The 144,179-nt window shown below is 41.2% G+C and overlaps 2 protein-coding genes across 2 annotated transcripts; one reads left to right on the top strand and one right to left on the bottom strand.

The window, feature by feature from the left end:
* The first annotated feature begins 27,418 nt into the window (after positions 1-27,418).
* On the top strand, positions 27,419-48,965 carry TECTB (tectorin beta). Its single transcript, XM_007537761.2, has 10 exons — positions 27,419-28,230; positions 29,499-29,689; positions 31,156-31,298; positions 31,405-31,477; positions 37,081-37,184; positions 37,304-37,387; positions 41,525-41,687; positions 44,205-44,277; positions 45,272-45,304; positions 48,758-48,965. Exons 1-10 carry the CDS (start codon positions 28,155-28,157, stop codon positions 48,805-48,807), a joined length of 990 nt encoding a protein of 329 aa, XP_007537823.1. The 5' UTR covers positions 27,419-28,154; the 3' UTR covers positions 48,808-48,965.
* A 6,711-nt stretch (positions 48,966-55,676) lies between these two features.
* LOC103126847 (guanylate cyclase 2G-like) lies at positions 55,677-137,259 on the bottom strand. The gene is made up of 21 exons (XM_060172259.1): positions 136,876-137,259; positions 134,556-134,904; positions 131,922-132,031; positions 128,148-128,333; positions 126,550-126,694; positions 123,541-123,676; positions 122,438-122,547; positions 91,701-91,849; positions 88,904-89,041; positions 85,944-86,027; positions 84,700-84,804; positions 83,255-83,326; positions 75,115-75,283; positions 71,641-71,796; positions 67,502-67,679; positions 66,115-66,255; positions 63,259-63,451; positions 62,320-62,494; positions 61,307-61,405; positions 59,876-59,967; positions 55,677-55,848 (listed from the first exon to the last, which is right to left on the bottom strand). Exons 1-21 carry the CDS (start codon positions 137,257-137,259, stop codon positions 55,744-55,746), a joined length of 3,276 nt encoding a protein of 1,091 aa, XP_060028242.1. The 3' UTR covers positions 55,677-55,743.
* Between the last annotated feature and the right edge of the window lie 6,920 nt (positions 137,260-144,179).

The raw sequence follows: 144,179 nt of genomic DNA, 5'->3' as shown, positions 1-144,179 counted from the left end.
TTTCACTTCACAAGTGGTGGAGCAAGTCTGCAAGAACCTGTGTTTTCCTCTATCTATCTCCCCCTTTCAATTTCTCTCTGGCCTACAAATACAATAGAAAAAAAAACAAAAAACCAGGAAAAACAGTCAGGCCGGGAGCAGTAGATTTGTAGTACAGAACACTGAGCCCCAGCAATGACTCTACAGGCCATATATAATTAAATTTTTTTGAAAATCAACAAGCCCTACCCCTTTGTCATTAATCCTTTCCTGCTTCTCCTTCCATGCCACTCTCCATGCTCTCTGAAGGTTTCTTGTGGGATACACAACATATACCCTAGAAAGCTCATGCAGGGAAGAAGTTGAAAAGATAAGTCTCCTTGTGGTTTTCAGACCTGTTATCTGGTTTCATTTCACCAACCAAGTCATAGCCAAATGTACCTCCAACCTGTTAAGTTCTCTCAGCCAGAACTGATGTCTCAGAGACATCAAAGACTAGAGCTTTTGGGGTGGGGTTAGATAACATAACGGTTATGCAAAGAGGCTTTCACACCTGAGGCTCCAAAGTCCCAGGTTCAATCCTCTACACCACTATAAGCCAGAGTTTTGCAGTGCTCTGTTAGAAAGAAGAAAGAAAAAAAAGACTAGAACTTTGGGATTTGAATTTAGAGAGAGATACAGAGAGGGAACAGAAAGTAGTGAGAGCATAGGACAAGCGACTGGTTGATACTACTTGGATCAGAGATATAAGAAGGAAATACTCTCCTTTGAATGAGAAGCAGAAACCTAGCTTGAGCAGTAAAGTGAGGAGGAAGGGCTTCACTATACCAGCAGTCTTAATCCTAGACCTAGTCCCTAGTTCCCACGCAGGGCATCCCCAGCTCCAGGTTTGGCTCTTCCTGTTCAACACAACAGCCTCCCCTAATCACAAGGACTTCTAGCACAGCTAATACAAGTGACAATATCATTTAAGAGAACAAAATGATAGGTGCTAAGGAAAATCAAAACAAGCAAACAAAAAAAATTCAAATAACCATCAGCCCATAACTCATGCTATGATTTCCATGCAGATCATGAAACACTTTTATGCTGATACTAAATACACTCAGCTAAGATTTCAGATGATGGGCATATATCTTGCTTCTCCCTGGTCAGTGCATGAGTGCACACACACACACACACACACACACACACACACACTGTCTGACCCTAAAAGTACAGTTAAGGGCCAAGCAGGATGGGACTACTCAGCTTTTCACAAGAAGACAGCACAAGTACCTCTTTATTAACTAAAAATGTATTTAGATCATGTGAGAGTTTAAACATTTAAGAATCAAACTGAGGACTTGAGCCTGGAGGGATTCAAACCTGAGAATAATCCTCCCAATGCACTGAGAGAACTGGTTCACAAACTGAGATCTGGTGTAGAGACTGTATACACTGTGAGGTCTTGAGAGGAGGTTACAATTAGTGTGTAAACAATCCTGCAACATCCAACATCGTTGCAGCAGCTAGACAGGATTATTCATGGCTCAGCATTATCCCTGTATTGAGGCAATCGAGCAGGATCTTTTCATTTTCCCATCTGTTACATTAAGCCATTCTTCTAGATGCTGGAGGTAGGACATCATAGACCAACATTTATTGGTGCATCTTTTGTTTTTAATTTTTTATTTATAAAAAGGAAACATTGGAAAAACCATAGGATAAGAGGGGTACAACTTCACACAGTTCCCACCACCAGAACTCTGTATCCCATCCCCTCCCCTGATAGCTTTCCTATTCTTTAACCCTCTGGGAGTATGGACCCAAGGTCATTGTGGGTTGCAGAAGGTGGAAGGTCTGGCTTCTGTAATTGCTTCCCCGCTGAACATGGGCATTGACAGGTCGATCCATACTCCCAGCCTGTCTCTCTCTCTCTTTCTCTAGTGGGGAAGGACTCTGGGGAATCAGAGCTCCAGGACACATTGGTGGGTTTGTCTGTCAAGGGAAGGCTGGTGGGAATCATGCTAGCATCTGGAACCTAGTGGCTGACAAAAAAGTTAACACACAAAGCCAAACAAATTGTTGACCAATCATAGACCTAAAGGCTGGAATAGTGCAGATGAAGACTTGGGGGGCCCTCCGTTTTGTAGATAGCCAGTAGGCATATTTCAGTTATATTTCAAAGGGCCTGTAGCTATACTAGTGTTTTTTTGTTGGTTTGTTTGTTTGTTTTGCCTGAGCCTGAAATCTGATATGCAGGTGGATCCTAATTATTGTCTGGGGAGATGATGTCATGGCTGGCAGAAGGACCAGAAAGCTGGATCAGGGAAGATCCCATATTTCCAAATATGGGAAAGGTGTATAAATATTGCTGACTGTAAACCCCATTGATTTGATGTGATCTGGGGCCCATAATTAGCTTAGGAGCCTGTGTGACCTCTGCATCCCTGTAGATCTGAGCTCACATTCTGTGGTCATGAGTGGAACATTCCATGCTGCCCCAGTATCGTCCTATCTCCCTCAGGTGTAGCATAGAGTATGTTGTCCATCCTCCCTTCGGAGGATGGAGCATTCTCTACCGTTGTTGATCCAAGCTGAGGGCAAGGTCCTATGCGGGTTCACAAGGGGGTCTATTTTGTTGTTCCTGATAGAAATGACCGGTAACAATGGAGAGAGGGATTTATTCAAGTTCTAGGCCCATCAAGTCTGTTTGGAAATCTCAGGACTCCCTGATTAGGGCCCCAGCTGGTGGAATGGCCTGATAGTGACTAGAGTCATCATTAAAGTATGCCAGTCTCTTGCCCTTATTCAGCTTTGGTGTATCATATATTGTTTGTTTGTTTTGGATAGGGACAGGGAAATTAGAAATTGAGAGGGAAGAGGAGATAGAGACACCTGCAGTATTACTTCATAGCTCCCGAAGCTTCCTCCCTGCATGTGAGAACTGGGGGCTTGAACCTGAGTCCGTATATACTGTAATGTGTGTGCTCAAGTAGGTGTGCCACTATCCAGCCCCTGTGCATCCTTGATGGCAGGTGAATCATTCAGGTTACTGCATCCTTTCCTCTGTCACTGAGTCAGGTGACTAGAGTCATTGTTAACTTTTGGCTCTAACTTTTGGCTCACACATATATCCAATAAAGATACTGATTTCACACAGATTTCATGAACAAGTCATAGTTTCCTCAACACCTCCAACTCTGCAAAATCATGTCCTAGGAATAGTTTTAATTTGAATACAAAAACATTGTGTGTGGGAGGTGTGTGTGTGTGTGTGTGTGTGTGTGTGTGTGTGGCTGTTTTAATTATTTATTGTGTTTGAAGTTATTTCAAGTAGGTTTTACAAACACAGATGCCAATAGAGTCTGTAAAATGGATTCAAGGGGCCAGGTGGTGGCGCACCTGGGTAAGCGCACCCATTACAGTGCACAGGGACCTAGGTTCAAGCCCCTAGCTCCCACATTTGGGGGAAAGCTTCACAAGTGGTAAAGCAGGGCTGCAGGTGTCTCTCTTTCTCTTTCCCTCTCTACCTCCCCCTCTCAATTTATCTCTGTTTCTACCTAATAAATAAATAAAAGTTTTATAAAAAGAAAATGAAGATTTGGTACAAGAAACAGGTGGAAGCACACATTCAAATTTAAGAAAGTGATGGAGACCATGTCAATTAAGCAGCATGTGAGCAGTGACAAGCAAGGAGCTACTCTGTAACCACAGTGACCATCAGCAGAAATATGAGGCCACTATTGCCTGAGATTGTTATTCTTCAGAAAACCAAGAAGATAAGAGTTAAGTTACTGTGTGAAATCTCCGGATTTTCTTTTTCTACCAAGTTATCATTGTGGTTCACTGACTCCACAGCTTCACTGTTCCCAGTGACATTTTCTTTCCATTCTTTCTAGTTGATACAAAATGAGAAACAGAGTAGAGAGAGAGAGAGAGAGAGAGAGAGAGAGAGAGATACAGCACTGCTTTACCAAGCATGGAATCTTTCCCCTGCATATGAAGACTGAGGGCTTGAATTTGGGTTCTTGTGCATGATAGCTTTTTTTTTTCCATTTTGTATTTGTAATTAATAGTGGGTAACAAGATTTTAAGGTTATAGGGTATAGTTCCACATTGCACCTAGCACCAAAGTTCTGTGTCTCCATCCTCCTGCCTCCCAAAGACAGCCATCATAGTTTTCTCAGTCTTAGAAACAGTTTGCTTGGGGCCGAGTGGTGGTGCACCTGCTTGAGTGCACATGTTACAATGCGCAAGGACCCAAGTTTTTGAGTCCCCAGTCCCCACCTGCAAGGGGAAAGCTTTGTGAGTGGTGAAGTAGTGTTGCAAGTATCTATCTCTCTCCCTCTCTATCCATCCCCTTCCCTCTCTATTTATGGTCGTCTCTATCAAATAAATAAAGGCAATAAAAAATAAGTTAAAAATAAAGAATAAAAGAAACAGTTAGCTTGCTTCTGTTTTTTTTCTAAGTTTATGTGTTCTTTAGATTTCACATGAGTGAAATAGTTGTCTTTTTTTTTCCCTTTTTGTTGGCCTTGTTGTCTTTTTATTGTTATTGTTGTTGTTATAGATGTTGTCATTGTTGGATAGGACAGAGAGAAATGGAGAGAGGAGGGAAGATAGAGAGGGGGGAGAGAGAGAGATAGACACCTGCAGACCTGCTTCACCACCTGTGAAGCGACTCCCCTAAAGGTAAGGAGCTGGGGGCTCGAACTGGAATCCTTCTGCAGGTCCTTGCACTTTGTGCCACATGCACTTAACCCACTTCTTCTTCTTCTAGCGTTTGCCCTTCTTCCGTAGCCAGTCAACAGCATCAGGTTGAGGCTGATATAAAGTTTCGAGACCTCCTTTGAATCTGGATAGGTGGCAGTCATTGACTATGACTCGGGTCGTCTCTGGCTCCCCAGCGATGGAACATAGCAGCGCACCGGCCATGGCCTGTTCGATAGCGATTGAGGAGCGCCCAATCATAACGTGCTAGGTCAAAGCCGGGTTGACGCTTGCAGGGGTCTGTGATGAGGTGTTTGTTCTTTACCTCAGCTGACTGCCAACTCTGTTTCCAAGAGTCTGGAACAGAGAAGTTCAGTGTAGGCGTAGGGAACCAGATTGGGTGATGAGACGTCAAGCGTTGGACAGGGTGGGCGAAGATATCCGCGTATATTGGCAGGTCCCGTCGAGCATAGACGTGGGAAATGAACTTAGATGATGCCGCATCCCGACGAATATCTGGCGGGGCGATGTTGCTGAGAACTGGCAGCCATGGAACCGGGGTGGAACGGATGGTTCCAGAAATTATCCTCATGGAGGAGTATAATTTGGAATCGACCAAGTGGACATGGGGGCTACGGAACCATCCTGGGGCACAGTATTCTGCAGTGGAATAGCATAATGCCAGAGATGATGATCGTAGTGTGGAAACACTCGCGCCCCATGAGGAGCTGGCCAGTCTTGCAATGATGTTCCTCGCGCCCACCTTTGCTGCAGTTTTTATGAGATGTTTGTGAAATGACAGAGTGCGATCGAGAGTAACGCCAAGATAGACTGGCTGGGCTTCATGCCAGATTCTCGTACTGCCAAGCTGCACATTAAGCTCACGCGAGGCCGAGGCATGGTGTAGATGGAAAACAGATGATACCGTTTTTGCAGTGCTAGGGATTAGTCGCCATTTTTTACAGTAATCAGATATCAGAGACATGTCTTTCATGTTTCCTCGAGGATGTCAAACTTGGATGCCTGAGTTGCACAGCAGATGTCATCGGCGTAGATGAACTTCCTTGAAGAAGTTTAACCCACTGAGATACTGCCTGACTCCAGAAATAATTGTCTTTCATCTCTTTACTTACTTTGCTAAGCAACATCACCTCCAGTTCTATCCATTTTGTCCCAATCTACACAATAATTGTTTTTTGATTGCAGAGTAGTATTCCACAGGGTGTATATTCCATAACTTCTTTATCCAGTCATTTATCAATGGACATTTAGGCTGCTTCCACTATTTGGCTATTGTGAATAATGCAGCTATGAACATAAGAGTATATACGAACCTTCAAATTAGTGTTTACATATCTTTGAGATAACTGCCTGAGAGTGAAATTGTTAGATCATAAGGTAATTACATTTTTATTTGTTTAAGGACTTTCCATAAGTCTTCCAAAGGAGCTGTTACAGTTTGCATGCCCTGCATGGTAAGCTTTGCACTGAACTAAGCCTCTACTTGGCCCTCAAATGTCCCAATTTTTAAGTTCATAAGTCTTTGTAAGGACCCGGCAGTCAGACTGAATCAGCCCCTGGGCTCCTAATTCATAATCTCTGGTACAGTTAACTGCAGCAAGTTGTCAATAGACAAGAAGTGAGAGATGCCCAGGCAAAAAAAAAAAAAAAAAAAAAAAAAAAGGAGGGGGTGAGGAAGGAAGCCAGCACAGTAGAAACTCCTGAGCAGAATTCAGAAGGTATCACTCAGTGGAACACAGTGGAGAGTCTGTAACTGATCCAGTAGAAGCAATGGAGAGGAGGAGAAGCTGAAGGACCCACTAAGGTGAATCGTTAAGGGACCCAAATACTGGCGTCTGTGAATATACCTTTGTCGAAAACAAAAGCCTTATAAGCATGTTTGAGCAGCACAGCAGCTGACACTCAGGTTCGGGTTTTACAAAGTGTGATCATCCCTAAAATCTCTTTTGCTGAAGCATGACACCTCCTTACCTTTGTTTAATCTAGCAGCAAGCTGAATAAAAGGAAGAGCAGCGGAGAGCCATGAACCTTTTCATGGTACTGGGACAACTGAAACCAGAGCCCAGTCAGTCTCACAGGTTGCTGACATAACCACTTTCTTGTCATTCCCTCACTTGCAATGTGTAAGCCGCCGCCTCTAACAGGTCCCCCTGGAAGTTATTTAATACGGGTTCCAAAAAGTTGGCTTAATGAGGCTGCCTCCAAAGGGATGATGCTATCAGGCCTCTTGAAATCACAAATGTAGAAAAATAGGGGTTGCCCACCAGGATAATGGTTTCAGTGTGTTAAGAAAAGGAGGCCCTGGCACAAAATCATCGGCTTGAGTGATGTGAAGGAAAGAATTCTGATCCCACTCAGGATAAGCTCAAGTGCAGCAGGACAGGGAGACATTTGCATTTTTCTAAAGGCCATTTGTTAAGAGAACCTCTCCTGATAGGCAATTCCAATGGACATCTTATGGTCACCTTGTAGTTCTCCCCACCTCAGTCTCTTTCACCAGCTGGCAAATAAAGACAGTTGCTGTGGGACAGCCCTCACTTGATGGCACCAAAGCTAACAGAGGAGATTCTCCAGTGCTCCAATTCAGACTCTAGCAGGGCAAAGATTAAAGACAGATGAGAAGAAAAAAAAAAATTTTTTTTTTTTCTAACTGCCCTCTTCCTCAACAGTTCGGTCTTGAGCACCCTGGACAGTCACAACTGAATATCCAAAGCTTAACCTCTTCACCAAGAAGCTTGAAAATTCAAAACGAGGAATGTTATATTATTTCAGGTCATGTGAACTTCAGTTTCAAGAAGCAGTAAGCTGGATAGTGTAATCTCATTCCTTATTTCTGGCTTGAATTCCAATGCTAACCACCATGAGCAGTGGAATTCAGTCAATGAACTATCGAACAGTGCAGTTATTATTGTGGGTAATAAATAGTTCAGAGAAAGAAATGAGGATCATCCCTGCAGAGAATCAATTTCTGCAAACACATTTCCCTGAGAGGAGAAGAGTATTAACAAGGGTCCGCAAGTGTGAGAATTCTACAAGTTCCGGAGCCACACTCTTAGAACACAGAAGAATAACATAATTAAGGAAGTAGGTCACAATGTTACCAGAGGGTGACTCAAGGGATGGAATTAAAAGTTTAACTCTGTTCAGTTAATATTTTTCAAACTCTCTAGGTACACAATATTCTGCAGAGAGCAAATATTACTTCTAGTGTAAGAGTAAAACTTTTTTAAAAGAAAGAGAGAATATGGGGTAAGAAGTCTTAAAAGAGGAAGTCCTGCGGTAGCACAGCGGGTTAAGTGCACGTGGGCCGAAGCGCAAGGACCAGTGTAAGGATCCTGGTTCGAGCCCCCGGTTCCCCACCTGCAGGGCAGTCGCTTCACAAGTGGTGAAGCAGGTCTGCAGGTGTCTTTTTCTCCCCCTCTCTGTCTCCCTTCCTTTCTCAATTTTTCTCTGTCCTATACAATAACAGCAACAACAATAATAATAACCACAACAATTAGTAAGCAACAAGGGCAACAAAAGGGGGAAAAATGGTCTCCAGGAGCAGTGGATTCATGCCGAGCCCTGGAAATAACCCTGGAGGCAAAAATAAAAAATAAATGAAGTCTTAAAAGAAGAGGTTGGCATAGGATGGTCAAAATCTAAGACCATCTCTCAAGCTGACCCAAGTCACAGCTCACAACCTCTCTCCATTTGCACATCCCACAAGATGTGGTCAGCATAACTGTCTAACTAGGAGCCTTTCCTCAAGATAAAAACACCACCATGGTCAGATTTCTCTTTCTCTCTTCCTCTCTCACTCCCTCCTCTCTTGTTTTTTCTCCACCTTATAAAATAAAATAAAGAGAAAATAAAAGGGGGAGGATGGCCTCATGGAGGCACTGAGCCCCACTAGTGGCAATATATAAATTCAATAAATAAACACAGTTAAAAATACTTTTTAGTGTATGTATGAAATCTCTTGTATCTAAATATACATTTAAGATTACATAGGTTATAGATTTTAGTATACTTTATATGCATGCTACATCTTTTATTTTCTTTGATTAAGTTTACCAGAGTTCACATCAGGCTTATGGGTGGTGTGGAGGATTGAACCTGAGTTCTTGGGGGCCTCAGGCATGAGAATCTCTTTGCATAACTATTATGTAGTCTCCCCTACCCCACAACTTCTTATATAATATATCCATATGTAAATACTATAATATAGCTCTCTTGGAATACACACAGAGCTGCAAATGAATTCCTTATCAACTCTGACCATCTTCTAAAGCTTGACTCCCAGAGTTATTTTTTAAAGTTTTTATTTATAAAATGGAAACACTGACAAAACTATAGGTCAAGAGGGGTATAATTCCACACAATTCCCACCACTGGAACTCTATATCCCATCCCCTCCCCTGACAGCTTTCCTATTCTTTAACCCTCTGGGAATATGGACTCAAGGTCATTATGGGGTGCAGAAGGTGGAAGGTCTGGCTTCTGTAATTGCTTACCCAATAAACATGGGCATTGACAAGTTGATCCATACTTCCAGCCTGTCCCTCTCTTTCCCTAGTGGGGCAAGGATCTGGGGAGGTGGGGCTCCAGAGCACATGGTAGGGTCGTCTGCCCAGGGAAGTCCGGTTGCCATCATTTAGCATCTGGAATCTGGTGGCTGAAAAAGAGTTAAGATAGAAAGCAGAACAAAAAAATAATAATAATAAAATAAAAAATAAATAAAATAAAATAAAAAAGAAAGCAGAACAAATTGTTAATCATGAACCTAAAGGCAAGAATATTGTGGATGGAGATTTGGGGTCTCCGTTTTGGAAAAGCTAGTAGATCTATCTTAGGTATATTCTAGGAGGCCCATAACACGCCTGACATCTAATGTGCAGGTGACCTAAGCTACTATCTGGGGGGTGGTGGTGTCATAGTTGGATTTTTTTTTTTAACCCAACTACAAAAGAACAGAGTTGGTTCCCAAGCAGAAACTAAAACATTGTAGATAGTCAAAGATAACTAGCAAGGGCCAGAGAGCACAAAGGTCAGGGCATGAAACCATAAAACTATTCTGCATTTGCAATACTTAGGAAAAGTTGCAGGTCTGATCAAGCAGCTCTCAAGTTGCTCAATTTCAAAATACTAGGCCTTCCAAAAGTTTTTTTTTTTAAAAAAAAAGGATCATCTCTACTTCATTCTCTCATAAAGGATCTCACAGCTGTATGTACAAGAACACAGTTCTGGGTGACTCAGGAATATCAATATCATTATTTGAACCAACCCAAGGGCATGCTGGGTCAGCTCCAGGGAAAGCTCTCCAATTGTGAGTTGTTAATGAGCTGAGAAAGCTTCAGCAACCACCAAATAAATAGGCTCAGCAAAGACAAGTCAATGTTGATAAAAGTAAATAGGAACAAAACCAGAAATATCTCACTCATGTCCCAATATTGCAGGTGAAAAGTGGGTAGGTAGGTTTTAACCTAAATTTCTCCTGCAAGCTTGGACATCAGGTGTTCTCCTGTTTTGACCTGATTTCCCAACACATGGGCAGGCATGGATGATGGGGCAGAGCTGATAGATAGCTGATTCTACTGCACGTGGTTTAGAAAATGAGTTAGTGGTAAACTATGCTGATGGCCAGAGATATCTTAACACTTTTTTTTTTAATTGCCACTATGGTTATCACTGAGGCTCAGTACTTATATGACAAGTTCACCACTCACAGTGGTCATTTTTTTCTTTCTTTTATTTTTGAGAGAATAGGAAGAATGGGGAGGAAGAGTGACACCTGCAGTCCTGCTTCACCATTCATGAGGAATCCTCCCTACACCTGAAGACCAGGGGACTTGAACCCGGGTCCTTTTGCTTGATAATATGTGTGCTCAACCTCGTGTACCATCATCAGGCCCCAAGACTCTTGAATGTAATTATACTGGTGACAAGCTGGGTCCCTATTTCCTCACACAAATGAATCTTTGAATCTATCTATATATCAGAAGACTTAGAGATCAGATGGAAAATATTCATGGGTAGGGGTAGATACCATAATGGTTATGCAAAGAGACTCTCATGCCTGTTGCTCCAAAGTCCCAGGTTCAACCCCTGTACTACCACCAGCCAGAGCTGAGCAGTACTCTGGTGGTGGGAATTGTGTGGAGTTGTACCCCTCTTGTCCTATGGTTTTGTTAATGTCTCCTTTTTAAAATACATAAATGAAATAAAATAAAAAAGAAATAAATCATTTAAAAGAAAATATTCTGGAAGCAACTCAGGTTTCCAACAACAAATGAGTGGCTGAGCAAGTTGTGGTATATATATACAATGGAATACTACTCAGCTATAAAAAATGGTGACTTCACCATTTTCAGCCGATCTTGGATGGACCTTAAAAAATTAATGTTAAGTAAAATAAGTCAGAAACAGAAGGATGAATATGGGATGATCTCACTCTCAGGCAGAAGTTGAAATATAAGATCAGAAGAGAAAACACAAGTAGAACCTGAACTGGAATTGGCGTATTGCACCAAAGTAAAAGACTCTGGGGTGGATGAGTAGAGAGAATACAGATCCAAGAAAGATGACAGAGGACCTGGGGGGGGGGGGGGTTTGTATTGTTATATGGAAAACTGGGAAATGTTATGCATGTACAAACTATTGTATTTACTGTTGAATGTAAAACATTAATTCCCCAATAAAGAAGTTTAAAAAAAGAAAATATTCATTGGGAGTCAGGTGGTAGCACAGCAGGTTAAATGCACATGGCGTAAAGTGCAAAGACTGGCATAAGGATCCCAGTTCAAGCCCCCAGCTCCCCAGCTGTAAGGTAGTCCCTTCACAGGCAGTGAAGCAGGTCTGCAGTGTCTGTCCTTCCCAATCTCTGTCTTCCCCTCCTCTCTACATTTCTCTCTGTCCTGTACAATAACAACAATAATAATAACTACAACAACAATGAAAAACAAGGGCAACAAAAGGGAAAATAAATAAATATTTTTTTTAAATTTTAAAAATAAATAAATACCATTAAAAAAAAGAAATAAAATATTCATTCATGAAGCGTCCTGAATCTCATGGGAAAAAATTCCTACTGGAACTTTGAGAAATGGCCAAAACATTATGACTAAAGCAACCATTTAGTCCGACAACCTTCCTTGGAAGCGGCTTTTGACGTTGTCCTAATTTCCCAAATGAACAACGTGAGGATAGAATGGTTAATAACTGGCCCACAGACACACATTCTTGCCCTGAATTCCTCCCACTATACATCCCTTCCCATCACTCTGCCCTCCCCATCACTGCTGAAGCAAGTGCGTTACACATACGTAGCACAGCCCCATGCTTTCTCTCTGCTTTAACATGACTCAGACATCACTCTCACTCCTTGCATTTTATGTCATTTTCTAACAAATATTTAATTAGCTGAATGCTGGACACCAAGTTGTTGAGTGGGAATTCAACTACTGGCAGCCACCAAAATGTACCCCCTTCCTTACAGCAGTTACTGTGTGGAGGGAATGGAAAAAAAAAAAAAAAGCACTTTAGGGAAAATAATCACATTCTGATCACTAAAGCAAACATCTGATAACTTCAAAGTTCTTAGGAAACCATGATGCAAAGGAAATTTTGCTTACAAGTCCCTTTGATTACCCAATACCCTTTGGAGGGAGTAGACAGCAGGTGACCTGAAAACCATTTTCATAATAACACTAAGGCACTGTTTGCCTTTTTCTCTAGGTTAACATTTGACCTACACATATTGTTACAAATCAGGCACACACAAATGATCACACACAAAGGTCAAGTATCTTTAAAAGTGTTAAGATACAATATCCCAGAAGGCTTATTCATAAACTACATCAACCACTTTAATATGAACAATTGAGATAATTTTCAGTCTTCGGGAAAATACCCTGAATGTTCCATTTTTTCAACTAGATTCTTGCTTTTAATCCCTTTGTCAAGGTAATTCTGCTGCCACCATTATGCACAAACTTGTTTTTCTGGATAAGTCACTGGATAAATTAAAGAAAGCCTTTCATAGGTTTCGGAACATTCCATGACTCTTTCACCACACACAGCCAGTATAGAAAGTTCTACTCACTGGACATGTACAAAGGATTGTGTAATGGCTAGAGCATTGGACTTGAAAGTATGAAGTCTAGTCTGGGTGGTGGCCCACTTGGTAGAGCACATGTTGTCATGTGTGAGGACCTGGGTTCAAGCCCTAGGTCCCAACCTGTAGGAAAAGGCTTCACAGTAGATAGATAATTGCCACAAATATTTCTGTCTTTTTTCTCCCTATTTCATTAGTGATTCACAAAATTACAAAATAACAAGGGTACCATACCATACCGTTCCTATCACCAGGTTTCTGTGTCCTCATTCTCTTCATTGGAAACTACAACAGTTCTCCCACAAATTCACTGTATTTCTTTTTCTTTCTTTTCTTTTCTCCCTTTTTTTTTTTGCCTCCAGGGTTATTGATGGAGCTTGGTAGAGAAAAATTGGGGGGGGGGGTCAGAGATGGGGAGAGAAAACTAGATACCTGCAGACCTGCTTCACCACGTTCTCAAAAACAAAGGGATCTGATACAGCATTGCACAGCAGATAATTTTGAGTTTGTCTTTGTTGGATGGGTATGAATTGTCTAGATGACAGAAACTCCATTTATCCACAAGCAGTTAGAAAGCATCAGTAGTAGAGACCGGGTGGTGGTGCACCTGGGTGAGCTCACATGTGACAATACACAAGAACCTGGCTCCGAGCCCCCAGTCCCCACCTGCAGGGGGAAAGCTTTGCGAGTGGTAAAGACACCAATGTTGCAGGTGTCTCTCTGTCTCTCCCTCTTTATCAACCCCTTCCCTCTAGATTTCTGACTGTCTCTATCCAGTAAATAAAATAAAGATAATAAAAAAATAGAAAGAAAGCATCAGTAGTAACCCTGATCCAGGGTTTAAAATAGATCTAGTCTCAACTCTGATGCCATCTTCCCAGACAATATTTTTAGTACACCTGCAGGTTAGCTACCAAGCTCCAGCAATGATTACCACAGTTATGGGCTCCTAGGAACATACCAAAAATAGACTTCTTAGCTTCTATCTACCCTAAAACCCCTACTCCTATCTGCTCTACTCCTACTTTATGTTTCCTGTTCATTAAACATTTTGTCCTGTTTTAGATCTTACTTCATTTCAGCCACCAAGTTGTGGATGTCACTATGATTTTATTCTGAACTCCCTAGGCAGGTGACCTCACCAATATGTCCCAGAACCTCACCTTTCCCATTAGGGAAAGATAAAAGCAGACTGGGGGTATGGAGTGACCTGCTAATGACCATGTCCAGTGGAGAAGCAAATATAAAAGCTAGACATTCCACCTTCTGCACTGTATAAGAAATTTTGGTTCAAACTCCCAGAAGGGTAAATGTTAGGGAGAGATGGCCAGGAGAATGAACTCCAATTCCAGTAGGACCAGGAGAGAGAAGAGGAAAAAAAATAAAAGGTGTGGAGGGAGGACCCTCAGAAGTAGTAGGTGTGACTTAGAAAAAAAGAGAAGGCAGGACCACAGAAAAATGGTCAATTACCTCATCAAAGCAAGGACTTCAAAAAACTGAATAAGGGCAAGGGACTGGCATGCTTTAATGATGACTCTTTAGTTGCTATCAGGCCACCCCATCAACTGGGGTCCTATTCGGCGAGTCCTGAGATTCCCAAACAGACATGATGGGCCTAGACCTTGAATAAATTCCTCTCTCCATTGTTATCAGTCATTCCTAGCAGGAACAACACAATAGACCTCTTTGTGGGCCCCCATAGGACCTTGCCCTCAACTTGGGTCAACAATGGTAGAGAATGTTCTATCCTCCGAAGGGAGGCTGGACAATATACTCTATGCTACACCTGAGGAAGATGGGTCCTGATATTGGAGCAGCTTGGAACGTTCCTACTCATGACCACAGAATGTGAGCTCAGATCTATAGGGTTACAGAGGTCACATAGGCTCCTAAGCTGAATATAGGCCCCAGATCACATCAAATCAATGGGGTTTACAGTCAATAATATTTATACACCTTTCCCATATTTGGGAAAAAATACTCTTCTTTGATCCAGCTTTCTGGTCCTTCTGCCAGCCATGACATCAACTCCCCAGACAATAATTAGGACCACCTGCATATCAGATTTCAGGCTCAAGCAAAAAAAAAAAAAACCCAAAAACAAAAACACTAGTATAGCCACAGGCCCTTTGGAATATAACTAAAATATGCCTACTAGCTATCTACAAAATGGAGGACCCCCAACTTTTCATCTGCACTATTCCAGCCTTTAGGTCGGTTATTGGTATGTTAACTCTATTTTCAACCACCAGGTTCCAGATGCTAGTATGATGCTGACAAGAATTCCCTTTACAGACAAACCCACCAATGTGTCCTGGAGCTCTGCTTCCCCAGAGTCCTTCCCCATTAGGGAAAGAGAAAGACAGGCTGGGAGTATGGATTGACCTGTCAATGCCCATGTTCAGCGGGGAAGCAATTATAGAAGCCAGACTTTCCACCTTCTGCATCCCACAATGACCTTGGGTCCATACTCCCAGAGGGTTAAAGAATAAGAAAACTATCAGGGGAGGGGATGGGATACAGAGTTCTGGCGGTGGGAATTGTGTGAAGTTGTACCCCTCTTATCCTATGGTTTAGTCAATGTTTTCTTTTCATAAATAAAAAATGGTCAATTATATGTAAATATAGATAGATAGATAGATAGATAGATAGATAGTTATAAAAATAATAGTCAATCCATATCTGTGATCTTGGAGGGACTAATGCGGTTTCCAGTGGAGGGAATGGGGACACAGAACTCTGGTGGTGGGAAAGCTGTGGAATTATGCTGCTGTTATAATTTTGTACATCACTATTAAGTCACTAATAAAAAATTTTAAAAAAGAAAGCACCAGCAAACACTTCTCATAAAATAAACAATTCCTTGATCTGTAGAACAATTGAGTCTTACCCAATATTTCTCCATTGCTCAAGTCTTCTTCTAATGTAACCTAGACCTGGTTTCAGTTGCAATGAACTTCAACCACCTGTCCTTTTCTGCAACATCTTCAGATCTACTTGCATAAACAATGGGCTTCACCTTCAGAACTTTTGATAAATTACGCCTGGAGTCTCCCACAAGCCTGGTTTTGCAGCTTTCAGAAAATATGAAGTAAACTGGAACACTCTAAAGTGAGCTTGTTGCTCCAACATTAATCCTGCTCCTTGAAGCTATTGATCAGTCCACCCATTTTAATTACCATTTTCTCTGCTCAAACCACAAGGCTATACAAGCAAAGAACTTTATTTCAGAAATCAACAGACTGATCAATCCATCAAACAAATTTTAAAGGAACCGGGTGGTGGCACACCTGGTTGAGTGCACAATGCACAAAGACCTAGGTTTGAGCCCCCAGTCCCTACCTGCATGGGGAAAGCTTTGTGGGTGGTAAAGCAGGGCTGCAAGTGTCTCTCTGTCTCTCACCTTCTCTATCGCCCCCTTCCCGCTCTACTTCTGGCTTCTCTATCCAATAAACAAATATAGATTAAGAAAAAAAATGTAAAGGATTAACATGGAACTCAAGTTTGCAACACAAATTTACTGCCCTAATTCTCTTCCACCTAATCACAATGAGGGACATTCCCCATGGTTTTCATCAAAACTATTTTCCTTCAATTATGTCCAGTTGAAGTGCCTATTTTGTATGAAGAGAATAAGTTATCTCTGTAACTTCTCAGATTTTCTAGCTTTTCACAAAATGCCTAACACAAGTATTCTACTTCTTCAGGATCAAGACTGCACAATGCACTCATTGAGATGCAAAGTAGGCTTAAAGTGTCACACATCATTCTGCCTGTTTATTCAACAAATGAGGCCCACATATGCAGAGTCAGGGGGAAAAAAACGAAAAATAAGACTACTCAGAATTTGGTCCATGAGACTATTTAAAGTGCATTTAACCACAGTGGCAAACACACAAGGGGGTAGGGGGGGATTTCCGGAAAATGCTGACAGAGCTGCAGACTTTTGAAAATGCTCCCACCCTACCCCCACCTCAAGATTCATTGAGTTCTCAAAGCAAAATGGAAAGATTGGCAGATGTGGGCATTGGTTATGCAGAATCCTCTTTGATGCAATATGAAAATGGCCTTCCTTCTTTTCAAAAGCGAACAATGATGCCTACAGGAGCTTCTAGTAATCAGAACTAGTATAGAGTGCAAAGAGCTGGCTGCAGAAAAACCAGAGAAGACTCAGGAGTCTGGTCAGATGTCTACTTGCTACTTAGTCAAACTCAGTTGCCAGATAAGTCAGGATGCATTATTAAATAGAAAGAATTTTCATAACTTTTTGACAACCTATTAAAATGTACTTTATAAAGAAATAGTGCTAACACTCTCCAGCAGAGGCTAGTGTCTGGGATCACCTACAATGTATTTTGAAAAGTATGTTGGCTTCTCCCAAAGAAGAACTTTGTATCATTTTTAACTATTTTCTAAATCAGGTAGGAGTTAGAAGCTGTAGCTGGAAACTAGAGATTTAATGTTGAACAAGAACCATATGTTTTCAATATGAGGAGAGGGAGGCTTCATGAAAAAGCATGAAGTCACAGTATGATAAAGAGAAGTTTGTGGTACTACAATATCATAAGTCTTAGACTTAGAAGCAGTGCACCTGCTTACATCATGGATAGTAGGTGAGTTTCAAGTTGCATGCCAATTTCAGTTGATTAGGAATGTCTCTTTGGAGTATAGTACATAGAACATTTCTGAGTTTTTGCTGAGGTCCAAGGACAGAGGGATTTATGTCTGGCTTGAATGCAGAAGAGAGAGAAGTAACAACCTCTATACCAGCTGTCTGGCAGGCCCAATTTCTACTTGGAACATGTAGGCATATGAAGGCAAATTGTAGTCAAAATTGTACAGATATCTATTCATACAGTAAAACATAATTACTTAGGGTTTTTGTTTCCATTGTTTCATCATACCAATCTCTGGTCATTTGAGAACTAAATTGGCCATTCCCTGCTTGATTTTGATTGGGTGTGAGGAAGCCAGGAAAGACATGCTGAGAGACTGGTTCCCAAGGAAATTGATGGGAAAAAATAAAATAAAATAAAATCAGTCTACCAAAACACACATGGATCTCAGATGGCACATTAGTGTAATGTCTACAGTTTTATGGGGCAACTCTGACTTATTTTTTTCTTTATTGGGAGGATTAATGGTTTACAGTTGACAGTAACATATAGTAGTTGGTACACATGTAGCATTTCTGTTTTCCACATAACATTCAAAACCCCACCCAGGTGGTCCTCTGCCATCATGTTCTAGGACCTAAACATTCTCCCACACCACACCCCAGAGTCCTTTACTTTGGTGCAAATCCAGTCCATGTTCTGCTTGATGTTTTTCCTTGTTTTCTTATTTTTCAGCTTCTACTTTCTAACTTACCTTTCTTAACACAATTCCTTTAAGCTCCATCTAAGATGAGGTGAAGAAGGTGAATTCACCATTTTAATAGCTGAATCATATTCCATTATGTATATATACCACAACTTATTCAGGCACTCATCTATTGTTGGACAACTGTGTTGCTTCCACATCTTGGCTATTACATGAACATAGTTATACACAAAGTTTTTTGGATGGGTGTGTTTGGTTCCTTGGAATATATCCCCAGGAGAGGAACTGCAGTTCTGGGACAGCGCTGATATTTATTTATTTATTTATAAAAAAGAAACATTGACAAAACCATAGGATAAGAGGGGTACACTCCACACAATTCTGACCACCAGAACTTAGTATCCCATCCCATCCCCTGATAGCTTTCCTGTTCTTTAACCCTCTGGGAGTATGGATCCAAGGTCATTGTGGGGTGTAGAAGGTGCAAGGTCTGGCTTCTGTAATTGCTTCCCCACTGAACATGGGCATTGATAGGTCAATCCATACTCCCAGCTTGTCTCTCTCTTTTCCTACTGGGAAGGGGCTCTGGGGAAGTGGGGTTCCAGGACATATTGGTGGGGTGGTCTGTCCAAGGAAGTCTGGTTGGCATCATGGTAGATAGCTCTGATCTTTTTTTATTAGACAGCTCTTATCTGAATTATAAATCAGCCAAAGTAAGAGAGAGAGAGAGAGAAAGAGAAATGGGGGGAAGAGAGAGAGCTCTAGAACAGCATTATCTAGCAAGGATGGAAATTCCTATGACATATCTGAATAGTTAAGCAAGAATACATGTGCTTCAAATTAAACAGGAAAATTTGCTTGGGTGTCTGGCATAAGATGTTTTAAAAGGAAGGTTTTAAACATATCATCTCTACATTAGAGTATTCTTAAGTGTCATAAACTACCACTCTAAACACATCTATTCTATTCCAACTTTCTCATGTTTTATTTATTTTAATGAGAGAGAGAGAGAGAGAGAGAGAGAGAGACCAGAATACTGCTCAGCTCTGGCAGATGGTGATATTGGGGATTGAACCTAGGACCTCAGAGTCTGAGGCATGAAAGATATTTACATAGTAACTATACTAATACTCTCCTCTATCCCAACTTTCTATCCCTATTCCTATTCCCTCCCTTTTTTTTTTTGCATCCAGTGTTGTTACTGGGGCTCAGTGTCCACACCCTATTCCTATTCTAATCTATACACAGAATATTCTGTCGCATTCACATATGCGTGTGTGAATATTAAAGGAAGCTGAGAGCTAGGGAGCCTGGAACTCAACTAGCTGGGACTATCTGAGACAATGGGTATTTTGTTCTTCTTTTGACACCTGTTTCCTCTATGAGAGAGGAAGCCTTTTAACAGGGCACCAGAGGGAGTTGGGCGGTAGCTCAGCGGGTTAAGTGAAGGTAAAGCAAAGCTCAAGGACCAGTGTTAAGGATCCTGCAGGGGAGTTGCTTCACAAGTGGTGAAGCAGATCTTCAAGTGTCTTTCTCTCCCCCTCTCTGTCTTCCCCTCCTCTCTCCATTTCTTTCTGTTCTATCCAACAACAATGACATCAATAACAACAACAATAATAACTACAACAATAAAAAAGCAACAAGGGCAACATAAGGGAATAAATAAATATTTTAAAAGAAAAGGGGGAAAAAAAGGACACCAGAGAAATGCCATTCACTATGTGAGGGGTTTTAGAAAAGTAGCCACGTGGTCCAGGAGGTGGTGCAGTGGTAAACCTTTTGACTCTCAAGCATGAGGTCCCGAGTTCAATCCCTGGCAGCACATGCACCAGAGTGATGTCTGGTTCTTTCTCTCTCCTCCTATCTTTCTCATAAATAAATAAAATCTTTTTTAAAAAATTTTTAAGGGAGAAGAAGAAAAGTACCCACACTTAGAAAGCACAAGTCCAATAGAAAAAACAGATCATCCCAATGAACCAATGAAAAGTTGAATCCACGTAAAACTAGGACTGTGGATAAATAATGGATGAGAACCCTGAGGTGGGAGTTGGGGGTCCTTCTCCCTATTGCCCTCCTGTGACTATGCACAAGCTATTTTGCACTTATAATCTGTTTCTGCATACTATCTAGCTCAGTTATTTGAAATAAAGTTTTCATATGTAATCCCTGGTGTCTTTCATCATTCTTCCAAAGCAATACTTTGAATAGACCAACAAGCCCTGGGGGAACTGATCCATAGATCTCCCCTGCTCAGACCCAGGGCCAGTCATCCTACAATGTGTACAAATACACGCACACATCCCCCAGGATCCCTTAGATTTTTGTTTAATTTTATTAATGATTTGATACTGATTGATAAAATTATAAGATAACAGGGATATAATTCTACACCATTCCCACCACCAGAATTCTGGATCCCTATTCCCTCCATTGGAAGCTACAGTAATTCTCCCAAAGTTAAATGTTGACTATTACTTCTATAATTATCTGTCTATATTTGTATATATTTGCCCTTTTTTTTCTTATGGTCCTGCCTTCTCTTCCTTTCTAAGTCACATTTACACCTATTACTACTTCCAAATGCCCTTTCTTATTTTCCCTTCTCTTTCCAGGCCCTGATGGAGCTGGGGTTCAGAGCCCTCTGGTCACTTTCCCCTATCATTTCTCACCCTCTGGGTATACTGACCAAAACACTTTATAGGATTCATTAGATGGCAGTTCTGGCTCCCGTAATTGCTTCTCCACTGGACATGGTCATTGGCAGGCTGATTCATAGCCCCCATGGCTCCCTTCTGTTCTCATCTTAAATCTCTTTGAAGTAAATTCCCTGGGCAGATAAAGTAGCTTGCTTGGTTTGTGAGCATACTTTGTCAGGGGCACAAGCCAGATTCAAGCAAGGTCCCCACTGCATTGAAGGGAATCTGGGTATAGTGGTATCTTTCTTTCTATCCCTCTATCTCTATCTCTGTCTCTGCCTTTCTAGCTGAAAATGTCTATCTGAGTGGTGAATCACCAGTGAGGACAAAGTACTTTTCCCTTAATCTGTATGAATTAGATCCCCCTCTCTGTCCCAGCATTTTTTTTTTATTGCTGAGGCTTTTTTTTTTCTTTTGTGGTCTTTCTCAATGTTATTATAGTTTCCTCAAGCAGAAGACAGTCAGATGAAGGGTGATAAATAGATGTATAAACAGATATTTGGATGGATGGATGGATGGATGGATGGACGGGTGCATGGATGGATAGGTAGACAGATATAGATTCATGTATATATTTGATTGCTATCTGATAAATAATGGAAATTTTTTCATTTGTTGTTGAATGATTAAATTATGTAAACTATTCTGGGATGTCTCAAGATGAAAACAAATTATTCCCTTTGAATATTTTAGACTAGACCAACAATGAGATCCCTCACACTGAGTATGAGGAGGTAGTATTTTTTAATTCTTCAGTCTTATGTGTAGACCAGAGTGAGGAATGGGGGGTAAGGATCGAGCAGGAGAATGGTTGAGAGTCCCATCTTGCTGAGAATTAAGTAAAGTTTTAGCCCACATTTAAGGGACACTGACTCCAGGAGTGTGGGAAGTGGGAGTGCAGTGCAGTGGCAGTTTTTCCTATTTCCAGAGCAATCTGGTTCTCTGAAAGTGGTGGCTGTAGGAGCCTGGGAAGGGACAAGAGTGGCGAGGCTTCTTGCTCTGAATTTTGGATGCACTATCAGCAGAGGGATTTTTCTCACTTCTTAGTTCTCCTTCATGAAGTTTATTTTCTGTAAGGGGAACACCACTTTTTCCAGAGAACTGTGAATTCCGGGACTTAGCCATTGAAGGGAGGCATGGGAACACCCACTTATTTGCAAACTGGCAAACACAGTCTCCCACAAAGTAGAAGAAGGCTCAATTCAAGGCTTAAAGGAAACAATGGAGCCCATTTAACAAAACCTAACATTTAATAAACTCAAAATACTGCCCTTTTAAAAATAAGGAAAACTCCCATGAGTAGTGCTTTGCTCTTTGTCTGCCTATCTGTCATCTATCTATCTATCTCTATCTCTATCTCTATCTCACTCTCTTCTAAAGATTTCTTTTAAGTTGGGCTTATGGGTGAGATAGTTCATTGATTGAGCCTAAGTTTTATGTGTGAGACCCTGAGTTGACTTTGCAGCACTGAATTTTAAAAGATAAAAAATAAGTTAATAAAGTAACCCTTCAAACTGTAATGCATTCATACTAGTTTTACTTTTAAAGTGTCATGTCATCTGTTATCCCACTAAGAGTTTACAGGTGCTATTTGCCACTGTGATTCATCACCTATATGATCTCTGAGCCAGTGATATGTTAAATGTGATGTGTTAAATCAGTGAAAATGTTAATTAGATTTTGGCAAGCCACAACCCTTCTGTGCCAGGACTAGCTCTCACAAATCATGCAGGGCCTTCAAATGCATCATATATTCTATAGCCTAGAAATTCTCAAATGAAAGATTCAGGAGAGATAAACTCACCCTTCAGGTGAGTCTGCCATCAAACTCTCTCTGGGTCTCAACAACTCTAAAGCAGAAAGTGGGCATCTAATTCATACAGATTTAAGAGGGGGGAAATTCTTTTGTCATCACTGGTGATTCACCACTCCAGGTTGACTTTTTCAGATAGGCAGAAATAGAGATAGGGTGACAGAGAGAAAAATACAACCGTGTAAGAGATCTAGGGAGTTAGTTCCCTTCTGTGGGTCTTATGCAAAATTCTCTTGAAAAAGTCACAACAGAACACACATGATAGGATGCAATTCCTAAATCTTCCTTTGTTAAGTTATGAGGTAGGGTTCAGGCTGAAATGAAACTAGAGAGAAGAAAAAACTCTGGGACAGGTTCCCAAGGGACCTAGAGAAGTTCTCAGAAGACCCCTGTGTGCACATCTTCTCCTCTTAAACTTTATACATGTCACACCTGGGCCAGTCTCCTACTGGCCAGTTGGAAACACCAGGTGTGTGTACCTTGCCCCAAACTCCTCCCTTCCACAGTGTACATCTTTTTGAGCTTGTTTGCACTTTCCATGTGCTCAAGCAATATCCTTGTGCCCCAATTCCACATGTGCAAACACAGCGAAAACAGTATGTGTCCTCCAGGGTGTTTTGCTATCCCTGTGCTGTCCTTCAACAGTACCAAAACTTCCCTCAGTGCAGTGGGGACTGGGCTCAAATCTGGGTTGTGCCCATGACAAAGTAAGCACACAGACTACAGAAGCTACCTGAACTGCTACAACATGTAACTGTCGTGTGTGTTTAATAGGGAAATAACAATGGGTCTCCATCAGAACCACTTGCAGCTTTTGGTTTCATCTGCCAGCAGCACCGCTACCCACTCCATCTTCATGTCAGGAATGGAAAGGAACATTGGAAAGCAGAGATGGGGGTGTTGGTGGAACAGCAGAATGGTGGGTAATTAGCAGAGGGGGAAAAGAGCCTCCTACCTTTTATCAGAGCAAGTATCAAATGCTGTTTGGCCCAAGTACATTTTGTCCTATTCTGTTTCTTATGCTAATTCAACATCCAGAGAGCAGCCTGCTACAAAAGTTGACTCTGCTTCCCAACTTCATTCAGCTTACCTTGAAAGGAGTATCATGTACCTGATTGTTCACTGGATTCCCTCTCCAAGAAACTGTAGGAGAGATCTTATCATGCTCTGGCTTTTCTAGAAATCAAAAGCACACTGCTTCTAAAGGGAGACATATTTCCATAAGAAAACGGCACAGAGTTCATATGAGACCACTGTTGGCAGGTCTTTCCAGCCCTAACACAAGCCTCAGAGGACTGGTTCAGAATCTTTATTGAGTGCTTACTGTATACGAGGCACTACAGTAATCAATTCCCAAGTCTCACTCACCTCACTAGAGAGAGGAAACAAACTTTTGTAGATTTGGAAACTGAAGACATGGAAAGATCAAGTTAACTGCCCCAAATCTCAAAACTGGAAAGTCTGACAGAGTCATGTCATACTTCCAGTCCTCATGCACTTATTTAGACACAACTCAATATTAATGAAAAAAATATCCACTCTCTATATGTCATCCTAGTAGTTCTCCCTTTTTAGGTTTACCAAGCCAGAAAGTATAAAAGAAAAGTTGCTGGTCATGGGTATGATGTGCAGGGGGGGCAGAGCACCAGTCTCCATCACCACACGTGTCCAAGTGATACTCTGGTTTCCTCTCTCTCTCTCTCCCTTCCTCTTCTTAATGACTAGACTAATAAATAGATAATTTCATTTATTTTCTTATCTTTATTATTGGATAGAGATAATCAGAAATGGAGATGGGAAGGGGAAGATAGAGAAGTAGAGAGACACCTGCAGCCCTGCTTCACCACCTGTGAAGCTTTCCCCCTGCAGGTAGGGACTGGGGACTCAAACTGGGGTCCTTGCACATCGTAATGTGCACTCTACCAGGTGCACCACTGCCCGACACATAAATAGATAATTTTAAAGGGAAGTTTTATAGGTAAACAGTGCAGTGTTTGCACAGAGGACTGGCATATGAGAAGCCCCAAATTCAACCTTCCTTGGCACCTGCCACCACCAATAACCAGAGCTGAGTGGGCATCAAACAAAAACAAGAACAAATAATAATAATAATCTCGTGATAAGATGAAGGTAGGAGGGCTCTGAACTCCAGCTCCAGAAGCACCCAGAGAAAGAGAAGAAAAAGTAGAGGGACATATGGAGGTAGTTATGTTGTCATGAGTGGCTTGGAGGGGAAGGGAGGATCGAACCAGGAGTAAAAGGTGGCAATTATGTATAAATGTGGACAGATAATTGTGGAGATGATGGTTAGCCCATGTCTACAACTTTAGGAGAACTGTGGTGGATTGCAGTGGGGAAACTAAAGATTCAGAACTCTGGTGGTAGGAATGGTGTGGGTTTAAACCCCTGTTGACATGGAGTTTTGTAAAATAAAAAATAAATTAATTAAAATAATAATAATATTCAAGTCTTCTCTGATTTCCTGTACTTATAGAGGGGAAAGTAGCCATATCTCTGCTAGCAGATGTCTACCTCTATCTCACTTAGTATTCTGATGAATACTATGTCATAGTTATACCCTATCCTTTCAGGAGAAGAAAAAAAAAGAGAGAGACAGAGAGAGAGAAGAAGAACTAAACAGTAACAGTGAAGAACACAAGATGGTAGAGTAAGTTTTTGAACTCAGGCCAACTACAGAATCTATCTGCCCTGCTAACCCAAATCCTACACTATATCACAGAATCACACCAGTGACGATGTGTCATTTCCATTCAGACAAGAAAGGCTTTTGATGCCACTGTATCCCTCTCTATGCAGTCTACACTTTGGACTCAGACAGATCTTCATCTGTGTGGCTATTTGAAGATGTGTGAAAAGAAAATTTCTTCAAGTAGTAACAAGTATCCCACCAAACACGGAAGAGCAATATTGACATTTATCAACAGCAATACTTACCAAGAGTAATAGTCATTTGTGTTGAATCAGGGAGGACATTCCTGTGGAACTATGCTGTGTTAGATCTCTGTCTTGACTTACTTGTGACTTCTGTTAAGTATTTTGATTCTCCTTTCCCTCCTCTCCACCCATGTTTACAGACTTCTACCACTCTGCAAGTACCCTACCCATCCCTCTCTCCCATTTCCTTGTTCTGCTGATGTATTCATGTATTCATAGGGACTACTCTATACTGGGTATAGCCAAGAAGAACAACAAAGGACTTTTTGGGTAGAAAATGGGGGTTGAAGGGCATAAAATTAATTCTAAACTCAAGAAAAGAGAAGCCCAGAGAATTCATACATAGTTGTGAGATTCAATGCCCTTTTCTTGACAAGAAGTAAGAACCATATTGAACTATAAAGATGAACATTGGTATGCTGCTTCCTGAACATACTGAACACCATCACAATCTAAAAAAATAAAATAGTATTTTAGACAGAATAAAGAAGTTATGGAACATATACTTCATGGAATACTACTATGCAGTAAAAAAAAGATGATGCTGTGTTCTTTGGGGCAAAATGGATGGAACTGGAGATGATTATGATTTGATTACAATATAAGAAGAGATGAAAGAAACTACCTGATGATTTCATGTAGAATAAATGTATGTAGAATCTAGAGAAGTGAAACACATGAACTTAAAAAAAAAAACAGAAGTAAGCATGCTGTTTCTAAGACTTTGTGAGAGGTATGGTGGTTATCATTGGGAGGGTAGGGGCACAGAGCTTTGGTGATGGGTGTGGTATAGACCTATACCCTGTAATTTTAAAATTATGTAAACTACTAACTTATTTACTAATCACAAATAAATAAAAGATAATAAAATAAAAACAAAGTGAGGTTTTAAAAAAAGTGTTGTGTTCTTTCCTCCTTCCCTTTTCTTGAATTTTATCTATGAATCTTATTAATAACATGTGCGTTAAACACATAGCTAAGGCTCACTACTCTATGGTGGAAATTATCTGGTACTTTTGAAAGACAAAAGCAACATATTGTTGTCTTTTCATAGAATCTACCTCAGCTCGTATTTTGCAGTTCCTAAGAGTCTTTTCATTGTCAGCCAGCCATCTTGGGGGACACTTCAGGTTGATGACCTCCACTTGCTAAAAGGAAACTGAGTCACATTTTTATTTTTATTTTTGGCCTCCAAGATTATCACTGGGGTGTGGTGCCTGCACCATGAGTCCACTGCTCCTGGAGGCCATTTTTTCTATTTTAGTCACTGTTGGATAAGACAGAGAAAAATTGAGAGGGGAGGGCCTTCTGGCTCTGAATTATTGTGCATAAGTAATTCAATTTCTCAGCTACCTTATGTTATAAATTACTACCTAACAGTTTTTCTACCTTTTTTTTTCCAGAGCTGAGGCCTAGTACAACCTTGATTACATCAGTAGCAGAGTATTTTATCATTCGGATAAAAGAGTGAGAGGCCCTAGAGCACCAGAGCTCTCTCTGGTGTCATTGGCACTCCCACTTGGTGTCAGGGCTAGAACCTAGGCCATATGCATGTCAAAGCTTGTGCTCTGCCCAGGCATCTTTTTAATCGCTATTTTTTAGATTAATTTTTATTAATTTCATATGAGAGAGAGAGAAGTCAAAGCACCACTTTGGTACATGGAGAGAGAGAGAGAAAGAAAGAAAACAAAATAAAGTATTTTTTAAATAAGAAGAAATGCTTTAACATGTTTACCTTAACACAAATAATCTGTTTTTTTTTTATACATATTTGTTTGATACATATTTCAGGTATAGGACTGTCGAACTTCAGTGTTTTTAAGTTTACAGTTATAAAAAAATAGAAACAAAGCAAAGAAATAAGGCATTAAAAAAAGGAAAAGAGGAAATTGTCACCTATGTAAAAATTAATTTGCCGCCAATCAGTGTAATATTTTCTTATACAAAGAGAAAAGCATTCAATTCTTTATTCCAATCCTGGTTGAAGCAGATTTTTTTTTCCTGGCTTTGTTTTGTTTTATGTTGTGTTTTAAAAGGCTTTTCTAACACAGCTGAGCATAAGAAACTTGACTCAAGGGGCAGTAACTGAGCTTCCCATTGGATTATTGTGTGAGGTCCCCTTTAGTTCCCCCCCACACACAGTGGGTAATGTGTGTTCATTGTGAGTTATCAGGAGTCGGTTTCTTTTACAACCTTGGTCTATATAATGTGCAGCTAGCTCTGGGGCTGGAGATTTGGGGGAGCATCTGGAAGGCAACAGACAGTCTGGAGAGAATGAAACAGTGGGGAACATGAGCAACCGTACGTGTCATTGACACCCCCGTGGTATGAGGCCCATTCTTTGTCTCTCAGTATAGATAAGGAAACATGGTGGGGTGGGGTGGGGGATGTTGTATATTATAGATCTCTCTTGGAAATGTCTGCTAATTCTATAAGTGTTCCTTTGTTCTCCCCCTTAATGTTTAACTTCTCACTCATCTTCCTAACCTAGTATGATCAAACCTTGGGCCCCAGTAGGACCGTGAACATTAGGCCAACGTGGTTTGGCTACTAGGCAAAGACTGGGTTCTGAGAAGCAATGGTGATGAGGGCCTTTGTCCTGTTGGCTGTTTTTGTGGAAGCTTCTGCAAGATCATGCACTCCAAATAAAGCAGGTATGCACTAGTACTAGTATTTTCCTGAGAGGGCTGGCTCCGTGAAAAACACAGAGCTCTCAGCTTATCTTACTCTGAAAATGCATTACTATGTAGCCAAGTGTGAGCAATCACATGCTTCCAATGTCATACTTTCCTCCTAGGAAGTAAGAATGTGTTGGATAAAGCTAGACTTTTTGTTAAAAAAATTAGAGAATGCCAGATAGAAGACAGAATGCTGGGGAAATAGTATAATGGTTATGCAAAAAGACTTTCATGCCTGAGGCACCAAAGATCCCATGTTCAATCACCACTATAAGCCAGAGTTGAGCAGTGCTCTGGTTAAAAAAAAAAAAGTGGGGGATTTGGTAGGGGTGGTGGCGTACCTGGTTGAGTGTACTTGTTAGGATGCCCCGGGTCCCCACTTGCAGGGAGCAATGTTTTGCAAGTGGCAAAGCAGTGTTACAGGTGTTTCTCCGTCTCTCCTCTATCACTTCCTTCCCTCTCGATTTCTGGCTCTATATCCAATAAATAAAATAAAGATAATAAAAAAATCTTTTTAAATAAAAGAAAACAAATTTTAAAAGAAAGGAACAAAAAAAATGATTAAATAGATAGAAAATTCCCACTTGCCGGACCAGGTGGTGGTACACTTGGTTGAGCACACATGTTACAATGCACAAGGACCTGCGTTCAAGTCTCCAGCCCTCACCTGCAAGGAGAAAGCTTTCCAAGTGGTGAAGCAGTGCTGCAGGCATCTCTCTGTCTCTCTCCCTCTCTATCACCCTTTCCTTCTCAATTTCTGGCTGTTTCTAACCAATAAGTAAATAAAGATAATATTAACAAAACAAAAAAAAGGAAAATATCCACTTTTTAAACATTCTTTTTCTATTTTCTATTCAACTACTGAGTTTCTGTCCTATGCCACAAATTAGTGTTGTACATGAAGTGTTTATTTTTTAAATAGTAGTTGTGTGCTCATTTCAGTGGAATTTAAAAAAACTGTATTCAGTCTGGATTCAGTTATAGTCCCCTAAAAATAAGGCAATGTTTAAAAGTATATCAACTTTGAGTGTATATAAATACAGATATGGCCTAGATATGGAAAAAAAACTATAAAATTGGCACCTTAATGACTGTCATTTGAAGAGAATTTTCATCACAGATTGTGAAGAAAATGCTTTCAAGAAACTGCTTGCATGTATAAGTGTGTCTGGTACCCACTGCTCTCTTAGTAGACTAGTATGAGCATTATATCTGACTTCAACTCACGCATTTCCTCTTTTCAGATGTCATTCTTGTGTTTTGTTATCCCAAAACCATCATCACCAAAATCCCTGAGTGTCCTTATGGATGGGAAGTGCATCAGCTAGCACTAGGAGGGCTATGTTACAATGGTGTCCATGAAGGAGGTTACTACCAATTTGTAATCCCAGATTTGTCTCCTAAAAACAAGTCCTACTGTGGCACTCAGTCCGAGGTAAGTCTGGGTCATACTGAGAGAATCACTAAGATAAAGTGATGGAGGACCAAGGATATGTCCACTGTCCTTGCTTAAAGAATTCAGAATTCATCCATATCCTTGCAAGAGCCAAGTTTGACTCATTTCCTGAAACATTGATGTGGTTTAAATTTTTCTTTGTAGCCTAGTTTATTATAGGTGACTCTTTAGATTTGAATTTTATTCACAATAAGGTATGATTGGCACCCACCATCTAGGATACCTTCTGTAAGTACAGAAAAGCTACTTCCCACCCCATTTCTCTCTGGGTTCTGAGTATGTGTTCACAGGCAATCCTTCTTCTGAATTAAATGGACGCAAAATCCTCTACTCAACTTTAAAGTGGTGATAAAGTACATTTATAAGGGTTAAGTATGAGTCGTTGACTGACATATTTGTGGTACCCAAAATGGAGCATAGGACCTCCTACATACAAGGCAGGAACTCTACCACTGAGCTACATCCAGACTGGAAAAGCAATTTAAAAGAAGTGATCAAATAGAACCAAGAGGTAGTACAGTGGTAAAATGTTAGATTTGCAGTCATGAGGTCTTGAATTTGATCCCTAATACTGCATATGCCAGACTGATGTTTGGGTCTTAGGAGATCTATGATATGTCATCAGAATTAAAAGGAACCTCAGACCTCTTGCAAAGCATCCTTACATGATAAATTGGGACTTTCCAATAAAATCACTAGTTCAAGGCCATAGAACCAATAAGGATGTAGTCATGAAGAGACGGTCTTCAAACCCTCCAGTTAATGTCTAGCACTCCTTGACTACAGAAGATTATAAATTAATGAGGCTTCAAGAAATGAAGACAAAGAGTTCCTAGGATCACCTTCTCTCCCTAAAGTCCCTACAAAGATGTAGTGATTTAGTGGGAAGAGTCAAGGGCTTAATTAAAAATTCTTTCTGTGAGTATCCTGGTAAAGTGAATTGGAAATTAACTGTGTGGTTCTGGGTAGCTCACTTCTTCTGTCTCTATCACTTCAGAGTCCAAGAATTCAAAGGAAAGAATATCAAAAATAGTGCTCAGGATTGAAAGAAGAGAAAAAAATAGTAACATTCTAGAAATGGGAGATATACAAGGGCTTTCACTTAAGATTACTTGGACAGGGGAAGTAGATAAAAAGTTGATAATGAAAAAAAAGTTGATAATGGTAGAGATTTCTCAACTGATTCTTTTTGTCCACTGCATTCATATATTTATTTAATTTTTATAACTGAACATAGATTCTCTTAAACAACCTCAGTGGATTATGATTCTTGACAAAAAAATAATACAGGTAAAGGGACTGTGTGTTCTTGTCGATGGTACATACTTGAGTTTCCTCATTGGCTGCTTCTTTTCTCTGAGCCATTCTTAAATATGTTTCTCAGAACCCTCACTCCCATCCTGGGAGTCCCAGGCCAGCCTAACTCATTTCTTTCTTTTCTCCAGTACAAGCCCCCCATTTACTACTTCTACAGCCACATTGTGTCCAATGACAGCACAGTGATTGTCAAGAATCAGCCAGTCAACTATTCCTTTTCTTGCACCTACCACTCCACCTACTTGGTGAACCAGGCTGCCTTCGACCAGAGGTAAGTAGCTCTGCTGAGTGAGGGATTGGTTGCCTTACGTGTGTTCTGCAGTCCCTGTCAATCAGACATGTTTCAGTCCTTATGCAAAATTCTCTCCCCTTTTCAGAGTGGCCACCGTTCATGTGAAGAATGGGAGCATGGGCACATTTGAAAGCCAATTATCTCTCAACTTCTATACTGTAAGTGGTCTCAGGCTCTCATTACCACGCTTTGGGTTTCTTAGAAAACAATGGGTTACTTCCCTAGGATTCACTCTTTCACAAGCTCTCTGCAGAACCCCTTTCTTGAAATTCAAGTTCAGATGTAAGCTGTGGTCTAGCTTTAAACCTCCTTAATTACCAAATGCATCTGATGAAAAGACTGCATGGAAGATGTGAAAGGTGCTTCAGAGTTGAAAGATTAAGTTCCCATTTTACAGATGAGAAAATTGAGGCAAGAGAAATCCTGTGAGTTGCTAAAAGTTAAGAGGCAGTAAGTAGTCAACGTCTAACTCTTAACCAAGGGGTTAGATAGCATAATGATGTTATGCAAAGAGACTCTCATGCCTGAAGCTCCAAAGTCATCCTAGGTTCAATCCACCGTACCATCATAAGCCTGAGCTAAGCAGTGCTCTGGTAAAGTAAATAAATAAATAAATAGATGAATAATAAATAAATAACTCTTAACGGATATTGGTTTCTACTAAAACACACTAGAGGGGCTGGGTAGTGGTGCACCTGGTTGAGCAACATGTTACAGTGCGAAAGGACCTGGGTTTGAGCCCCTGGCCCCCACCTGCAGGGGGAAAGCTTTGTGAGTGGTGAAGCAGGGCTGCAGGTCTCTCTCTCTCTCTCTCTCTCTTTTTCTCTCTCTCTCTCCTCCTTCACTCTCAATTTCTGGCTGTTTCTACCCAATAAATAAAGATAATAATAATTTTTTAAAGCCCACTAGAAGACTAGGGAGTGTGGTTGAAGTTGACTTCCACTACCTTGTTATTTGATCTCTGGTGCCCTTCAGTTTGTGGGCTTCCTCACTGTCTAATTTGGGTATCCTGTCTCTGTTTGCATTAAAGGTAAAGGTCAATTTGCTTCTCTCAAAATAAAGTGCCCAGGAGAAACCAAATATGTAGTGGTCTTAGTCTAGCTGCCCTCCTATTTAGAAAAGGTCCTTTGCTTTATAAAGCCAGTTGGTTCCCACTGAGGAGCTGTGTACATAGTGATGCTAACTCATTTGATTAGAGGAAGACACGGACAGAAATAGGAACCTTTGTGTAGGACATGAGACGTGAAAGTAGTCCTTAGAGGTCATCATGTCTGATGTACTCACTTTGCAAAAGGAACAACTACATTTCTTGGACCGCCACTTCCCAGGAGCTCTTTGAACTTGCTTTACTGGCTAACAAGAGGCTATTAATTTTGATGAACTGAGAAAGTGAAATCTTGAAGGGATCCCAGCATAGCTCAGTCTGTTTTATAGGTGAGGATCTGAAGCCCAGAGGGAGAAAATGATCCAACCTTGACATTTGAGACACACGACCTTAACTATAAGAGAGAATGAAGCTTAAAGTTTCATTACCTTCATTAGCACCAGCCCCTTTTAAGACCCTATATCTAATTTTATACCCTCAATTTGGGGTTTTTTTTTTTAAAGATGACTCTCTAAATGAAATAAACTCTAAGGTTCCCCACACACACACACACAAAATAAGGTATCTACCCCTGGCCACATACCACTAGTGGTTAAATACTGAAAAAAGGAAACCCACTTGGACCTTTGACCTATAATCAGGAGAGGTTAACACAATTTAGGCCTTCATGGTGGTAAAACCACTGCAAATACAGAACAGATTGTCCAAAAAGAAAAATAGTCTTTGTGCATTGGACCTTAAAATAACAACTGTCTTTACCATTGAGCTCTTGTTGAGAAGTGCATGGTTGTTGTTTTAACCAGACTAATATGTAGATATAGGTTTGATGTTGTGAGATATTATGACAATTGACAGTGGGAAGGCATGAGTATTAGCAAAAGTCATCAGGAAAATTGAGGTCAGTTTCAGATATAAATGGACAATCTTAAAACATTTTTAGGAAAAGTCCCATTAAATGAAAGGGGCATATCGTCAGCATAAACCGGCTTTCCTCTGAACTAGAGAGACAATAAGATACTTTCCTGAACTGTTCTGGAAATAAGGCAAAGTTTCCCCGGGGGCCCAACTAAACCCTTAAAGAACAAATAGACCCCAGCAAAGAGAGACTCTAAAGTTACAACAGAAGCCTTTGTGCTGGTTAATATTCTCACCATGGACTTTGTTTCCTATGCCTGATCCATGCCGTTGGTATTTTCCTTCTCCCCTCATCCACTCTGAGAGCATTCTTGTGTGTTTCTGAAGCAACAGATCCCTGCATATATTTCCATCAAATTACCCGAGAAAGAGCTGTGCCCTAGATTGCACAATGGGATCAATGCACTGCTAATTGCTTAGGATGCCAGCAGCTCCAGATACTGGGCTCCCAAACCATCAGCTCTAGTCAGCAGGATTCTCTCTCTTCCTCCTCTGACTCACTCACTCCTGCCAATGGCCCATGGTATATCGTAGCAAAAAGTTCTTTTGACTCACAGCCCAAAGCAAAGGAAGGTAGCTTGCAGAAACATCCTGAGCTGTGTTTAAGAAAATTGCCTTTATCATCAGATTTGAAACCAGGTTCTACCATTTACTAGTTGTGTGACAATGGGCAAGTTAGCTAACCTCTCTGGACCTCCATATATGCATTCGTTAAGTGGGAAGAATAACAGCTTTACTACTATATGTTTGTTACAAGGATCAAATGAAATGGTCCCTATGAAGCACTCAGCACTATGCGTGGTACTGGGTAAATGCCTGAGAAATTAGTCATTCTCTGAGTGAATATTTTGACCTATTTAAGGTATAAGCTGAGCATTCCTAGCTCTAGCACTGCTGCCTTTATAGGAATGGACATCACTTCTATCAGTCAAAACAGTGTCAGTTATTCCACTTCATTAAATAGAGACAGATGAAAAGGTTGAAAATGAAACCAGTGTAAGCAATAGAGACTCATATCATAGACTTTCTAAAATAAGAAGAAAACTAAAAGGTGACTGATTGGTGTTTCCACTCAAAGCCGAAACCCCCTTGCTAGATGGCATTAAGTGTGGACTCTCCATCCCTTCCAAGGATAATGATAAATTGGGCCATCCCAAATCAGGTTATCATATCAGATCTGATATCCTGAAGTCTCTTTCTTGCCCAGTGGTCTATTTATATCTTCTGAAATGACAGTAATCTGGTAATATTGTCAACAAAGCTTTAGCTTCCTGATACTTAGTCTCCCCAATAAAACTTCTTTCTACAATAAGAGGTCCAGTCATCATTGTAGTCCTGCTGTTTGAGTAAGAATCACTTAGACAGTGCTCCCATCAAAAAAGTAAGACCCAGAATTTAAGTGTTATAGATCATAGACCTGAATCAGACCAATGAAGACATACCTACGAGGTTCTAGGAAACCCCAGGAACATATTCTAGGATATTCACTTTGGGGGATGTTTTCTTTCACCACGATCTCATTGCCAGTTTATGAGCAAAAGCAGTTTCTAGGTCTTTCTCATATAAACTGCTGTTAAATAAGACATGCCCATCTAAACTCATATCACTGGCTAGTTGTGACTCTACATTTTGGTGAGGTGAGGCAGGACTTTCCAAAGTCCTCTTCTATGTTGTCCAATGAACAAGACATCTGTCTAGTATTTCATGTTCTCAGAGATGCCAGAACAAGCTGCACAGCAAATAGCCCTTCAGTTTTCATGCTATAAATACAAGAAGATGAAATTAGTGCCATCATTCTCTCATGAGTACTGAGACTACTAAAGGTGTTTTGTTTCAGAAATTCAGTTAACGGTGCAGATTCTGTTCTCCACTTTGTAACAGAGTCAGGCAGGTTCCTCTGATACAGATATTCTTCCAGAATTCTAATATTCTTCTGGCTGGTTCCTGGAGTATGGAACTTGACTGAGTTGAAGATAACATTGAGGTCTGCAGATTACATCCCACATGTGGAAATGATTCCTTGACATATGACGAATCAGAGAAATTAACAAGGAACATTAAAAACCATTGTGAATCTGTCATTTTAACCCACATATTACATAATTAAACCACTTATGATTAAAAGCAGTACTATTTAACTATCTCAACCACATAAATGGTGCACAGGGGTAACTGATTGAAGAAAATCTGACTTCTAAGTGATTAAGCCAGGGAGTCCCAGAAGGGCCTGCAGTGAATAAACAGGTGCCAGAGGCATCTCAGCAAACTCTCTGAATTTGAGTTTGGGGAGGTTAAAATTTAAGTAGATATCTTTGCTGCCACCAGCTTCTTATTGCAATTCTGTAAATTTCTAAGTTCATAAAACTCAACCTTTTAACTAGCATCATGATCTAAGCTCTATATTTCTATTACATAAAATCATTATAATTTTTGTAAAGCAGGTAAATGCAGAAATCATTCCCATTTCACAGAGGGTAGGAAGTTGAAACCTAAATGGCTGACTTGTACATAGTGTGTGTCCTAAGTGATGTGAGCCAGAAGTAGCCTAGAATCCTTTCCTTAGCCCATCATGATACTTGTGTCTTTAGAAGCTAAACATAAAGATTAGTTACAAGTAGTTAGTTTGAGTAGACCCAAAACCCAAAGAATGGAGAAATCAACCAGTTTGGGGTAAGTCAGTTGGAAACACTTCTATTAATTCTAATAACTCACCTAAAATGGCCTTCAGAAGATGCCAGGTGAAGGTCAGGGATGAGCACTGCCTCTCCTATACTCAAGTCGTGGTAATGCCTCCTTGCCTATTGCACTTAGACTTGAAGCCACTATTTTCCAAATCCACTCTGATAATGTCTATAGCTTCATTTCCTGGTTTTCGCCAGCCCCTAACTCTATCTCCCCACTTTCTTCTCTGCTCGTCCATGCTCAGCCTCACAAGCTTCCTTGTTGCCTTTCCAACCGCCCTCCACCAGGAGACTTTTCCTTAAATGTCCAGTTTTTCCTGCATGACCTCTTTCCTTGAGCCCCCTCTGAAAACCTATCTTACATGAGGCCTCCCCAAACACTGATTTATAATCACTACCTACTGTTTCTTACATACCCATCTGCCGTATCCAGCTCAACATTTTTCTGTATACTATGCTCCATTCTAACATTCTATTTACTCTACTCCCCTAGTGCCTATTTACTTTACTCCCCACTAGAATACCAGGTGGTTGGAGACAGATCTTTGCTTGACTCACAGCCTAACCTGACATAGGCTCTACTCCACTTGGCACATAGTAAGTGATCAGTAAGTTGTTGGTGTTGTCACTGTTGTTAACTGTACTGGGAATCTGATCATGAACATTGCAGTCCAGGCTGGAATCTGCAAATAGAGAGGAGCAAGGTCAATGAGATGGTAAGTGTTTGGCCACCGTATCCTCAGATGAGTCAGTAAAACATAGTGCTTCATCATCCCTGGACTCCATTTTTCTCCCATTGACCAAATGTTGTTTCTTATTGATATAGATGAGATAGACAGTGTGTTTCCCTGTGACAAGAAAATCCAGATTCATGATGTCCTCATCCCTTCTAAGACAGCCCCATCATCATAGGAGGTACAGCCTCTCTGTACCTGGAGGGTTTCCCTATAATCTCACATGCCTGTACCTTTGCCCTGCTCCATTCCATCTTGCCTGCTCCTGTCAGACCCAACTGCTCAGTCTGAGTGTTATAATACCCAGTGTCAATTTTCTTTCAAAGAATGCCAAGTTCTCCACAAAGAAAGAAGCACCTTTTGTCCTGGAGACATCTGAAATTGGTTCAGACCTGTTTGCAGGAGTAGAAGCCAAAGGGTTAAGCATTAGGTGAGTACATGTCCTCTGTGTTTTTATTTGAAAACACAAATAGAAAATATCAGCCAAGAGACTTGTTCCTAGGTATATGGCGCTCTGGCTCAAAGTGGTGTATTTTGTTTTATTTTCAGGTTTAAGGTGGTTTTGAACAGCTGTTGGGCCACACCCTCGGCTGACTTCATGTATCCCTTGCAGTGGCAGCTGGTCAATAAGGGGTAGGTGATGGGTGCCCCTGAGGGTTGAGAAGTAGGGGCAGGTAAATCCAGGGCTGCTCTGGTTTAGCATAGCATGGAAGGAAGGGGGAGTCACATCACTGATACCATCTTCTGGACTGAGTAGTGGTTCTAGAAAACATTTACAGGTGTTTGAGGTACCAGGTATTTCTCTAAGAGCTTCATTATATATAAGCCTTATAACAAGTATTACTGTCATCATGCCCATTTTCTTTTATTTCCCAAAGCACTGTTCAGCTCTGGTTTATGGTGGTGTGGGAGATTGAACCTGGAACACTGGAGCCTCAAGCATGAGAGTCTCTCTGCATAACCATTATGCCACCACCACACACACACACCCTGCCACCATCCCTATTGTCTAGATGAGAAAATTGAGCATAGGAGGAATTAATACCTAAAGGGTGTGTGTGTGTGTGTGTGTGTGTGTGTGTGTGTGTGTGTGTGTGTAGATAGTTAAAAGTCATGTAGATAGGAATGTGGTTCAAATTCGATCAGCCTGCCACAGAACTCCGGTGAAGACTAAATTATATAATCCATGTAAAAAGCTTAGAACATGATAATTTAGCTTATAGGATCAGCAGACTTAAATAAAATCACTTGCTAGTTTTAATCCTGTAGATAATAGTGAACTCTAAAATGTCTGAGCATAGGATTGAAATGTTGGACTTGCACCGCAGCAAAGTGATTCTAGAGGTCATACCCAGAAATGGTACATGGTAGTTGGGGGACCAGCCCAGAGACATGGCAACTGTCCACTCAAAGTTGATAAGACCTGAGCTAAGATTATAGCCAAGTGAATGCAAAGGTTGCCTAAGGGAGGGAGAAGGGATACAAATTTAGCCACCAGTTGGATATGTGGGGAGGAGCAGGAATGGCAGGGCAAGAAGTCTGAGGAATGTGTGACGAATATAGATCTGTATTGCTAAATCTGTGGCTTGTGAAGGTAAGGGATGGTTTGCAGTTGGCTGCTGGGGAAGTAGAGTATCTAGATAAGGGAGTTTGAATTCTCCTTGAGTTCAGCTGTCCAGAAGCATTAGAATTGTAGCTTCAAGAATTAGAGAACAAATTAAACTCGACCAGTGGCATGATACCAACCACACAATGAATATTCATCCCAGAAGGGGCCATTCTCCAAACCAAAGCAGACCAGTGTGTACAAGTCATTGCCAGAGCCTATGGGGTTAAATAAATATTGGGGTCAGGGACAAAGATGATTAGATAACAAAGGTGAAACTACTTTGAACCTTCACCTATTTATTTTTATTTAACAAACAACATTTACAGCATACCATATGTGTTCTATGAAGGGGCTTTGCAAATGGTAGCATCTTCCAATTTCATTACACCCCCTCTCTAGTAATGAGTATAATAATCAATATTTTATAGATGAGAAAACTGAGGCAGACACTGTTTTAAAGTCTAGATCCAGTACTGGGGCAGAGAATAAGGGGTACACACTTAAGCAGCATTAACTCCTGAAGGATATGGAGGAACCACACCTCAGCAACCCAACAAAGCCTCCTGCAGAAGTGAGGGACATTGTGTGAGTGTTTCCTACAGATCTATCATGGGATGATTCATTTAATGAAATCATTAAATGACTGCAGGGAGACACTGAAATAAATTCTAGACCAACAGGGAGCTGAAATTCCCATCAGGCATTGGAAGCCTCTCTAAAGCAGTGTATATACAAGATCAACGATCCTGAAAATGATTCTGTTACTCTACCCACTCATGGGAGATGTGTTAGAAGGCAGAAAAATTAGCCCTCTGATACTAGAACATAGGCATACCCTAGATGCTGTGTGCCCTCCATGTCAGAAGACCCCCTAGGGAATGCTAGGAATTTGCATTGACTTATAAGAAAGTATAGTCAACCTTAAAAAGCATTGATAGATTTCCAGGTCTTAGTTGAATGGGCTCCAGGAGGTTGGAGACTTAAGCACAAAGAACAGTACCTAGGGGGAAAGTAAAGAAGTCGTTCCCACAACCTTCCCAGACACTTTTGGTTCATACTAGATCCCTCTGGAAGAAAATTCAATGTTTACAAGTGCCTGGAGGGTTGGAGACATAACTTACCAGACAGAGCATATGTCTTGTCATAACTGTGACTCTGGTTGGAGCCCCCATTACCATGTGACAGGTTTAATAGAATGGGAGAGGCTATTTCTGGATGTCTCTCTGTCCCTCTATCTGAATGAAAAAAAACAGCCAAGAGGGTGAGAGGTCAGTAAATGCTGGAAGATCTAAATCTGTTTAAAAGAAGAAGAAGAAGAAGAAGAAGAAGAAGAAGAAGAAGAAGAAGAAGAAGAAGAAGAAGGAGAAGGAGAAGGAGAAGGAGAAGGAGAAGGAGAAGGAGAAGGAGGAGAAGGAGAAGGAGAAGGAGAAAAGGAAGGAAGGAAGGAAGGAAGGAAGGAAGGAAGGAAGGAAGAAGGAAAGAAAAGAAAAAGAAAGGAGAGAAAAGAAAAGAAACAGTGCCTGGAGAGATAAGACAACATAAATTATCAGGGATTTTCAATCTAAAGTTAGGAAGAAGACTTCTGTAGGAAGGTATGGAGTCCTCCCAGAGGCCGTCCCCCGACCCAGAGATATCTGTCAGAGAGGGTCCAGTTGTCCCAGAACTCACATAGAGCTCTGCCCAGGACTTGCCTTACCAGCCCTAACAACACTCTGCTTATGTTGTTTTTCATTGGCTGACACCAGGTCTCAGACACCCCAGCTGCAGGGAGCTATTTTAAGGGCTCAGCCTCTTGAGTTCAAGCAAGGATCTCAGGTTTATTGACTAAATTACCTTGCAAGAGTTTTGTTTCACATCTCGGAAAATGCCCACAGCTAAACAGCCTAGCTTCTGACCCCTGATACAGATAGAAGGTTTCACTCACTAACTCTCAGAGTTGACTTACCTTCTACACTCTAATTTGGTTTCCAATGCCTGGTTCTGATGGACTGGGATGAGGGAAGGAACATCATGGAGTCCCCTGGGGAGTAAGGACCACTCTCTGGGATATGTGAGCTGGATTACCAATAGAGTCATAGGAGTCCTTTGGAAGGAACATTAACATTGGAGTTCACAATGGTGCTGATCACAGGTCTTAAGCTTTTGGATGCAAATATCTTTTTTCCCACAGAAGAAAGATGAACCCTGTAACTTGTAGATGTCAGGTCTCCACATATTTATGGGCCTCACTTATTTCCTAATGTCAAGTGAGTCTGATCCCAACATCTAGTAGAATTTCACACACTTAAATAAGAAACCAGCACATCAGATGTATGAAAATAAGAAAGGATTTCATTTAGTTTCTCAATATCAACACCATTGCCATTTGGGGCTGGGTCATTCTCTGTTGTGTGGACTGCCCTGCTCACTATAGAACACTCCACAGTAGGGGCCAGGCAGTGGTGATCCCAGCTGAGCTCACACATTACCATGCTCCTACTCCCCACTTACAGGGTAAAAACTTTAGGAGAGGTGAAGCAGGTCTGCAGGTGTCTCTCTTTCTCTCTCCCTCTCTATTTCCTCCTCCCCACTCAATTTTTCTCTTTTCTATCAAGTAAAATAGAAAATGTTGAGAATACATTGCTTTCATTGACTGCAAGCAAAAGGAATTATGGGCCATATATGTAATTAGCATACAAGTGACATCATGAGTATATTACAGACATATATCATAGGATGTAATCTCCTGAGGGAGATTACAAGCATCTGGCAGAAGTTAGCCCTTTCACCCCTTTGGTTGATCCCCCTCCGACTATTGCAGTTCTTGCCTCATCTTCACCTGGGATCTATGTGTATTATAGCTGAACTCTGGTGCTCATGTTCTTGCCTCATGGCCAGACAGCTTTTCTATTGCCTGTTTCCCATCACAGTTTTTACATACCTAATTAACCTGCCACTTTTATAAACCCCAGCAAAAGCACCTTAGTAGTTTTTATCTTTTCTATATCTGGCGCCCTACGTGGGGCATAAACCCATGGCCCTGAGATTAAGTATCTTTACTATCTGAGCTATGTATATAAAAGACCAGAAAGTTACTATTGTGTCTGAATTTGTCTCTGCAGCCTGGTTGTAGTTCTTTTCTCTCTCCTTTACTTTGTTCCCTTTACCCATGTGTGTTCCAGATGCCCCACAGATGAAACAGTCCTTGTGCATGAAAATGGCAAGGATCACAGAGCCACTTTTCAATTCAATGCTTTCCGGTTCCAGAATATTCCCAAGCTCTCTAAGGTCTGGCTTCACTGTGAGACATTCATCTGTGACAGTGAGAAACTCTCCTGCCCAGTGGTAAGCTGCCTATCTGCTCAGTGTTACCCAAGGGAGCCCAGTATTTGACAAACTGTTTTGTTAGTTTGTTTTTTTTTTCAGCTGGAAAGCTGTAATCATATCAGTGTATATGTGTGCTGAGGGTGTTCTAAAGGAAAAGGCCCTAGGAGTAGAGGGCACTTGCCCTGCCACCAACAGGTCATATGTAACCTTAACCTCTGGAAACTGTTTTTTTTTTTTTCTCTCTCTCATTTATAAAGACGTAACAGTGATATGCAATGATGGCCCCTTTGCTTTTATCAGAGAACAAAATTAAACTAATAGCCTATATGCAAATACTTGAGTAAGAAAAAGTAAAATGGAAATTCAAAATCCAGTTTGTAGCAGTCAATTCTAGATGAAAATTTTACTCTTGATCGATCCACATAAGGGTCCATTTCTGTATAAGTACTGTGTGCTAACTGGAGCTCCAGAAGTGTCCATTTCTGGGACTTAAGGTGGGCCAGATATGTTGCAGAAATTCCTGATGACACCAGAGCTATAGTGACTGAGAGGAAGGGTCTAGAAGTGAGTCTCCAATATCTAGCCCTCTTTAGAGTAGCTCAAGTTGGGTATCAGTCCCCTACTCACTCACACATCCCACCAAGAAGCTGCTTATAGGATCAATCAACATGCAGAGTGAATGTAAGTAGAAAAGTGTCTTCTGAGGGGCCAGGCATACCTGGTTAAGTGCACAGACAACAGTGCAAAAAGACTCAGGTTCAAACCTCTGGTCCCTACTCAGGTTCAAGCCTCTGGTCCCTACCTAGAGGCTGAAAGCTTCACAATCGGTGAAGCAGTGCTGCAGGTGTGTATCTGTCTCTTTCCCTTTCTATCTCCATCTCCCCTTTTCAGGGTGTCTCTCTCCTTCTCCGGCAGGGTGGCCTCCAGGGGAAAGGTAACGGTCTGGTTCTTTCTCGCTCACAACAGGGATGACACGAAGTAAAAGACACCAGGGGACTCTTAGCGTGTCTAGAATCTGAGTGCTAGAATCCCAGAATCCTAGAGTCCGTTTATTATCAAAGTGGACATGAGTTAAATAGAAAAGCAATGAAGTTAATTATTGTTGAAATATGACAGAAATTACAGGTTTCTTAACAGTCAGCATGCCCCTAATGTAGGGGGTTGGTATGACAGGAATTGATGAGATACAAGACAGTTATTTTCCATGACACAAGCAACTTAATTATCCAAAGGTATTTGAGAGAAGCACAGGGGTTAAACCTGTAGGGTGAGACAGAAAGAAGATGGATATCAAAAGGCCATATAGTTTGGAATTTCTCTTGTCTGGGGTCTGAGGTGTGTGATGAAGTGTGTGATAAGGTGTGTTCTTCTGTGATCAGAAGGTGACTTTGAATAAGTGAATCTGTGGCTATGTGGCCTGCAGTTAATGGAGGGAAGTATTGGAGTTACTGTGGGCCTGAGAGTCAAGAAGGAAAGAACCAAGTCTGAGTTTCCCCCCCTATGCTCACCTCGGTTGAGAGAGACTTACCAAGAGGTTATCTTCTCAGACCTCCATCCAAAGATGGGGGTAGTTCTCCCTAAGCTCTATCAGGCTTACACATGTTCCCAACATCCCCTCTTAATTTCTCTGTCTCTATCCAATAATAAATAAATATGAATATATATTTTTAAAGTGTCTTCCAATTCCACTTGCTGTGGACCTGGCCCTTAGAGCAGTGAACTGAAAGCACAAGTGGAAAGTTGCAACTTAGATATTGCCAGAGAACTCACCAGGAACATAAATTCTCAGTCCCTTCTACCTAATTTGTACATTCTGCAAGTGGATCCAACAGTTAGTACATTCACAAGCTCTTTGGGTGACCTCAGACATGTAAGGTTTGAGAATCACAGTCTTAGATACCTGAAAGCATTCATTTCAACAAGTTACCTCTTCTGGTGTGTTTGGAGTAGGAGCCTCAGTTCAGAGTGGTCTAAAGAAGATACCAATCACCTCGTTTATAATAGCCAATAAGAAGTTAGACTCTCATCTGCAGTTCTATTCGTTCATTTGGTCAGAAAACCATCACATGTGATTACAGATAAAGGAGGGGAGCAGAGAAACATTTAAAGTCCATGAAGAGATCTTTTTGGTGCTTCATTTTCAAAAGGAAAAGGAAACAGACATAATGTTCATAACTCAAGTCACCACAGAAAGAACAATGGAACTATTTTTTTTTTAATGATGATACTTATCAAGAAAACCAGAGTCCATCTTTCCCATACCTAGGGACTCTCCCATCAGAAATTCTTCCAGGTTGAAGGTTTAACAAAGGAAAATAGTCTTTTTTTTACATTGGAGAAGGCATGGCACTAACTGTCTTAGAGAATAAGAGAAATGAATGTAACAAACATACCTCTGTTGACAGGGGAGTTTTGACTCCATCAAGCTGCTGACTGGCTTTGTTTTTATATTTCAATCTCCCATCTGTCTTTTCACCCCCCCCAACCCCCCAATAACTCCCTCTCCTCTCCCCTCTTCTTCTCCTGGGCATTCAGACATGTGACAAACAGAAGCGGCTTCTGCGGGACCAGACCGGAGGCGTCCTGGTGGTGGAGCTCTCCCTGCCCAGTAAGCCTCTCTGATTCCTCAGTACTTGAGTTCATACTGGGCTGAGTCTACAGGCATATCCAGGTGAAGAGTTGTTTCACTGAATTGCCAAACTAAAGTGCCTGAAGACACAACCCTCACCTGCTTCCCATGAGGGGAGGCGGGGAACTGAGAGTTTGTTAAGGACTGGGAAAAGCTCTTACTCTAGTGCCCCTAAGTAATTAGAAAGAGCTGAGCTTCCAGGCTGAGTGTACAGTCAGCTATTAACAGGGAAAACAAAATGTACTTGGAATATCCACTGATCAGGCATTAATGGACAAGCAGAGGCTGGTCCTGGCTGTGCCAGGTATTAGGGATTTAGAAGTAAGGGTGTGTATTATGTGTGCCCTGCCTCCAGAACTTCTCACCTAGCAAGGAGAGGGATGTCAGATGCTCAGGGAAAGGGGTGGAGGGACCAAGGACAAGGGGACTCAAACTAGTCCAGAGAGGGCTGGAGCTTTTGTTACTATATTTTGGCAGACAATTCCCAAACCTGAGAGCCAATACCAACTTGCCCCCTGATTTTTATGTGGTCTGCAAGCAAAGAACAGTTTTTAACTTTATATGTGGTGGTGGAGATCAAAAGAACAATATTACACAGTGCACAAAAAAAACACAAAAAAACATGGAATTCAAATTCCAATGTGTCTAAGGGAAGTGTTGTGGGAACACAGCTGTACTCTGTGATTCATGTGCTGTCTCCAGTAAAAGAGAAGGTTGCAATCCAGACCACATGACTTACACCAGAGATCCTTTACCATCTGACCCTTTCTAGAGAGTTTGCCGCCCCCTGACTTTAGATGAAAATGGTGTGAGATGAAGACTATGTGTAAGCTAGATCCTAAAGGCAGTGGCTTACTGAGGGGCTTAATGAGGGGAAGACACTCTCAGGCTTGGGTTTTAGAAGTAAAGCTTTGTGATTGCTTCCACCATCTTTTCACAAACCCTCTGCATTCTCTCTTCTTACTCACTACAGGCAGGGGATTCTCCGGTCTCTATAGCTTCTCAGGTAAGGAGATGCGTCTGAGCAATTCACCATGAGGGCTTTGAACAGGTCAATGGGAGTTTCTAAGGAAGCTAACGTATGGCCCTAACAAAGCCCTTAAGAACTAAAAATTATACTTTATTTGTTTTTAATATTTTATTAACTTTATCTTAATTAGAGAGAGCTACAGAAAGGGAAATAGGGAGTAAGAGAGACACCAGATTACTGCTCTGGTCTGGTTTGTGGTGGTGCTGGGGACTGAACCTAGGTTCTCAGAACCTCAGACATGAAAGTCTTTTGTATAACCACTGTGTACTCTCACCAGACCTGAAAGTTACACTTTAAAGCTCACCTGAGTGGAACTAAGGGGAATGGAGGAGAGTGGTCTGGAAAGGGATAAGGTAGGGTTGGCTCAGAGTAATCTGGATAAAAACAGAATGGGATTGAATTTCCCTACCCCCACTACCAAGTCATCACCAGATAGATTTGTTCAGGCTGTTGTATGTCAAAAGTGTGATTTTTTTTTGTTCTGAATAATGTAACTTAAAAAATTATTAGTGATCTAATAGTGTTTCATAAGATTATAAAATTACGAGGATAAGTTCTACACTGCACCTACCACCAAAATTCTGTGTTCCCCTTACACCCACATCACCATAGTTATCACAGAGTCTAAGAGATAATTTGCAATTAGCTCCTTTTTTTTACAAGTTCATGTATTTCAGTTTTTTACATTTCACCTGAGTGAAACCACCCAGTAGTTGTTTTTCACTTTCTAACTTTTGTCAATTATTAGTGATTTAATATTGATTTACAAAATTATCAGATAACAGGGGTATGATTCCACATCTTTCCCACCACCAGAGTTCTGTGTCCCCATTCCCTCCACTGGACACTGCAGTAATTCTCCCAGGATCACAGATATGGGTTGACTATTATTTTTTTATTTCTTTATTGGGGAATTACTATTTTACAGTCAACAATAAATACAATAGTTTATATATGTATGACATTTCTCCGTTTTCTACACAACAATACAACCCCCATTAGGTCCTCTGCCATCCTGGTCCACGACCTGAAGTCTCCCCACCAGACTATTATTTTTTAACTATAGATGATAACTGTAGATGATAAAGAGAAGATACATTTATATATATATATATAAATGTAGATACATATATATATTTATATATAAATATATATGTATTTATATATATATATATGTAGGTACATTTATATATATTTGCCCGTTTTTTCCCTATGAATCTGCCTTTCCTTCCTTTTTATTTATTTATCTTTGGTAGTACCTTTATATATTTATTTATTTACTTACTGAATTACTTACTTAGTTACTTACTTATTTGATGGAGACAGCCAGAAATTGAGAGGGAAGGGGGTGACAGAGAGGGAAAGAGACAGAGAGACACCTGCAACACTGCTTAACCACTCAAAGCTTTCCCTCTGCAGGTGGGGACTGGAGGCTTGAACCCAAGTCCTTGTGTATTGTAACATATGCACTCTACCAAGTGCACTACCACCCAGTCCCTCCTTCTCTTCCTATCTAAGTCACACTTACTACTTCTGAGTGTCCTTCCTTCTTCCTCGCCCCCCCCCCTTGTCTCTCCAAATTGGAGAGGCAATAATTCATCTTCAAAAACTTTAGTTCAGAGTCCTCTGGTAATCTTCCCCTAACATTTATCCCTCTGGGAGTATGGGCCAAAAAAAAAAAAAAAAAAAAAGGAATCTTGGGAGTCAGACGGTAGTGCAGCAGGTTAAGTGCACATGGCGCAAAGCGCAAAGACCGGTGTGAGGATTCCGGTTGGAGCCCCTGGCTCCCCGCCTGCAGGGGAGTCACCTCACAAGTGGTGAAGCAGGTCTGCAGGTGTCTATCTTTCTCTCCTCCTCTCTGTCTTCCCTTTCTCTCTCCATTTCTTTCTGTCCTATCCAGCAACAATGACATCAATAACAAGAGCAATAATAACTACAATAACAATAATAAAAAAAGAAATTTTTTAAAATTCCTTTTTTTATTTAACAGAGCACTGCTCAGCTCTGGCATATGGTGGTACCTGGGATTTTGAAGCCTCAGGAATGGGAGTCTCTTTACATAACCATTATGCTATCTCCCCCATCCCCAAAATTCTTTATGGGGTGCAGAAGGTGGGAATTCTGGCTTCTGTAATTGCTTCTCCACTGGAGATGGGCGTTGGCAGGTCAATCTATATGCCCAACATGTTTTTATCTTTCTCTAGGGAGGTAGGGCTCTGGAGAGATGTGGTTCTAGGACACATTGTTGAGTTCAGGAGTTCAATATACAATTGGATACTTTTTTTCTCTTTTTTTGCAAGTTCATGTATTTTAATTCTTTATAGTCCACCTATGGGTGAAACCATCCAGTAGTTGTCTTTCACCCACTAACTTTAAAAAAATGTATTAGTGTTTGAAACAGGAAACATAAAGTAGGAATAGAGCAGATAGGAATTTTAGGGTGGGTAGAAACTAGGAAGTCTATTTTAGGTATGTTCCTAGGGGCCTATGGTAATTTTTTCTGAAGCTGGATAATTAACCTGCAGGTGGACTAAAAATATTATCTGGGAAGATTAACCTCCTAATGATTAACACTTCCCTAAGCATAATCACCTGAAGTTCTGTGATTTTTAAAGCTCCATTCACTCAACAAACACTTCTGAGTCCCTGCTTTGACTCTGTCTGTCAAAACTGGAGTAACCTTGGGCAATACCTTTCCCTCTGGGCCCTAGTTTTCCTCTGTGAAGTTCGGCTAATAGCTACCCCTATCATTCATAGGTGTCACATGGGTTAAACATTACAACTAAGAACATCTAACTGTGCCCAGCACACAGCCAACATTTAGTGAAGATCAGACATAACTGCTGTGTCTCTGTTTCATATTCTTGTCTGGGCAATGTTGTGACTACCACTGTGATCAAAATGGCCAAGGTCCCTTCCCTTCCTGACATGTAAAGACTGGATGTGTGGAGAGCATTAGGGAATTTCTGAAGATGAAACATTGCTTCACAACACTATGCTATGCCACCAGCGGGCAATTCTGCATAGAGATGGTGAGAGGGAGCAAAACAGTTCTGCTTATTAGTTAATTCTGCTCTCATAGTTAGAGGAAATCACATAAGCTCCTCATTTAAGAGTCCAGTCCTACTTTCTTTCACTGAAGGAGGTTTTGCAAAGGAAGCCCAGTTGTTTAAAATATAACTACTCTGTTACACAATTTCAGTTTCTCATTTGTCAGAGATCCATAATCTAGGTTTCTCTGCTCTTAGCACCAATGGAAGGAGCTAGTGACACTTCTAAAGGACAAACAAACTGACTTTGCATTCAGGGCGCACAATTTGCCTAGGACTTTATGAAGACTTTCTTAATACCCTGGAGTTGACTCTTCGGTCAAGTTGGCCTTGCTTCTTGTAGAACTGTTTCTGTTTCCTTCCCTGTCCCCTTTTACAGATGCTGTTTATCACCTCATCATGATGCTGGGGATCTGTGCAGTGTTATAGGACAGAGCCCAGCAAGCAACTCCTCACTCCTCCTTGTGGGATGTCTCCTCTAGCAGTGACAAACCCTAATTTACTGAGCTGCCCAGAAGAGCAAACAGAAGACCGCATTGTTGGGGAGCAGAGACAAGTGCTTTGCCAAATATGTGTTCCAATGATTTCGGTGCATTTCAGTGACTGGTTTTCTTTGTTGCCCCACTTCCTCCTGTTACTTCTCGGATTCTGCAGCTGGCAATGGGAGTCACCCCTCCACTCACATTATGGCTGCAGTGGACTCCTGTGAAAGCTCTTCTAATTTTAAAAGACTAGCAGCCTCAGTCAGATTCAGCTGAACACGTTGAAGAGCATGGAGGGCAAAGTCACAGAGTCAGTGCTAGATGCAAGAATAGCCACATTTACCAAAAAGGGGTGTTTTGACTACCAATGCTTTATACCCCTACATAAGGACCAGAGTTGACCCATCAGGCAGGTGGTTTCAAGCTTTCAAACAATCATGTGAAAATCAGAATGGAATAGTTCCACTGAAACCTGAGTAAATGAAGGGAAACACAACTTTCCCCCCTTCCCCAGTGCTAACTAATGTGTTTTATTGTATTTTCTTAAATATGTATAAACATTATGTAGACATAAACTTACTGTATAGCTGCTATGCATATCTGAAGTCAAAAGAAAATTGCAAGTTCAATAGGAGTGAAGTTATCAAAATAGTTAAACACTAACATTCATTTGACATCATTGGTCTTACATGAAACTACAGTAGGTAACATGACTATGAGTAATTTCATGAAAAATTTTCTGAAACTTGTCAACTCAACCTTTCCTGATGGCAAAACTCAGTCTACAACGAAATTTGCATTGGTCCAGAATAATCTGAACTTACTTAACCTTTATATAAACATTCAAGCCAATATCTGTTTTTTTGTTTTGGTTTGTTTTGGATTGGGATTTTTGGTGTCTTTTGTTGGTTAGTTGGGTTTTTTTGTTTGTTTGTTTTTGTTTTGTTTTGTTTTGTTTTTATCTCATTAACTTGTTATTATTAGAATGGGACCAACAATGACTCAAAAACATAAATGCAAATATGGCCAACTCCATGGATCCAGCATCTTCTGATATTAATGTTTTACACTGTCAGCAAACTGACAGTAGAGTGAACCAATCCTGATATGAGGACTGGCAGTTTTTGAGAACTCAGCATGGACCCCAATTTGAGAACAGAAACTGGGATGTGGTAAGACAAGCCAGAGTTTTAAATTCTTTTCTTAGTCTTTTACAAATCTAATTAGTGATTTTCTAATTTGAAAAGTTGTCAGTTTGCATCTCTGCACTTTATGTTTTTGAGAAGTGTTGAGAGCTGTAGCTTGAAAGTTATTTTACAACTCTGCTAATGAGCTCAGAAAATAATCTAGTTCTCAGATCTCAGGAGACATGTAGTTTATGTTTGTTTAGCAATAAACTAGATTCAAGTGTTTCTGTGTAGTTAAACTGGTCTCCAGACTGGTGGTTCAACCTGTTTGGGATCTCTTCTTTCTGCAAATGGAGAATTTTCATAGTCATAAAGGACAGAAGATGTATTTTATTTGTTCTAGTAAAAAAAAAAAATCCTAAATAATATACTCACAGCCATAATCATAAAACCTTGGCTAACAAAGTAAACCAATATTGAATTAGTTTTGCTTTGTTTTCTCATAATGTTTAATAATCGTGTATCTCTACCTGGTGCTATGGAATAAATAAAGTGCCTTTAAAAATGACTGTGGCTTTCAATGTTAATATATCATGTTGAGAGCCAATCCTTCAACTCTCCCAGAGGGTACTACAGCTAGAGCTCATTAGACTCACACATAAACCACAGATTTTCAATCACTCCAGCCTAAATTTACATTTCAAAGATGTCAATATTAGGCCTCCAATGCAGAGAAGTAAAGCCACCCCCATGTGTCTAACATTTGGAAGGGGAGTCCTTTTGATCATCACCCCTATCTTTAAAGCCCTAATGTCCACCCCAGAGACTAGCTAGATGCCATTCTCACCTAAAGTTAACCAGCTGCCCCATGATAATTGGTTGCCCTTCGTGTCTCATAACTTCTCTCTTAGGGAATTAAGATAAAGCATTCTCAAAATGATCGCTCTTGCAAATTCCCATTAGGGATAAACCTAAAACAGGCATTTATAGGTGGAGGAAAAAGGGTATTTTCCCTTAGGTATCCTTGGTTGACAAAAAAAAAAAAAAAAACTGAATATATATTTTTATCTTATTCAAATTCCTATGTATGATCTTGGAAAAGCCTATCTAATAGGTAAATAGATATCTTTTTCTCTCTCCATATATATAATAAGACACATATATGTAACATGTATCTATATATAAAGAGAAATACATATATTTAAGCCTCTATTTATTGGAGATAGCAGATAGTCAGCCAGTAGAGTACACATTTTACCATGCACGAAAACTGGAGTTCAAACCTCCAGCTACCATATAAGGACATCATGAAGGAGAAAGCTTCATATACAGTGGAGAAGTGCCATGGTGTCTCTCCTTTTATTTCTTTCTCTCTCAGCCTCTCTTTTTCCAAAATTGAAAGAAAAAAAAAATGAGTCTGCTAGGAGCAGAAAAACAGTATAGGCACTAAATCTCCATAAATCTTTGGCAGCAGGAAAAGAATATGTGTGTGTTCTTTACCATTCCATAGATAGTTATATAGTGAAGAATTTATGTGTGCTGTGTATTTATTATATCTGTGTGTCCATATACACATGCATATAGGTACATGCACAGGTGTATATTTGACATATAGTCTGCAGGTGTGCAGGTATATTTATGTTTGTGCATAGATGCCAAATGTTTATGCTATAATGCTCACTGAAAAAGGCAGAAGTAACAAAGTCTTCTAACATGAACACAGCTTGCATAAGCATGTGAGCTGAGGTTGGGTGGGAACACACACACACACACACACACACACACACACACACCACACCACACCACACCATACGAACTCAAGATGGGATAATGACAATGACAGACAATGATAGCTCCTACCACATCATTACATCTGTATCATTTTCTTTCTTTTTTAAAAAATGTTTTTTTAATTTTTTAATATTTATTTATTTATTGGATAGAGATCACCAGAAATTGAGAGGAAGAGGGTGACAGGAAGAGAGACAGAGAGATACCTGCAGCCCTGTTTCACCACTTCCAAAGCTGTCCCCTTGCAGGTGGGGGCCAGGGGCTCGAACCTGGGTCCCTGAGCACTGTAAAATGTATGCTCAACCATGTGTGCCACCACCTAGCCCCTGTATCTTCTTTTTTTTATATATAATTTTTTAATTTATTCCCTTTTGTTGCCCTTGTTGTTTTATTGTTGTAGTTCTTCTTATTGTTGTTGTTGATGTTGTCATTGTTGGATATGACAGAGAGAAATGGAGAGAGGAGGGGAAGACAGAGGGGGAGAGAAAGACAGACACCTGCAGACCTGCTTCACCGCCTGTAAAGCTACTCCCCTGCAGGTGGGGAGCCGGGGGCTCGAACCGGGATCCTTATGCCGGTCTTTACCCTTAGCACCACTTGCGCTTAACCCACTGCACTACTGTCTGACTCCCCCTGTATCATTTTCTAATCCTCTCTTAATATAAGTATATTTGACTATTTAGTTACTTCTACACTGTTGTACATAGTTGTAGCATCCTTGGTATATTGCATTATTTTTTTTACCTCCTCTCTAATTAAACTGAGCACAAGGAAAGTTTGAAGGCTTCATATTCTTTTATGTTGCCCATTGTTGTACTTAGAGTAAATAGTTGGTAAGCATTCCCTGAATTAATGAGGTGTTCAAATGATGAGTGGGAAAACAGGTATATGGATGGATAGACCGATGGACAGACAGACGACTGGATGAGAACTTTGTTTCTTTTCATAGTTAAGCCAAATGCTTAGAACCCAGAAACCCTGATTCCAAACAAAGCTTGAAAATATAAGTGGTGGACCACTGTTTCCATGAGGTAGTGGCAGAGTGATATTCCCTGTGCCCTTCATGCAATGCTTCTGCTTTTAGTCTTGATCCCTGCCCCACTAGGGGAAGAAAGAGACAGGCTGGGGGGATGGATTGATTTGCCAATGCCCAAGTTCAGTGGAGAAGAAATTACAGAAGCCAGACCTCCCACCTTCTACACCCTACAATGATCCTGGGTCCATGCTCTCAGAGGGATAAAGAATAGGAAAGCTATCAAAGGAGGGGATTGTGTATGGAGTTCCGGGGGTGGGAATTGTGTGGAAATGTACCCCTCTTATCCTATGGTCTTGTCAAGATTTCCATTTTATAAATAAAAATTTTTTTAAAAGTTTAGTCCAGGGCACTGAAAATCTGTGAGGAGAAGCAGAGCCTACCACCATGAAAATAGAATTGTGTTCTAGAAAACAGAGACTGTGGAGGTCATAGAATCTGGTTATCCATCTCTGGGCAGAATAAAAGTCTTGCTGGGGAGTCAGGCACAGCGGGTAAGTGCACATGGCGAAAAGCGCAGGAACCGGCGTAAGGACCCCGGTTTGAGCCCCCGGCTTCCCACCTGGATGGGGTGTCACTTCACAGGCAGTGAAGCAGGTCTTCAGGTGTCTATCTTTCTCTCCCCCTCTGTCTTCCCCTTTGTTGTAAATTAACTTAAAAAGAGGTATGGGGTTGGGGCTGCTTGTGGCACATATAGAAGAATTCACAGCAGGAGCTCGGAACCGGTTTAATCAATACACGGTTTATTAGGGTGAAACAGGTAAAAGGCAAAATAAGCAATTCTCATCAAGGGTTAAGCGTATACTAGGTCTATAAAGTCTGAATATGGTTATCAAAGTTGAATCCCATAAGATAAACAATTATCAGCTCTGGTAAAGGTTGTTCATGGCTGTAGAGGGGTCTAAAAGTTTACTGGCTACAGAGTCACACGTGTTCAGTTCCCAGGAGAAGCAGCCATGGCGGATACCTGACCAGAAGAAGCTTCTGACCAGAAGCAGCAGTAGCAGCAGCCAAAGAGGCTCAGGTGCTCCAAGTCCCTTGCTTTTATACACTCCATTCTCTGAAGCACCTCCTCAGGGTGAGGTTATTTGTGTGCTAATAGTCCCAAACTCCTGCTGGGGTCACCACACCCCTCCTCTTTCCATTTCTCTCTGTCCTATCCAACAAGGACTACATCAACAACAACAACAACTTCAACAAGAAAACAACAAGGGCAACAAAAGGGAATAAATGATAGGAGTTCAGGGGAGATGATTTAGTGTCCTTTGTCAGTTCAGTGTTCTTTGTCCTGAAGAAAAGCAACAGTTTCACCAGATGTTTGTGACAGATGTTATTGGAAGTTATCGGTTTATCAAAAAGTAGCTTATTTCCCTCCCTAGAACTCTAAAATATCCCCCACAAAGGCAGCTTGTAAGTTAAGCAAAAAAAGAAAATGTTCCTAGTTTCAATGATGCTCACTTCTTCAGTCATGGGAAACTCAGTAGTGGAGAGGCCTGCAGGGTGATGCATCATTCAGCTTGCTCTTCTATGTTCAGAAGCTACATAGAAAGCAATCTGGACATAAAGAATCTTTGAGGGGTGACAAAGAAAGTGCTGTGGGGAGCCAGAGAGATGGCGTAGCTGTGGTGCATTGGACATTCCTGCCTAAAGCCCCACTGGTCCAAATTGAATCCTCAGTGTCACCATATGTCAACACTGAACAAAGGTCTGATCTCTCTGTCCCCCCCCTTTTTTTATCTCTCTCATGAAAAATAAATAAACCTTTAAAAATCTGTAATTTCTTTAAAAGGGAGGTATTATGAGTTCACAGGTGATTGGATAAATCGATTACAAGAATCAAGGCCTTAAGCAAGCATGGAGTCCCACTCTATGTATGGAGACATATTTATGACAGAATGGATGGTGTTATCCTTGACTACTAGAGATTTAATAAAATTCAAGATTTCATAAAAAGGTTTTTAAAAATCACTTAAAATTCAAACCTTGGTAGCATCCTTTATTTACAGGGTAGAAAGGAAATTAAGCAATAAATTGCTATAGCTGGACATTATCCATTAGGAAGCTATACTCAACTGAAAACCAGAGTTCAGGACTAGATATTTCAGGAACTGACTCCAGGGGTTTTACTCCTTGAATGGCTTGGTCCTATTGGGATTAGGATGGCTCACATCTGAGAGTTTTAGCCCTTCCACACTTTCTTCAGATGCCTTCTGTTGTGGGTCCCAATCACCTTGCAAACTGATTAGCTGATAAGGAAAACCAGCCTTCAGTGTTAGAGCATTGGAATTCCACTGCATTCTTTGGCATTGGAAAGTGGGGTTGTTCTCACAGGCACACAACAACAACACAGGCACAAGCTTCTCTCTCCAGTTTTCCAGAGCTCCCAGAATGAAATTGGGATTTTACAAATTTGCAAGCTAATAGGCCAGAAATATCTGGCAGCTAGGACAGGTTTTCTAGCCCTGTCCTAGTCCAGGAGGAGGAAATGAGTTCATCATGTCCAGTTGATCCAACTCTACTTTCAGTCAGGGTCACAGGCTGGAACAAACTGGTGGGTTGGAGGTGAGAAAGTCAGCTAGATGGCTCCCCCTAGTGGGAGAGTGGCACAATGCTCCAGAACTACACCCTTAAGCAGGCTGTTCAGTGCAGTCCAAAGAAAGGTACCCATCGGGTCTCATGGGAACCAACACAAAATCTTTGGACCAGGTGGTGGTGCACCTGGGTGAGTGCACATGTTATAGTGCACAAGGACCCAGGCTCCAGCCCCCAGTCCCCACCTGCAGGGGGAAAGCTTCACAATTGGTGAAGCAGTGCTGCAGGTGTCTTTCTGTCTCTCTCCCTCTCTATCATCCCCTCCTCACCTCAATTTCTGGCTGTCTCTACCCAATAAATAAATGAAGATAATATTTAAAAATTATTTACTGCAAATACCTCACAAGGTCTCTGGGATTTTCACTTCTTCCTCAGTAAATGCGGGGAGTGGAAAAGCAAAGCCTTCCTTGCCTTTCAACCAGAAAGTTGTCTGTTCTCCTTTGCCCTGTAGGAGAGAAGGGAGAGAGCTGGGGAAGAGAAGAGGCTGGGAAATCTGGGCTCAAAGCAGACAGCTGAGCTCATTCTTGCCTGCTTAATTAAATTGTTGTTTGTACCCAGAACTGCAAGAGTCAGGGGATAGCTCAGTGAGGAAAAGTCCTCCTTATAAAGCATTAGAAGTGGTCCAGGAGGTGGCACAGTGGGTAAAACATTAGACTCTCAAGCATGAGGTCCAGAGTTTGACTCCCATCAGTACATGTACCAGAGTGATATCTGGTTCCTTCTCCTTTCCTGTCATTCTCATTAATAAATAAATAAAATCTTTTGAAGAAGAAGAAGAAGAAGAAGAAGAAGAAGAAGAAGAAGAAGAAGAAGAAGAAGAAGAAGGAGAAGGAGAAAGCATTTGAAGATTTCCTTGAACTTTTCTGTCTAGATGGGCAGTAAGTAATGGCCTACAGAATAAGAAACAATGGAGTCTACTGTGAAGAAAATACCCAGTGTTGATTAGAACTACTTTGGGAACCTACCAAATTACCAGAGCATCCAGAGACCACAACTCTACCCAGATCTTCAACTCTACCCAGCTGAGAAACTTCTCTAAAGAACAAGGAATATCAAAGATCACCTGAGACTGCAACAATACGAGATTGGGACTACTTTGGGCACATACCAAGTCACTGGTGAGTGAAAACATGTGTGGCTCATAGACAGAGATGAGCCTAAGGTGAGATTCCTGGGGCTAAAGCCTATCTACTCCCAAGTGGCTGGTAACAGTCTGGCAGCTTGCCAGTGGAGGAGGCACCTCTAGTCTATTTTACAAACAAAAAGACTGCTAAAGGGAGGAGAGGACTCCCCTAAGACTCACCAAATGCAACTGTGACTCTGTCTCCATTTGCTACTGCCCCCAGAGGCTGAAGCACCCAGAAGAAGGCCCTGTGCTGACACTGGAAGGCAGAGAACTAACCAGGAAACTCAGGAGAAGATCTATACCCCAGTGGTCTAGTAGTGGGGCTGTATAGTGGGGAGTCTTTCCACATTGTTCTCCTGATAAGAACATGGTGAATAATTGTCTCAGAACCTACAAACTGTAAAATGGGACTTGTTCAGAAACTAACAGGGCCCAGCAGTGCTGCCTAGCTTGGCAGAGAAGCTGAATTGAGCCCTGAGCTTTGGATCCTTGGGGTGTGGGAGTTTCTTTGCATAACCACTATATTAACTCTCCCTGCTTTATTTATTGGTTAGGAGTGAGTGATTAAGTTAAAAACACCTACTTATAGGTAAACCCCCCCATGCTACCATACCCTACAGGGAAGAAAAGGGACAAAAGAGGCTTTAACAGCCACTGTTCTTCAACTCAGGGACTGAGATAATGTTGAAATAACTGTTATTTCCACAACTGTGAACTCTTTAAGTACTTTACTTAGACACAAGGCAATCCAGGAAAGAGTGATCACTGGACTAAAAATTTCTGAGGGAAGGACCTCATAACACACTGTAATAATGGTTAAACCAAGGAGAAACATTGGAGAAATGAACCAGGACAAAAGTCCAGCTTAAAGCCCCCAAAGGTAGAAACACAGAAAAAGAAGATCAACATCCAAACGCTAGCTAAGGAATTAGTCACAGGAGTGTGGAAAGAGTTTGAAAGAATTGTCATCAGAAATGCAGAAATGAGTCTCTGAAAGAAAGCACTAACTATCTAGAGGTGAAGAACTGAAATAGTTGAGCCAAGAGCACAAAAAAACTGAACAAGCTAATACAGTATCAGAACAGGGTAACAAAATAGCTGAACTACAGAAAACAACAGAGGGGAGAGAGAATAGAATAAATGATTCAGAAAACAGAATTAGCAAGATTGAGGATGAATTAGAGGAAACTAAGAAGTAAGAGATCTCAAGATGAGATTAAGAGATACTGAAAACAACAGAGACACATGATGACTTCAAAAGAAATAATATAGGCATTATATGCCTACCAGAGGAAGAAAGAGAGGGAAGGGAAAAAGTATTCTGAAGGACAAAATAGCAGAGAACTTCCCTAGTCTAGACAACATAGAAGACATAATGGTTCAAGAAGCCCAAAGGGACCCAAACAGAATTAACCCAGACTTAAAGTCACCAAGACACAACATATTTAGAATGAAAAGGAATAAAGATAAAGAGAGGATCCTAAAGGCTGCAAAAGAACAAAGAGTCACATACAGAGGAAAACCCATAAGATTAGCAGCAGACTTCTCCACACAAACACTATAGGCCAGAAGAGAATGACAAGATATCTATTGAGTGCTCAATGAGAAAGGCTTTCAACCATGAATACTGTATACCGCTAGCCTGGCATTCAGACTAGATGGAGGCTTTAAACCTTCTCAGACAAGCAACAGTTGAAGGAATCAACTATCACCAAGCCCACCCTAAAAGAAGTTCTGAAAGGTCTCCTATAAATAATCACCATAAACTTGCCATATATCAGAACACTCTAAAGATCTATAATAATGGCATTAAAATATCTTTAATCTATGATATCAATAAATATCAATGGCCTTAATCCACCTATTAAAAGGCACAGAGTAGGAAGATGGATCAAAAAGCACAACCCAACCATATGTTGTCTGCAGGAAACCCACCTAACTCAACAAGACAATCACAGACTCAAAGTGAAAGGATGGAAATCTACCATAGAAGCCAATGGACCACAACAAAAGGGCTGGAACAGCTATGCTCATATCTAATACAATAGACTTTAAAATAAATAACATTTAAAAAAGATAGGGATGGACATTACTTGGTGCTCAGAGGATAAATCAATCAAGAGGACTTAATGATTATCAACATCTATGCACCCAAAAAAGGTCATCTTAATCAAACATCTGCTGGAAGAGCTACATCAATATATCAACAACAACACAATCATAGTAGGGGACTTCAACACCCCACTCTTTCAACTTGACAGATCATCCAGGCAGAAAATCAAGAAAGAAATGAAGGAGCTAAATGAAGAAATAGATAAACTAGAACTATTGGACATTTTCAGAGTAAATATGGTGATTTCACCATTTTCAGCCCATCTTGGATGGAGCTTGAAGAAATCATGTTAAGTGAAAAAAGTCAGAAACAGAAGAATGAATATGGGATGATTTCATTCACAGGCAGAAGTTGAAAAACCAGATCAGAAGAGAAAAGACTAAACCGAACTTGGACTGGAGTTAGTGTATTGCACCAAAGTAAAAGACTCTGGGGTGGGGGAATTCAGATCCTCAAACCAGATGGCAGAGGACCTAGTGGGGGTCATATTGTTGTGTGGAAAAATGAGAAATATTATGCATGTGTAAACTACTGTATTTACTGTCTACTATAAAACATTAATCCCCCAATAAAGAGATAAAAATAAAATACAATAAAAAGAAAGAAAATAACCAGTGTCATAGCAAACACCCACCATTGCTGAAGACACCCAGCAGCCACCACCACCCCACCTCCACCCCCCACCCCTTGGTGGGAAGGCCAAATTTATCATAAGGGCAAGAAAGCACCAGTGATAGGTATCTTTCAGTGACAGGTATCTTTCAGTGAAAGCTCAGGGCAGAAAAGAGAGAAAAAGGAAAAGTAATATATATATATATTTAAGTGTCTACAGCTGGGTCCTAGAATCCCAGCCAGTGGACTCCTCAGATTCAGAAGGAGAGTTAAAGAGGAAATACAGAAAAAAAGGAAATACGGGCATTATAATTTTTGTACCTATATTTGCAGAAGAAGTAGACACAGCTGTAGCAAATAGCGAAGAGACACCCCAAGGAGCTATTCCAGAGAGGAGTTGAGGTATTTCCTAGCATAGATTCCATCTTGGACCATTTGAAGAAACAGAATTTTCATCTCTGAAGGAAGAAGAGCTGGAAGTTCTGAGACCCTCCAGATGGACCTTGGTGGTCTCCATACACTACTCCTCAGAAAGTCACTCTTCCTATTAAGTTCACCAACTCTCTATCACAGACCTAAATGGTCTGGGGTGGGAGTGGGGAGAAGTTGGCCTGGTCTTACCTTGACTGGAATGGTGCCTCTCTTCTGTAAATGGTACCGTCCCAATGCCAGCAGGGTACCTGCAGTGCTGTCAGAGACATGAATCCGGAGAGCTGCCATAAACCAACCAGTACCTAGTTAATATCTTGGTTGTGATATTCACACATGGGATAGCGGCTAAGCAGAGCACACCCTACATGATCACCATGTTTCTTTAAGCCAGTCCAGGCAACCTTTCTGAAGTCTGGGTCACTTGGGTAGGGAAACCTATCCCTAACCCTAAGCATGGCTTAGACACTGTGGGGTGATGCAACTTGGTAATAAGTTCAAGTTTAGAGCCACGAGAGAACTGACTTCATAAACTGGTAAGTAGTATATTCTCCGTGGATGCAGGTCAGCTGGGTTCCCTGGAATGATATTAGAGCTGAGACATATCACTGAAAATGCGTTATTAACCAGAGTCAGTTTAGGACCCTGCATGCGAATTTATATTTCCAGAGTTCACTCTTAAAATCTATACTATCAAATTAAAAAAGAAGTACTGAAACCTGTGTTTGAGAGAGGGTAAATGACTCTCCAGTGTTTTTATATATTGTGGGAAGTTTATATATTCAATGGGATGCTAAGCTAAAACTTAAATAACTGAGTTATTATTTTTTTCAGCTGACAATATATGTTTCCATTGATATGACATTAATCTTCTATAGTCAAAGCTATAAAAGTACTGTGAAGTGAAAGAATAAATTCCTGAAGTTTACATTTATTGGACTCCATGGACAGATATTTATTCTGCATCATCAAAACTTTACATCAGAGAAGGTGAAAGTACTACCCAACCTTCCTCTTGTACTTGCAAATAAAGTTTTATTGGTACACTGGCACTCTGGTTCATTTACATATTGTCTATCCCTGCTCTCACACTACCATGGAAGCTAAATAGTTGTAACAGAGACTATATATAGCCTTTTACAGGAAAAAAATGCCTATTCCTGTGTTCCATTTAAAGGATCTTATTAATGTGTGCCTGGCTGTTCAAAATAAAGTCTTGCAAAGAGGAAGCTGTGTGTATGTTTATATGCATATTTGAGGATGCAATGCAAAACCCCAACTACAAAGCGAGTAGTTGAGTGTCAGATGGGTAACTATCTTAGCCTCTAAATGGAACACAGTAAACAAAACTTGAATGGGTGGGGGTAGGTAGCATAATGGTTATGCAAAGAAACTCTCATGCCTGAGGCTCTGAAGTCCCAGGTTCAATCCCCCACACCACCATAAACCAGAGCTAATCAGTTCTCTGATTAAGAGAGACAGACAGACAGTGAGAGAGAGGGAGAGAAAGAGAGAGATGAAACCCAAAATCCAAATGGGACTTCTAAAATACCCCCTGGCTAAAGATAGGGGGCTGGGAGGACAGGAGTATTGTGTTTTAAGAGTGCTGCAGATGATACCTACGGGAGCTGCTGCTTTCCATTCTGGATGCCATATTCACAGTGTCCCCAAACAGGCAGTATCTGGGCATAGTGATTCCCACCACGCCAGCCACCACAGGACCTGCCAAGGGAAGAACAGAAAGACATAAGCAGTTTGTGTTCCCCCAGGGATGAATTCTAGGAGATGCACATCAAGTCAACAAATAAGACTCAAGCAGCAAGTGTCAAGTGTGCTCCTAGGGCAAAGCTTGGCATGAATCTTAAGGTTTGTAGAGAGTCAACCTAGAGAACGCAACAACTTCTGATGGAAAGAAACATGATCTATTGCTATGGACTATGTTTATGTCATTCCCCAGACCCCTCCAAATTCATATGTTGAACTGAAATCCCTAATCCTCAGATGATGGCATTAGGGTATTAGGAAGAGGTGTCTTTGGGGATGATATTAGATTCAGATGAAGTCGTGAGGCTTAGTCCTTGTGACAGGATTAGTTGGTGACACTGATAGGGAGAGCAATTGATTCTGACTCAAGTTCAAGTCTTACTTTTGTTGAACTTTTGAAGGTAGACAGGAATAAGGCCAGCTAAATTTGCTGGGCCTGTTACAAAGTGAAACTAAGAATTTATGTATCAGTAAATATATATATTTATTTATAATATATTATGTTATATATATTATAATATATATTTATATATATATTAAGAATTTCAAAACAGAAACAAAAGAGCACTAAGCCTCTGTGTTGGTCATATATCCATAAGTTTGACAAAAACAAAACAGAGCAAAGGACATTTAACAGGGGCAGGGGAGAAAGTAACCCAACGTAACTATTCTGACTTGTGGTTTGTTTTTTTTTGGGGGGGGGAGTTCTATGTCTTGGAGTATTTGGGTGTTTTTGTTATTATCAATCTGGCTAACTGAAAATACCCATGCAAAGTCAGTTCAATCTTTTTTTCCCCTCTGAAGATGTTCCTGGAAGCCTTAGATGTGGGACTTGGATTCAGAGCTACCTAGCTACCTACCATCATACTTACCTGTATGAAGGCCAATCCGGAGCTTGAGCCTCTCCTTGGGCATGTGTCTGATCTGGAAGTGAATGACAGCACTGAGGAAGTGCAAAGACATTGTGGCGATCTCCTCCACATGCTGGATCCCATTCCGGATGGGAAGGCCACTAGCCACCATGTACGCATCTCCAATGGTTTCAACCTCAAAATGGCCAGGAACAGTAAGTGTTGATGAGTATATGGAGAGAAAGAAAGAAAGAAAGAAAGAAAGAAAGAAAGAAAGAAAGAAAGAAAGGAAGGAAGGAAGGAAAAAGGGGGGGAGAGAGAGAGGAAGGAAGGAAGGAAGGAAGGAAGGAAGGAAGGAAAAAGGGGGAGAGAGAGAGGAAGGAAGGAAAGAAGGAAGGAAGGAAGGAAGGAAGGAAGGAAGGAAGGAAGGAAGGAAGGAAGGGAGTTGAAATATATGCTCTAGATGACCACCCTAGGTCCCCAGAGTATCAGTGGCCAACTTGAGGCTGTCTCCTCTTCAGCCAGAGTCTGCTAATCTGTTTTCACCGGAGCCACTAAGGATCATGGCAGCAGATGTGAGATCTACGCAAGATCCATTGACAGCACTGAAAGGAAATGAGTCCATCTGAAACTGAAAGAAGTATATTCTGAAGTGAACTAGAGGAACTAGCCAGTAGAAGGTAATTACCTCTTTTAGATATGCATTTGCCCTGAGGAAAAATAATAGAAGGAAACAGAACTGATGGTTCTTGACAAGCACGTACATCTGTGGCTAATCAAGTTCTTTTCCAAGAAAACAAACAGGAATCAAATATTGAGTTTCTGCCATGAATTGAGATGGGCTGCCAGTGTGAACCAAGGCCTATCTCCTAGCTCTTGACTGGTTCACGCCCTCTCAGCTCCATAGAAGACCAACAAGGAGTATATGTTCACACCCCACCCAGGAACCAGCCGTCTCACCTTATACACATCATAAGCTTTGATGATGTGATCAAATAGACTGTATAGGTCATTCAGGAGCTTGACAACTTGCAAAGGGGAACTGAGAGAACATAGTTTTGTGAACCCAACAATGTCAGAAAAGAAAATGGTCACAGCCTCAAAATGCTCAGGTTCCACGGACCTTCCAGCTATGAGCTGTTCCCCAATGAATCTGAAATCAGATAACAGGATCAACTGAAGCAGTATACAACTAATCCTGTGCCCTTCAGACCCCTGTGGTATCATTCCTGTTGACCCTTCTGCTTCAGTGAGTTAGGTTATTGGTTAACAAAATCCAGTATCAATGGGGGGGAGAAGGATTTTGACACCCATTTTCTGCCATCACTTTTTGTACTATTTTCATCTTATTAGTGACTTTAATAATGATTTACAATATTATAAGATTACAGGGGCATAGTTCCATACTCCACCCATAGCGAAGTCCTGCACCCTCCTCACCCATGATAACTACCATAGTTCTCAAATTCTTAAGAGACAGCTCAGCAACTTTAGAGGAAGAGCATAGGACTTGCATTTCATTTCTTTTTTATGATTTAATATTGGTTTTCAAAATTATAAGATAACAGGGATATATAATTCCCACACCTTTCCCAGCACCAGAGTTCTGTTTCCATTTCCACTACTTGAAACTGCAGTAGTTCTCCCAAGATCACAGATATGGGTTTACTATTATTTCTTTCTTTTTCTTTTTCTCTTTTTTTCTTTTCTTTCTTTTTTCTTGGGGGGGAGGGCTTAGTCCCTTCACTATGAATCCACTGCTCCTGGAAAACATTTCTTCCCTTTTGTGACCCTTGTTATTTATCATTGTTGTTGTGATTGTTATTGTTGTCATTGCTATTGTTGTTGAGTAGAACAGAGAGAAATTGAGAAAGGAGAGGAAGACAGAGAGGGGGAGAGAAAGAAAGATACCTGCAGATTTGTTTCACCACTTGTGAAGCGACCCCCTGCAGGTCGGGAGCTGGGGCTCAAACTAGGATCTTCAAGCTGGTCCTTGCACTTTGCGCCATGTGAGCTTCACCCGCTGCACTACAGCCAGACACCCCCCTTCACTATTATTTCTATAAATATAGATACTTGCTCATTTTTTTCTATGGTCCTGCCTCCTCTTCCTTTCTAAGTCACACCTACTACTTCTGAGTGTTCTTCCTTTATCTTTTCTTCCCCTGACCCGCTTCTCTCACCTAGTCCTGATGGATTTGGAATTCAGAGCTATCTGATCATTTCCCTTATAATCCCTTGTGGGAGTATAGATCAAAATTCTTTCTAGAGTGCAGAAGATAAAGTTCTGGCTTCTGTAATTGCTTCTCTGCTGGACCTGGGTGCTGGCAGATGGATCCATGCTGCCCAGCCTATTTCTTTCTTTTTTATTATTATTATTTATTTATAAAAAGAAACACTGACAAAACCATAGGATAAGAGGGGTACAACTCTATCCAATTCCCACCACCAGAACTCCAGATCCCATCCCCTCCCTTGACAGCTTTCCTATTCTTTAACCTTCTGGGAGGATGGACCCAAGGCGCCCAGCCCATTTCTATCTTTCCCTAGTGGGGTAGGGCTCTGAGGAGGTGAAGTTCTAGGATATATTATCCACCTGCATTTTCTCTAGAGATATTTTCATGTCGAGGATTGGGAATAGATTGGGGGCAGGGAGAATAAACGGTACTGCAAGAAGGACTTCTTCCCTGTGATAATTTCATTTTTCTCCTTTTGATTATAGAATCTTATTGTTAAAGTGGAATCTGAAGGTGTGGGAGCAAATGTAAAACACTCATGGATCCACAAATCAATATGTTTGCATCAGTCAACCATTCTCAGGTTAACACTTTAAAATACCCAACCTGTGTGGTCTGAAACTATTTACCTGTAAGCTTAGGATTTTCTAAACCACCATTAATCACAAATGTTAAAATGGCTTTAAAATATTTTTAACAGTCAAAATTAAAATCCCCAATCAAGCTTCCTTTGTCAAGACACACAAGGAGAGTGCAGGTATTTTAGCAGCCGTTTAAGTATCTTTCGCATCTTTAGAGAGTGTACAGGTAAAAATGGAACCAAAAATCAAACAAATTTTGATTCGGGAGTCACAGGTATATAAATGCTTATGTAAAGGTTCGAATTGTAGAACTGAAATACTGCTAAGACATCCACTTGTACACATGGAACTCGAGCGCCACCTACTGTCTCTGTGTTGTCGGTGAGGTCACGATGTTGCATATAAAAGATCTGCATTGTCTATTCCTAGATGCATTGTCTGCATCTTCCTTTACCAGTGCACAGAATTACACACACAAAAAAAATGCTTGACTCGTTTTAACTGAACCGGATGCTTTCTTTTTTTTTCTTTTTCTTTCTTTTCTTTTTTTTGCCTCCAGGGTTATCGCTGGGCTCAGTGCCTACACTATGAATCCACTGCTCCTGGAGGTTATTTTTTCCCTTTTGTTGCCCTTGTTGTTTATCATTGCTGTTGTTATTATTTTTGTTATTGCTTTTGTTATTGTTGTTGTTGGATAAGACAGAGAGAAATCGAGAGAGGACAGGAAGACAGAGGGGGAGAGAAAGGTAGACACCTGCAGACCTGCTTCACCACTTGTGAAGGGAACCCCTACACACACAGGTGGGAAGCTGGAATCAGGGTCCTTACACCGGTCCTTACACTTGAGCCATGTTCGCTTAACCTGCTGCTACCACCAGTCCCCCATGGATGCTTTCTTAGTGTAAGAGCAGAGAATCCTTTCTAGTCTTTCCACTTGGGGCCTCTTAACTAATGATACTCCTGAGCTATCTATCAAGGTATCCAGTACTTTGAAATACCTGGGCAGCATTGTGTACAGAAGTTTTTCCACCTTCTCCTTCTCAGTCACCAGCTGCTTGGTCCTCTCCTCCACCACCTCCTCCAGGTGATTGGCATACAATTCCAGCTTGTTCACCACACTGTCTAGTATGTTCCTGTGGCTGTGAAATAACCCAGATTTTAATTATTTATTCATGAGAAATGATAAGGAATGAGAGAAATAACCAGACATCACTCTGGTACACGTGCTGCCAGGGACTGAACTCAGAACCTCATGCCTGAGAGTCCAAAGCCTTATCCACCGTGCCAGCTCCTGGACCACTGGAGGCCATGTTTTCTAGAAAAAAAACTTTTGAATTATCAACTGACCTGTAACAAACCATTTAAACTATTTTGACATGAAAAATAAAGATTATGAGCCTACTGTGTTAAGAGTGAACCACACGCAGCCAAAATGAGGACAAGATGCCAGGGTTCCTTCTACCAACTCAAGCTACTTCCACTGTGGCTGTGTCTTCATAGGTCCAGCATGCCCAAGGTGATGCCATTATCCTGATGCAAAGCAAACTACTACCAAGAAAACTGCTTAAGCGGCATGAATAATTTAAGTCAACAGCCCACTTTAAGATCCATGAACGACAGCTTTGTATCCCGTAGCCCAAACTCAGTTGTTTAATCATGACCCTTGGAATGTTGGTTTGAAAAATATTTTGAAGCAGGTGGCGCAAAGCACAAGGACCGGCATAAGGATCCCGGTTCGAACCCCGGCTCCCCACCTGCAGGGGAGTCGCTTCACAAGCAGTGAAGCAGGTCTGCAGGTGTCTAGCTTTCTCTCCTCCTCTCTGTCTTCCCCTCCTCTCTCCATTTCTCTCTGTCTTATCCAACAACGACAACAACAATAATAACTACAACAATAAAACAACAAGGGCAACAAAAGGGAATCAATAAATAAAATTAAATAAATAAATAAAATGAAAAATATTTTGAAGATGGCAGGGGTATAGCATAATGGTTATGCAAAGAGACTTTCATACCTGAGGCTCTCAAGTCCCAGATTCAATCCCACACAGTGCCATAAACCAAAGCTGAGCAGTGCTCTGGTAAAAAATATATATACATATTGAAGGCATGTCAAAACTTCCTTGGAAAAAAGGGTCTTGATTGATTGACAATGTCTGGAGTAGACAAAGATAATAGCATAGTTAACATCTAATTCTTTTTTGTAGCTTTCATGAACTAGAGAGAGAACCTGTCACTTGTGTAGTTGAGTACTTTGCATGAGGTAGGCATTGTGGAAGTACTGAATGGATGAATTAATGAATTAGTGAATAAAGTCACCTAGTCATATAGGTTTAAACTGTCAACAGTCAGATGACCTGGAAAAAAAAAGTCATATAAGCGACTCACCCTTTGGGACTGGCATCACGTAAAATCCTCTTGATGGCGTGGAAATTGAGCCTTTTCTCTGGAGATTCATCCCAGCACAGCCTGACCATCGACAGGATCTTTTCATCACCCTTTTCCTCTGGCAGGGAAGGTCGAAGTGGAATTGATGCTACAGGATCTTTGATTCGGCTGATGATCTCTGAAATTTATTTTGGGTTTAGACAGCCAAATGCCTGAATCTGGCATCAGATATTTCACTTCAGCTTAAATACATGTGCTCTTGAATTAGTAAATGGAGTTTTAAATCAATCCATCTAACAAATTAGAAACTTATACAATTCAGAATGTTTCGATAAAGATGATCTGAATCCTTTTGAAAAATGAAGAACTCTAACATGAAAGCTATAAACACCCCATAAGTAATGTTTTGTTTTGTTTTGTTTGACACCTGCAGACCTGCTTCACCTTCTGTGAAGCGACTCCCCTGCAGGTGGGGAGCCAGTGGCTGGAACCGGAATCCTTACGCCAGTCCTTGCACTTTGCGACAGGTGCGTTTAACTGTTGCACTACCGCCCAATTCCCATAAGTAATGTTTTTACTGGATTGTTTCTGATAGAATGCTTCAGTGAAGTATGTATCTAATGATTTCAGGAGTAGACATGCATTGGAGATTGGAAACAGCTAAAATGTGCTCTATGAAATGTTGCATCCCCTATATGCCACATAAAAGCTTATTTTAGTAAATAATAAAAGTCACCATTATGTCCTGTTTTTCTGCCCACCTTCATAGGCCTATTTTCTTTCACTTACTCAATAACTTCTACCTTCTATTTAAGCCTTCTATTTAACCAGATTTTGTAAAGAAAATAACATTTTTTTAAAAACTCTGTGTGCAATAACATGGATGAATCTTAAATGCATATTTCTAAGTCCAAGAAGCCTGTCTACATAGACTTATAGTATGACCATGTATACATGGATTTCTGAAAAAGGTAAAATTATAGATACAGAAAGCAGATCAGCAACTGCCAGAAATCTATGGGGGGATAGTGAAAACACTGGGGATTTGTTTTAGCATAATGAAGCTATTCTGCATGATATTATAATGTTAAGCACAAGAAACTCGATATATTTCACAACCCCACTAGAGGCTTAAGGCACAAAGAGTGAGCCTAGAGGAAGTATTAAAAAAAAAGGTCCCCATTGGAATATTGGTCAACACAAAGATAGAATGCAGACTGTCACAAAAGGATGTATTACAAATGGATGATATGAAAATATCCAAAAGGCCAACAAACATGAAAAAATTCCCCAAGTCATATATTATCAGAGAAATGCAACTAAAGACAATAATGAGATTATCACTTCACTCCTGTGAGAATGTCATACATCAGAAAAGATAGCAGCAACAAATGCTGGAGAGGTTGTGGGGTCAAAGGAACCCTCCTGCACTGCTGGTGGGAATGTCAATTGGTCCAACCTCTGTGGAGAACAGTCTGGAGAACTCTCAGAAGGCTAGAAGTGGACCTACTCTATGACCTTGCAATTCCTCTCCTGGGGATATATCCTAAGAAACCAAACATACCCATCCAAAAAGATTTAGAAATACCTATGTTCATAGCAGCAGAATTTGTAATAGCCAAAACCTGGAAGCAACTCAGGTGTCCAACAACAGATGAGTGGATGAGAAAGTTGTGGTATATATATATATATATATATATATATATATATATATATATATATATATATATATATGAATACTACTCAGCTATTTAAAATGATGATTTCTCTTTCTTCGTCCCATCTTGGATGGAGCTTGAAGGAACCATGTTAAGTGAGATAAGTCAGAAAGAGAGGGATGAATATGGGATAATCTCACTCATAGACATAAGTTGAAAAATACTGCCAAGACTGGGAGTATGGACCAACCAGTCAACGCCCATGTTCAGCGGGGAAGCAATTACAGAAGCCAGACCTACCTTCTGCAACCCACAATGACCCTGGGTCCATGCTCCCAGAGGGATAGAGAATGGGAAAGCTATCGGGGGAGGGGGTGGGATATGGAGATTGGGTGGTGGGAATTGTGTGGAGTTGTACCCCTCCTACCCTATGGTTTTGTTAATTAATCCTTTCTTAAATAAAAATAATAATAAAAAAAAAGAAAAGAAAACACAAGTCGAACCTGAAATGGAATTGGAGTATTACACCAAAGTAAAAGACTCTGGGGTGGTGGGTGGGTGGGTGGGGAGAATACAGGTCCATGAAAGATTATGAATGACATAGTGGGGGTTGTACTGTTAAATGGGAATCTGGGGAATGTTATGCATGTACAAACTATTGTATTTACTGTTGAATGTAAAAAATTCCCCCCCCCAAAAAAAAAAAGAAAAATACTGCCAAAATGCTGGCCTGCCTTCCCTGGGCAGAAGACCTCATTAATGTGTCCTTGAACCCCATATTCCTATAATCCCACCCTATTAGGGAAATACAGAGACAGTCACTGACTAACATGTCAATGCCCATGTCCAGAAGAGAAGCAATTACAGAAGCCAGAGCTCTGACCTCCTGCGCCCCCTTAGAGATCTTTGGTCCATACTCCCAGAGGGATAAAGAATAGGGAAACTTTCAACAGAGAGGGTGGGATATGGCATGCTGGTGGTGGGAATTGTATGGATTGTACCCCCTCTTATCCCACAATTTTGTTGATAATTTATTAAATCACCAATAATAAATTTTTTTAAGTTGAAAAAGAAGAAAACACAAAGCAGAACTTAGACTCAGTATATTGCACCAAAGTAAAGGACTCTGGGGTCGGGGCGGGGGGTGTTCAGGTCCTGGAACATGACAGAGGACCTAGAGAGGGTTGAATCCTTATGTGGAAATCTGAAATGTGATACATGTATAAACTACTGTATTTTATTTTTGTTACTGTACATTGTTGACTGTAAACCATTAATGCCCTCAACTAAAAAAAAAAAAAAAAATGTATGGCATGATCACACTGAGAGGGAAAGGGGGTGCTAACTTAGCTAATTCCAAAATGACTTGAAACAATAAGACTGACCAGTGCTCCTTAAAAGTATCAGTGTTATAAAAAGTTAGAAAAGTATGAGAAACTTCTCAAGGGATGCTGGAAGAGACATGATGAGTATATGAGGGGGTTCTGGTTAACATGATGGAACTGGAAAAAGATATCAGGTTAAAAACTAAAGAAATATGGACAACTTCCTAAGAGGATCATGTGGGCTATGATTACAGAATAAATTATCTAATCTTGAGGGCAACAAGATAGCTCACCTAGGAAGGTGCTTAGTTTGTTGTGTGCATGACCCAGGCCCAAGCACAGCCTCCACTATACTGGGGGAAGCTTCAGTGCTATGGTACCTCTCCCTCTTTCTCTCTCTCTTAATTTCAGGAGCTTTATTTAAAATAGATAAAACCTGGAAACAATCCAAATAGCCATCAACCTATGAAGAGATACAGAAAGTGCCTTGCATATGACAATGAAATAGTACTTACTAATAAAAGTAATGGCTTATTGATTTATACACAATACCACAGGTATGAATTTCAAAATAATAACAACACTAAGTGAGTGAAAGAATCCGATCAATATGAGTATAGGCTGTATGAGCTGTCTCTCATTCTACCTAAAAAAGTTGGCCTAGGAGCAGTGAAGTTCTGGTGACAGCCCCAACAACAAATATGTTTAGATACATAAGTCTGAGTTTCTTGAGATTTTTTTTTCAACCAAACTACAATTTGTTTTCTAACTTGGAAAAAAAAAATAGGATCAAGAGATAGTTCACCTATTAGTACACACTTTAACCATAAACAAGGACTTGAGTTTGAGTCTCACCACACAGGAGCACTGTGCTCAGTACCAGGGGACATTCTGTAAATGGTGGAGTGGTGCAGCTATGTCTCTCTTTCTCTCAGTCATTCTCTGCTTCTTTGTCTCCCTCTCTGTGTCTTTAACTGAATTGAAAAAAAGAAAGAAAGAATCTGTGGGGAATGATGGGATCAAAGCCCTGGTGGTGAATAAAAAAAAGGAAGAAACTGTCAAACCAGAAACACTTAATAAAAACAATCTATAAAAGCAAGCATTTCAAAGCTAGCCCAGATGACTAGCAAGGACTTGTGGGCTCCACTGGCTTTACCATCTGGTCCTGCGCTGAGGTCACCAAAAGGCCCGTCATCCTGGGGCACGAGCAGCTCCCTCAGGAGAATGGCAAAGCTGTAGACATCTCCCTCTGGGGTGCCGGACCAAGGTACCTGTGGAAGCCTTAACAGCTCGGGGGCTGTCCAGTAGAGCGCTGTAAAGCAAGGGGGTGTGCATGCAGTGAGAGCTGGCACAGAACCACAGAAGCCACCCCTGCATTCTCAAGGAAGTGCACCAGCCTCCCACCCGTCACCCCAGAATTCAGCCAGCGATAAGTCAGCACCTTAATGCCTGACTTCAAGAGCAAAATAGGGCCTCTGGGGTGACTAGAGAGAAAATGGTGAGGAAGTAGTACTCTCAAAAGAAGGCCTAAGCAGTTAGAGAAGAGCGAAAATTCCTTACCCTCTGCGCACTGCCCACACACTAAGAAACAATAGTTTAGGGGGGCGTGCGGCAGCACAGCTGGTTAAGCACACATGGTGCAAAGCGCTCAAAGCACAAGAATCCCTGTTGGGTCCCCCACACACACCTGCCGGTGGGGGGAGGGTCACTTCATAAGCGGTAAAGCAGGTCTGCAGGTGTCTTTCTTTCACCTTCTCTGTCTTCCCCTCCTCTCTCGATTTCTCTCTGTCCTATTCAGCAACAATACTAATAACAACAACGATAAACAACAAAAGGGAAAACAATAGCCTCTGGGAGCAGTGGATTCATAGCGCAGGCACTGGGCCCCACCAATAACCCTGGAGGCAAGAAAAAGGAAAGAAAGGAGGGAGGGAGGGAGGGAGGGAGGGAGGAAGGAAGGAAGGAAGGAAGGGGAAAGAAGGAAGGAAAGGAAAGGAAAGGAAGGAAGGAGGGAGGGAGGGAAGAAGGAAGTAAGGAAGGAAGAAGGAAGGAAGGAAGGAAGGAAGGAAGGAAGGAAGGAAGGAAGGAAGGAAGGGAAAGGAAAGAAAGGAAGAAAGAAAGAAAAAAGAAAGATACAATAGTTTAGGGTGCTGGGTGCCACACCTGTCTGGCCAGATAGGCAGGCCACGACCGCGGTGTGACAAAACAGTGCGGGTGACCTGGTTAGGGAACCGGACAGGGGCCTTACAAGCTCCTGTACGGAAGACCGTACCCAAGATAGGTGGTGGACAGAAGCCTGGATATTTGTGTGGACGGATCCCTGGGTCTCCCGGTTGGCGGAAAGGCCTTGGATGGCTAGGTGGACTTGGTTTCGCTTCTGAAAGCTTACTGTTGTTGTTTATCATGCTTTATGCAGGCCACCCAGGGAATGTCCAGGAGACTCCGGAGACGCTTACAGTGCAACCCCCCAAGTCTAGTCTGGACATTCCAGATGGGACCCCACTGGATGAAAAGCCCCTTACAACAGTAAATCCCAGCACTTCAAGCCCCAATGACTTGGCTATCCAGGTTGAGCAAGGACTGAGCACTATTCTCAGAAATATTACATTCAATCATACAGACAATGGTCCTTTAGCTTTCCCAGGAAACATGTTACATAGCAACCCTGAAATGCACCTGCATATTGTCTTAGGTAGATTACAGGAAAGGGAGCTTGGCATAAGGATCAGAGCAAGACGCCGTGTTCCCACTAGTGCCTCCCCTATTCTGGGTATTAAGGTCCAGTGCTTGGAAGGAGAAAGAATAGCCCTTTGGATAAATGAGAGCAGTGAAAGCATTTAGTTCTTACTGATAAATTGACTTTTGTCTGAAACCAAAGGGATGTGGTTAATAACCCATGAAAGAACAGTATGGCTGTGCTTTCGTTTTGATGGTAGTTGTATGCCTTCAGTTCCTCCTGTCTGTGTTACTTATAAAAAATGTACCCTGCGTACTTTGTGGTCAACTGACTTGGCCAGCTTTTGATTTATGCTTCTTTGTTATGCTATTATAAAAAGAATCTCTATATCAGTAAAAGATTGCAGCAGCATTGAAACTCATGTGTCTCAGTGTTGTCTGTCGCGCCGAATCCACCTCCCACCTATAAGTCTCATTCTCCCTGGATCAGCCTGCTGAGCCCCCAGTTGGGTGGTCGGCGGCAGCTGGGCAGTACACACCTGGTTTAGTGCATGTTACCATGCTCAAGTACTCAGGTTCCAGTCCCTGCTCCCCACCTATGGGGGAGCATCACAAAAGGTGAAGCAAATACTGCAGGTGTCTATCTTTCTTTCTATTTCTAACTTCCCTTTACATCTCAATTTTTCTCTGTCTTATCAAATAAAGAAAAGGAAAAAAAATGGCACCAAGCCCCAACAATAATTCCAGTAATAATATTAATTAACTAACTAACTAATTAATATAATAGTTTACTCCAGCACCACTATTTTAATGTGAGCCTGGTGGTATCTAGTAAATTCATAACATTGTGCAGACCCCCACCTCTACCTAATACCCAAGTATTCCTAGCACCCTAAAGGAAAAGCCTGAACCCACTAAGCAGTGTCTCCCTGCTCCCACTCCCCTCTGCCCTCCAGTCTCTGTCTGTCATCAGTCTGTATTCTGTCTTTGGAGACTGAAGAAGTGAAAGAGACCACAGTAACAAAGCTTCCTTCCATGCAGTGGGGGCCAGGCTTGAACGTGAGCCACGCACATGGCACAGCAGTGAACGATCCAATGGAGCTGTTTTGCCAGCCCTGGTTACCTTATATACCTATTTATATTTGTAGTGAGGTTTCTAGGATTATATAGCTAAAAGAAAAGTACACTGGGTGATGGGGAGGCTGCTAGCAGCTTTTTTTTAAATTACCCCCTTGCTTGTCCGGAATCAACAGCCTATATCACATTACAGAAGTCATTCCAACCCCCCACCTTACCCCACCACCACCATCACAAGGCAAATGGCAAAGGCAAGGTGCTACAGTTACAAAGAAGAGGACAGGGCTGAGGGCTGAGGGCTTTGGTCCCTGAGAGGATGGGGACACAGGACAGTCACACTCTAAGAACCCTGGACAAGTAGGACTCCAAGAAATGGTGCCTATTCTTTAGATGTGCATCAGAATCACTCAGGAGCTTTTGACCAAAATAAATAAATAAAAATACTACAGGTGCCCAAGTCCCCTCTGTTTTCACTGACACAAGGTAAGACTCAGTAACCAACATGGTTTTAAGTTTCTCCGATGAGACTGGAACACAGAGAGGATGGGGAACCACCAAACAGACTATGTACAAAGTGCCTAGCTGATGGGATGTTCTACACTAGGAGACAGAGGACACAAGGAGCCACAGAAGATGACAGAGAACAGTGACTGAGCCAAGATGAGACCCAACTCTCCTAATTCAGATCACACCTTGGATTCATGCCACCTACGAGGACTAGTTTTTATTATGTCTCCTTGTGGGAACAGAAATAGGCACATGGTTTTATCTCCAAAGGAAGTGCTACCTAGAGGCTACCTTGACAGGTGAACCTCAGAAAGTAGAGACTGTACCATTCTGCCAACAGTTAGTGTGTATAAGAACTGGCCGTAATTACCTGCATAGTCTGTTGACTTCCCATTAACTATCCTATATGCCTGACCAAACTTGACTTCCCACAGTCCAAATCCAGACAGTTTCACCTGCATCCGACTGTTCACAAGGCAGGTGGAAGGCTTCAAGTTGCCATGGGACCTCAGTGGGCTCCTGTGGAGAAACAGCATGCCCTGGAAAAGTCAAGGTAAGTAAATGAAGCAGAACAGATATCAGTGGGCACTGCTAGAAGAAAGAGATGGACAGGAACACAGACAGAGCTTAACATAGGGCAGGGGGGCACACCTATCAGGAGTTACTCACACAGCCCCTTACCTGGGCAGGGCCACTCACAATCTCTGGCCCCTCTATGTGGAACCAAGAAGGACAGACAAGAATAAAATAAATAAGCCTAGTAATCAGACTCCAGAATTCAAGTCCCAGCCCTATCACATAGTAGAAGGCATATCACTTTACTATGTAAGCCACACTACTCACATCAGAATGGAGTGACAATTCTCCCTAACTCATGAGATGGCTGCAGAGATGAAATGTTACAAAGACATCAGACATGGCACAGGATGCAAAGTCAGCTGCCACTATAGATTACAATGGCACGGTCATATAAAGCTGATAAGAATAGCAATAACATAGAGACAGCACAGTAAGTAAAAATGCTAACGTATTATTGACATGGCATGAATTGTAAGTCTATTATTATCTATGTATAGTGCTTCTCAAGTAATAAACGGGACTCGGGAAATAGCGTAGTGACTCATGCAACAGACTTTCATGACTCAGATCCCAGATGTTAAGGTTCAGTTCTCAGAAGCACTATAAGTCAAAGCTAAGCAGTGTGCTAGTTAAAATATAATAATTTTTATCAACTATAGAATGGGATAATGTATTATATGAATATATAGGAACTGGCAAGAATGGGGGGGCTGGGTGGTGGTGAACCTGCTTAAGTGCACATGTTGCAATAGGCAAGGAACCAGGTTTGACCTGTCCCACCAGTCTCCACCTGCAGGGGGAAAGCTTTGTCAGTGGTGAAGCAGTGCTGCAGGTCTCTCTCTCTCTCTCTCTCTCTCTCTCTCTCTCTCTCTCTCCCTCTCTCTTTCTCTGTCTTCCTCTACCCTCTCTATTTCTTGCTATCTCTGTCCAATAAGTAAAGATAATAAAAGCATTTAAAAATTGTCAAGGGGTGGAGGTATAGCATCATGGTTATACAAAGAGACTTTCATGCCTGAGGCTCTCAAGTCCCAGGTTCAATCCCCACACTGCCATAAACCAGAGCTGATCAATGCTCTGGTCAAAAAAAAAATTTTTTTTTAATTGGCAAGAAGAAAAATGGCAATCAAATGTCCCTTGTACTTCATGAGAACCAAGGTGGTGGCGGCCAGGCGGTGGTGCACAGAGTTAAGCGCACATAATAGGAAGCACAAGTATCCCTATTCAAGCCTCCAGCTCCCCACCTGCAGGGGGAGTCAGTTCACAAGAAGTGAAGTAGATCTGCAGGTGTCTAGCTTTCTCTCCCCATCTCTGTCTTCCCCCTCCCTCTCTCACTTTCTCTCTGTTTTATCCAATTAAAAAAATTTAAAAGAAAGAAAAAGGAAATATGTCCTCCAGGAGCAGTGGATTCATATTGCAGACACTAAGCCACAGCAATAACCCTAAAGGCAAAAAATTAATTAATAAAAAAAAATTAAGGTGATTAAGCAAAAGAGCTTTGGTGAAAGGTATGGGACTCACATGCACCATGTATGGAGAGGAAAATATTTCTGAAATCTTATAATTTTATATAACACAGTTAAATCACTAATAAATATATATATATATAACCAAAGGAAAGAAAACTAATTTGGAAAGTGACAATTGTCATGTTTGAAACATGGCTACGGAGGAGGAAGTTTGTACTTCTCCTGGCATTTTCCATGGCAGACTTTAAATCAGAGATTGTGAAAGGGGGTGATTGTATTTCAGAAGCAAACCTTAATAATTCAAAGAGGAAGAAGTCCCCTTGTTTGTCTGGGGCAGGGGAGTCCTCTTACCCTAATGCATAGCTGAGTAAGCTGATTTTCCTCACACTGGGCTCATCTGTGAGGTTTTTAAACAAAGGGAAAATGACAGTGTCTCTCTCAAGAACATTGCCAAATAGTTTCACTGCATTGCTGTTTATAGTATTAAATCTATGCAAAGTAGCACCTAAGACCCTCTTGGTGACACTGTAGAGGTAACTGGTGCCATTAGTCTCATTTTACAGATGAAAGAAGACAAAACCGAAGAAGTTTATGAGTCCCAGGTCATGTAGCCACCTGCTGGTAAACTCAAAACAACAGCAAAACCTCAACTGGGGAGCCCACAGTCTAATTCCTAAGTTCATGTCTTTGACCAACTGAACATTCTCCCCTTTAATGATGGAAAGAAAAGAAAAAAAAAAGCCTATGGACAACAGAGAGTAGAGCAGATTGTTTCACTTTAGCCACAAGATTCTGTGACAATTCATCAGCACACTTTGCTATGTGTGAGGGCCTGGTGGTGGGAGGGAGGGGTTCTAGCCCCCAACACCACATGGCACACAGCATGAGGAGAAGTTTCATGAATGGTGGAGCAGCACCATGGTATCTCTCTCTTTTTTTTTTAATATTTATTTATTTATTGCCTTTTTGTTGCCCTTGTTGTTTTATTGTTGCAATTATTATTGTTGTTTTTATTGATATTGTGGTTGTTGGATAGGACAGAGAGAAATGGAGAGAGGAGGGGAAGACAGAGAGGAGGAGAGAAAGAGAGACACCTGCAGACCTGCTTCACCGCCTGTGAAGCGACTCCCCTGCAGATAGGGAGCCGGGGGCTTGAACCAGGATCCTTATGCCGGTCCTTGCGCTTTGCACCATGTGTGCTTAACCTGCTGTGCTACCGCCCAGTTCCCCATGGCATCTCTCTTGATCTTTCTCTCCTTATCTGCCTCCATCTTTATCTGAGATTAAAAAGGAAAAAAACAAAAATTCTACCAGGAGCAGTAGAATCACACAAGTGTGAGGTGCTAGATGGAAGGAAGGAAGAAGGGAAGGCGAAGTGGACCTGGTTTTCAGCACTGTACAGGCACTTTATACTTGCCACACATAGTCTATCTGAGGCACATTTACGTTCCTACTCTCTACTTCACAATGAGGAAAGAGTGCTTTAAATTCCTCCCAAGGAGAGAGAAGAGAGCTGGGATCTAAATCCAGGCTGAGTTGCCTTCAAACTCCCTTCAAAAATTCAAGGCAGGGACAGCAGAATAGTTCACTTAACTAGTATTCTGCTTTGCCATGTACATGACCCAGATTCGAATCTGGCCCCCACTGTGCTGAAGAAAGCTTTGATGCTGTAGTCCCTTTATCTTTCTCTCTCATGTAGTCTCTTTATCTCTCTGTAGTCTCCTTATCTATCTCTCCCTCTTTCCCTATCTTGATAAAAACTTTAACCTAGGGATTTAGAATGCCTTAGCTGCTTTATTGTTTCTGATGGCCTGAGTGTCAGAGGAGGGAGGAAATAGGTTTAAGTATGGATAAACTTCTAACACAGACATACAAAAGCAGTCAGGTTCCAGGGGCGGGCGGTAGCGCAGCAGGTCAAGTGCACATGGAGCAAAGCACAAGGACCAGCCTAAAGATTCCAGTTTGAGCCCCCCTCCACCCCCAGCCCCCTCTCCCCACTTGCAGGGGAGACATATTATATTCCTGTAACAACCAAACCCCATTAGGACATAAAGGACAGGTATGTAGCCTTACCAAAAGTTGGCACATGTCTCTGTTATCTGTGTTGATGGAAATCTCGGGTTTTATGTGTAACATTACAGAACACATATAACTATGAAAAGTTTCACAATGTAGGTGCCGGATTTCTGATACTCTAGGCAAGCCTCTCCCCTACCTGTCTGCTAGTGATGCTTATTTCCCTAAAGGACAGTTGAGGGCAACCCACAGGACTTCTCTTTCTAGATCCCATATCATTGATCCTCTATAGAAAGAAAAAAGAAAAAAAAAGGGGGGGGGGACAAAAGCAGCCTACCTCAAAAACCCAACCTATTTTACCTTTTCAGATCTCTTCTTTACCTTTTGAAAGCAAATATTAGAGGACTGGGCGGTTGCACACTAGGTTAAATGTACATGCTACCATGTTTAAGCTTCTGGCTTCAAGCTCTTGCTCCCCACCTGTAGGGTGGACACTTCTCGAGCCATAAAGTAGGTCTGCAGATGTCTCTCTTTCACTCTCCTTCTCTACCTCCACCTCTCAATTTCCCTCTGTCCTATCCAATGTGTCCTGGAGTCCCATTTCCCCAGAACCCCGCCCCACTAGGGAAAGAGAGAGAGACAGGCTGGAAGTATGGAACTACCAACGCCCATGTTCAGCGGGAAAGCAGTTACAGAAGCCAGACCTTCCACCTTCTGCATCCCATAATGACCCTGGGTGCATAGTCCCAAAGGGATAAAGAATAGGAAAGCTATGGGGGTGGGGTGGGATATAGAGTTCCGGTGGTAGGAATTATGTGAAGTTGTACCCCTCTTATCTTATGGTTTTTGTCAGTGTTTCCTTTTTATAAATATTAAAAAAAAAAAAAAAAAAAAAAGTAGAAAGAAAAAGAAAAAAGAGCCACTGGGAGCCATGGAGTAGTGCTGGCATTGAGCCAGCAACGATAAGCATAGTGGAAGAAAAAGAAGTAAGTATCAATGTTACTAATATTATAGTTAAAGAAGAATAATAAAGTGAATTTCTAATTGTCAAGAGCACTGTCCAATAGAAATATAATATAGAGGCCAGGTGGTGGCACACCTGGTTGAGCGCACATCTTACCATGCACAAGGACCCTGGTTCAAGCCCCTGGCTTCCACCTACAGGGGGAAAACTTCACAAATGGTGAAGCAGGGCTGCTGGTGTGTCTCTCTGTCTCTATCTCCCCGATTCTCTTCATTTCTGGCTATATATCCAATAAATAAATATTTTTTAAAAAAATTAAAAATATATATAATACAAGCCACCTGTGATTGCTTATTTATTTTGGTTAAACAGATTAAATTAACTTTAGCAATACACTTTATTTAACTCAATATGTACAGAATCTTTTTTTTTTCCCAGAGCATTGATTCTTTCTGGCCAATGGTGAAAAGGGGGAGTGAGCTTGGGACTTCAGAGCCTCAGGCATGACAGTCTGTTTGCATAATCATTATGCTATCTACCCACACAGAATCTTACTTTTTAAATAATTTATTTACTCATGAGAAAAACAGGAGAGAGAAAATGGAAGAACCAGATATCACTCTGGCCCCTGTGTTGCTGAGGATTAAATTCAGGATCTCATGGTTGGGAATCTAATGCTTTATCAACTGTGCCACCACCTGAACCACTGCAGAATCTTATCATCATCACCCCACTATATCATCAGCATAAAAATATAAGTGAAATACTTTGCTTTTTAAAGACAAGCCTGTAACATATCTTCATCTGGGCTGGTCAAATTATCTATATCTAATAGTCCCAATATAGGAATTACCATTTATTTAATATCTGTTGGCATGGTTTCATGCACTTGACATATCTGAAACTTCACATCAACCCTATGGGGTAAACAATGTTGTTGTCTTTATTTTACACAAAGAGAAGCTGGGGCCCAGCGTAGTGAAAGGCACCAAATCAGTGAATGGCAAAACTAGGGTTCAAATTTTCTTCTATGCCATCAAAATTTATCTTACCTAGAAATGAAGGTGGGGCCAGACAGCAGTGCAACTGGTTAAGTGGACACATGACAGTGCGCAAGGACCTCCGAAGGGAGGCAGGATGATATACTGTATGTTCCACCTGAGGAAGATGGGTCCTGAAATTGGGGCAGCTTGGAATGTTCCTACTCATGACCATAGAATGTGAGCTCAGACCTACAGGGATGCAGAGGTCACATAGGCTCCTAAGCTGAATATGAGCCCCAGATCAAATCAATGGGGTTTATAGTCAACAATATTTATATACGTTTCCCATATTTGGGAGCCACCCTCTTCCCTGATCCAGTTCCTAACCCTTTTGCCAGCCATGACATCATCTCCCCAGACAGTAACTTGGGTCCACCTGCACATCAGATGTCAGGCAAAGGCAAAAACTAGTATAGTCATGGACACTTTGGAATACAACTAAAATAAGTCTTCTAGCTATCTTCAAAACGGAGACCCTAAATCTTCATCTGCAATATTCCAGCCTTTAGGTCCATTCTTCTTCTTCTAGCGTTTTCCCTTCTTCCATAGCCAGTCAACAGCATCAGGTTGAGCCTGATGTAAAGTTTCGAGACCTCCTTTGAATCTGAAGAGGTGGCAGTCGTTGACTATGTGGGTTCATGATTAGTCAACAATTTGTTCAGCTTTATATGTTAACTCTTTTTTCAGTCACCAGGTTCCAGATGCTACCCTGATGCCAACCGGACTTCCCTTGGCAGATGACCCCACCAATGTGTCCTAGAGCCCCACTTCCCCAGAGCTCCACCCCACTAGAGAAAGAGAGAGAGACAGGCTGGGAGTATGGATCGACTTACCAATGCCCATGTTCAGTGGGGAAGCAATTACAGAAGCCAGACCTTCCACCTTCTGCACCCCATAACGACCCTGGGTTCATATTTCCAGAGAGTTAAAGAATAGGAAAGCTGTGGTCCGAGAGGTGGCGCAGTGATAAGGCTTTGGACTCTCAAGCATGAGGTCCCGAGTTCGATCCCCGGCAGCACATGTGCCAGAGTGATGTCTTGTTCTTTCTCTCTCCTCCTATCTTTCTCATAAATAAATTAAAAAAAAAAAAAAAAAAAGAACAGGAAAGCTATCAGGGAAGTTTTGGTGGTGGGAATTGTGTGAAGTTGTACCCCTCTTATCCTATGGTTTTGTCAGTGTTTCCTTTTTATACATAAAATCTTAAAAAAGAAAAAAAGAAATATTTGCAGAAGTTTAGACCCAAAAGAGAAGGGCAGCGGTTAAACTAATAAATGAATGCAGAGAAAAGGTTGGTTAAAACAACCAGCAAAACTCACAACCATTATGTACTCAAAAGCCTGAGGCTATTAAAGGGCTATTTAATTGTAAAGGAAAAAAAAAGAAAGAAAGAAAAGAAATACTGGCAGAGTAATTATCCTCCAAGAGCCTAATGTGGCTTTATAGAATTCACTGTGGCATTTGTGCACAGTTCCATGATGTGTACACTCTATTGCAGGAAGCCCTGATCCTCCCAAAGCAGTATCAAGCCTTCCTCCACTCTGCTATCAGGGAGTAGAGCCATAGACCCAGTGATCACCACCAGGTACGTTTCCCCTCTAAAATGCCTACCCACTAACTGAGTGTTTCTCCAGAGAAACCTTGGGCTCAGTGCTTCTTGAAAGTCACCGGAAAGGCTAATCCTGCATTCATTCAACCACGGTGAGAATTTATTGACAAATTTCTCTTCACATCCAACATGAATGCTATCAACTGCTTCAACTGGAACAGGAGATTGGTTCATGGAATCTAGATAGACACCGGCCTGGAGATCTGTTTCAAAGCTTGCGAAGCCTTCTGCTACAGGTGGGAAGCCAGGGGCCTTGAACCCAGATCCTTATGCGGGGCCTTGCATTTCTTACTATGTGTGCTTAACCCAGTGTGCCACTGTCTGGCCCCCCTATTATCCGTTTTTGAAGATGTGGTATTTCTCTTTGCTTAAACAACTTCTTAGACTGGCATCATAGTCCATCATTTAGGTCAACAGCTTCATAGTTATTGTGGCATTAATTTCCATTTTATAGGGGAAGGAATCAGGGAAGAAAGAAGGATATCAGAATTCCCCCATTCCCATTTCACCTCGTGGCCTAATAATTACATTTTTCTTTATGTCAGAATTGAAATATCTAATGCCCTGCTGCTTCTCAATTGGATAAATTTAGAATCCCTTCCAATCTTAGTATACAATGCTTCACTGTCTTGGTATCGATTGAGATCAAGGAGAGAGAAAAATGGAAAATCTGGTTAAAGAGGTAGATTTAGAAGTACAGTCACCTTTTGGAGAGGAGCTCTGAGGGAGATCAGAATTTTAGGAGAGATTGCAATTCAACTTAATTCAAGATATAGCACAACTTTAAAAAAAAAAGCAGCATTGCTTTTTGTTCTTTAGGTTTATGATATACTCACATTGACTATGTCATATGCAAATGAAAGCTTGAATATCCAATCCATTTCATTGTCTGAATTTCTCAAAACATCCTGAAAAGTATAATTATTCAAAGTATTACCAGTGACTCCATTTGCAGCACAGTGTGTTTCACATGCTAAATAGGTTTGATTCAAGGGTCACAGAGATAGTTCGGTCTATTTGGAGCACCTAATCTGCATGTCGGAGGCCCCAAAAGTGTACCAGGTACAATCCCAGAGCTACTATAAACCAGAGCTAACCAGTGCTCCAATCTCTCTCTCTCTCTTTCTTTCTTTCTCCTCTCTCTTTCTCTCTCTCTCTGTCTGTCTCTCATAAAGATTAAAAAAAAAAAAAACCCAAACAAGAGCAGCAAGATAGTCCACCTGAGAACTTGCATTCTTTGTCATACACATGACCCAGGTTTGACCCCAGCCCCCACTAAACTGAGGGAAACTTTGGTGCTATGATCTCTCTTTCTATTTATATCTTTGTTCCTCTTTCTATCTCTCTTTTCTAGCTGAAAAACTCAGTCCAGAGAGGTGAAGTCACCATGGCAACAAAATATATAAATAAATTTTTTCATTAAAAGACGAATTGAGGTGTGCCGGGCAGTGGCGCATCTGGTTAAGATCACACATAGTACTAAACATAAGGACCTGCTCAAGGATCTAGGTTTGAGCCTCCAGTCTGCAGCTGCAGTGGGGATGCTTCATAAGTAGTGAAGCATGTATCTCTCCCTCTCTATCTCACCCTCCTCTCTCAATTTCAATTTCTCTTTGTCCTCCCCCCCCAAGAAAATGGCTGCCAGGGACAATGGATTTGTAGTGCCAGCACCAAGCCCCAGCAATAACCCAGAAGGAAGGAAGGAAGGAAGGAAGGAAGGAAGGAAGGAAGGAAGGAAGGAAGGAAGGAAGGAAGGAAGGGAGGGAGGGAGGGAGGGAGGGGGGAGGGAGGGAGGGAGGAAGAAAGGAAGGAAGGAAGGAAGAAGGAAAAGAAAAGGAAAAAAGAATTGATTTCTGAGACATTGGATTATTTTTACTGGAAATATTGCCACCTGAGATAGTGGGAAACCTTCTCAAGATATATCATAATCTGACTCAATGACTTGATTTTTACAAATGCTTCCTTGTTCCTGGCATTAAACTGATGCTCACATACCATGAAGAGAGTGGACCTAGGAACACAGTTCAGGAGTAGCTGTGACATTTCTAGGGATGAAACCAAACTAAGATAGTTTCAACCTAGAACTGAGGGAACCAAATAATTAGCAACCCCAATGCTAATTTGATCCCTTGCAAGGGAACCTAACAAGGGTAACTCAGGTCTTGCAATTAGACATGAATGGAACGATCCTTGGATGTGTAGACATAAGCATAGTTATCATTCTGTATTAGCACTCCTCACCAAGCCAGAGGAAATAACAGAATAATGCCACTTGGCTTACCTTCAGACTCCCTTTTTGGCAATACTGGGTGACAATGCAGATGTTGGGTGGTTCTCCGCAAATACCAAAGAAATGAATAATGTTTTCATGCCTTAATCCATACATCTGAAAATAACAATGGTGACAGCAGCTTATGATCCCAGTATATGTTCTGTGTGAGGTATATGTCAGTAGTTAATTCTCACAAAGAGCTTGTGTGAAAAGAGCTATGGCTAAGGGGGGCACAGGTGTTAGCACACCTGATTGAATGCACATGTTACAATGTGCAAGGACCTGGGTTCAAGTCCCTAATCCCCACCTGCAGGGGAGAAGCTTTGAGAGTGGTGAAGCAGTGTTGCAGGTATCTCTCTGTCTCTATCCCTCTCTATCTCCCCCTTCCCTCTCAATTCCTGGCTATCTCTGTCCAATAAATAAATAAAGATAATAATAATAATAATAAAGAACTATATCTGACCCCACTTTACAGATGAGGAAACAGATGCTTGAAAGGTAAAGAACCATGTGGAATATCATGCAACTTATTAGTGGCGGAGCCGGGATGTAAATCCAGGCAATGTGACTGCAGTTAGTAAACCGGAGGACTGATGAAAGTCTCTAGCCTTAACCATGGGGACCATCTGACACTGCAGCACAGTAAATAGGTCCACTACACCGAGGATGGCTGATTATGAACTCTGAGTTAGATAATCTGACTTTGTGAAATTAGATCTTCCTAGAACCAGGACATGAGAAACCATCACAAAGGATATAGGGGCAGAATTAAGATCATGAACAATCACAGGAAAAGTACAAAACTGGGAGAGATTCCAGGTTTCAGGTGACCCCAGATTGCAACCAAAGGATTTGAAAACTGGGCTATATATATCAAGAAGGAGGGGCACAGCTCAAGGGGAATTTGCCTTGCAAATCACTTCTTTGGGATAAGAGCCACTCATCACAGGTAGGAACTGGGAGCTGGCAGAAGCCAACAGAGAAAAGGCCCACAGGGCTGAGTGGTGGCACACCTGGTTGAGCACACATGTTACAATGCACAAGGAATTCAATCTCCTGCAATTCAACCCCACATGCAGGTGGACAGATTTGCGACTGGTGAAGCAATACTACAGGTGTCTCTCTGTCTCTCTGCTTCCTACTACCTTCTTGATTTCTAGCTGTCTCTATCCAGTAAATAAATAAATATAATTAAGAGAGAAAGAGAGAGAGAGAAGTTCCACTTTTCTCTCCCACCAGGTTCAATGCCTCACCAGCCGGGTTTCCTGCAGCACTGAAGGCTTCCTAAGCCAGGCTTCTGCTTGGTCACCAACAAAGTGTAGAGCCACACAGTTTCCCTGGAACCACAGACACAGTGGAATGACCTTAACAGCTGATGAGCCAGAATAAGCTCTAATAGGAAATAAACAGGAAAGGGAGCAAAAAGACTGGCAAGAAATGTACTAATGAAGACCTTGCTGCTCAAATCAACCTTCAGATAACGCTGTGCTATGGTCTCATTGAACAAGCATCACAGCCCTCCGAGTGGCTATGAGTGGCCTCTTTCCAGGTGGATCACCAGTCCAAGGTCATACATGTGCAGAATCTGAACATCTGACTCCAAGAGAACACATTGTCTCTTACACAATAGTGTTCCACTATCATTCAGGATATGAATTGTGGTTGTTAACTGCAATTCTGGAATCAGATGTCTGATCTAATGTCCATGTGTACCACATACTGCCCGAAAAACCTTGAGCAAAAGATTTAATTTCTCCAAGTCATCATGTCTTCATCTGTGCAACGGATATTAAAAATAATATCTATTTCATAGGACAGTTATAAGGGTGAGATCTGTTAAAATATGGAACATTGTAATCCAATCCTGGTGCAGATTCTAAGTAAATGGAATATCTTATTAGCCTTACCTATGGAGTCTGTTTTTATAAGATCACTCAATCCATAGCCAGAAAAGCACATAACAACATGGAAAGATCTAGGTAGAAGGAAAGGTGGAAAAATCTGGACACAGGAAAAAGGTAAGTCTTAGTACAACCCATGATCTGCCACTTTTCCTTTGACATTCATTACAAAGGACATAGATGGTGACAAGCACCCCAAGGAAGAAGAGGCTGTCATGAGATGAAGGAAGGGCTTTTTGGGAGAAGGTTATACTTAAGTGGAAGTTTAAGAATGAGAAGGTCCCAAATGAATTAGGTAGTGAAAGGGGAAGGTTCAGGCATTGAATTGTCTGAGGGTGCAACTTATTATATATGGCATGATCAATAAAACCAACTATATAAGCTTATAGGTGAGGAAAAGTAAGTTTCTAAAAATAAATTGGTGCTTGGCACTATTGAGAGCTTTGAGTTCCTTGATAAAGAGTTTGGATGTTGTCAGTCAACAGATGTAAAGCTTCCAGTGGTGGGATCTGAGAAAGGGAGAAAAACATGTTACAGAATGATTAAATAAGAGTTAAATGCAATGGATTGTGGTTCCATATCTGTGTGGTTAACCATAATCTGCAATGTTTGAGAATGATGGTCATTGGGGTCTTAAGGGTGGTAATGTCTTAGGATATTCCATAGTTTGAAAATACTAGTAAATATTTAGAAAAATAAAACTCAGTTGCGAAGAGACTAATTTGACAAATTGTTGTCTAGTTGTATAGTTGTGTTGTTGTGAAGTTTTGGGGTTGTGTAGTTGTGTAGTTGTGATGTTGAGTAGTTGTGTCACTGTGATGTTGTGTAGTAGTGTAGTTTGATGTGTGGTTGTGTTGTTGTGTAGTAGTGATGTTGTGTAGTTGTGTTGTTGCATAGTTGTGATGTTGTGTAGTTGTGTTGTGGTATAGTGTAGTTCTGTTGAGTGGTTGTGTTGTGTAGTTGTGTTGTGTTGTTGTGTAGTTGTGTTGTGTAGTTGTCTTGTTATGTTGTGTAGTTGTGTTGTTAAAAGAACTACACAACTACACAACAACACAACTACACAACACAACTACACAACAACACAACTACACAACACTACTCAACAGAACTACACAACTACACCACCACAACAACACATCACATTGTGATTGTGTTGTGTAGTTGTGTTGTGGTTGTGTAGTTATGTTGTTGTGTAGTTGTATTGTGCAGTTGTGTAGTTGTATTGTTGTGTAGTAGTGTAGTTCTGTTGTGTAGTTGTATTGTTGTATAGTTGTGTAGTTCTGTTGTGTAGTTGCCTTGTGATGTTGTGTAGTGTAGTTGTGTAGTTCTGTTGTGTAGTTGTGTAGTTGTGTAGTTGTGTAGTTCTGTTGTGTAGTTCTGTTGTGTAGTTGTGTTGTGTAGTTGCCTTGTGATGTTGTGTAGTGTAGTTGTGTAGTGTAGTTGTGTAGTTGTGTTGTGTAGTTGTGTAGTTATGTTGTTGTGTAGTTGTGTTGTGCAGTTGTGTAGTTGTATTGTTGTGTAGTAGTATAGTTCTGTTGTGTAGTTGTGTTGTTGTGTAGTTGTGTAGTTCTGTTGTGTAGTTGTGTTGTGTAGTTGCCTTGTGATGTTGTGTTGTTGTGTAGTTGTCTTGTGATGTGTTGTTGTGTTGTTGTGTTGTGTGGTTGTGTTGTGTAGTTGTGATGTATTTGTGTTGTTGTGTAGTTTTGTGTTGTTGTGTAGTTTTGTTGTGTAGTTGTGTAGTTTTGTTGTGTAGTTGTGTAGTTTTGTGTTGTTGTGTAGTTAACCAATAATTAACAAAATTGTAATATAACGGGTATAATTTCATACAGTTCCCACCACCAGAGTTGTGTGTCCTGTCCCCTCCACTGGAAACTTGCCTATTCTTTATCACTCTGGGAGTACGGATCAAAATTCTTTGGTGGGGTACAGAGGTGGAAGGTCTGGCTTCTGTAATTGTTTCTCCACCAGACATGGACATTGGTCGGTGGATACTTACACCCAGCCTGTTTCCATCTTTCCCTAGTGGGGTAGGGTACTGGAGAGGTAAGACTTTGAAACAAATTGGTGAGGTCATCTATCTGCCCAGGGTAGTCAGGATGGAATAATAGCAGTATAGCAGCTCCATTTTAACAAAAGCCCCAAGGTGAGGGTCCAGGTTTGGGAAGCACCAGTCTGGAATCACCGGATCACCTCAACTTTTGCTTGAGGAATCCAGTCCTGTTCTTCATGCCCTGCTCACCAGAGTGGATAGGCAGAAAATACCAGAGAGACAAGCTGAGGGTTGCATGCAGCCATCTCACTCACACAAGTACCTGGTAAAGTCCCACTGGGGCATAGTAGAGTTCTTCCTCTAGCTGGCTCTTGACACAGGAACTGAAGTCCCCAGAAACCATGACACTGGATGAGCTACTACTGTTTCGTCTTGACACAGGTGTGCCTTTGGGGGGTGACTGTAAAACAGGACACAGTCCAGTTTGTCTTAGTTGCATAACCAACGACTGCAGAGTAAAATGAGTGCCAGGGTGGCAATTAATAAGTGGGTGATGCAGGACTCCATTTGAATCAGGAACGCCTGACTGCTATACACATCACTCTTGGTTCACACCATCACCGACTACCCTGATTAAGAGAGCAGACTCTGGGCTTAGGCTGCCCAAATTCAAACTCGGTGTAGCCCCCAACACTTACAAGATTTTTAAAAATAATTAATTTATTTTTATTTTAATGAGAGGAAAATACAGAGAGAAAGACCAGAACACTGCACAGCCCTAGCTTATGGTGGTGCTGGGAATTGAACCTGGGACCTCACAGCCTCAGGCAGGAAAGTCTTTTTGCATAATCATTATGCTATCTCCTCAGCCCTGTAAGATGTTTTTAAAGCTGAGAAATCCTAATTGTTTGCTTACTTGCTTGCTTAGTTGCTTTATATCAGAGAGCACTGATGAAGCTCTAGTTTATGGTAGGAAAGGGGATTGAACCTGGGTCTTTGGGAGCCTGAAGCATGAATATCCTTTTGCTTAACCATTATGCTATCTCCCCTGCCCAGAAAATACTGCTTTTTAAATTTATTTGCTTATTATTTATTCCCTTTTTTTGCCCTTGTTGTTTTATTGTTGTAGTTATTATTGTTGTTATTGATGTCATCATTGTTGTATAGGACAGAAAGAAATGGAGAGAGGAGGGGAAGACAGAGGGGGGAGAGAAAGACAGACACCTGCAGACCCGCTTCACCACCTGTGAAGCAACTCCCCTGCAGGTGAGGAACCGGGGGCTCGAACCGGGATCCTTACACCAGTCCTTGCACTTTACTCCACGTGCTCTTAATCAGCTGCGCTACCACCCGACTCCTGAAAATCCTATTTTTCAGGAAAGTCTTATCTGAAGCCCTAGTGTAGAAGTCAAGTAGATGAAAGCAGAGCTGCTTTGGTAGGAGAAGGAAGAGGAAGGCTAAAGGGTTCTCCTTGACCACGTAGCCACCAACCTTATCATTTATACCAAGAACAGACCAGCAGGTTCAGATCCCCCAGGGGACATTTTGAAATAATTTACTATAATGAGTCCCAATCATCTGGTCTTAGTCTGTTACAACCACCTGATTTGTATCTGCCAAGTTATTTTTTCCTTTTTTATTTTTTTAATCGCAACCCAGAGGCCAGGTGGTGGTGCACCTGGCTGATCGTGTAAGGACCTGGGTTCAAGCTCCCAGTCCCCATGTGCAGGGGGAAAGCTTTCGAGTGAAGCAGTGTTGCAGGTCTTTTTGTCTCTCTCAGTCTCTATCACCCCTTTCCCTCTCAATTTATGGTTGTCTCTATGCAATAAATAAATAAAGACAATACCAATAATAATCATACCAATAAGAAGAAAGAAAGGAAGGAAGGAAGAAAGAAAGAAAAGTTGAAGTTTATGTTTCAAGGACACCAGTAAAATAATACATATTGTATAAACTACAATTTTGAAAATAAAGCTAAAGTCACAGGAACAAATTCAACATAACAGAAGAGGAATATTTGGTTTTGACCCATTATGCACTTAAGTATCCAGTAGAATAAACCTGCATATGTAGTTCTAACTCTAGTGCTGTAATATATATATATATATATATATATATATATATATATATATATATATATATTATATATGACACTTTCTTTTGCTTTGAGTTATTTACAACTCAGACATTACAATTACATTGGGTTTGATTGAAAAACAGATCTTTCCATCTCTTTTTAAAATGTTTTTATTATCTTTATTTAATTTATTGGATAGAGACAGCCAGAAATCGAGAGGGAAGGGGGTGATAGAGAGGGAGAGACAGACACAACTTCACCACTTGCAAAGCTTTCCCCCTGCAGGTGGAGGACTGGGGGCTCGAATCTGGGTCCTTCCTTGTACATTGTAACATGTGCACTCAAACAGGTGTGCTACCACCCAGCCCCCTTTCAGTCTTATTACTTGAGTAATGTGAGCTCCTGAGCTAGCACTACCTGAAATTCGAAAGTTGTGATCGTCACAATAAAATGTACTTCAGTTGTAATTTTCTAGAGACTTACTTATTTCATATGAAATAGAGTTTCACATGACAGAAAGAAAGAGATGCCGGACGGAACACAAGTCTAACACATGCAGTGCCTAGGCTCAAACTGGGAGCCTTAGACATGCAAGTCCTGCACTCTAGCAACTGGGCTTTTTTTTTTTTTCTTCTGACGACTTAATAAATTGATATGAAAATAAAGCTCACTTTATTTATTCACCTTTTACCTCCTCAAAAAGAAAGAACACTTACTAAGGTGTAGATGGACAAGTTTGTCTCTTTTTTTTTTTCCCAAGAGCACTACTTAGCTCTAACCCATCATCACTTTCTTTCTTTATTTGTTTTGAGATGATGAGTGGAAAAAGGAGGAGAAAAATGGATCTTCTGACCACTTTTAATGTGACCCTGAAATGGCATCCCCAGTGACCTTCAGCAAAGAAGTAGTAGGACCAGGCTCAGAGTGCAGGGGGAGACTCCTTGTTAAGTGCTCACTCTCTGGATGAACAGCATTTTAGGTCCCCTCCACAAATCACCAGGAGTGAGCAGAAAGTCATGTTTGAGGCCAAGTGTAGTCTCACCTTGCTCTGGGGCAGAATGGTGATGTCCTTGTAGTTGATTTGCCACAAAATGTCTTTATTTTGCCTCTGTATCCTTATAATCAGGCCTATGGTGACAACTCCCAAGACAGTGGCCAGGAAGCTCATTGTGAGGATGCCAGCAATTCCACCTGGAGAGCAGAGAGTAAGCATCATCACTCAGGCCTGTCTAAGAACAGACAGGAGACATTGACAGCCCCAGCCTTTCCCTACCAAGCAGTCACCTTGAAGAGTGGGCATTCTGGTCCACTCAGACTGGTCTCTATCAGGAATCCTTTATTGGTTTTCCTTCTAGTCCCTTCCAGTCATTGCACTCACCAATCTTTTTGTTTAGACACCTCTGTTGTGGAGAAATAATAACGGTGACTTTTTTTCCCCTTGTTGCCCTTATTGTTTATTGTTGTTATTATCATTGTTGTTATTGCTGTTGTTGTTGGATAGGACAGAGGGGAATCAAGAAGGAGAGACAGGGAGGGAGAGAGAAATATAGACAACCTGCACACTTGGTTCACCACTTGTGAAGCGACCCCCTGCATGTGGGAAGCCGAGGACTTGAACCGGGATCCTTATGCCTATCCTTGTGCTTTACACCACCCACACTTAACCTGCTGCACTACTGACGGCCCCCATAATGGTGACTTTTAATGCCATCTCCATGCTTTATTAAGCATTTACTACATACTATCCTTGGGATTCCCTCAGGAGTGAATCCTGGATTCCTGACCACTAGTCAGACTCTATTCCCTGACTCTATATATCTCCTCTGATAGAAGCCCTGAGATGCCACAATCAAGAACCAGGGTATGCTAAAACACAGGTTCTCAACAGGGGAGCAGAAGGTGACCAATATCTCAGTATCTCATAGTGAGGCAACACGACTCCCAGGCATGGAAGTGCCGGGCTGGCGTGAGGGTGTTTCTTCCCGGGCACGTGCTCTCTGGGTTGGAGAGAACTCAACTGGAGCCAACCTAGGCTGCTGCTTGGAACTCGAACCAGGAACTCATGGCGGAGCGCGAACACAATGCTTTTACTGATCAGAGACTATATATATATCTTTAATCGGAAGTGGCAAGTGGGAAAAGGAAATGGCTAGGAGAGAGGGTGGAGAAAAGAGCAAGAAGGTAACAAGCTTCCATAGCAGCTGTTGCAAAGGTTCTAACCAGTGGGATTAACCAATACCCAGTAGGCAGGGCCGTCTCAGGCAAAACAATGATTATGTAAATAGACCACAGCATCATTGATGGAGCAGAGCAGGCGGTATGCCCAACATGGAAGCATTAATTCAAAAGGCTAATGCACCCCAATGTTTATCTCTTCATAACTGTACTATTTACAGTAGTCAAAGTATGAAAACAACCTCAATGGCCAACAAAAGATGACTAACAAAGAAACAGTGAAATTGGATAATCTGGAACAAAATAGACAGAACTGGAGGTGACTCTCTTGGTGAAATAAGTGGATTATTTCAATACTAGATGATTTCACTTTCATGTGGAATAGAGATGGCTTAATGAGTTTGCAAAAAAATTTTGAGAAATATGGTGTTTATGGCAACAGGGGACATAGTGATCCAAACACACATGCCAAATGTAAGTAGAAAAATCATACCAGAAGAAAACAACAGGCTCGAGGATTCGACTTCCGGAGGCGGAGCTAAGAGCAGCAGATCGCTTTCTCTCCTCTCCTCTCCTCTCCTCTCCCAGATGAACTAGGAATACCAAAGGAGACCACCCGGACTGAAACAAGACAGGACTAGAATGACCACAGGAGCCCAGTAAATCACCCGTGAGTACAAACACACGTGGCTGGTGACAGAGAGGAGAGAGGAGCCTAAGGAGAGATTAAGTGACTGCTAACAGTTCAACAGTTTATCAGAGGAGACACCACCTCCAGTCTGCTCCACAACAAGGGGACAGCTGAAGGGAGGAAAGGACTCCCCAGAGACTCACCAAGTACAACTCTGAGTCTCCATTGCTACTACCCTCAGAATCTGGAGCAGCAACAGGGAGGGACACCAGGGTACAGAGATCTAACCGGGAAACTCAGGAGAAGACCTATACCTCGGTGGCATAGCTGAGGGGCTGTGAAAGTCTCTTTGCATAACCACTGGATTATCTCTGCCACATCCTGCTTTATCTCTTGGTCAGGAGTCAGTGATTAAGCTAAGAAGCCTATTGATAGTTTAAAATCCCTCAGGCTGCCATAGCCTACAGGGAAGAAAAAAAAGAGGCTTTTACACCACTGAGCTCCAACTCAGGGATTGAAAAAACTGTTAACTTCCACCACAGTAAACCCTTTAATTAAATTACTTATAGACAAGTCAACCCAGGCAATAGTGATCAATAATTTGAAAAGTACTGATAAAGGGAACTCATAACATAATATATAAAATGGTTAAAACAACAAGAAAAAATATAGGAGACTCGAACCAGGACAAGAGTCCAGCTAAAAGTCCTCCAGAGGGTGAAGCACAAAACAACGAGTTCAACATCCAAACATTAGCTAAGGAAATAATAACAGGAGTGAGTAAAGAATTTGAAAAAATTGTAATCAGAAATGCAGGAACAACAAATGAGAATATGGAAGAAATTTCTAATTATCTCATGGTTATTAGAGAGCTGAAAGCTGAAATCGCTGAGCTAAGAAGGCAACTAGCTGAACAAGCTAAAACAGTATCAGAGCAGGGCAACAAAATAGATGAACTCTAGAAAGCAGTAGAGGGCAGAGAGAATAGAATCTATGAGCAGGGCAACAAAATAGATGAACTCTAGAAAGCAGTAGAGGGCAGAGAGAATAGAATCTATGAGGCTGAAGACAGAATTGAGGATGAATTAAAGACAACTAAAAAAGAAGTAAGAGATCTCAAAAAGAGATTAAGAGATTCTGAAAACAACAACAGAGTCCTATGGGATGACTTCAAAAGAAACAATATACGCATTATTGGCATACCAGAGGAAGAAAGAGAAGGAGAGGAAAAAAGCATTCTCCAGGCCATAATAGCTAAAAATTTCTCTAGTCTAGACAACACCAAAGACATAAAGATTCAAGAAGCCTAGAGGGTCCCAAACAGAATTAACCCAGACCTAAAGACACCAAGACATGTCATACTTAGAATGGAAAGGAATAAGGATAAAGAAAGGATCCTCAAGGCTGCAAGAGAAAAACAAAGAGTCACCTACAAAGGAAAACCCATAAGATTAGCAGCAGACTTCTCCATACAAACACTACAGGCCAGAAGAGAATGGCAAGATATCTATCGAGTGCTCAATGAGAAAGGCTTTCAGCCAAGAATACTATATCCTGCTAGACTGTCATTCAGACTAGATGGAAGCATCAAAACCTTCTCAGATAAGCAACAGTTGAAGGAAGCAACCATCACCAAGCCTACCCTGAAAGAAGTTCTGAAAGGTCTCCTATAAACAACCAGACCACCACAAATAGGACATATATCAAAACACTCTAAAACTCTTCAAGAATGGCGTTAAAATATCTTCAATCTTTGATATCAATAAATGTCAATGGCCTGAATTCACCTATTAAAAGACACAGAGTAGGAAGATGGATCAGAAAACACAACCCAACAATATGTTGTCTACAGGAAACTCACCTAACTCAACAAGACAAACACAGACTTAAAGTGAAAGGATGGAAAACTATCATTCAAGCCAATGGCCCACAAAAAAGGGCAGGAACAGCTATTCTCATATCTGACATGATAGACTTTAAAATAGATAAGATTAAAAAAGATAGGAATGGACACTACTTAATGCTCAGAGGATCAGTCAATCAAGAGGACTTAACAATTATTAATATCTATGCAAACAATGAGAAGCCATATAAATACATCAAACATCTACTGAAAGAGCTACAGCTATATATTAACAGTAACACAATCATAGTAGGGGACTTCAACACCCCACTATCTCAACTTGACAGATCATCCAGGAAGAAAATCAATAAAGACATAAGGGAGCTAAATGAAGAGATAGATAAACTAGAACTATTGGACATTTTCAGAGTCATTCATCCCAAGAAACTGGAATACACATTTTACTCAAATCCACATGGATCATTCTCAAGGATAGACCATATGTTAGGCCACAAAGACAGCATCAGCCAATTCAAGAGCACTGAAATCATCCCAAGCATCTTCTCAGACCATAGTGAAATTAAACTAACACTTAACAATCAACAAAAGATTAGTAACAGTCCCAAAATGTGGAAGCTCAACAGTACACTTCTTAACAACTTCTGGGTCAAAGAGGAAATCAAAATGTTTTGAGAGTTCAATGAAAATGAAGACACAAGCTATCAAAATATTTGGGACACAGCTAAAGCAGTCCTAAGAGGGAAGTTCATAGCTATATAAGCACACATTAGGAAACAAGAAAAGGCACAAATAAACAGCCTGATTGCACATCTTAAAGACCTAGAAGAAGAACAACAAAGGAACCCTAAAGCAACCAGAAGGACAGAAATCACTAAAGTTAGGGCAGAAATAAATAACATTGAGAATAGGAAAACCATACAAAAGATCAATGAAAGTAAATGTTGGTTCTTTGAAAGAGTAAACAAAATCGACAAACCTTTAGCCAGACTCACAAAACAAAAAAGGGAGAAGACCCAAATAAATGAGATAGTAAATTAAAGAGGAGATATCACAACAGACACTGCAGAAATTCAACATATCATGCGAGGCTTCTATGAACAACTATATGCCACCAAGCTAGAGAACCTGGAAGAAATGAATGATTTCCTAGATACCTACCTGCCGGGATAGCCTGAGGGTACTTCTTCCCGAGCTAGTGCTCTCTGGGTTGGAGAGAACTCAACTGGAGCTGATCTAGGCTGCTGTGTGGGAGAGGGATCAGGAACTCGTGCTGCACCAACTTCCGCAGGAGATACACTCTGGAACTCTCGGAGCCGGAAAGCAATTTCCAAGTGTCTTTAATCAGAAGAGCAGCTGTTTTTATACTATCCAAGTAGGGTGGAAACAGGATGTGATATAGAGAGGGTGGAGAGAAAAGTGACTGGTGAAAATCAGAGTGTGACAAGGAGGGGGCGGAACAGGCGAGAATCCTATAACTGAACCACCAATGCCCTGGAGTGCTTTATGTAAAAGTGATTTATGTAAATAGACCAAACCTTTGGATCAGTAAATCCCTATATAGGCATATGGATAAGAAGAAGCCAGGGGGAGATGGCAACTACCCAACATCTCCCCCTTTCTTTTTAACTTTTTGCCATAGTATCAGGAGTGTGGGGCACTTTGTGAGGCAGGGAGACTGATAAGAGGCACACCTTTTTTGGGGTTCTACTGTCCCTCCTTGCTCAACCTCTCCGTGGAGAGAGAGACTAACAGGATTGACACACCCCTCAGGCTCAAGCCCTTCCAAGCTCAACCATATCCTCACAATTTCCCAACATCTTCCTCTTACTTAATGGCCATATATAACTGGGTCAATGTCTGTAAAAGGCTTCATCTCTGTCAGGGGAATAGCAGTATAGGGGTGAACGGAAACCTGTTGGGTAGAAAGCAGAATGATAGTGTGTAAGTGTCTTTAAAAAGAACTAGCACAAGACAGGGAGGGATAAGTAAGAGTAGCAAGAGACAGAGTGAGCCTGATGGGTGGAGGAGTGGGGGCCTGATAAGCCGAGGGGCTAGAGGGGTGATCTGGTATTGCAAAATCCCGAGTCAGCTGGCGGTAAGTTCTATGAACTACTATAGTCATTCTTCAAGAAGTCCAGCAGTATAAAAGGAGTGTCCAGCAAGTTCTATAGAAGCATCAGTCCAATGTCAAAGGCCAGGAAATAAATGTCACACGTCTATCTTGATGGAGGAGGACGGCCACCGGAACTTTTCTTCTCTGTAGAGAGTGACCTGGAACTGCCAAAACATGATGGGCGAAACAGAAGCAGGAAGAGCAGACACCGATGGTTGAGAGAAAGGCAGTAGGAAAATCTTGTCCTTCGGAGTCTGTGAATCAGGTTCTCCAGATCGTGTCAGGTCACATCATGGGTTTCTGGGGATGGCTGTAATTGTGGGTGATGTCAGAGGTCAGGGGTCCAAGATGGATTTCTGTGGATTCTATATGAGCAGATGCTTCTTTATGCGAAGGCTTGTCATAGCTGTAGTCAATTACTTATGAAAAAACTTTGTAACAAATTAGAAGTTTACTACAATTGATAACTCAATGATTATAACTGGTTTAGGTATCTTTATAATTTTGTGTAAAGGTCATCTTACGTGACCTCATGTAGCAGTCTTTATATAGCAAAGTTTTCATACCGAGTTTAAGTTACATATATTGATTCTTGACTATTTTTACATTGGGTTTTTAAGCAAACTCAGGTTACTAGAGTTAACACATTTTAGTGACAATTTTTTTTTTTTTGGTACATTTACAATATCAGATTGATGCCAAATTTGTTGTGGATTAATTTCCACAAGATAGCTTACAGGACATTTTTGGGGGCCCTCCAAAAATGTCCTGTATAGAGAATTTGTATTTTAACTTAGGAGATGATGAATTGTCACATTGAATATTTAGAGTTTTACCTTAAACACTCAGTTACTTAAATGAATTGATTTTACCTCTTCTCATAAAAATGTAACTTCGAAGTTACGATTTAACTGTCAAGTTAATGTTTACCAAACTTGAAACACGCATATTAAACATATAGTTTATAACACACAGGAGGAGAAAAACTTGTAAATAAGATATATCATTTCAAATGTGAATTTAGAACTACTGTCATAGTTGAACCATCTTTACTCACACAGTTTAAGACTAAACATTTCATATTGATATCAAGACTTAAAAAAGAAATCAAAAGGGGGAATGAACAATTTTTGGACTGTTTCTGGACGTCTCCAGAAACCATGGCTGCGTCCAGCCGTTTGATATAAAGTCAGTTAACTTTCAGAGTACTCTGAGCACAATGGGTCATACAAAAATTTTGGTCACTCAATTTTTTTTTTTTTTCACTCACTCACTCACTCACTCACTCACAAAACACAACTGGCCAGTCATAGCATAAGACATTCATTCGGGGGGGGGGAAGTTCTGTGAATCAGATTTTTTTTTTTTTTGATTCTGCCATGCTGTATTATGGATCCTGGGGTGCATCCTGTAGCCAGTCCTCTTGCAGCCAGTCTTCTTGCAGTGTTTCTTGTTCTTCAGGGATATCAGCGCCATCATGTTGGTATTGCCGGACATGGCGGGCAGGAACCCAAACAGGCTTGGAGTAATTTTGTGGAAAAATACATGCGAAACCCCTCCCCATAGTCAACAGGGGGTCAGGTCCTTTCCAAATTTTATCAAGTGGGTCTTTCCATTTGACTTTAATAGCTGGGAGGGTGGGTGGTGTTTGCCAATGAAGAATTATAGGAGGTTGGTCGGAGTTTTTGTAAATATTAAAGAGATTTAATGTAGTTAAGGCTTTTGCCAGCTGGATATTAGGGGGGTACATTTCCCCTTTTTCTTTATTTAATTGAGCCTTAAGAGTTTGATGGGCCCTCTCAACAATGCCTTGTCCCTGTGGATTATACGGAATGCCTGTAGTATGAGTAATGTTCCAGAGGGAACAAAAATCTTTAAATTGTTTGCTGGTAAAAGCAGGTCCATTATCCGTTTTAAGTTGAAGAGGTAAGCCCATTACAGCAAAACAGGAGAGCATATGGCTTATAAGCTTTTTTGAGTTTTCTCCAGTCTGAGCTGTAGCCCACATAAACTTAGAGAAGGTATCAATTGAGACGAACACATATTTTTGTTTGCCAAAGTTAGGTATGTGGGTAACATCAATTTTCCAAAGAGCGTTGGCTTTTAAACCTCGAGGATTAACCCCTAGAGTCTGAATAGCAGGTGTTTTGATTAGACCTGCACAGGAGGAACATGTAGCAAGAATACGTTTTAACTGTGGCAGAGGAATATCAGGAAATCGAGCTCGAAGACCTTTAAGATTAACATGGGTTAGGGAATGAAAGTCAGCAGGATTAGAGACAGAGGCTAGGAGAATTCCTGTGGAGGCAAGGCGGTCAGCTGCAGCATTCCCTTCGGACAGGGGACCAGGAAGAGGGCTGTGGGAACGTAGGTGCTGAACATACAGTGGATGGGTTCGAGAACAGAGCATAGAGGCAATTTGAATTAAAAGAGGAGAAAGTGGGTTGTCATCAATTCTTACATAAGATCGCGCAAGCCATGGAAGTAAGTTAACAGTATACACACTGTCAGAAAAAAGGTTGAAGGATTCTGGTACAGCTTTTAATGCAAGGAAAACAGCATAAAGTTCTTTGTACTGAGGGGAATTATCAGGAAGTTCAGTAAAGAGAGGTTTGGGGTATTGCTGGTCTGGATAATATATAAGGGCAGCAGCTCCCTTTTTTCCACCATCAGTGAACACTGTAGGAGCAGAGGGGATGGGATCTCGAGAGAAAAGTTTAGGTACTAGTAGAGGCAACAGAGGTAAAGAAGCTATCAAATTATTAGAGGGAAAATGATTATCTAATTGTCCTGGAAAACCCATTAAACTTATGGCAAAACGAGAATGGTGGCGTATGAGCCATTCTGTATCAGTGAGAGAAAAGGGAAGAATGATTGAATCTGGTTCCCTTCCTAAGACCTGAACCGATCTGTTTCTCCCTTGGCGAACCATAAATGCTAAGGCATCAATCTCGGTAAGGAGTCTTGGAGCTCCGCCTACTGGCGTATGAAGCCATTCGAGAACGCCATGTTTCTGCCACAATGCCCCCACTACCGTGGGGGTGGAGTTAAAGATTAGAAGATTTACTGGAGAGGAGGGGGAGAATCGAACGAGGTGCATGTCCTGGAGAGCCTGGTTAACTTTTTCCAGAGCCAAGGATGCTTCGGGGGTTAACATACGCTTTGAGGAGGGCTGTTTGTTTCCTTTTAACAGATCGAACAGTGGTTGCAGGCAGCTCGTAGGCAGATAAAGATACTGCCTAAGCCAATTCAAATTTCCAAGAAAACTTTGTAAAGAAGCAAGAGTGAGATTAGAAGGAAAAGTAACACAAGGTTTTAAAGGACGAATCTGCGTTAGGGAAATCTCTGAGCCTAAGAAAGATATTGGAGGGATTAGCTGTATCTTCTCAGGAGCTACATTAAGTCCACTTCTCTTTAAGGCAGGGATTAGAAAATCACGTAGGGCAGAGAGATCTGTATCTAATTCTCCCCATATTAACACGTCATCCATATAATGAAAAACCTTAAGGCCCTTATGAATATATGGAAAAAGGGCAGATTTAACAACCTCTTGACAAATAGTAGGACTATTAGCCATGCCCTGGGGCAGTACCACCCATTCAAATCTATCGGCAGGGCTGGCATTATTAATAGAAGGAACAGAGAAAGCAAAACGTTTACAATCTTGTGGGTGTAAGGGAATAGAGAAAAAACAATCCTGTATATCAATAGCTATGATTGGAATTCCTGTGGGAATTGCGGAAGCAAGAGGCAAACCCCTTTGGGGGGAGCCCCAAACCTGCATGGTTTTATTAACTGCACGAAGATCTTGGAGGAGGCGCCATTTTCCTGAGCGCTTTTTAATTACAAAGACTGGAGTATTCCATGGGCTCCGAGAATGACGAATGTGTCCCAACGATAACTGCTCTTGGACGAGTTTTTTTTAAATTTCTAGCTTCTCCCTAGGCAAAGGCCACTGTTCCACCCAGACAGGCTCATTAGAAAGCCAATCTAAGCGGGGAGTTCTGTTACGAACAGTGGCAGTTAGTATTGGGGGTGCTGGTTGGGTCTAGCAGTCTCACAGGAGTGAGTGTGGTGTCCTGCAGAGGTGTCTGAGGATATCACTACATCTAAAGATTCCAGCAAGTCTCTTCCCAATAAATTGGTGCTTATATCAGCTATTAAAGGCTGAAAGCGTCCGGTAGTCCCTTCTGGATCTTCCCACACAAGGGAATCTCGTGTGCGGAATGCCTGAGTCAATCCTCCAACACCATGTAAGCGTGGTCCTGGGAGGAGTTCCCAACTCTGGGGAACCTCTGCTTGTCTTAATATTGTCTTATCCGCTCCCGTGTCAATCAAACACTTAAAAGGAATATTACCAATCTTTACTGTCATAGTTGGGTGACCCCTTTCTAAAACAGGGGTGGTCCATAAAATCTCAGGCTCTGAATTCGAGCTGTTCTCTTGCTCCAGCCGGTTATTTCTATGCTGGAAGTTCCCACATACCACGGGTTCCTCCTTCTGCTCACCCTCTGTTATTGTTACTTGGCGTGGTGGGTATAGCGACGGATTGGGTCCCAAGCTGGGCTTCTGTTTGTGGAAGAAGGGCACAGCACCAAGCGGGCGACCTGCTTCCTTCCCTCTTGGGGGCGGGGCTAAGGGAAGCCCCATACCTAGTTTAAATCCCTGTTTACATTTGGCAGAGGCGTGCCGTTCCTATGGAACCTTGACCAACAATCTCTCCTCCAGTGAAATCCTTTCTGGCATCTGGGACAAGGCATTCGTGGTCTCTGATTCCCTGTCTGGAGGCGGGGTTGCCCTGATTGGAGGTGGGGTCGCCCTGACTGGAGGTGCGGTCGCGGTCTATTTTCTGGACATTGGTTACGCCAATGCCCTTGGCGACCGCACTGAAAGCAAGCTCCTTTTTGCTTATGTAAGGTAGCTGTAGGCCTGTAACATAGGTCCTTGAAAAGAGCTTGATCTGAGATCCTGTGTAGCTAGAATCCAAGTATCTGGGTGTTCGTTTTTAAGAGTGATACAGGCCTGTCGAAAATGCGGAAGCATTCCATCCCAGACTATGGATCGCAGAAGGAGAAAACGAGCGTCAGGATTATAAATCTTCCTTTCCAAACTCGACTGGACCCTGGCAATGAATTTAGCGAGGGATTCATCAGGTTCTTGTTGCAGGGAGAGAATGGGGGCTGAGGCTGCTCCCATGGGTGGTGTTAATCGCTCCCATGCTTTTAATGCACACAGGCGTACTTGATCAAAATACCCCGCTGGAAACTTGGCTTCCGCCTGTTGAATCCCTGTTTCTAATTGGCCTGTTCCAAACAATGCATTAAAATTACCCTCTGGCTGATTTTGAATATTTTTCCGCGATTGTTGTAAACATTCATCGCGAAAGAATGCCTCCCATTGCAGGAAGAGGGGGCCTGGGAGCGTAGCACGAGTCACATCTCTCCAATCTTGAGGGGTATTAAGGTTCTGAAGCAGGCCTTGTAAAATGGACCTGGTCCATGGGGCACGAACACCGTCATCTTTGATAGCCTGGCGTAGTTCCTTCAGGTCTGTGGCGGAATATGGATACCAGGCCTGAGGTTTTTGTCTATTGGGGGCAACATTGACCGGAAATGTGTGGACTTCCTCTGATAAGTGTGTAGTGGTAGGAGGAGTCACTGAAGTGGAAGCTTCTGGACAAGTGGCCGAAGAAGTGGTTTTGGAGGCTACAGGAGAATTCGGACATGTGTCTGTCAAAACAGGGTGGGGTGAAGAAGCAGCCGTGGAGGCAGCAGGAGGTTCCGGACACGTTTCTGCCAAAATGGGGGTGGCCGAAGAAGTGGCTGTGGAGTCCAAAGGAGAATTCGGACACGTGTCTGCCAAAATAGGGGCCTCAGGGCAAGATGCAGAGGAATTAGGGTGGGTCAAGATCACAACAGGCCTTTGCTTCTTCTTGTTTTTAAGGTGCTGGTTAAGTTCTATGATTACTTCCTTTATCTCTTGGACCTCAGCCTCTAGTTTCTTAAGCCTTTTGAGAGGTTGCCCTATATATCCCTTAAAAGCTGCTATGATGATCAACAGGATATAAGGTGAAGCCCCGAGAAAAATGTCCCAGATATATAAAAATTGTATACTGGAAAAAGAATGCAGGATTTGGAAAAGATTTTCCATGGTGGAAAGATCTCCGGAAAACAATAAAAAAGAAAAGAAAAATCACAGTGCCTTAACACAATATTGCAGATACCCAAAAGGTGTGTACTTATCTAAGATGTCTTCTTGTAAATCTGCTGCTTACGGGTCCCTGTTCCGGGCGCCAGATGCCGGGATAGCCTGAGGGTACTTCTTCCCGAGCTAGTGCTCTCTGGGTTGGAGAGAACTCAACTGGAGCTGATCTAGGCTGCTGTGTGGGAGAGGGATCAGGAACTCGTGCTGCACCAACTTCCGCAGGAGATACACTCTGGAACTCTCGGAGCCGGAAAGCAATTTCCAAGTGTCTTTAATCAGAAGAGCAGCTGTTTTTATACTATCCAAGTAGGGTGGAAACAGGATGTGATATAGAGAGGGTGGAGAGAAAAGTGACTGGTGAAAATCAGAGTGTGACAAGGAGGGGGCGGAACAGGCGAGAATCCTATAACTGAACCACCAATGCCCTGGAGTGCTTTATGTAAAAGTGATTTATGTAAATAGACCAAACCTTTGGATCAGTAAATCCCTATATAGGCATATGGATAAGAAGAAGCCAGGGGGAGATGGCAACTACCCAACACCTACCAACTTCCAAAACTAAGTAAAGAAGAAGTGGATAACATGAACAGGCCCATCACAGCTAATGAAATTGAAACAGTTATCAAAAATCTTCCCAAAAATAAAAGTCCTGGACCAGATGGTTTTACAAACGAATTCTACAAAACTTTCAAAGAAGAACTAATACCTCTACTTTTAAAAGTCTTCCAGAAGATTGAAGACACTAGAATACTCCCTGCCAGCTTCTATGAAGCCAAGATCACCCTGATACCAAAAGCAGACAGGGACACAACCAAAAAAGAAAACTACAGACCAATATCTCTGATGAACATAGATGCAAAAATATTGAACAAAATTATAGCCAACTGGATACAGCAGTATATCAAAAAGATTGTTCATCATGACCAAGTGGGGTTTATCCCAGGCATGCAAGGTTGGTTTAATATACGTAAATCAATCAATGTGATCCACCACATCAACAAAAGCAAGACCAAAAACCACATGGTCATATCAATAGATGCAGAGAAAGCCTTTGACAAAATACAACATCCCTTTATGATCAAAACACTACAAAAAATGGGAATAGATGGAAAATTCCTCAAGATAGTGCAGTCTATATATTGCAAACCTACAGCCAACATCATACTCAATGGTGAAAAACTGGAAGCATTTCCCCTCAGATCAGGTACCAGACAAGGCTGCCCACTATCACCTTTACTATTCAACATAGTGTTGGAAGTTCTTGCCATAGCAATCAGGCAGGAGCAAGGAATTAAAGGCATACAGATTGGAAGAGAAGAAGTCAAACTCTCCTTAATTGCAGATGACATGATAGTATACATGGAAAAACCTAAGGAATCCAGCAAGAAGCTTTTGGAAATCATCAGGCAATACAGTAATGTGTCAGGCTATAAAATTAACATTCAAAAGTCAGTGGCATTCCTCTATGCAAACACTAAGTTAGAAGAAATTGAAATCCAGAAATCAGTTCCTTTTTCTATAGCAACAAAAACAATAAAATATCTAGGAGTAAACCTAACCAAAGAAGTGAAAGACTTGTATACTGAAAATTATGAGTCACTACTCAAAGAAATTGAAAGACACAAAGAAGTGGAAAGATATTCCATGTTCATGGGTTGGAAGAATTAACATCATCAAAATGAATATATTACCCAGAGCCATCTACAAATTTAATGCTATCCCCATCAAGATCCCAAGCACATTTTTTAGGAGAATAGAAAAAATGCTACAAATGTTTATCTGGAACCAGAAAAGACCTAGAATTGCCAAAACAATCTTGAGAAGAAAGAACAGAACTGGAGGAATCACACTCCCAGATCTCAAACTGTATTATAGGGCATTGTCATCAAAACTGCTTGGTACTGGAACATGAACAGACACACTGACCAGTGGAATAGAATTAAGAGCCCAGAAATGAGGCCCCACACATATGGACATCTAATCTTTGACAAAGGGGCCCAGACTATTCAATGGGGAAAGCAGAGTCTCTTCAACAAATGGTGTTGCAAACAATGGGTTGAAACATGCAGAAGAATGAAACTGAATCACTGTATTTCACCAAATACAAAAGTAAATTCCAAGTGGATCAAGGACTTGGATGTTAGACCAGAAACTATCAGATACTTAGAGGAAAATATTGGAAGAACTTTTTTCTGCATAAATTTTAAAGACATTTTCAATAAAACGAATCCAATTACAAGGAAGACTAAGGCAAGTATAAACCTATGGGACTACATCAAATTAAAAAGCTTCTTCACAGCAAAAGAAACCACTACCCAAACCAAGAGACCCCTCACAGAATGGGAGAAGATCTTTACATGACATACATCAGATAAGAGTTTAATAACCAACATATATAAAGAGCTTGCCAGACTCAACAACAAGACAACAAATAACCCCATCCAAAAATGGGGGGAGGACTTGGACAAAATATTCACCACAGAAGAGATCCAAAAGGCCGAGAAACACATGAAAAATGCTCCAAGTCTCTGATTGTCAGAGAAATGCAAATCAAGACAACAATGAGATATCACTTCACTCCTGTGAGAATGTCACACATCAGAAAAGGTAACAGCAGCAAATGCTGGAGAGGGTGTGGGGTCAAAGGAACCCTCCTGCACTGCTGGTGGGAATGTCAATTGGTCCAACCTCTGTGGAGAACAGTCTGGAGAACTCTCAGAAGGCTAGAAATGGACCTACCCTATGACCCTGCAATTCCCCTCCTGGGGATAGATCCTAAGGAACCCAACACATCCATCCAAAAAGATCTGTGTACACATATGTTCTTGGCAGCACAATTTGTAATAGCCAAAACCTGGAAGCAACCCAGGTGTCCAACAACAGATGAGTGGCTGAGCAAGTTGTGGTATATATACACAATGGAATACTACTCAGCTGTAAAAAATGGTGACTTCACCGTTTTCAGCCAATCTTGGATGGACCTTGAAAAAATCATGTTGAGTGAAATAAGTCAGAAACAGAAGGATGAATATGGGATGATCTCACTCTCAGGGCGAAGTTGAAAAACAAGATTAGAAAAGAAAACACAAGTCGAACCTGAAATGGAATTGAAGTATTACACCAAAGTAAAAGACTCTGGGGTGGGTGGGTGGGTGGGTGGGGAGAATACAGGTCGATGAAAGATGATGATTACATAGTGGGGGTTGTATTGTTAAATGGGAATCTGGGGGATGTTATGCATGTATAAACTATTGTATTTACTGTTGAATGTAAAACATTAATTCCCCAATAAAGAAATAAATTATTAAAAAAAAAAAAAAAGAAAACAACAGGCTCGGGGCCAGATGGTGACCCCTGGTGGCACCTGGTTAAGCACACATGTCACAATATCAAGACCAGAGTTTGAGCCCCCGCTCCCCACCTACAGGGGAAAATCTTTGCAAGTGACAAAGCAGTGCTGCAGGTGTCTCTCTTTCTCTCTCCTTATCTCCCTCTACTCTCTTGATTTCTGACTATTTCTATCCAATAAATAAGGATTTTTAAAAATTATTATAAAATGAAGGGAAAAAATAGAGAGGCAACGACCTAGGACCACAACAAAACAGGACTAGAATGACTTCAGGAACCCACCAAATCACCAGTGAGTGCAAACACGTGTGGATCATGAACAGAGAGGAGCCTAGGGAGATATTAAGTGACTGGTAACAGTCCAGCAGTTTACCAGTTGAGACACCACCTGCAGCCTGTTTCACCAACAAAAAGACAGCTGAAGGGAGGAGAGGACTCCCCTAAGACTCACCAAATGCAACTGTGAGTATCCATTGCTACTGCCATCTGGAGAATCTGGAGAATCTGGAGCCCCTGTGCTGACACCAGGGGACAGAGAACTAACCAAGAAACTCAGGAGAAGATCTATAACTCCGTGGCCTAGCAGTGGGGCAGTGAGAGTCTCTTTGCATAACCACTGGATAATCTCTGCCCCGTGCTGCTTTATCTCTTGGTCAGAAGTCAGTGATTAAGCTAAGAATCCTACTTATAATTTAAAAGCCCTCAGGCCTACAGGGAAGGAAAAGAACAAAAGAGGATTTTAACCCACTGTGCTCCAACTCAGGGATTAAAATAATATTGAATCAACTGTCAAGTTCCACAACTGTGAACCCTTTAATACATTACTAAGACCCAAGTCAATCCAGGCAAGAGTGATCAGTAATTTGAAAAATGCTGAGAGAGGGCCCTCATAATATACTACATAAAATGGTTAAACAAACAAGAATAAATATTGAAGAAATGAACCATGACAAGAGTCCATCTAAAAGCCCCCCAAAGGTTGAAGCACAAAATAATGAGGTCAACATCCAAACACTAGTTAAGGAAATAATCACTGGAGTGAGTAAAGAGTTTGAAAGAATTGTCATCAGAAATGCAGAAACAACAAATGAGACTCTGGAAGAAAACATTAATTATCTCAAGGTTATTAGAGATCTGAAAGCTGAAATAGCTGAGCTAAGAACACAACTAGCTGAACAAGCTAAAATAGTATCAGAACAGGATAACAAAATAGATGAACTCCAGAAAACAGTAGAGGGGGAGAGAATAGAATCAATGAGGCTAAAGACAGAATTAACAAGATTGAGGACAAATTAGAGACAACTAAAAAAGAAGTAAGAGACCTCAAAAAGAGATTAATAGACACTGAAAACAAAAACAGAGACCTATAGGATGACTTCAAAAGAAATAAAATACACATTATTGGCTAACAGAGGAAGAAAGAGAGGGAGGGGAAGAAAGCATTCTTCAGGACATAATAGCTAAGAACTTCACTAGTCTAGAGAGCAAAAAAGACATAAAGGTTCAAGAAGACCAAAAGGTCCCAAAAAGAATTAACCCAGACATAAAGACACCAAGACACATAATATTTAGAATGGAAAGGAATAAGGATAAAGAAAGGATCCTGAAGTCTGCGAGAGAAAAACAAAGAGTCACCTATAGAGGAAAACCCATAAGATTAGCAGCAGTCTTCTCCACACAAACACTACAGGTCAGAAGAGAATGGCAAGATACCTATCGAGTGCTCAATGAGAAAGGCTTTCAACCAAGACTACTGTATCCTGCTAGACTGTCATTCAGACTAAACGGAGGTATAAAAACCTTCTCAGACAAGCAACAGTTGAAAGAGTCAACTATCACCAAGCCTGCCCTGAAAAAAGTTCTGAAAGGTCTCCTGTAAACAGTCAGATCACAATAAATATGCCATCTATTAAAACACCCTAAAAATCTAAAAGAATGGCATTAAAATATCTTCTGTCTTTGATATTGATGAATGTCAATGGCGTGAATTCACCTATTAAAAGACACAGAGTAGGAAGAAGGATCAGAAAACACAACCCAACAACATGCTGTCTACAGGAAACCTACTTAACTTAACAAGACAAACACAGACTCAAAGTGAAAGAATGGAAAATCATCATACAAACTAATGGCCCACAAAAAAGGGCAGGAACAGCTTTTCTCATATCTGACATGATAGACTTTAAAATAAATGAAATTTTAAAAGATAGGGATGGGGTGGGGGAGACAGCATAATGGTTATGCAAACAGACTCTCATGCCTGAGGCTCCTAAGTCCCAGGTTCAGTCCCCCACACCACCATAAGCCTGAGCTGAGCAGTGCTCTGGTGTTTCTCTCTCTCTCTCTCTCTCTCTCTCTCTCTCTCAATCTCTCTATCTGTCTATCTCTGTCCCTTTCAAAAATAAAATTAATTTAAAAATTAAAAAAGATAGGGATGAAAAAAAAAAAAAGATAGGGATGGACACTACTTAATGCTCAGTGGATCAGTCAATCAAGGACTTAACAATTATGAACATCTATGCACCCAATGAGAATCTATATAAATACATCAAACATCTACTGAAAGAGCTACAGCAATATATTAACAGCAACACAGTCATAGTAAGGGACTTCAACACCCCACTCTCTCAACTTGACAGATCATCCAGGCAGAAAATCAATAAAGACATGAAGGAGATAAATGAGGAGATAGGTAAACTAGAACTAGTGGACATTTTCAGAGCCATTAATCCCAAGAAATTGGAATATGCATTTTACTCAAGCCCACATGGGTCATTCTCAAGGATAGACTATATGTTAGGCCACAAAAACAGCATCAGCAAATTCAAGAGCATTGAAATGATCCCAAGTATCTTCTCAGACCACAGTGAAATTAAACTAACACTTAACAATCAACAAAAGATTAGTAACAGTCCCAAAATGTGGAAGCTCAACAGTACACTTCTTAACAACTACTGGGTCAAAGAGGATATAAAGGAAAAAATTAAAATGTTTTGAGAGTTCAATGAAAATGAAGAAACAAGCTATCAAAATATTTGGGACACAGCTAAGGCAGTACTGAGAGGGAAGTTCATAGCCATGCAAGCACACATTAGGAAACACGAAAAAGCACAAATAAACAGCCTGATTGAACATCTTAAAGACCCAGAAGAAGGACAAAGGAATCCTAAAGCAACCAGAACTACTGAATTAACTAAAGGTAGGGCAGAAGCAAGTAATATTGAAAATAAGAAACCTTACAAAAGATCAACAAAAGTAAATGTTGATTCTTCGAAAGAATGAACAAAATAGACAAACCTTTAGCCAGGCTCACAAAACAAAAAAGGGAAAAGACGCAAATAAATCAGATCATAAATGAAAGAGGAGATATCACAACAGACACTGCAGAAATTCAGCACATCTTGCGAGACTTTCATGAACAACTATATAACACCAAGCTAGAGAACCTGGAAGAAATGGACAATTTCCTAGAAACCTATGAACTTCCAAAATCAAGTAAATATGAACTAGATAACATGAACAGGACCATCACAGCTAATGAAATTGATACAGTTATCAAAAACCTCCCCAAATCAAAGGAAACCTCCTGCACTGCTGGTGGGAATGTCAATTGGTCCAACCTCTGTGGAGAACAGTCTGGAGAACTCTCAGAAGGCTAGAAATGGACCTACCCTATGACCCTGCAATTCCCCTCCTGGGGATATATCCTAAGGAACCCAACACATCCATCCAAAAAGATCTGTGTACACATATGTTCTTGGCAGCACAATTTGTAATAGCCAAAACCTGGAAGCAATCCAGGTGTCCAACAACAGATGAGTGGCTGAGCAAGTTGTGGTATATATACACAATGGAATACTACTCAGCTGTAAAAAATGGTGACTTCACCGTTTTCAGCCGATCTTGGATGGACCTTGAAAAAATCATGTTGAGTGAAATAAGTAAGAAACTGAAGGATGAATATGGGATGATCTCACTCTCAGGCCGAAGTTGAAAAACAAGATTAGAAAAGAAAACACAAGTTGAACCTGAAATGGAATTGGAGTATTACACCAAAGTAAAAGACTCTGGGGTGGGTGGGTTGGTGGGGAGAATACAGGTCCATGAAAGATGATGAATGGGGATTCGACTTCCGGAGGCGGAGCTACGAGCAGCAGATCGCTTTCTCTCCTCTCCTCTCCCGGATCAACTAGGAATACCAAAGGAGACCACCCGGACCGAAACAAGACAGGACTAGAATGACCACAGAAACCCAGTAAATCAACCGTGAGTACAAACACGCGTGGCTGGTGACAGAGAGGAGAGAGGGGCCTAAGGAGAGATTAAGTGACTGCTAACAGTTCGACAGTTTGTCAGTGGAGACACCACCTCCAGTCTGCTCCACCAACAAGGGGACAGCTGAAGGGAGGAAAGGACTCCCCAGAGACTCACCAAGTACAACTCTGAGTCTCCATTGCTACTACCCTCAGAATCTGGAGCAGCAACAGGGAGGGACACCAGGGCACAGAGATCTAACCGGGAAACTCAGGAGAAGACCTATATCTCGGTGGCATAGCTGAAGGGCTGTGAAAGTCTCTTTGCATAACCACTGGATTATCTCTGCCACACCCTGCTTTATCTCTTGGTCAGGAGTCATTGATTAAGCCAAGAAGCCTATTGATAGTTTAAAAGCCCTCAGGCTACCATAGCCTACAGGGGGAAAAAAAAGGCTTTTACACCACTGAACTCCAACTCAGGGATTGAAAAAACTGTTAACTTATATAAAATGGTTAAAACAACAAGAAAAAATATTGGAGACTCGAACCAGGACAAGAGTCCAGCTAAAAGTCCTCCAGAGGGCGAAGCACAAAACAACAAGTTCAACATCCAAACATTAGCTAAGGAAATAATAACAGGAGTGAGTAAAGAATTTGAAAAAATTGTAATCAGAAATGTAGGAACAACAAATGAGAATATGGAAGAAAATTCTAATTATCTCATGGTTATTAGAGAGCTGAAAGCTGAAATTGCTGAGCTAAAAAGGCAACTAGCTGAACAAGCTAAAACAGTATCAGAGCAGGGCAACAAAATAGATGAACTCCAGAAAGCAGTAGAGGGCAGAGAGAATAGAATCAATGAGGCTGAAGACAGAATTAGCAAGATTGAGGATGAATTAGAGACAACTAAAGAAGAAGTAAGAGATCTCAAAAAGAGATTAAGAGATTCTGAAAACAACAACAGAGTCCTATGGGATGACTTCAAAAGAAACAATATACGCATTATTGGCTTACCAGAGGAAGAAAGAGAAGGGGAGGAAGAAAGCGTTCTCCAGGCCATAATAGCTGAAAATTTCTCTAGTCTAGACAACACCAAAGACATAAAGATTCAAGAAGCCCAGAGGGTCCTAAACAGAATTAACCCAGACCTAAAGACACCAAGACATGTCATACTTAGATTGGAAAGGAATAAGGATAAAGAAAGGATCCTCAAGGCTGCAAGAGAAAAACAAAGAGTCACATACAAAGGAAAACCCATAAGATTAGCAGCAGACTTCTCCATACAAACACTACAGGCCAGAAGAGAATGGCAAGATATCTATGAAGTGCTCAATGAGAAAGGCTTTCAGCCAAGAATACTATATCCTGCTAGATTGTCATTCAGACTAGATGGAAGCATCAAAACCTTCTCAGACAAGCAACAGTTGAAGGAAGCAACCATCACCAAGCCTGCCCTGAAAGAAGTTCTGAAAGGTTTCCTATAAACAACCAGACCACCACAAATAGGACATATATCAAAACACTCTAAAACTCTACAAGAATGGCGTTAAAATATCTTCAATCTTTGATATCAATAAATGTGAATGGCCTGAATTCACCTATTAAAAGACACAGACTAGGAAGATGGATCAGAAAACACAACCCAACAATATGTTGTCTACAGGAAACTCACCTAACGCAACAAGACAAACACAGACTTAAAGTGAAAGGATGGAAAACTATCATTCAAGCCAATGGCCCACAAAAAAGGGCAAGAACAGCTATTCTCATATCTGACATGATAGACTTTAAAATAGATAAGATTAAAAAAGATAGGAATGGACACTACTTAATGCTCAGAGGATCGGTCAATCAAGAGGACTTAACAATTATTAATATCTATGCACCCAATGAGAAGCCATCTAAATACATCAAACTTCTACTGAAAGAGCTACAGCAATATATTAACAGTAACACAATCATAGTAGGGGACTTCAACACCCCACTATCTCAACTTGACAGATCATCCAGGAAGAAAATCAGTAAAGACATAAGGGAGCTAAATGAAGAGATAGATAAACTAGAACTATTGGACATTTTCAGAGTCATTCATCCCAAGAAACTGGAATACACATTTTACTCAAATCCACATGGATCATTCTCAAGGATAGACCATATGTTAGGCCACAAAGACAGCATCAGCCAATTCAAGAGCACTGAAATCATCCCAAGCATCTTCTCAGACCACAGTGGAATTAAACTAACACTTAACAATCAACAAAAGATTAGTAACAGTCCCAAAATGTGGAAGCTCAACAGTACACTTCTTAACAACTTCTGGGTCAAAGAGGAAATCAAGGAAGAAATCAAAATGTTTCGAGAGTTCAATGAAAATGAAGACACAAGCTATCAAAATATTTGGGACACAGCTAAAGCAGTCCTAAGAGGGAAGTTCATAGCTATACAAGCACACATTAGGAAACAAGAAAAGGCACAAATAAACAGCCTGATTGCACATCTTAAAGACCTAGAAGAAGAACAACAAAGGAACCCTAAAGCAACCAGAAGGACAGAAATTACTAAAGTTAGGGCAGAAATAAATAACATTGAGAATAGGAAAACCATACAAAAGATCAATGAAAGTAAATGTTGGTTCTTCGAAAGAGTAAACAAAATCGACAAACCTTTAGCCAGACTCACAAAACAAAAAAGGGAGAAGACCCAAATAAATCGGATAGTTAATGAAAGAGGAGATATCACAACAGACACTGCAGAAATTCAACATATCATGCGAGGCTTCTATGAACAACTATATGCCACCAAGCTAGAGAACTTGGAAGAAATGAATGATTTCCTAGATACCTACCAACTTCCAAAACTAAGTAAAGAAGAAGTGGATAACATGAACAGGCCCATCACAGCTAATGAAATTGAAACAGTTATCAAAAATCTTCCCCAAAATAAAAGTCCTGGACCAGATGGTTTTACAAATGAATTCTACAAAACTTTCAAAGAAGAACTAATACCTCTACTTTTAAAAGTCTTCCAGAAGATTGAAGACACTGGAATAGTCCCTGCCAGCTTCTATGAAGCCAACATCACCCTGATACCAAAAGCAGACAGGGACACAACCAAAAAAGAAAACTACAGACCAATATCGCTGATGAACATAGATGTGAAAATATTGAACAAAATTCTAGCCAACTGGATACAGCAGTATATCAAAAAGATTGTTCATCATGACCAAGTGGGGTTTATCCCAGGCATGCAAGGTTGGTTTAATATACGTAAATCAATCAATGTGATCCACCACATCAACAAAAGCAAGACCAAAAACCACATGGTCATATCAATAGATGCAGAGAAAGCCTTTGACAAAATACAACATCCCTTTATGATCAAAACACTACAAAAAATAGGAATAGATGGAAAATTCCAGAAGATAGTGGAGTCTATATATAGCAAACCTATAGCCAACATCATACTCAATGGTGAAAAACTGGAAGCATTTCCACTCAGATCAGGTACTAGACAGGGCTGCCCACTATCACCATTACTATTCAACATAGTGTTGGAAGTTCTTGCCATAGCAATCAGGCAGAAGCAAGGAATTAAAGGAATACAGATTGGAAGAGAAGAAGTCAAACTCTCCTTATTTGCAGATGACATGATAGTATACATGGAAAAACCTAAGGAATCTAGCAAGAAGCTTTTGGAAATCATCAGGCAATACAGTAATGTGTCAGGCTATAAAATTAACAATCAAAAGTCAGTGGCATTCCTCTATGCAAACACTAAGTTAGAAGAAATTGAAATCCAGAAATCAGTTCCTTTTTCTATAGCAACAAAAACAATAAAATATCTAGGAATAAACCTAACCAAAGAAGTGAAAGACTTGTATACTGAAAATTATGAGTCACTACTCAAAGAAATTGAAAAAGACACAAAGAAGTGGAAAGATATTCCATGCTCATGGGTTGGAAGAATTAACATCATCAAAATGAATATATTACCCAGAGCCATCTACAAATTTAATGCTATCCCCAACAAGATCCCAAGCACATTTTTTAGGAGAATAGAACAAATGCTACAAATGTTTATCTGGAACCAGAAAAGACCTAGAATTGCCAAAACAATCTTGAGAAAAAAGAACAGAACCGGAGGCATCACACTGCCAGATCTCAAACTATATTATAGGGCCATTGTCATCAAAACTGCTTGGTACTGGAACATGAACAGACACACTGACCAGTGGAATAGAATTGAGAGCCCAGAAATGAGGCCCCACACCTATGGACATCTAATCTTTGACAAAGGGGCCCAGACTATTCAATGGGGAAAGCAGAGTCTCTTCAACAAATGGTGTTGGAAACAATGGGTTGAAACATGCAGAAGAATGAAGCTGAATCACTGTATTTCACCAAATACAAAAGTAAATTCCAAGTGGATCAAGGACTTGGATGTTAGACCAGAAACTATCAGATACTTAGAGGAAAATATTGGAAGAACTTTTTTCCACATAAATTTTAAAGACATTTTCAATGAAACGAATCCAATTACAAGGAAGACTAAGGCAAGTATAAACCTATGGGACTACATCAAATTAAAAAGCTTCTTCACAGCAAAAGAAACCACTACCCAAATCAAGAGACCCCTCACAGAATGGGAGAAGATCTTTACATGCCATACATCAGATAAGAGTTTAATAACCAACACATATAAAGAGCTTACCAGACTCAACAACAAGACAACAAATAACCCCATCCAAAAATGGGGGGAGGAATTGGACAGAATATTCACCACAGAAGAGATCCAAAAGGCCGAGAAACACATGAAAAAATGCTCCAAGTCTCTGATTGTCAGAGAAATGCAAATCAAGACAACAATGAGATATCACTTCACTCCTGTGAGAATGTCACACATCAGAAAAGGTAACAGCAGCAAATGCTGGAGAGGATGTGGGGTCAAAGGAACCCTCCTGCACTGCTGGTGGGAATGTCAATTGGTCCAACCTCTGTGGAGAACAGTCTGGAGAACTCTCAGAAGGCTAGAAATGGACCTACCCTATGACCCTGCAATTCCCCTCCTGGGGATATATCCTAAGGAACCCAACACATCCATCCAAAAAAATCTGTGTACACATATGTTCTTGGCAGCACAATTTGTAATAGCCAAAACCTGGAAGCAACCCAGGTGTCCAACAACAGATGAGTGGCTGAGCAAGTTGTGGTATATATACACAATGGAATACTACTCAGCTGTAAAAAATGGTGACTTCACCGTTTTCAGCCGATCTTGGATGGACCTTGAAAAAATCATGTTGAGTGAAATAAGTCAGAAACAGAAGGATGAATATGGGATGATCTCACTCTCAGGCCGAAGTTGAAAAACAAGATTAGAAAAGAAAACACAAGTCGAACCTGAAATGGAATTGGAGTATTACACCAAAGTAAAAGACTCTGGGGTGGGTGGGTGGATGGGGAGAATACAGGTCCATGAAAAATGATGAATGAAATAGTGGGGGTTGTATTGCTAAATGGGAATCTGGGGAATGTTATGCATGTAAAAAAAAAAAAAGAAGTAGAAACGCAAAGCAGAAATTGACTGAGTCTGGAGTATGGCACCAAAGTAAGAAAGCAGAAGTATACTAGAGTTTGCAGTGAGTACCTCCCTAATACTTCCTCTCCACTTTTCCAAGCTTTGGGTCCATGATTGCTCAACAATTTGTTTGGCTTTGTATGTTAACTCTCTTTTCAGTCAACAGGTTCCAGGTGTCATCAGGATGCCAGCCAGACTTCCCTGGATTGAAGACACCACCAATGTGTCCTGGAGCTCAGCTTCCCCAGAGACCCATCCTACTAGGGAAAGAGAGAGGCAGACTAGGAGTATGGACCGAACAGTCAACGCCCATGTTCAGCGAGGAAGCAATTACAGAAGCCAGACCTTCTACCTTCTGCAACCCTCAATGACCCTGGGTCCATGCTCCCAGAGGGATAGAGAATGGGAAAGCTATCGGGGAAGGGGGTGGGATATGGAGATTGGGCGGTGGGAATTGTGTGGAGTTGTACCCCTCCTACCCTATGGTTTTGTTAATTAATCCTTTCTTAAATAAAAAAAGAAAAAAAAAAAGAAACACATAAATCAAAAAAATGGGTAGATCAAAAACAAACAAAACTGCTACTCCAATGAATGAAGACAAGAGCCCAGAAGAAACTACAAATCAGCCAGAAGTAACCATAGATAAGAAAAGTATGCAAGCAATAATAAACTTATTAATCACAGAAATGAAAACAACATTGGAGGAAAGGAATGGCAGTATTAGGGAAACAACAGTTGAGACCCCCCCAAGGAAAATACTGATTATCTTGAGGCAATTAGAGAATTGAAAGCTGAAATAGCTGTAATGAAGAAAGAAGCTGAGGCAAGAGAAAGCAGACTAACAGAAGCAGAAAACAGAATTAGTCAGACAGAGGATGAATTAGAGAAAACGAAGAAAGAGGTGAAAGAGCTTAAAAAGAGATTGAGAGACACTGAAAACAACAACAGAGACATATGGGATGATCTCAAAAGAAGTAACATTCATATAATTGGCCTGCCAGAGGAAGAAAGAGAGGAAGGGGAAGCAAACATTCTAGAGGAAATAATAGAAGAAAACTTCCCAGACCTGAATAACAGAAAGGACATCAAGATTCAAGAGGCCCAGAGAGTACCAAACAAAATCATCCCAGACCTGAAGACACCAAGACACATCACAGTCACAATGAGAAGAAGTAAGGATAAAGAAATGATCCTAAAGGCTGCAAGAGAGAAACAAAAATTCACATACAAGGGAAGACCCATAAGATTATCTGCAGACTTCTCCACTCAAACTCTAAAAGCCAGAAGGGAATGGCAAGATATCTATGGAGCCCTGAATGAAAAAGGGTTTCAACCAAGGATAATATATCCTGCTAGACTTTCATTCAAACTAGATGGAGGGATCAAAACCTTCTTAGACAAACAACAGTTAAAGGAGGGAACCATCACCAAGCCGGCCCTGAAAGAGGTTCTAAAAGACCTCTTATAAACAAGAACATCACTATAATACTTGCAATATATCAGAGCAAACAAAATTTTTTTTGAACAATGGCACTACAATCCATTAAATGCATAATATCAATAAATGTCAATGGCTTAAACTCACCCATCAAAAGGCACAGGGTGGGGGGATGGATCAGAAAACATAACCCAACCATATGCTGCTTGCAAGAATCCCATCTGTCACAACAAGATAAACAAAGACTTAAAGTGAAAGTATGGAAAACTATCATACAGGCTAACGGACCACAAAAAAGGGCAGGAACAACCATTCTCGTCTCAGACACGATAGATTTTAAATTAAATAAAGTAATACAAGATAGGCAAGGACATTACATAATGATTAGAGGATCAATCAGCCAAGAAGACTTAACAATTATTAACATCTATGCACCCAATGAGGGACCATCTATATACATCAAGCACCTGAAAGAATTTCAAAAATACATCAATAGCAATACAATAATAGTAGCAGACTTCAATACCACACTCTCAAGCTTCTTTAAGAGAATAGAAAAAACACTACAATCATTTATCTGGAACCTGAAAACACCTAGAATTGCCAAAACCATCTTGAGGAAAAGAAACAGAAATGGAGGCATCACACTCCCAGACCTTAAACTATATTATAAAGCCATCATCATCAAAACAGCATGGTACTGGAACAAAAATAGGTACACAGACCAGTAGAGCAGAATTGAAAGCCCAAAAATAAATCCCCACACCTATGGACATCTAATCTTTGATAAGGGGGCCCAAAGCATCAAATGGAAGAAGGAGGCTCTCTTCAATAAATGGTGCTGGGAAAACTGGGTTGAAACATGCAGAAGAATGAAATTGAACCACTTTATCTCACCAGAAACAAAAATCAACTCCAAATGGATCAAAGACCTAGATGTCAGACCAGAAACAATAAAATACTTAGAGGGAAACATTGGTAAAACAGTTTCCCACCTACACCTCAAGGACATCTTTGATGAATCAAACCCAATTGCAAGGAAGACTAAAGCAGAAACAAACCAATGGGACTACATCAAATTGAAAAGCTTCTGCACAGCCAAAGAAACTATCACACAAAGAGACCCCTCACAGAATGGAGAAAATCTTCACATGCCATACATCAGACAAGAAACTAATCACCAAAATATATAAAGAGCTCAGCAAACTTAGCACCAAAAAAGAAAATGACCCCATCCAAAAATGGGCAGAGGATATGAACAAAACATTCACTACAGAGGAGATCCAAAAGACTAACAAACATATGAAAAACTGCTCTAGGTCACTGATTGTCAGAGAAATGCAAATTAAGACAACACTAAGATACCACCTCACTCCTGTAAGAATGGCATACATCAAAAAGGACAGCAGCAACAAATGCTGGAGAGAATGTGGGGACAGAGGAACCCTTTTACATTGCTGGTGGGAATGTAAATTGGTACAGCCTCTGTGGAGAGCAGTCTGGAAAACTCTCAGAAGGCTAGACATGGATCTTCCATATGATCCAGTAATTCCTCTCCTGGGCTTATACCCCAAGGACTCCATAACACCCAACCAAAAAGAGGTGTGTACTCTTATGTTCATAGCAGCACAATTCATAATAGCTAAAACCTGGAAGCAACCCAGGTGCCCAACAACAGATGAGTGGCTGAGAAAGCTGTGGTATATATACACAATGGAATACTATGCAGCTATCAAGAACAATGAACCCACCTTCTCTGACCCATCTTGGACAGGGCTAGAAGGAATTATGTTAAGTGAGCTAAGTCAGAAAGATAAAGATGAGTATGGGATGATCCCACTCATCAACAGAAGTTGAGTAAGAAGATTTGAAAGGGAAACTAAAAGCAGGACCTGACCAAATTGTAAGTAGGGCACCAAAGTAAAAGCCCTGTGGTGAGGGGTAGACATGCAGCTTCCTGGGACAGTGGGGGGTGGGAGTGGGTGGGAGGTATGGGTCACAGTCTTTTGGTGGTGGGAATGGTGTTTATGTACACTCCTAGCAAAATGTAGTCATATACATCACTAGTTAATTAATATGAGGGGGAAAATCAGTTGTATGTCTCGAAGTTTTTCAAAACACAAACTGAATCTTTTCAATATATAGGCTGTGTATTTGATATGCAGACTCTCTCAAAAGCCTAGACCAAGTAGATCCGAAGCAACCAATAGCACAGCTATATACAAGATATTGGGAACTGTACAGCAAACCATAACAAAAGGACTTTTCAAAGTTAACCCAATTACCAAATAATGTGATGATAACTAACTATCGATTGTCTTTTTGAACCCTAAGACAGCAGGAACCTCACATCTCCACTATAGAGTCCCTACTTCCCCCAGTCCTGGAACCCTTGGATAGGGCCCACTTTCCCGTATGCCTCTCCCAATCCATATCAAATAATATTGCATCCGCCAACCACAACCTAACCAACGCAACGATTGCCACCTCAGCATGCTTCACCTTAGATTGTGTCCAGAGACTTGACATGTGGAATGACAACCCTTCAGCTTCATTACTCGGGTGAGACCTTTCCTTTTATAGTACACTCTAATTTCATCTCAGGTAGTTCACTTTCTAAAAAAGTCCCAAAACCTAGATATACACCAGTTTCTGTGAGAGAGAGCTTATGTTCACACATATCCATAAACTACTGCATATATATATATACCTGAAAGCAGAAGTACACTAGAGTTTGCAGTGAGTACCTCCCTAACACTTCCTCTCCACTATTCCAAGCTTTGGGTCCATGATTGCTCAACAATTTGTTTGGCTTTGTATGTTAACTCTCTTTTCAATCACCAGGTTCCAGATGCCATCAGGATGCTAGCCAGGCTTCCCTGGATTGAAGACACCACCAATGTGTCCTGGAGCTCAGCTTCCCCAGAGACACACCCTACTAGGGAAAGAGAGAGGCAGACTGGGAGCATGGACTGACCAGTCAATGCCCATGTTCAGTGGGGAAGCAATTACAGAAGCCAGACCTTCTACCTTCTGCAACCCTCAATGACCCTGGGTCCAGAGGGATAGAGAATGGGAAAGCTATCAGGGGAGGTGGTGGGATATGGAGATTGGGTGGTGGGAATTGTGTGGAGTTGTACCCCTCCTACCCTATGGTTTTGTTAATTAATCCTTTCTTAAATAAAAAAATTTTTAAAGAAATATTACTCAGCTATAAAAAATGATGACTTCACCGTTTTCGGCCGATCTTAGATGGACCTTGTAAAATTCATGCTAAGTGAAATAAGTCAGAGACAGAAGGATGAATATGGGATGATCTCACTCTCAGGCAGAAGTTGAAAAACAAGATCAAAGAGAAAACACAAGTAGAACCTAAACTGGATTTGGCATATTGCACCAAAGTAACAGACTCTGGGGTGGGTAGGAGGGAGAGTACAGATCCAAGAAGGATGACAAAGGACCTAGTGGAGGTTGTATTATTATATGGAAAACTGGGGAGTGTTATGCATGTACAAACTATTGTATTTACTGTCGAATGTAAAACATTAATTCCCCAATAAAGAAATTTTAAAAAGCTAAATGCAGGGAGTCAGGCTGTAGCGCAGCGGGTTAAGCGCAGGTGGCACAAAGCACAAGGACCGGCATAAGGATCCCGGTTCGAACCCCGGCTCCCCACCTGCAGGGGAGTCGCTTCACAGGCGGTGAAGCAGGTCTGCAGGTGTCTATCTTTCTCTCCTCTCTGTCTTCCCCTCCACTCTCCATTTCTCTCTGTCCTACCCAACAACAACAACAACAATAATAACTACAACAATAAAACAACAAGGGCAACAAAAGGGAATAAATAAATAAAAATAAATATTTTTAAAAAATTTTAAAAAACTAAATGCAAATTATATGAACATCATTTATTTTTATGTATAATAAATAATTTTTAGCATATTAAAAAAACCTATAGAGTATCTCTGACTTCTAATAGTGAGATGCCAGTTATATTGCTAAATATCCTACAATACTTGGGACATAAAACCAACAAACACACACAGACACACATGCACACACACATAAGCACACACACACACACACACACACACACACACACACACACACACTGCCAATGTTGAGAAGCCTTGCTTTCTAAACCTTCGTCTGCCTTGTCCAAGCAACCATACTGACCTGTGAATGTAGGCTTAGTCTCACACAGCTCATTGTAAACTCCACAGCCAGCTTTGTCTTCTGAGAGGGAACCATGCAGCCAAGTAATACTGGAAAAATTCTTCATGGGTCTTGGGGGAAAAAAAAAGAAAAAAGACAACTGAAAGATAGTGTCCATTTGTTTTATTCTACTTGTCTCTACTTTATTTGTCACAGCGGCTACTGAAACACACATGCCTTTTGCAAAAATACAGGTTTAGATCTCTTAATTCAAACTGTACCTGACACATCCAATTTTCCACCTAACCTAGACTCCTCCAAGCCACTAGGCTTTGGGTGGCCTAATTTACAGAAGAATAATATCCTTTCTCCTGGGTAGACTAACTGAATCAGTCTTCTAATTTAATCCATTGCACTTTTGATTCAGAGATGATGTGTCAGTTCTCCAGGGCCACTGAGGTTTTCTCCCATGTTTGATACAGATAGATCGTATTATAGAGCACCTTGACATTTTACAAATTCAAACATCTCCCTTGACATGAATAGGAGTTCTTACAATACTGAAGATCTCACTTTCCATGGTTATTTTGTTTCCTGGGTCAATCGCTTTTGATACATTAAAATTCCATAAGAGAGAAAAAAATGTCAAATCAAATCTGGATTGGGGTGGGTACCACGTAGAAACTGACATAAGTTTTTAGATTTTCTTCCCGTTTCCTCCTTGAGTTAGAGCTAGGATGATAGAAATAGAGTTTTTTTTTTTTTCCAGGAGTTCCTGGGTATTGGGAGTCAAGGATGATATTCAGGGCCTGGTGTCCACTTGTCTTTCTGTTTTCGGGCCAGATGGAGGTAGCTGTGTGGTTGGAACGCTCTGTTCTAAAGCAGAATCTACAATAGCCAAGCCACCCTCATAGCCAAAGGCAAGACCATCCTAAAAGCTGGAATTATACTTTATTGAGTTCAGGGGGTCAGGAAAGTAGTGGATTTCAGCAGCCAGGTCCCATTCTGGCCTCCTGGTAGAATTCCCTGTGCCTGTGATCCTCTCAAAGAGTGTGATCACAGGAAGCTCCAAGGGAAGGGATTGGGATCCCAGGCAATTCCCAGGGATTGTGATCACCCAGTACCTGATTATTTTCTGATAGCCATCATAGTGCAGAAAAGGAAGGAAACGGGACCCATTTCCAGATTTCTGTAGGACATAAATGGAGTAATCCATGCACCTCTCTCCCTGGAGGTCCACATATATGGGACCGGTGATTCCTGAGAAGATAGAAGAATGCACACACTAAGCAAGACAGAGGAGAATGTTCAGTGACTCCTGTCAGCAGAACTTGCTCCCCAGCAGCTCCCCAAAGCCATTTGTGGACTTTGCCATTTCAAGGCACCAGTGTAAAGGTCGACCATGGATAGAAAGCAGTTCAGAAGCGGTGCCTTGGTGGAGCTCAGGGGTCACTTTGAGCAGGTAGATGGGTTTTGTTGTGCTAAAGGACCGTCTGGCATTTCTAAAAGCTTAAGCAGCTGGCAGAGTGCAGGACTTGAGGCTTCACATGTACAGGAGTGGTGCTCTGACATCTCTCTCCCTGTCATATGAGACTCTCATGTGACTAGACAAAGTAAATTTAAAATAAAGGTCAATGGGGGATAAGAGGGAACTTCAGACATGCAAATATGGTACACCGCCACTGAACTATCTCCCAGCCCAACACTATATATTTGAATTACTCTTCAGTATTATTCAACAGTGAAGCATTTGAACCTTGGTCCTATTTGAATTCTAACTCTACCTACCACCTTTTGACTTGGTGACCTTGAGCAGGTGCATAACACTTATATCCCAGGTTTACACACCTCTGTAGTAAAATACCACAGTAACAGTACTGACTCATGGGGTTGGGTGAGGGTGGCATAAGCTAGTACATAGAAGCTCTTGGCACTCTGCTTGGCATAAAGTTAGCCCCCATAGATGCAGAAGTGTTATACCAGGGGAGAATCAAAGCAGTTTTCTCCAAAGTAAAAAAGAAGGGAGTCGGGTGGTAACACAGTGGGTTAAGTGCACATGGCGCAAAGCACAAGGACTGGCATAAGGATCCTGGTTTGAGGCCCCGGATCCCCATCTGCAGGGGAGTCCCTTCACAAGTAGTGAAGCAGGCCTGCAGGTGCCTATCTTTCTCTTCCCCTCTCTGTCTCCCCCTCCTCTCTCCATTTCTCTCTGTCCTATCCAACAGCGACAACATCAATAACAGCAACAATAATAACTACAACAAGGACCACAAAAGGGAATAAATAAATAAATGTTTTTTAAAAAAAAAAAAAAGAAAAGAAAGTTGACTAATAGGGAGGAGGTAGATAGCATAATGGTTATGCAAAGAGACTTTCATGCCTGAAGCTCCAAAGTCCCAGGTTCAATCCTCCTCACCACCATAAATAAACCAGAGTTGAGCAGTGCTCTGGTAAAAGAGAGAAAGAAAGAAAGAAAGAAAGAAAGAAAGAAAGAAAGAAAGAAAGAAAGAAAGAAAGAAAGAGACAAAGAAAGAAAAAGTAGACTAACATAAACATGTCCTTAGGAGTTTATAGTCAAAATATGAATAGACATGACCCCTGAGTCAGATTGATGTGGTAAAACAATTAATCGTATTTACACATTTTCTTCAAGTTTGGGAGCTACTCTTTGTCTTATTCCAGCTTCCTTGTTCTATTCTGAACTCTGACTACATCTTCCCAGACAATATTTTTAGCCCACTTCCATGTTAACTATCAAGCTTGGACAAAAAAGTACTAAAAAGTCAGAAGTCCCTAGGATTATACCTAAAATAGACTTCCTAGATTCTTATCACCCTAAAATCACTAGTCTCACCAGGTCTATTCCTACTTTTTTGGTTCCTATTTATTAAAAATCTTCTCATACCACAGAACTTACTGCCTTTCAGACACTAAGTTGCAAATTCCACTCTGAACTCCACAGGTGGAAGACCTTATCCAGTGTCCTGGAATCTCACCTCTCCAGAGCTCTACCCCAACTAGGAAAGGATAGAAACAGGCTGGGGTTATGGATCAAGCTGTCAATGCCCAAGTCCAGTTGAGAAGAAGTTACAGAAGCCAGACCTTTCACCTTCTGCACCCCAAAAAGAATTTTGGTCCATACTCGTAGAGGGGGAGATATATTAGGGGAAGATGACTAGAAGGCTCTGAAACCCACTGCATAAGGACCCAGAGAGAGAAGAGGAAAAAAGGAAAGACATTCAGAAGTAGTAACAGGTATAGGTGTGAGTTAGGAAAAATGAAAGGCAGGACCATAGAAAAAAGAACACATGCACATATATATGGATAGTTATAGAAATCACTGTCAACACTGCAGTCTCCAGTGGAGGGAATGGGGATAAAGAATTCTGGTGGTAGAAATGGTGTGCAGTTGTATCACTGTTATTTTGTAATTTTGCAAATCACTAATTAAAAGTAAAGAGGGGAGGAAGTTTATAGTAATAAATCAGGCCCAGAACCCTCTATAATTTGTGTTTATGTGTGTGTGTGTGGGGGGGGGTGTTTAATAAGATCATGGATGGAACCTCAGGAGTCAAATATCACACTCTTGAGTTTTATTCTTTATGATTCCCTTTGTTTTCTAAGGTTTGTTTTTTAAGAAAGAATGCATGAATTATCATTCTGGCAGGTAGTGTCAGGTATCAAACCTGGGGCCTTGTATTTAAGAGTCCTCTGCGTATCTGTGTTCTACCACTGTCTGTCTCCTGGCAGCCTGAAGATTCCCCTGGAAATAAAATGGATGAAATGAAATGAAATGAAATGAAATGAAATGAAATGAAATGAAATGAAATGAAATGAAATGAAATGAAGAAGAAACTTTCTGGGGGAGATGACTAGGTGCCTCAGTGACTACCACCAGACCCCCTCACCTGGTGCAGGTAGCCCCTGGACAGAGCAGACAGTGCTCAGAGCAGACAAATTTAACCTCAGTCACACCTAAGAGGAGACAGAAGTCTCCACTACAAAGAGGAATATGTATGGGTCAGTGGAAGGCCTGGGAAAAGCCTTCAGTGACACATCCAACATTCCAAAGTCACCCAGAATGCAGCATCAGGCCCAAGTACAGAAAATGCACCAGAGGGCAGGCCACTTACCCCGCAGAGAAGTCTGGTTAGAGCCCCTCAGAGTGCTGACCAGCAGCCGTCCATCGTGGAAGTCACTCCCAGCCTGGATCATCTGCTTCACAGTCTGAGCATAGAGCAGGACGGCGTCATGAAGGAAGGCTGAGTATGGGCTCACCTTCAATGAAAGGAACAAACAAACCTTGGGGCTAGAAGTCATGGCTCCTCAGGCCCAGTCCAGCTTGGCTAGCAGAATCACTCTCCACCCTCTTTAGAGTGCACAAAATGGCAGAGAGCTAGCTCAGCTGGTACAGCACACTCTATACCATGGGTGATGCCCTTGTCCAAGTCCTAGACACAACACGGGAGCATTATGCATGGCACCAGGGTAAGTTCCATGAATGGTGGAGCACTGTTATCATTTCTTTCTCTCTTTCTTTCTTTCTTTCTTTCTTTCTTTCTTTCTTTCTTTCTTTCTTCCCCTCTCTCTCTCTCTCTCTCTCTCTCTCTCCTTCCTGTTTTCATTTTAAAATTGGAATGGAAAAAAGCCTGCAGGGAGCAGTGAAATATTATAGGTGTGAGGCCCTGAAAAATGAAATTAAAAAGAACAAAATGAATATTCTTTGTCCCTTTTACATGCTGGGCCTGAGTGTAAACCTAGATGTTGCAATCTTCAACTTTCTTTTGTGGGCCTCACTTTTCCCCCGCTAGAACACATGAGCCTTTAGATCAGGAATAGCTTGCCAGGTCAGAGCCAGGAGGGATTATGGTTTAATGAAAAGAAGGGGGGGCAGGTATCAATTCATCTGGTAGAGGGCACACACATTATCTTGTGCAATGACCTGGTTTCAAGCCACTGTTCCGCACCTGCATGAGGGAAGCTTACCAAATTGTGGAGCAGTGCTGCAGATGTTTATCTTTCTCTCTGTCTCTTTCTCCCTCTCTATCACTGGAAGTAGCTCCAGCTCTGGGCAAAATTCCCTCCATGACAAACATCTTTGTGGGAACCAGGCATCTTGCCCTGTCATCCTACACATACTGAAATTACCACTGGCAGAGTCTTGTCTTCGCAGTAGGCCATGCCATCTGCTTGCCTGGACTCGCCTAGCATCGTATCTCTCCACTCAGTCTACACAGGTCACCCTGCTCAATCCCCTGACATCCTCTGGGGGAAAGGAAATTAGCCTGATCCAAGGACCCATCAGCATCTGTTCTGCTACTTCCATGTACAATGGCATCTGATACTCAAAGCCACAGCCTGGGAAGCAGATATCACTAGCTGTCCCATGTTACAGGTGAGGAGACTAAAGTGTAGGGACCACAGTTAGTGAAAGCAGAATTAAGATGGACATCCAGGTATCTGACTCCAAAACCATGTGATTTCTCTTGTTTTGTCTAGAATGCCGATTTCACAAGGCAACATTAGACTATTACTTATTTGGAACCATGAAAGATGAAGAAGAGAGATTGTGGTGTGTGTGTGTGTGTGTGTGTGTGTGTGTGTGTGTGTGTGTGTGTGTGTGTGTGTACAGAACTGGAAGAAGAGGGAAAATAAATGGGAGAGAATCAGGTATAAATAGGCCCAAGGAGGGATTTGGAGGACTTTCGGGGCAAGAAGACTATTATCAGACCTGATCCTCTGCAGAGATGGAGCTGTGGAAGGGTGGCCTCTTCAGCTTCTGGTAGACTTGCTTCCGGAAGCCTTTATCTCTACTGCTGTCTTCATAGAAGCTGAGGGCGATGAGTAACACTGACTCGTAGATTTTGGGGAAGTGTATCACCCTCTGATTTGTCATTGCCTCCTTCCAGAAATGATCCTAAAAAGTAAAGGGAAACATAGTCACATGATAACATATGACCTAAGCAGCAGAAATACTCAAGGTCAATGTCCAATTGGACTCTCTACATTCTAGTCCTTAAAAACATGCTGACCACAAAGAACATACTATGTCAGGTCCACCCTAAACAGAATCAGGGGACGAAAATAAAAAAATAATAAAGGAGAGGTCAGGTAGTGGTACACCTGATTGAGCACATATCTTACTATGTATGAGGACCAGAGTTCAAGCCCCCATCCCACCTGCAAGAGGGAGGCTTCATGAGTGGTGGAACAGTGCTACAGGTGTCTATTCTTCTTTGCCTCTCTCTCTCTCTCTTTCTTTCTCCCTCTATCAAAGAAAAAGGAGAATGTAAGAACTACTAAGGGTGGTGAAATCATGAAGGCACTTCTTCTTCTAGCATTTGCCCTTCTTCCGTAGCCAGTCAACAGCGTCAGGTTGAGCCTGATGTAAAATTTCAAGACCTCCTTTGAATCTGGAGAGGTGGCAGTCATTGACTATGTGGGACATAGTCTGTCTGTAGCCGCAGGGGCAGTTCGGGTCATCTCTGGCTCCCCACCGATGGAACACAGCGGCGCACCGGCCAAGGCACTGAGCTCTAGCAATAAACCTGGTGTGATTGGGGGGCGGGGGACAAATACATAAGAACCTACCAAGGGTATCAAATAACTGAGAGAAAGAAAGCTTATTTGTAAACAATAGGTGGCAAAAACTGAAAGAGAAGCTTAGGTCTGCTGATTCTCAGTTATCTCTTTGTGACTTAAGTGGGTCTTATTATTCTTAGCTGTATTCTTATTTTATAACAATAATACCCACTCAATGTATGTTTCTATAGGAAAGATAATAGGACCTTTACTAATGTTCTCTCCTGTTCACTCTTAGATATATCCAAATGTTCTAGCCTTGAGGTGTGTGTGTGTGTGTGTGTGTGTGTGTGTGTGTGTGTGTGTTTGTGTGTGTGTGTGTATGTGACAGAGACAGAGAGACAGAGATAAAGGAAGAGGGAGAAAGAGCTTGTACTTGTGTATGTGTTATACATTTTACATAATATATCATGGTCCTAAAAGTCAGGAAAAATGTCGCCGCATGTTAAGATATGATCTGAGCAGCAGGACTACAGCTTTGACCTTTTCCCACTTGAGCCTATTTGGGGAACACTTCTATTTTTGAAAGCAGTGTGAATTCAATTACTTGTGTGTTGCCTGGTTTAGTTCTAGTTTTACATTCTTTTGTGTTATTTATTTTTATTTATTTACTTACTAATTTTTTGAGATAGAGGTAGGTATGTTGGAAGAGTGAAAAAGGCCACTGCATCAAATCTTCCCTCGATGCAGTGGGTACTGGGCTCAAACCTGGATAGTGCACATATCAAAACACAGTTTTATATACTTTCTGCCACTACAAATCAATCAGAATTTGATCATCAAGGGGGTCGGGCGGTGGCGCAGTGGGTTAAGCACACACGCAATGCGCAGGGACCGGCGTAAGGATCCCGGTTCGAGCCCCCAGCTCCCCACCTGCAGGGGAGTCGCTTCACAGGCGGTGAAGCAGGTCTGCAGGTGTCTATCTTTCTCTCCCCCTCTCTCTCTGTCTTCCCCTCCTCTCTCCATTTCTCTCTGTCCTATCCAACAACAGAGCAACGTCAACAATGGCAATAATAACCGCAACGAGGCTGCAACAACTAGGGCAACAAAAAGGGGAAAAAATGGCCTCCAGGAGCAGTGGATTCATGGTGCAGGCACCGAGCCCAGCAATAACCCTGGAGGAAAAAAAAAAAAAAAAAAATAATTTGATCATCAAGTGCTAAGAAAACTACAGGAGAGCACAAGACCTGTAAACCTGAGGCCCTAGGTTCAAACCCTGACACCTCATGTATCAGAACTTTCTCATTAAAATATTTATGAGTTGTCGTCAGGGAGATGGTACAGTAAATAAAGCAATGGACTCTCAAGCATGAGGTCCTGAGTTTGATCCCCGGCAGCGCATGTGCCAGAGTGATGCCTGGTTCTCTCTCTCCTTCTATCTTTCTCATTAATAAATAAAATCTTTTATATTTGTGAGTTAAAATATATTTATGAATTAATAAAATAAACCTTTTGAAATGTTTTTAGATAATTTGATTTATCAAAGATTTGAGAAAAAGCAAGTAGGGGGTTAGAAGAGCCTCCATACCAATATTAAGATTTGGTTGATATCTGCCAAAAGGTGAAGTTGATAGGTGATTTTTAAAAAGGGGTGGAGTGGGATGGGGGAGATAGCATAATGGTTATGCAAACAGACTCTCATGACTGAGGCTCCAAAATCCCAGGTTCAATCCCCCACACCACCATAAGCCAGAGCTGAGCAGTGCTCTGGTGTTTCTTTCTCTCTGTGTCTGTCTCTGTCTGCATCTAAATAAAATAAATAAAATATTTTTTTTAAAAAAAGGGATCGAGTGGTTGGGGAGGTGGCACAGTAGATAAAGCATTAGACTCTCAAGTATGAGGCCCTGAGATCAATCCCTGACAGCACATGTATCAGAGTGACGTCTGGTTCTTTCTCTTTCTCCTCATATCTTTCTCATTAATAAATAAATTAAATCTTTGAGAAAAAAACTCATTTGCATCCAAACTGTAGATACTAAGAGTATTTTTTTTTTTCTGTAACTTTATCTTTCTAAAATGAGTTTGTTTAGGATTGGGAAAATATCACAGCCTGTTATAACACAGAGTTTGCCTGCCTGAAGCCCCAGAGGTTTTGAATTCAATCAACAGAAACATTTTTTTAATTTTTTTTATTATCTTTATTTAGTTATTGGATAGAGACAGCCAGAAATTGAGAGGGTAGGGGTGATAGAGAAGGAGAGAGAGAGGAAAAAAAAAAAAAGAAAGAAAGAAAGAAAGAAAGAAAGAAAGAAAGAAAGAAAGAAAAAGACACCTGAAACCCTGCTTCACCATTTGGGAAGCTTTTGCCCTGCAGATGGGGACCAGGGGCTCAAACCTGGGTCTTTGAGCACTGTAACACGTGCACTCAACCAGGTACAACACCACCTGGCCCCCTCACAGAAATATTTTATGGAAGAACTAAGCAGTGTTTTGGTGTCACTCTCATAAAAAATAACTGTTTAAGAAAATCAACTTACAGCTGGCAAGTTATCTTGCAAGATATGTGCTTTGTCATGTGCATGACCCAACTTAAGGATGGGCTCCCACTGACTGCACTGAGGGGAAGCTTAGACGCTGTGGTATCCATCCTTCATCCCAAGATGGCAATGTTCTTTTTATGAGAAAGAGAAACCAGAGCTACAATCTGTTGCATATGGTGCAGAGAGCCAGTAGCCTCACCTGTGCCAGCAACCTGGATCGGTAAACAGTCCTAGAAGAATCTCTCCTGCTTCAATGCTTTGCTTAACCTTTTACTGTGTGGTGGAAATGTGAGTAAATTTTATCTATTCAGCACATCATGATCTCAAAGTAAGGATACAAGTGCCTGTCTCCTAGTGTCACAGTGAGCTGAGCTAAATCATCCTTGCATGTAACAAGTGCTCCATCTTTGTCACTTCTTACTAGGGAGTCATTGGTCACCCACCTCTAACTGCTGCAAAATGATGAAGATAAAGTCTCCTGTGTTGAGTCCCAGGCTCTCTGCAGCCTGCAGGATCACTTTTGCATCTTGTGAGCTGCAGATTAAGATGATAACTAGAAGAAGAGAAAGAGTCAGTCAATTGTATATACAAAGGTGTGTATATTGTATATATAAAGTCAGTCAATTATATATACAAAGGTGTGCACGCGCACACACACATTTTGTAAAGTCTAGCCTGAAGCCACTCCAAATAAGATATGAACATGAATGTTTTCTTTCCTTGAGCTTGCTCTTGGAAATAGGGATGCCTTAACAACCCTTAGAGTGCATACTTCTTGAACCACATCAGTAAGATGCAATCTGACAGTTTTTGCCCTATGAAAGGAAACACAATCTTCACTGCTGTGGCAAATAAGGCTTTTGCCAAACTGAAAGAATAGCAACAGTTCAGCGTTGGGCCAGTGAGAACCCTCAGGCTTAAGACATTTACAAATGCAAAGACTAATAATCAGCTTCTAGTCATTCTGAATATCAAAAGAAAAAGCTTCTACACCTGGCAATTGAATAGAACAGAAATCTGTGGCACACAACCACTCCCCCTACTTTCCCATAGAACGCAATTTCTATTGAAAAGTATATAACCAGTGGACTCCTGCCTAGGAGCTCGAACCCTTAGTTGGCATGCCTCCCTCTGTCTCACATGTGAGGCAGATAGTTTCTCTTTACTGTACACCTTTTCCTTCTCCTGGTGACTATTTCTTAACTTGTTTATTCTAGTAAACTCCCTAAAACCTTTGCTGCACTCTACCTTATTCTATCCCAGATGCCCTGTACATTGCCAGCCAGTAGGCCAATTATGGATTCTACAGCTCTCTTCTCAAGTATTACTTAAATATGTTAAAGACAACTGCTGTACTCTTGTTTCTTCGTCTCACTGACTCAGAGCAAGAGACCTGACCTGTGACCCAACAGCCACACACCAGTTAGGAGTTCACAGTGTGCTTGGGATCAGAAAAGTAGTAAGACTTTCTGAGTTGGGACAAGAGTGAAAGAAGAGTTGGTCAAGGAGCTTTTCATTCATTCAAACATATCTGTGTTTATTTTGAGGATACACAAATGAAGTTGTGATTTATTCTTTAAATGAAGTAAATTATAATGCATCAACTATATGATAGGCATTGCTCTACACAAGCCAGAAGGCCCATTCACTGCACTTCACCCTGGGAGTTTTTGTTCAGACAGAAAACATATACATGAAGATATTAAAGAGACTGTAGTAGCTTCTAATCAGTGTAGGGAGAGTAGACATTGTGATAATAATAGAGGCAGGGACAAATTTATATTAAGTCTCATAATAAAGGAGTCAGGTGGTAGCGCAGTGGGTTAGGCACACATGGCACCAAGCACAAGGACCGGCGTAAGGATCCCGGTTCGAGCCCCTGGCTCCCCACCTGCAGGGGAGTCGCTTCACAGGTGGTGAAGCACGTCTGCAGGTGCCTCTCTTTCTCTCCTCCTCTCTGTCTTCCCCTCCTCTCTAAAATTTCTCTCTGTCCTACCTAACAATGACGACATCTATAACAATAACAATAACTACAACAACAATAAAAAACAACAAGGGTCTTCCCCAGCTGGAGGCATGGGGGGAGCTTCTCAAGTAGTGAAGCAGGGCTGCAGGTGTCATTTCTTTACATGCTGCTCTTCTCTTGATTTGTCTCTACTCAATAAAAGTATTAAAAGCTGAAAGAAAAAAAAGCAAGGGCAACAAAATGGGAAATTAAATAAATAAATATAAATTTTTTTTTTAAAGTCTCAGAATATGTGGGTGTGCCCTCTACTGAGTCTGGAAGGTTGAGAGGAAACTATGAAAAGAATGTGGGGGTGGGTGGGACTACAAGTGGCACTTCTGGCCAAGGGGTCTGCAAGTCCCCAAGTCCCAAGGCAGTAAGTCCCAAAGTCCCAAGACCAGAAAGAACTTAGTTTATCTGAGGAACAGAAAAGAGTCAATTGCTATTCATGCTGGCAAGTAAATCCGTACTAGCTCCACAACATAAACAATCACTATCATCTATTGACTAATTACTACATCCAGATACAATGTTCAGCACTTCACAGGCTTCACCTTATTTAACCCTCAGGCACACAGAGGTCAAGGTACTTGTTCAGGGTCACATAGCTAGAAGTTGTCAGAAGCTAGTTTCAAACTTAAATGTGTCTGTCTGCAGAGACCATGAACAAATCCAGGACCTGGTCCACTGAGAAGAAAATTCCAGAACTTACCCTGTGTATCATAACACTGTACCGTTTGGGATTCCACTTAGCTAAAAACAAGCAAACAGGGTCAGTAAAATGCCTCCCTTATATAGTATGCTGCTTTGTTATACGTATGACCCAGGTTGGAACCTGGCCTCCACCTTACTGAAGAAAGCTTTAGTTCTTTGGTCTGTTTGCTTTCTCTCCTCCTGCCCACAGCCACTACTTCTCTGCCTCTATCTAAAAATAAATAAATAAGTATAAAAACAAGATACTATTTTTACCTGCTTTCTACACTAATATATGCACAGAGTTCGAGTTTTAAGCAATCTGTTTCTCCTATTCGTCTCTCCAAACACAAGCAATAAAAGAATCTTTCCAATTTACCCCTGACAATTGATGACATGCTCCTAAGAGTCTTTTGAAGGAAAACCGGATCACTACTAGTACATCTCACACTGGTGGTGACGGTGAAATGAGATTTGAGTTCAGTCTCTATTACCCTCCACAACTCATCCACTCCATCCCAGGTAGACGTCTGACAATGACCTCCAAACACTCCAATGTCTTTCCAGCCCAGGTACTGGAGAATTTTCTGGAGCACATCACCTACTGTACGCATGGGTGGCATAAGCTTCACAGAAGTGTCATACAAGATAGCATTCTCCATCTTTGCTGTTTGTCCAATAAAGTCAAACATCGGAATGTTCCACTCAGAAGCCAGCAAGCCAATAACCTTGAAAGTAACCAGAAAGATGTCTTTCCATAATTGAGTTCATGCTACACTCAAAACACAGAGCAAGACATCTGCATACCCTTTGGATTTATGATTCTGTGGGTAATTTTTTTATTAACTAGAATGCTGTCCTGCTCTGCTTATGGTTGTGAAAGAAATTAAACCATGAGACTTCATAGCCTTAAGAATGAAAGTTTGTTGCATAACTACTATGCTATCTCCCCCATCTCATCAGAATATTCACATTTCTGTGAAAAGGGTATTATCACAGATTTTATTGATAAAAACACGGGTGGGGCAATAAAATATGAATTATAAAGCTATCAAATAGTGGAGTAGGATTACAATCCAGGCAATAGGTTTCCAGAGCCTACCTTCAGACCTATTACTCTTAAGAGTCTTTCTTAATTTGTTCCAGATTTATGCCTCTCATCCCCTGCCCCAAGACCTTACTATTAACAAAGAACTTCGGAAACCTTGTTCTTAAAGGATTTTATGATGTATGACAAGATTTAAAATGCATAAATATTTAGTGCTAAATGTACTTATAGACTATACACTTTTGTAGGCATCTAGGAAAAGTAAGAATTACCTCTGGTTTGTGAATTAGGGATTTTGAGGGTAAAGGTAGACATAAGAAAGGCTCAGGATATATAAGCTTGACTTTAAAAAATAAGTATGTCTCGGGCAGCTAGATATGTGTCAGGTGGAAAATTCTAGGAGCGATCAACATTCAAATTCAAATTTGGATTTGACTCTATAGTTCCTCGCCCGCAATGATCTGAAGCTGCTCTTTGAACATGATAAGTGAGATGCCTCCTCCTCTTCTCAGTATCTGAGATATTGAGCTCTGGCCTCAATATCTCGCAGAACACAGGGTATCCAAGGTTATCAACAATCTAATTCCATTAAATAGACAGAAACTGTCCACTCTGGTTCTAGTTTATTGCAATGCACTATTTTGTTCTTCCCCATTTACTTTTACCATATTTAAATACCTTTTACAAACAACGAGAATTACACACAAATAAATTATTTCTTTTTCTATTCAAAACCAAATATCTGGTGGTCCGGGAGGTGGCGCAATGGATAAAGAACTGTATTCCCAGCCATGAGGTCCTGAGTTCGATCCCCGGCAGCACATGTACCATAGTGATGTCTGGTTCTTTTTCTCCTCCTATCTTTCTCATGAATAAATAAATAAATTCTTTTAAAAAAACATCTGGGGCCCCATAGATAGGGATAGGTTTTATTGTTGACTTCCCATGAGAAAGCAACAAAGACCAAAAATAGGTGTTTTTTTTTCCAAAAAATACTCTGAATGGTAGAGGTGCTTTAGTAATTCTCTCTCTCTCTCTCTCTCTCTCTCTCTCTCTCTCTCAATGGAAAATAAATAAAACAAACATTCATTTTTAAAAAATTTTCTGAGTCATGTGCTTGACATTAGAGTGAATAACAAGTCTGTGTATGTGTGTGCATGTGTGTAAATATCAAAAAATTAGCGAGTGAAAAATTACTGGTTTGAAAGTTTCTTTAAAGAAAATAAAAAATTTCTTTTTTTTTTTTGTTGCCCTTCTTGTTGTTGTTTTCTGATAGGACAGAGAGAAATGGAGAGAGGAGGGGAAAACAGAAAGAGGGAGAGAAAGAGAGACACCTGCAGACCTGCTTCACCGCTTGTGAAGCGACACCCCTGCAGGTGGGGAGCCTGGGTCTAGAACCAGGATCCTTAATGTCAGTCCTTGAGCTTTGAGCCATGTGTGAGTAACTCACTGTGCTAAAGCCCAGCCCCAAGAAAATAAAAAAATTCTAATAGCATGGCCTAATTACAACTCAAATGCTACCCATTGTCTACATTATTATTCATAATAACATCTTCCTTGTCAAAAACTACTCAAAACTGTACTGTCATCTTTAACACCACCTTTTCCAGTAAGAAAACAGTCCAAGTTTCTAGAAGGCTATGTACTCTACCTCTGCTGCTTCTGGGCATGCTGGTCCAAACAGGGCAGAAATTTGTTCTCTCTGAACCTGATTGGTCAAAATATCAAGAGCTTCCTTGGCACTGCAGGCTGAATTTGTGTAGGTGAACTCCCAGCTGAAGTTTTTGAAGTTTGTGGGCTCTGAGTTGAGCTTGTCCACTGCGATCTGGAAGCCTGCACCAAGCCGTTGCACGCTGAGTGGATGGGAGATGTTCCAGGGGGCTTGCAAACCCATGAGGAGTTTAGCAGCCTCAAGACACGCCACCAGCATACTGGCAAAGAGTGTCAGAACTAGTGTAGGGTGAGCGGCAAGGCACTCAGGCCCCAGATAGACTCCAAATGCTGGTGGGGTCCCAGTACCTGTCCTGGGAGCCATAGGTGGTGCCTAGAACCTGGATCAATGCAGAACTGGGGAAGGTTCAGCTTCCTGATTAACTGGAGCTTAAATGACAGTGCACAGTTCCCCGAGGACCACAACTTGCTTTCTATTCAGTGCTATTAATTAATCAAAACCTTCCCTGTTCACCATCAGTTCTAACCATAGAGAATCAACAGTCTTGCAGAACGAGGTCAGGACAGGGAATGAAACCTGGATCCAATGACCCTACTTTATAGTCCTGGGCAAGTCACATAGCATTCACCTGCCCCACATCCCCTCAACCCCACCCATCTACATTTTCTCTTCACTGGCATAATAAGAATTAAAATAAAAAAAAATTTTAAAAAAGAATAGGAAAGCTATCAGGGGAGGAGACAGGATACAGAGTTCTGGGGGTGAGGATTGTGTGGAGTCGTATCCCTCTTATTCTATGGTTTCTGTCAGTGTTTCCTTTTTATAAATAAAAATTAAAAAAAAGAATTAGAGAGCTATCAGATGTAGGCAGATGGATTGAGGTAGAATTCTTTTTTAAAATTTGTATTTATAATAACCAACATATATAAGGAGCTTACCAGACTCAACAACAAGACAACAAATAACCCCATCCAAAAATGGGGGGAGGACATGGACAGAATATTCACCACAGAAGAGATCCAAAAGGCCGAGAAACACATGAAAAAATGCTCCATGTCTCTGATTGTCAGAGAAATGCAAATCAAGACAACAATGAGATATCACTTCACTCCTGTGAGAATGTCACACATCAGAAAAGGTAACAGCAGCAAATGCTGGAGAGGATGTGGGGTCAAAGGAACCCTCCTGCACTGCTGGTGGGAATGTCAATTGGTCCAACCTCTGTGGAGAACAGTCTGGAGAACTCTCAGAAGGCTAGAAATGGACCTACCCTATGACCCTGCAATTCCCCTCCTGGGGATAGATCCTAAGGAACCCAACACATCCATCCAAAAAGATCTGTGTACACATATGTTCTTGGCAGCACAATTTGTAATAGCCAAAACCTGGAAGCAACCCAGGTGTCCAACAACAGATGAGTGGCTGAGCAAGTTGTGGTATATATACACAATGGAATACTACTCAGCTGTAAAAAATGGTGACTTCACCGTTTTCAGCCGATCTTGGATGGACCTTGAAAAAATCATGTTGAGTGAAATAAGTCAGAAACAGAAGGATGAATATGTGATGATCTCACTCTCAGGCAGAAGTTGAAAAACAAGATCAGAAAAGAAAACACAAGTCGAACCTGAAATGGAATTGGAGTATTACACCAAAGTAAAAGACTCTGGGGTGGGTGGGTGGGTGGGGAGAATACAGGTCCATGAAAAATGATGAATGAAATAGTGGGGGTTTTATTGCTAAATGGGAATCTGGGGAATGTTATGCATGTAAAAAAAAAAAAAAAAAAAAAGGAAGAAGAAGTAGAAACGCAAAGCAGAAATTGACTGAGTTTGGAGTATGGCACCAAAGTAAGAAAGCAGAAGTATACTAGAGTTTGCAGTGAGTACCTCCCTAATACTTCCTCTCCACTTTTCCAAGCTTTGGGTCCATGATTGCTCAACAATTTGTTTGGCTTTGTATGTTAACTCTCTTTTCAGTCAACAGGTTCCAGGTATCATCAGGATGCCGGCCAGACTTCCCTGGATTGAAGACACCACCAATGTGTCCTGGAGCTCAGCTTCCCCAGAGACCCATCCTACTAGGGAAAGAGAGAGGCAGACTGGGAGTATGGACCAACCAGTCAACGCCCATGTTCAGTGAGGAAGCAATTACAGAAGCCAGACCTTCTACCTTCTGCAACCCTCAATGACCCTGGGTCCATGCTCCCAGAGGGATAGAGAATGGGAAAGCTATTGGGGGAGGGGGTGGGATATAGAGATTGGGCGGTGGGAATTGTGTGGAGTTGTACCCCTCCTACCCTATGGTTTTGTTAATTAATCCTTTCTTAAATAAAAAAAATAATAAAAATAAAAATAAAATAAAAAAAAAAAGAAAAGAAAACACAAGTCGAACCTGAAATGGAATTGGAGTATTACACCAAAGTAAAAGACTCTGGGGTGGGTGGGTGGGTGGAGAGAATACAGGTCCATGAAAAATGATGAATGAAATAGTGGGGGTTGTATTGCTAAATGGGAATCTGGGGAATGTTATGCATGTAAAAAAAAAAAAAAAAAAAAAGGAAGAAGAAGTAGAAACGCAAAGCAGAAATTGACTGAGTTTGGAGTATGGCACCAAAGTAAGAAAGCAGAAGTATACTAGAGTTTGCAGTGAGTACCTCCCTAATACTTCCTCTCCACTTTTCCAAGCTTTGGGTCCATGATTGCTCAACAATTTGTTTGGCTTTGTATGTTAACTCTCTTTTCAGTCAACAGGTTCCAGGTGTCATCAGGATGCCAGCCAGACTTCCCTGGATTGAAGACACCACCAATGTGTCCTGGAGCTCAGCTTCCCCAGAGACCCATCCTACTAGGGAAAGAGAGAGGCAGACTGGGAGTATGGACCGACCAGTCAACGCCCATGTTCAGCGAGGAAGCAATTACAGAAGCCAGACCTTCTACCTTCTGCAACCCTCAATGACCCTGGGTCCATGCTCCCAGAGGGATAGAGAATGGGAAAGCTATCGGGGGAGGGGCTGGGATATGGAGATTGGGCAGTGGGAATTGTGTGGAGTTGTACCCCTCCTACCCTATGGTTTTGTTAATTAATCCTTTCTTAAATAAAAAAAAAAAAATTGAACGGAAAACTCCAAAAAAAAAAATAATAAAATAAAATAAAATTTGTATTTATAAAGTAGAAATATTGACAGGACCATAGGATAAGAGGGATACATTTCCACACAATTTCCACCACCAAAACTCCTTATCTCCCCCCCCCCCCCCGCCCCGATAGCTTTCCTATTTTTTATCCCTCTGGAGTATGGACCCAGAATCATTATGGGGTGCAGAAGGTGGAAGGTCTGGCCTCTCAGCTGAACATGGGCATTGGCAGGTTGATCCATACTCCCAGCCTGTCTCTCTCTTCCCGTAGTGGGGCAAGGATCTGGGGAGGCAGGGCTCTAGGACACGTTGGTGAGGTCGTCTTCCCAGGGAAGTCAGGTTGGCATCATGGTATCATCTGGAACCTGGTGGCTGAAAAAGAATTAAGATATAAAGCTGAAGAAATTGCTGATTGATCATGAGCCTAAATGCAAGATTATTGTAGATGAAGATGTAGGATCTCCATTTTGGAAAAAGCTAGTGGGTCTATTTTAGGTATATTCCTTACTGAACCTCCCATGTGGTGTCAGAATTGAAAGCTGAGCTGTGCACATGACAAAGGCAGGTGTCCTACCTGGTGAGCTATCTCTCTGACCCAGAGACTTTGTTTGTTTGTTTTTTCTAATACAAATTCACTATAGCAACTTATTCACCTGACATCAGAGCCTCTCTCCTCTGTTAGGACAGGTTTAAATAACTTTGCAAAGTAGTGTGATTACACAAACTCTCTTACTGTCTTCACAGGTACAATCACATGGGTTCAGAAGCCTACTAGGTACATTTGACCCGGAGCAAGTTAGTTAATTCTGTGTCTTCAAAATGAATATAGAAACAAGATCCATTGCAAAAATATAAAGCCTAACAAATTGTTGACTAGTCATGAAGATAAGGGGAAGAATATTGGAGATAAGGATTTGGGGGTCTCCATTTCAGAAAAAGCTAGTTGGTCTATTTTAGATATATTCCTTACTGAACCTATTGAGATAATCATGTGGTTTTTGGTTTTGCTTTTAGTTCCCTCTCTCCATTGACACTGGTCATCTCCATCAGGAACAACATGATGGACACCTTTGGGGGCCCCCATAGGACCTTGCCCTCAATGTGGATCAACAGTAGTAGAGAATGTTCCATCCTTCAAAGGGGGGTTGGATAACATATCTCTATCTACCACCTGAGGAGGATGGGTCCTGAAATTGGTGCAACTTCGAATGTTCCTACTCATGACCACAGAATGCGAGTTCGGACCTACAGGAATGCAGAGGTTACACAGGCTCCTATGCTTAATATGGGCCCCAGATCAGATCAAATCGATGGGGTTTACAGTCAACAATATTTATATACTTTTCCCATATTTGGGAGCTACTCTCTTCCCTGATCCAGCTTTCTAGCCCTTTTTCCAGCCATGACATCATCTCTCCAGATAATAATCTGGGTATACCTGCATATCAGATGTCAGGTGAAGGCAAAAACTAATAAAGTCATGGGCCCTTTACAATATACCTAAAATAGACCTACTAGTAGTGGTCCAGGAGTTGGCGCACTGGAGCACTGGATAAGGCACTTCACTCTCAAGTGTGAGGTCCCAAGTTCGGTCCTCAACAGCACATGTGCCAGAGTGATATCTGGTTCTTTCTGGTTCTTTCTTTCTCTCTCTCTCTCTCTCTCTCTCTCTCTCTGCCTCTCTCTCTCTCTCTCTTTCTCTCTCTCTCCTATCATTTCTCATGAATAAATAAATAAAATCTTTAAAAAATAAAATAAAGTAGAACTACTAGCTATTTCTAAAACGGAGACCCCAAATCTTCATCTGTAATATTCCAGCCTTTAGGTTCATGATTAGTCAACAATTTGTATGGCTTATATGTTAACTCTTTTTTCAGTCACCATGTTCCAGAAGCTACCATGATGCCAACTGGACTTATCTGGGCAGACAACCCCACCAATGTGTCCTGGAGTCCCACTTCCCCAGAGCTCTGCCCCACTAGGGATAGAGAGAGAGAGGTTGGGAGTATGGATCAACCTGCCAATGCCCATGTGCCTTCTTCTTCTTCTAGCGTTTGCCCTTCTTCCGTAGCCAATCAACAGCAAAGCTGTCAGGAGCTGCTTGTTGCTGGCTTTGAAAGTGACTGGGATCCATGTGGATTCAGTCAGCTAGGAAGGATCGTCAGTTTCCCCAATGAATGGGTACTCACGGGATGCACCACGAGAAGGTCGATCCAATGTGCCACGGGGAAGCAACTACAAAAGCCAGACCTTCCATCTTCTGCACCCTATAATGACTCTGGGTCTATGCTCCCAGAAGGTTAAAGAATAAGAAAGCTATCAGGGGAAGGGATGGGATACAGAGTTCTGGTGGTAGGAATTGTACCCCTCTACCTGATTGGTCATAGGAGGGTTTCTTCCCTTACATTCATTATTTATTTATTTATTTATTTATTTATTTATTGTCTGAATGTGTTTGCAATAAATAAAGAAGAAAAAAGAAAAGCATACATTTTAATTAATTGCATTTTCCTATGGTCTTGTCAGTGTTTCCATTTTATAAATAAAATTTTTTTTAAATTCTATATTGCCAATCTGGATAACTTTGTATTTTTCAAATTACAGGTTGCCTTGTTCTGTGAATTCCTCTTTGGATTCTTTGACCCAAAAGAGTGTTGGGCTTCTGAGAATAGAAATTAATATCAAGCATAATAAGAGTAACTGTTCTTTGTATTCTTAACTGCTTACAAATCACCATAATCAAAATCAGATCAAGTTACCAGTGAGGTTTCACTTTGGAAGAGAGTTTAAAAAACGGACCTTCCTACACTGCTGATAGCAGTGTGCATTGTCAACAGTTTTCCAGTTCACATTCCAAAGCCTTAAGAGTACAACTGTTATACCGAAACCTGAGGTTCCAAGGTCCCAGGTTCAATCCCTGCATCACCAGAAGCCAAAGCAAATCACTGCTCTTGTTTAAAGATGAAGGGGAGGAGAAGGCTTTATTTATCTTTGCCTCAGAGACTTTAATGGTAGGGAAGGGGAAGCTATACTAAAGAAATGACATCAGGGGGTGGGCAGTAGCAATGCTTAAGGACCGGTTCAAGACTTCACTCCCTACCTGTAGGGGTAAACTTTCACAAGCAGTAAAGGAAATACTACAGGTGTCTCTCTGTCTCTCTCTCTCTAACTCTCCATCCTTTCTCAATTTCTCTCTTTCCTATCCAATAAAGGAAGGAAGGAAGGAAGGAAGGAAGGAAGGAAGGAAGGAAGGAAGGAAGGAAGGAGGGAAAGGGAAGGAAAAGAAGGAGGGAGGGAAGGAGGGAGGGAGGGAGAAAGAAAGAAAGAATGGGAGGAAGAAAGAAAGAAAGAAAGAAAGAAAGAAAGAAAGAAAGAAAGAAAGAAAGAAAAGAGAAAGGGGAAAATGGTCACCAGGAGTGGTGGATTTGTTGTGCTGTGCTGATACCAAGCCCCAGTGTTAACTCTGTATCAACAATAATCAACAGCATATGATAAAACTGAATCAAAATGTTACTGATTTTACAGCCAAACTTAGACACAACCTTTATATCCAACAGTCAGGACCTGGATAAAATAAGCCATATCATATACTCAATTACATGATTGGTCATAGGAAGGTTTCTTCCCTTACATTTATTTATTTATTTATTTATTTATTTATTGTCTGAATGTCTTTGCAATAAAGAAAGAAGAAAAAATTAATTAATTTTAATAATTGCATTTGCAGAGTAAAACTTTGGGTTAAACTCCATCTGTCTGACTTTCTAGGTCAGTCAGGAGCATCTCTTGCTGGGCTGGGATTCACACCTCTGGGCATCTGGCTTATCTCTGTGTACTCTAGTTACTCCCTGATGAGCTCAGCTCCTTCCATTTCTCCACTGCCCTTAGAGAGATTCAGGCAAGCAGTGGTCCAGGTGATAACTCTGAGTATACAAACTGTTGCCATAGCTACAGACCTACTCATGTTGTTCAAAGTGTTTGATTAGTGGGCTGAAAGGCCTGAGGTTAAAACTAGTTTGGGGGGAGTTATAGAGGTGGTGGCTACTGGAATGGGGGACATGTTATCCTCTATTTTGCTTTTCCAATCCGCCTCTTTTCTAGAAGATTCTAATGCCTGTAAATTGCCAGTATCCTAGTGGCTGATGG

Source organism: Erinaceus europaeus, chromosome 14, assembly GCF_950295315.1.
Source record: "Erinaceus europaeus chromosome 14, mEriEur2.1, whole genome shotgun sequence".
Lineage (NCBI taxonomy): Eukaryota > Metazoa > Chordata > Mammalia > Eulipotyphla > Erinaceidae > Erinaceus > Erinaceus europaeus.
This window is presented reverse-complemented; position numbering and strand designations above follow the sequence as displayed.

Coding starts and splice junctions, on each gene's coding strand:
- TECTB (XM_007537761.2), top strand. CDS start 28,155: ATGGTGATGAGGGCCTTTGTCCTGTTGGCTGTTTTTGTGGAAGCTTCT. Junction 29,690..31,155: donor ACTGTGGCACTCAGTCCGAG/GTAAGTCTGGGT, acceptor TCTTTTCTCCAG/TACAAGCCCCCCATTTACTA. Junction 31,299..31,404: donor CAGGCTGCCTTCGACCAGAG/GTAAGTAGCTCT, acceptor TCCCCTTTTCAG/AGTGGCCACCGTTCATGTGA.
- LOC103126847 (XM_060172259.1), bottom strand. CDS start 137,259: ATGGCTCCCAGGACAGGTACTGGGACCCCACCAGCATTTGGAGTCTAT. Junction 123,677..126,549: donor TAACCAGACTTCTCTGCGGG/GTAAGTGGCCTG, acceptor CTATCTTCTCAG/GAATCACCGGTCCCATATAT. Junction 84,805..85,943: donor TGCTGCAGGAAACCCGGCTG/GTGAGGCATTGA, acceptor TGTTATTTTCAG/ATGTATGGATTAAGGCATGA.